This window comes from Argiope bruennichi, chromosome 6, assembly GCF_947563725.1.
Source record: "Argiope bruennichi chromosome 6, qqArgBrue1.1, whole genome shotgun sequence".
NCBI classification, from domain to species: domain Eukaryota; kingdom Metazoa; phylum Arthropoda; class Arachnida; order Araneae; family Araneidae; genus Argiope; species Argiope bruennichi.
Window position 1 is genome coordinate 115,092,607 of NC_079156.1, and position 118,783 is coordinate 115,211,389.

The 118,783-nt window shown below is 31.4% G+C and overlaps 2 protein-coding genes across 5 annotated transcripts; one reads left to right on the top strand and one right to left on the bottom strand.

Annotated features, from left to right (window-relative positions):
• The first annotated feature begins 8,257 nt into the window (after positions 1-8,257).
• LOC129972346 (fatty acyl-CoA reductase 1-like) lies at positions 8,258-77,632 on the top strand. Of its 3 annotated transcripts, none has more exons than XM_056086453.1 (13): positions 8,258-8,290; positions 39,418-39,552; positions 41,378-41,494; positions 46,518-46,693; positions 49,982-50,054; positions 55,060-55,172; positions 63,430-63,607; positions 66,835-66,879; positions 68,799-68,917; positions 72,850-73,092; positions 74,541-74,670; positions 74,845-74,972; positions 77,496-77,632. In XM_056086453.1, the coding sequence occupies exons 2-13, from the start codon at positions 39,451-39,453 to the stop codon at positions 77,584-77,586; spliced, it is 1,515 nt and encodes a 504-aa protein (XP_055942428.1). In that variant the 5' UTR covers positions 8,258-8,290; positions 39,418-39,450; the 3' UTR covers positions 77,587-77,632. The 3 variants fall into 3 exon arrangements, 2 of the variants coding, with proteins under 2 accessions (XP_055942428.1, XP_055942427.1); XM_056086452.1 differs by lacking the exon at positions 8,258-8,290 and adding an exon at positions 30,877-30,935; XR_008784851.1 differs by lacking the exons at positions 8,258-8,290; positions 77,496-77,632 and adding an exon at positions 30,877-30,935 and having other exon boundaries at positions 72,850-72,983.
• Positions 77,633-80,113: 2,481 nt separating this feature from the next.
• On the bottom strand, positions 80,114-98,058 carry LOC129972224 (techylectin-5A-like). Of its 2 annotated transcripts, XM_056086269.1 has the most exons (7): positions 97,947-98,058; positions 95,885-96,048; positions 91,755-91,859; positions 88,413-88,624; positions 85,637-85,739; positions 85,360-85,512; positions 80,116-80,527 (listed from the first exon to the last, which is right to left on the bottom strand). In XM_056086269.1, coding segments are annotated over exons 1-7 (969 nt in total). In that variant the 5' UTR covers positions 97,949-98,058; the 3' UTR covers positions 80,116-80,297. The 2 variants fall into 2 exon arrangements, with proteins under 2 accessions (XP_055942245.1, XP_055942244.1); XM_056086270.1 differs by lacking the exon at positions 91,755-91,859 and having other exon boundaries at positions 80,114-80,527.
• Positions 98,059-118,783: the final 20,725 nt, after the last annotated feature.

The following is a 118,783-nucleotide window of genomic DNA, read 5'->3' on the forward strand; positions in this document are numbered from 1 at the left end:
AATGTTTTCAGTTTCAGCAACAATGTGTTTCAGTTTTCTTAAAAAAAATATATGCATTTAATTGCGAAAAGTAGAATAAATACTGTTTTGGCTACGAGCTCTGCTTCAAAGAATGGTGAATAATTATAATTGGCAAGTTATATTGGAAAAGAACGAAATATTTCCAGCAATAGAATGGCTGTTATGATTAGAAATGGAAGATTTTTCTGTGTGGAATTAAAAAGAATTAGTGCTGTCGTTTTAGGTGAACAATACACACACAAGCAGTAAAAACAAAAATACAAAAAAAAGGAAATACACAAAATGATAATTTTAGAAAAAGGATATTTTCAGTCTCATTAATTTGAAAATATATATATATATATATATATTGCATGCGATTACTTTTAGTAAACCCTTTCGGGACGGGAGGCATCCATCGTAGGCGCACCCACGGGATGCAGCAAACGTGAAAGGAATCATCCCAGAGGACTGGGGTTTTGCGTCTCTAAGCCTGTAGTGATCGAAGCGCCATCTTGCATTCATGTTATTCTAAAGCGCTACCTATCTACTTTCCCTAATACAATCTATGTTAATACTTCGCCCGTGGAATCCCCGTTCTATGTATAAGTGCTCTAAGCGGTGATGTTCCGATAGTTGTTAGTGAAATAAAGAGTTATTTTTCTAATAGCGATGAAGTGCTTTATACAAAACTCTACATGAACATCACCACAAGCCTAACTTTGAAAAAAAATCACAAAAAAAAAAATCCTAAAGTCGTCTTTTTTTTTTTTTTTTTTTTTTTTTTTTACCTTTTTAGATTATTAGTTCATTAATAATGTGAGCACATTCTTCCTGCATAAATCCCGTTTTCTTGCCTTAATAAATCAAAACAAATAATTGTAATAAAAAGAGAAGTACTCGAAATGTATCCGAAATCTAAGCAAAACAAATAGAACTGAAGGTAGAAAGCAAAAAGTCTAGTTACGGTTACACAGCAATAACAAAAAAAAAAAAAAAGGAAAGAATTCGGAGCGAGATTAGAAACGCAAGTTATTCTATCAAACGAAACGTTACACAACCCAGCTCCGTTTATTTACGTTATTCTCCCCCCCCCCCTCCCCCGCAATAACTAATGAGTGAAATACCAAAGGCTGAATATAAGTAAACTGAAGGTCAGAATACTAAAATTATATTTATTTCAAAAATAATGGACACAGGAAGCCATCTAGTGGCATTTAAAAATTGTTCCATTGGAGAATGCATATATGCATCACCGTCCCATGAGTCCGATTTCCAGAAATGCACGGGTGGGACGCTGGTCTGTGGGAGAAGACCACTGGAGATGCATATATGACACGCCCGTAGCGAAAGGGTTTTAAAGTAGTTGAAGTTAATATTCCTTCACTTGAAAAAACATTACAAAAATTTCAAATTATATAATATAGTGTGAATAAAATAATACAATAGAGTAGTTTTTAAGAAACTTCTATGATCTTTACGGACTTTTTAACATAATTGGATGTAACTATTTAGTTGAAACTGTGACATAACTGGTTTCAACTATTTCTACATTATGTTTATAGCATTTCAATTTATACACTTTATTGGCAACATTATTTTAAAATAATTCTAATAAGAAATTTCCAGAAATATGTCACCTCCGCCGTCACTAACCGACCAGAATGATTACAGAAAACTAAGTGAAGCTTTCTTCAATGAAGATGAAATTAGTGATGAAGAAAGTCTTGCAAAGGCGGATGAATCCTAAATGAAGAAATAAAATAAAAGTAATAATAGAGGATAAACTGTTTATAACTTTAGTTGGCTTTCATTATCAAGCAAAGTTTTATTTGTAGATAATATGATTTGATGTTGTACGTACAATAAGGGTACATACAATAACAACAAAATTCATTTGTGTAGGCTTTAAAGTCATCTTTCTTTATTTTGAATATACATCTATTTCGACTAACTTAAACACACAGAAAAAATAATTGATTTTATAAATCCCAAAAGAAATGTTGTCAACGTAGAAGTTTATTTTGTGTGACGGCAGATAAGTCAACTGAATTTCTTGTAATTAATGTCCAATTTGATATTGTATGCTGTTATAACTTTCTTTCATATATTTTGATTTAATAAATCCCAAAAGAAATGTTGTCAACCTAGAAGTTTATTTCGTGTGACGGCAGATAAGTCAACTGAATTTCTTGTAATTAATGTCCAATTTGATATTGTATGCTGTTATAACTTTCTTTCATATATTTTGATTTAATAAATCCCAAAAGAAATGTTGTCAACCTAGAAGTTTATTTCGTGTGACGGCAGATAAGTCAACTGAATTTCTTGTAATTAATGTCCAATTAGATATTGTATGCTGTTATAACTTTCTTTCATATGCTCCACATTTTTCTCTCAAGCAATTCTCTTATTTTTATTACACAGAATTACTTTTATTACACACCATTATGTATAAATTTGGAAGAATCTAAAATGAAGTGTGATTCATTCGAACCATGTCATTCTTAATTGATACTATGGTGATGTTCATGTAGAATGTTGTATAAAGCAGTTCATCGCTATTAGAAAAATTAACTCTTTATTTCAGTAACAACTTCACTAACAACTATCGGAACATCACTGCTTAGCGCACTTATACACAGAACGGGGATTCCCCGGGCGAAGTATTAACATAGATTGTATTAGGGAAAGTAGATAGGTAGCTCTTTAGAATGACATGAATAAAAGATGGCGCTACGATCACTACAATACATTAGTCTGGTATTACTGAAAATCGGCGGGAGAAATTGAGTGCTCTGCACGCGACAAAACAACACTAATACGTTATATAATTAGTTACTAAATTAAATTAATTAAATTTTTTACGTATAGTAGTATATAAAAAGAAAATAAGGAGTGCATATAGGGAGTAGATATCAATCTAAAAGAAATCCCTGCATTGAGATTTTCAAAAAACATTAGAATTCAGGTTTTTCTGAATTTCAAAAATATATTTTCATCCTTAGTTCAGTTATTTCCGTCGCTGTTTGTTTCTGTCTTTCTGAACACAATAATTCAGTATTGAAGTATAGGAATTAAATTGACAGTTGTCTTACAAATGAAATCAATAAATTTCTATAAATTTTAAAGGAAGTCTATGAGAAAGATTAATTCCATCTATCTTTCTGTACAATTGCAAGCACACGGGATGACCACAAGATTGTAACTTCTACATAATCGCATTTGTACAAAGTGCTATGGGGCGCATTGGTATGAGCGAGGATAGAACCTGGGACCTTGCGGTTCGCAGCCCAGTAACATGACCACAAAACCAAAGTAAATTCTCTTGTAGCGTAGCTGTTAACCGGCTTATAAGCTAACACCACAGACTCTCCCTCCAGTGAGTCGGAAGTGAGATGAACGATATGACTGTTGAGTTGTGACGTATTAGCTGTTGAGTCTAATCTGCCTGTACCCATTTGAATAGCGCCAAGCATTATTGCGAGCATGTGTGGGTGAGTAGTTGCTGTTGCTGCGTCAAGTGAATCTGACGACTTTGGGTTGCTGCGGCCTTTTTGTGTTGTTGCTTCAAGTGAGTCTGACGACTTTGGTTTACTGTGGGTAGATGGCGTCACAACAACTCTACGAAGAGTTGAAGATTCATCGTCCGAGGTCACCAATGTAGCGATTTTGCGATGCATAAGAATTGAAATGAAACCTTGTGGTTCGCAGCCCAGTAACATGACCACAATACAAAAGCAATTTCTCGTGTAGCGTAGCTGTTAGCTGGCTTATAAGCTTTCACCACAACTACACAACTTATCATCTGAGAGTAGGTACGTTATAGGTACTTATCATCTAAGAGTAAGTTTATCCAAATTCGTCGAGATAAAATGTCCGCCCATAGAATGTGTAGACTGACAGGATTGTCTGTCTGTCTAAATATCTATTGGCGATTGCTTAAATAAAATTCACGCAAAAAATAAAATTTTGTACATAATTTTTTTTTTACTGAAATTTTTATTTAAAGTCAAACTTAGACTTAAATAATAAAAAAAATCCCTGGCAATGCAGTCATTGAATCTTTCTATCATACTCTCTAACACAGGGAATTTCGAGCAGTAAAAGTAATATTGCCATGCCTGATTTCACGAAAAGATTGATTTTGATAAGGCAGAGATCATTTTTTTTTATCATAGACCATGTGTAGCATGAGCATTTTGAACTTAATAGAATAATGAGGAAAATTGGGCATAACCTCTTTTGAAATACAAATTATCGAAAATGCACCGACTGAAAGACAAATTTAAGTTTAATAACAAGATCAAGAGCATAATTTCGTTTTTCTAAGTTGCAGGGTATTTTGAGTTATCATGTTTGCATGCACGTATATGCGCAGACTGACAGACGGTCAAACACCTGACACATGAATAAAAATTTTAAACTGGTCACTTTTTTTTTGTGACAAAATTTAATTCTAAATTTTATTTCTATATCTATATGTGACGTGTATTTGTTGCGTTTACTTCTTGTCAGAAAAATAAATTCGAGTGAAATAATTTTGCTCAGAATTTTAAACGTAAAAGCATTGAGCCAAATTTCATTTATCTAGATGAATAATAAAAAAAAATGAATATCGTGTTCACTAAAAGAAAGAATAGCTTAAAAGATATGTTTTCAGAAATCTGAAAATGTAGATTCTTCAACTGTTACAATATTTTCTTTTCGTATATTTCATACATGAGAAATTAATAAACATCTAAATGGCATGTTTGTGTTTTTCTCACTGTATTAAAAAAACCCACTCTCAATATAAAAATCTGAATACTCGTTGAACACATATCATTGCCCAGATCCCCAGTTTTTCAGAAGAAAATTTCGAAGGGACTACTCCTCCTGATTTCAATATGTTCTAACTATACAAGATAATGAAATCATTTTAACGATAAATAACCTGAAATGATGAAATTCGGAATGCAAAAAGCTAAGCGACTACATTCGGAATAACTTTTTTTAAAAAAAAAACGTTCGAAAATAGTTATATTTTTTAAAACAATATTTCCATTATAAAGATAGAAAAAATATGTATCAAACCAAAATATTCAAATTAAATGGCAAAAGGTTTTAAAAATTGGAAAAAAAAAATGCTTTTTTACTGGCTGAAAAGAGATGCAAAACAAAAATCTTCTGGTTTAAAGGATTATTAAAATGATTTAAAATTTTACAGATAACTTAAGAAATATATTATTTTGCTCCTGAACTACAAGATAAACTGTATATTACTGTAATTACTGTATATATACTTTAAATATTGAGGCTCAATTGATAAATAACACAAAATTTTAAACTTTTTTACACTGTGGAGCATTAAAACCACAATAAAATATTTCTAAATAAATAGCTTATTTATTCTCCAGTTCAAAACACATTGAAAAATAAATTTACCGAATTTGAATAAAAAAATATTCATTAGATTTTTATTTATGAGGTTTTTCGTACAGAAACTCTATTAAGAAGTAGAATCTGAGAAAAGAGCATCTAAAAATGTAAAATAGCATAAAAACATATAAAAATCAGTGTAATTTCCCAAATTATAGACTTAGAAAAAAGATTCTAATGATTTTATAACGAAACCTGTTCAAACATTACGAATATTAAATTTAAAAAAATCCTAATTTTGCACAAAAAAAAATCGACTTTCCAACTTAGTCACCTAATTTCCTCAAAGGAAATTGATCGGTGGGGAATCTGCTTATCCATATACACAAACAATCATACAAAAACTTTTCGGTGAAAAAATTTACCCTTAAAATTGCAAAACAGCATTAAATTTTGGGTTAAATCTGCCAAAACGTTATTGTTTGTTGTTTGTAAATTCTCTTTTTGGCGAAAATGATGATTGAAAAATACCAATAATGAAACAAAGAAAATTCGTTTACAGTCATGTCAGGAAGGATTAAAAATTCGATTCAAGTTTTGGATTCAAAGCATTGAATGGAAAGCGCCCAAAACAATTTCCCAATTTCCTTCTGCATATATGAAGGACAAAATTCACCATTGATTTCGCGCTTCAGGAGAATTCACAATTAGAGTCTTCCGTTATTTTCAATGTTTTACCTAACTGCAAAACCCCTCTATTAATTTAGGGAATTGTTATAAATTATGAGAAAAACTACTCTCAATATAAAAATCGGAGTACTAGTGAAATGCTCATTATTGCCTAGAAAATTTCGTAGAGACTACTCTTCCTGATTCTAATTATTTTATGCATTTTAATTATACAAAATAATTAAATAATTTTAACGATAATTAACCTATATTGATTAGACTTGGCATGCAGTTTAACATCGAAATTGAAACTTCCTTTCGAACTTTGCAGGAAATTCATCTTAGGGAATTATGTCGGTCCATTCATTCACTTATGAGCATGATTACAAAGAAATACACAAAAAAATTTTGTTGCACAAATTTACCTGCAGAATTCTAAAACAGCCTTAAATTTTGGATTAAATCTGCCAAAAGGTTATTGTTTGTTGTCTGTAAATTCGCTTTAAAGTGAAAGTGATGATTGAAAAACAACAATAGTGAAATGAAACAAAATCGTTTCCAGTCATGTGGGAAAGGATTAAAAATTTGATTCAAATTTTGGATTCAAACGACTGAATGGAAAACGTCCAAAACAGTTTCTCAATTTCCTACTGTATATATGAAGGACAAAATCCCCCATTCAATTCGCGGAACTCGTGTTTAAGATTATTCACGCTTCCATTATTTTAAAGTTTTGCCAAACCTATACCTATTATTCCACAATTCCTCTATAAATTTAGGGAACCATTATAAATTAAGGGAAAAACTGCTCTCAATATAAAAATCTGAGTACTAGTGAAACTTATTTTTGCTTAGATCCCTATTTATCAGAGGGAAAAAGAAGTAATAACTACTTCACTAGGAACTATGCGAGAAATTTCACAGATATACTCTTTCTGATTCTAATTATTTTATATATTCTAACTATATAAGATAAATAAGTAATTTCAACGATAATTAATCTAAAGTGGTGAAAATTGGTATGCAGCTTTACATCAAATTTCAAAATTTCTATCTAAATTATAGAAAATCCATCGGAGGGAATTCTGTTTGTCAATGAATAGGCCGCGGTGGCCTGGTGGTAAGGTCTCGGCTTCGGAACCGGAGGGTTTCAGGTCCGAGACCCGATTCCACCGAAGAACCGTCGTGTAAGGGGGTCTGTTGCGCGTTAAATCCGTCATGCCAAACGTCCTCCAGCTGGTGTGGTGTGGAGAGGGAGTGCCAACTCAGGTGTCGTCCTGGTCATCTAACCGCGGTTCAAAATGACGAGGTCCGTCCCAAAATAGCCCTAGTGTTGCTTTACAACGGGACGTTAATATAACTAAACTAAACTAAAATTTGTCACTTAAGAGCATGATTATTCAGAAGTGTAAATGGTCCCACGAAAACATTTGGTGCATAAATTTACCCGCAAAATTCTAATAGAACGTAAAATTTTGTATTAAATCTGCCGACATTATATGTAAATTCCCTTTTAAGCGAAAGTGATTATTCAAAAACACCAATAGTGAAATAAAGAAATTCAGTTTCAGTCATAAAAGAAAAGATGAAACATTTGAGTCAAATTTTGGATTCAAGCGATTGAATGGGAAACGTCCAAAACAATTTCTCAGTTTAATTTGATTTTGATATATATGAAGCACAAAACTCACCATTGAATTCACGGAAATCGGGTTGAGGAGTATTAACACTTACAGTATTCTGTTATTTTCACTGTTGCCAAATCTATCACTACAATTCCATAACACCAGTTATATTTAGGGAACGCAGGACTTAAAAATTAAAACAGAAAGAAAGATGCAAAATTTTCTACTTTTTTTAATTGTCTAATTTTCTATTTTTTTTCTGGTTTTGTATTTATTTAATTGCATGCAAATTTCATAATTATTTCATTTATAAATATTTCATTTATTATATATAACAATTCTGATACATGATACATATTCAAAAATCTTTTTTTCATTAGTAGATTTCTAAAATAAACGTACATATTATAACAATAATACAGGTAAAAACATTTAAAAATTTATAAGTACAACTTATCAGCATTTTTTTAAGATTCAAATATATCAGTAGCGTGGATTTTATCACTTATAGTCCTATTATTAGCACAAAGGTAATAGATAACATTATCTGGAGATATAAAGATGAATGAAGCACTTTGAAATGATTTATTGTTTGTAATCTTTTGCCCGTTACGCTTTCCACCCACTGGAGTAATGTAAGTTATTTTAATTTTCTTTTTAATTCCTCGTAGTTTTCGATCTTTTAAACATTCAATTTATCTGACTTTTTAAAAGTGTTCTTTCAGATAACCTGTTTTGAATTTAAATAGCCAATTGGAAACGAAAACCAACTGTTATGATATTATGAATTATTGCGTTGTTTTGCAGTATCTGTAGAAAGTATTTCTATGATTTAAAGCTCAAAAATCTTGGTGTTTGGAATAACAAATTTAAATGAATTATAAAAAGCAGACTTTGATTGGTATTGTTAAATTAAAAAGAGTAATAATTATTTTGATAAATCGATTTATGGATTAGAAAATAATCTCACACCACGCACGACATGTTAATGTATACACTTCATAAAATTAGAAATTAAAACAAATTTCTACCAAATTTTTAATTTTTAAAGACTAATAATATTGTTCTTAGTTTTGAGATTTAGTTAATTTTTTTTTCTTATAACTAATGTCTTTGCTGTTTTAACTTTGATACTATAATTAAAAAATTGAGATGTAAATTTAAAATAAAATGATTTTATAGAATATATAAAATAAATATATTTTCATTGATCTTGTTTTTATAATTATATGATTTCGTCATCTGCGTTTTACATTAAAATTATATTATCTTATCAATGTAAAATTATATTATTAAAATTATATTAAATTAACTTATATTTTACTTTTATTTGTTATTTTTTTATAGAATAATTTCATTTCCTTATTTTTGCCATACATTTTGTGATTCATTTTTCACATGGAAGATAAATATACTTAATAAGTGAGAACAAAGCTTTCATTTTACTTGACATGTTTCATGCTTTTTTTTAGTTTAAATTATACAAAAATGGGTGGTTTTATTTGTTTTTTTTTTTTTTTTTTTTTTTTTGCATACTGTATAACGATCTGAAGGTTGTTTGCAAAATTATTTGCTCCGTATTACAATACAATACATTATTAGGACAATCATCGCCATTTTGCAAAATGGAAACAAAATATTAGTAAGATTCATTAATAAATATAATGATAAGTTATAAAATATTTCGAATAGTAAAATATAGGTAAAATTTTATTTTTAAAAAAAATTGAAATTTGAATGTTCGGAAAGGAAATAATAGCATATTGTTTGACTCAAATACCTTGTTATATAAGGAACAATTGAAAAAGGAAAAAAATGTTAAAGCAATAAGATAAAAAAAAATAAGAACAATGGTTTTTAAAAGTAAATAAATTTTCAGAACTCTAGAAATAATAAAGGTGAATGTTTGCGTCCATGTGTGGTAATTGTGTGTTATAGTATTATTAATTAAATTGTTTGATTTAAGGTAACCGACTACGTTCGAAGGAATATTTTTGAACAATTGGATTTTTTAAAAACTATTTATGGATTTTAGACGTATTGTTAATTATAAACACTATAAATACAAAAAAAAATTATTTGGAAATATAATATATTGTATTTTGAGAAATAGGAAAATTTTGTATTAAATTTTAATGAAATTTAACCAAAGCAGTTAACACTCTACACAAAATTGTAATGCAGCAATCTTATTTTTCTTTGTACACAAGTTATAGAATATAATGATGAATGAAATGAACCAAAATCTAAGAAACATTTTGAGATGCAAAGAAATTATGGGTAAAAATATACGTATATATACATTTTTTTCCATAAATTTACAGCTTAATTTTTCTAAAAACACCTAGAAATGAAAAAGTATTTCACCAGCAATAAAACTTTTAGTTCATTTCAGTGCCCACGGTATTTAAAACACACGCTGAAATTTTTATGTAAATACTTTTATTACTTTTTGAGATATCATGTTAACGGTGGATAATTTTTATGAAAATTAAAGTTTGAGAAAATTGAAGTTAAATAATTTTTTAGCTAAAATTTTTCTTTAAAATTCTCCTGAATGATAGGTCAAACCTTCCTTTTCCTAAAAAATACTATTTTGGAAAGAGGAAAGCCTAAACTACAAGAAATAATAATAAAAAAAGAATTCGCCAATGTGGTCGATAACCAGTGTTTTCAACGTAGTCGGATACCTTAAAATTACATAGTTTGGCACCGACTGCTTCGAAGGATGAAACTGTGATAATAGAAGCGAATTTTCTGAAATTTTAATTAATACTGTTACAGAAAATCAACGCAAATCCACTTTAGACTATTCAGGGTGAAAAGACAGAGTTTTTTAAGAATATTAATGTTCTTCTGCTCCCACGTGGGCATTAAGGGAAATGAGCAGGCCGATACTCTTGCCAAGGAGGCATGAGTAATGAATCCCACTCCTCTACCTACTGCTCTGGATGCTAACGCCGTGGCAAGACAGAAGCTCTGTAACAGTCGAAATTCTCCCTAAATTATAAAAGAGATTAATCTAAATTATAAAAGAGACGTCACAACCTCTATTGTAAGACTTAGAGCATAGCACCTGAGGGGCATAGGGATCATGATGGATGGTTCCAGACTCTTTCAAAAATGCAGACACTGTCCAGACGAGCAGCTGGATCCGGAGTATATTTTTAGCTACCACTCTATTATTTCAGCCCTCTTCAAAATAGATATTGACTGCAACATGGATATTCTTTATTCCGATAAAGCTGAAGATGTGGCCAGGGCTGTTTTGCATGCTTTCGGCCCAATCTAATGGCCCCCCTCTCTCCCTTTTTTATTTTTATTGCAGTCATCATACGATAACAACAACAACAGCCTATAAGTTTGTTTATATTAATGGCGTAGTTCTTTACATCTTCGTGACAATATGCATATGAAAAGTAGGTGAATGTAGGGGAATTATAAATGCAAAGTATATAAATGCAAAGTTTATATTCCTTTCAGATTTAGGTCTTCTAATACTTAATGCTTAAATTAATTAATATTAAGATTAATAAGATTAAAGCATTGCGAAGCGAGTTTAAATCTTTATATTTACTTATTACTTCTCAAATAGAGTCTTGACCTTTTAATTTATGGAATTTTTAAATGAGTTCATGAATCTTGATCAGATAGAACCAGAGTTATCTGTTGCTTATTTTTCTGTGTTTTGTCTTCGAAAAAAAAATCACAGACATACACACACATATGTTTTTAGAACATAATCCAAAATTTCCTTAAAGGAAAAAAAAATATATCTTCTCATTATTCTCTGCCATATTCTTCTTCTTGTTGTGTACAGCAACCTGTTACCAACCTGCACCAACCTGTTACCACTGAACGTAGCAGTATCAACAGGATTTGTTGTGGTCGAGTTCTATCTTTGAAATAGTCCGCCCATAAATCTGACCAATTCACCAGACGTCTTCATCGAGGTAGTTGGTCCTAACCACAAAGTGGTCAATCACTGACCTTCCTCCTCTTCTTCCCATTCACCTATCTTTCAATTAAACAAGGAACAGGCCATCACTTAAAGAAAATCTCCCCCAAATTCTCGATTCATAATAACAGAAATCCAAACACTTCTAAATTTTAAAACAGTTGGTAAAAAACTGACAATTTTTAACATCATGTCCTTCAGTGTTTTAAGATTATCTGGTGCCATCAGTACAGCACTTCGGTCATCATTTTCAACTTTCAGATTCTTTCTTAATTCCGCAATGTCTATGCATTGCTTTACTCTAACACAATATTGGATGGGTGGACAAAAGATAGTATCAGTTCAAGCAGTCCTTCATTGTTTTAAGATTATCTGGTGCCATCAGTACAGTGTTTAAGTCATCATTTTCAACCTTCAGATTCTTTATTAATTCCGCAATTTCTATGCATTGCTTTACTCTAACACATTATTGGATGGGTGGACAAAAGATAGTATCAGTTCAAGCAATATTATTTTAAAAATTATTTAGTTAACCAAATGTATACATACAGCATAGTTTAATAACAAATTCATTGTTCTAAACTGTTCAAACGATTGGTAGCAATTTTTTATTACCTTTCTCCATTTCATTTATTTATCTCAATAAAATTGCACGATTTGCAGTATTTCTTTCAATTATAATAGCTCTCTCCTTTTGTTGTTTTGGAACGGGAATTCGAATTATGTTCGAACGGCAAAATGAGAATTTCGCCCATACCCTCTTTTCCTATTATAGTCCATTTAGTAAAATTTTGAATCAGAATTAATTTGCAAAAAAACTTAATTTCAAAACTGATACTAGAGTATACTTCGTTCTAAAAAAATTCGAGTAATCGTTCTCTCTCTCTCTCCAACACCGATCAAGTATCCATATTGACAGAACTTTCGACATCTTTGTTTTTGATGATGCACCAAATTCAATATTTTTATCTTGCGTGCTGTGATGAATAACATAAGAATAATTTCCTGCATATTCCTTTAAATCCGAATAGCTTTATTTATTATTTTCATTTAATATCATTGTGATGGATAAGATGATGGGTAAGGTGAACTACTTTAAAATTAAGACAAAGGCTTTTATTTCATGCCGACATGAGAGATTGATAATGTAGGTTGATTATTGCATATGCGTTCAATATTGATTTTTACAAATATGCAAATACAAATTACAGTTACAGCTAATATATAGATATGAAAAAACTACAGTCGGAATGATGATGGATAATCACTGAGATTCCTATCCGAAGTTTTCCTGGTGTGCTTCTAATCATTAGATCCCTACAATATATAAAAATTGTGTTCGAAAAAGGTTTTAATTTTTGTTCTATATCACATGAAAATCATATTATATTAAATCATTGAAACATTTCTTTGAAATTATAGCTACTACATTTTTAAATCTACATATTGACTACGCTTATGGACCAGAAGACGAGGTTTTGCATACACAAATAATTTATTTTTGCATTTAAGACGAAGATGGAATATAAATAAAGTAACAGAAAAATATGCATGCAGCACATTGTGCCATGAATACAGAATCCAAACTACATCAACATTGTCCTTTACAACTTGCAAATTCAATGGCATCTGAAATAAAACTGATTACCATATACAATAGAATTACATAAAAATAATAACGAAGTACACGGGGAAATGCACAAAAGAATATAAAAGAAAACATTATTAGAATACAAACATAATCAAAATACATATATATCCAATCACTACTGAAATACAAACTTAATTTTATTTATATGCGATACTAGAATATGGAGAAATTAATGAAGCGTTCAAAGTGACTCACTAATCCTCACAAGAAATATGATCAAATATACATTAATTTGAAAGGTTGATTTTGTAGTAGATCATAGTTAACGTTAGAAATAATATTAATTTGATGTATATCTATTCTTATAAAATATTTACATCGCCATGGTCATAAGTCATTCCATTATTTCAAAACTTGAATCTCCTAACTGGCTAATTATTTTTATTGATTTTGTTGTCAAAGAAATGATATTCTGAAGTTAAATAAGCGACAGTTTCCTAAAACTCTACATTCTTTGCTTTTTACTTTTCTATTTTACATTCTTGATAACAGGCTCTTCGGAACATTCACCAGAAATAATGAACGCCTTGTCCTCATAATTGGCTAATTACATGACATACTTCGGTTTGGACAGCCGCCCTTTTATAGGTTCCCCAGCAGACACAGAAGGTTCTCGAATAATCAACATAATTCACCTTCTAATAGCGAAAATTTCTTAAGATTTCAGCACCATCCATTTTACACCGAAGTTGCCAAGCTTGTCGTCAAACGCGAGCTTCATTCATTGGTTCGACATCCAATCAGAATCCTATGAAGCTGTCCGTAAAACTATTTTTCAACGAAGGAACTGATTTTGCTGGGAAGAAATATTACAGATTCGTATTAATACGTTATTTTACATTACTTCATGTGTTTAAAACACATATTTTAATATTAGTTAATATTTATATTTAGCGCCATTCCAATCGAAAATTTTTAACGAAAACAATTTCCATGCGTTTCTCATGCTGCCTGTCGTGGGTGAAGCTAAACTTCCGAGAGGCACACTTTCTCCTGATATATTGATAATTATCTATTTCTGATGAAAACAGATTCTTAATATTTAAGGAAAACTCGATATCAGTGCATTTTTATGTGAAATAATTTCACGCAATTATGTGAAAAATCTTATAAATCATATTTTTATTCAATCGCACCACATCTTTCACGTCAAAATCTCTATTGTTTGCAAGATGAGCGGAAACTTTTCTGTTTGAAGACATCTGAAATTAAAACTAATCCCTCGAATGTAAAGCAATTTCATAGAGGGTGTTCCTGAATTCATGGGCCGAATTTCATAAGGGTATGTAAAATATGTATAAAGAAGCATTTTTTGTATAGCAATGTGGGATCGAAAATGAAAAGTTTCTGCGGAAAAAACAAGAAATGCCGAGGAAATGAAGAGGAATCTCTTTTCTTACATATTATTTTAGTAGGTGCACAAATGCGCCATCATCAGCATCAATACAGGCCTAGTAGCGTCTAGCAAGTAATTAGCGTATACGCTTTCGAAGATGCCAGGTATTCCATGAAAGTTTCGCAATTAAGTTTTTATCAGAGTCATTGGAAGTCTGGTAGAAACTACATTTTCCCACCTTGCTTGCACTTACTTACACTTATTAGTTCCGCCTACACTTTTCATTTCCGACACTATATCGCTATAAAAATGCCTCTTTATATGCATTTTACATACCCTTAAAGTTTGGCCCATGAATTTAGGGATACCCTGTATAAATTTTTTATAAGACAAGGAGAAATTAATTTTACAAAATAAATTATCAACAAAAATCACCTATGAAATTGTTTTGATGTTATCTAAACCATAACAAGAAACTCCTTACAACCATGAAAATTGATTAAATAAAATGTTATTAATGTTCATTTGACAGTTAAATGAACAGTCAGAAATAAGTAAAATGACACTCACAAGAAATAATCTTTTATTAATTAACATTATGATACAGTCGACAGCAACAAAAAGGATAAAATGAGCATCTATGTAACTCTTTTATTCATTATCACATCTTCACAAAACTGGTCCCGACGTAAATGACTGGAAAGAATAGATTTGTCAAAATCAACAAACTCATTAATCGGGTTTTTAACATAGTTCACGAACTACTATCTTGAAATTTTTTTCCATTACAGTTATCAACGTGTTTTGCTGAATCGATTTGTTGTCATAAAATTAACATAGTTATAAATGTCTTTGGAATTTTGGTAATAATTTCGAGAGCTATTGATATTTTTCATAAAATTGATGTTCCGATGATAAAAGAGTTGTATGATCTTCGACGATATTTCAGACACTACTACATATTTCTCAAATATTTCTCACTCACTAAAAGAATTCTATCATATTTCATAAATATGATTACGAAATAATTGTATAAATAACAAAAGTTTCATATTTTTGTATGAATTTTTAAATAAGTATGAGGGAATAAAAGGTGAATGGTAGCATAGTAGAATATTTGCATGGAAGCAAAACTGACATGCTGAAATACAAAAAAATTGTGCTCATACCCCAAATAGCTGCCGAAATATTCTAAAAAATTGTAAACGTACACTTTTTAGGGACTGTATACTAAATTTATTTGTATCAATAGATCTTGTCTCCGAGAAACAGGAGCATCAACAATTATATAATGTCGCAATTGGCTAGATATTAAATTTATTGTCAGAGCAGACGATTTTAATTTAACATGAATTTATGTTCCTTTTTTTAAAAATTAATGTTTCTTTTTACTCAAAAGATATAACAATTTGGTTGTAGGTATATTGACTGTAAGTATAATCAATTTTTACTATTTAAAAAGTTATCATTAGTAAGAAAATGAAGTAACAATCTATATCTGCATCATTCCTTAACATTCAATAAGTTAATTAACGTTAAAATAAGAAAAAAATAATTTCAATTTAAATAATTGCAAAAAAATTTAATGTTTAGTTAAATTTTATAATTTAGTTTTTTTATTATGATTTATATACTTAATGGCTTAATGTTGAGAGCCTATTCCTAAATTTCTTTGATTATATTAAGGATACTTTTAGAATATCCTTAAAAATTTCTTCAGAATTATAAAGTATTACCCTCTTTGCAGGTGCATTTCTGTAAAAACAGAATTCTGAGCCACTAGTTAAAAAAAATCACTTTGAGATTTGTTTGTATTTGTTCGTCTTATTTGTAGCCATTTCGAAAAATTACTCTGTTATTCTTTCAGCAGGTCTTCATACATCTATTTTCCCTCCTTTTGTTTCAAGGATTAGCTTTAGCAAGATATAATACAATACACAGGTTACAGATTGCATATCAGACAAGAAATAATAATATAATAAAAATGAATAAAATATATCACGTAATCCTTCAAGAATTTCCAGAAAATCCACAATTTTTCTATATCCTACCAAATTACGCTTTAGTTAAGCGTCTTCGTTTATAGCATACGTTCCAGTATACTTTTTAAATCTCATCTCTTTTGATGATAGAATTTAAAATTCGGTTAAGAATAGTTTAGATGTTAAAAATACGAAAGGAATTTTACTTTTCTAGCATGTTACATTTAGGGTTTGATGTTTTTTCAAACCCAGTTTTGAAAAACCGGTCTTTTGAAGTAAATCAGTCACATTTAAAAATAGGTTTTTAAAATGAGAAAACCGGTTTAAAGAATTCATATTCTTAAGGTGTATGTACACACTTGAAACTTCGAAAATTGTTCAAAATATCGAATATTTTTTTTATTGCTTAATAATGTTCTCTGATTCTTTAGCTTTCAAACCGATACCAAGATGTTGTCAATATACGAAATATTTCTCGAGTTATAATTATTTTTCTTGTGGTGCTTTCATTAAAAACTCTAGTTACGGTGTTTTTAAAACTCATTTTATGAAGAATGATATTTTTCTATTATATTGCTTCATTCAAACAATCAAAACTCAAAAAGAAATGAACCAAATACAGTTATTTATATATCAAAATAATCTGTATGAAATAGCAAATGTTTTGTGCCTCAATCAAAGTTATATTTATAGAAATAAATTTTTAATAGCTATTTAAATGTTAAAATTACAGAAAAAATCTCGCTTTTTCTATTCATCGTTGATGAAAAAATTGTTTTAAAAAACTATACATTTTTATAACTTGATTGAGGCAGACAACATGAAGACTAATATTAGGCATAATTTCCAACTAGAATTGTGTGTCTGTACAAATTAGAAATGAAGATATCATGTTTTAAAAAAAAGGATAATTAACTCATTAAATATTATTTAATTAATTAATAATTAGTGTAATATGGTTTTTTCTCACTGAAATGAGTTTAAACAGATATTAATAACCTACTGTGAAAAAACTGGATTTTTAAAGTTAAAATTAAAAAAAAAATCTTTAAGTGTATACGTACACCTTAAGTAAAAATAAATTTAAAACTTATTTGATTTGCTATTCATTCTATGCAACGGGAAGCAAACACATTTTTTTCAACGTTGCGAGTTGCCTTGGCCAGTGCTTATGCAATCTGTACTGCGCAACTGCACCTGCGTGCATAGAAAAAAACGTGATTAACTGATTTATTTTATGTTTGTATATGTATATATGCGCAATCCGTCACGAGTCACGACAGGTTCGCTTAATATTGTAGAGTGGAAACTGGAAACAAAAATATGAAGTTGTTATATATGGCAAAAATAATGTATGTATTAAGTATGTTTCTATTTTCTATTTTACATTTTAAAACATTAATTTTATTATATAAATTTCTTCTCTCAAAAATTAATGTAAAATAAAAAAGTTCTGCTTCTGTCTAATGGGATTTTAAATAAAAAACAGTGTGTTAAAATAATCCATATTTTCTTTCGCAACGTTTCAACATAAATTATTTCTTTACCAGGCTTCGTAACCAGATTAAAAAAAGATGCGCATTTTTATTTTTTCAAAATTCAAAAAAAAAATGTAGATTAGATTATTTTAAATTACATTAATATTAAAATTTAAAGCAATAAAATTGTAAAATGAACTTCAAAATTATTTATTTCATAACTTTAATTTCATTTTAAGATAAAAATAAATATGTCAGAAGTTTGGGATAGTTTAAAAAAGTTAGGGATAGACAAGGCAATCTGCAATCATTATAATAAAATTTTAAGCTGCAAAGGGTCATTTACGAGCAATCTACATAATCAGTTGAAAGCAGTTCATAAAATAATTTTCGGAAAAAAATCAAAAACGATCGGCGAAGAAGAAAGTCTTGGATATTCCTCTTCTTCTTTTTCTTAAAAAAATATTTTGAAATTTATAAAAATGAAAAGGAGCAGTTTAAAAGAAATCATATCAAAATTTCAGCAATGGATGGATTTTTCATTAATAGCATTACAAACAGTCCATTCATACGAGAGTCTCTTCAAGTACAAGGATATTGATGACCAAGAAACAACTCTAGAGTAATGGATCTCATTAATGTTTTTTATGGCAATGCTAAACATGAAACTATTATTGAATTAGATTCAATAAAAAGAAGGAACAATTGTCTATAACTTTATACGAGTGGACAAGTCAAAAGAAATCAAAAAAGTTTAAACATTAATGTACACCCCTTGGCAGAATATTCCAATTTGGTATTAGTGCTGTTACGAATCTGTGAGGCGGCTTCCCAGCATAGTCGGTTCCATAGCAGGTCCCAGAGCTTGGCGACAAACTTGGCGACCATTTGGCGACTTGGTGACTTTGGCGCCAAAATAGATTATACCCGAAGCATCGAGAATTTTCCCAATTCGTCCAGTAGGAACGGAGATACGCCTCGAACGTTCCTGATTGGTTGAGAGGCTTCTAGCCCCGCCCCCTCAGACCTATAAAAGGAAGCAGTCCTGCCGCTGCCGGGTCGTCGTCACATTTCCATTTCGGTCTCCAGCCATGGAAGGAGACGGACGTTCTGATAGCAGATGCTCAAGCAATCTCTCAACGAGCAGCTCAGGCAGAAATCGTAGAATTATGGTAGTAGGCTTTAAAGGTGATGATGATGATGATCCCAATTCCCATAGGGGAAGCAACAAGTCAAGGAATGTCGCAAATCCCAGGGCTTGTAGTCTTAGTAGCAATAAAGAAAAACAGGGAACTTCAGATTTATTGAACACTCCTTTTAGGGAGGAAGTAAGAAAAGCTATGGCAAACATAAGAGCTAGGAAAAACACCGACGGCAACTATCCCAATTTTGAGATCGATCTTGCAGTAAAGGATGATAAACAAATGGAAATTGATAACACATCCCAAGAAAAACACAAAATGGATGATGATAACTTTCCAACAAGTTAATCCCAAAAAAGCAGCTAAGATCAAGAAAATTGAGGAAAATGTTGAAAACATGGACACATCTAACAGATATGAAGTACTTAGTGAAAACCAAGAAAAATCTATTAATAGGCCCGCTGCAATAAATATGAAATTATCAAGCAAATACAATATTACGCTCCAAGAAATCCACAGGAAATTCCCCCAAACAGAAAACAAACTCATCAGAAACATGATTGCAATACACCCAGCAACCGAAGAAGAGAAAACCCAAATCATAGAATTTCTAACTGAAAAACAAGAAGAATATATCTTATCAGAAAATCAAGACGAAAGACCCTTAAAAGTTATTCTCAAAGGACTCCCAATTAACGCAGATAAAGAGGAAATCAAAAAAGAATTTGAAGAAAGAAATTACGTAATCAACAGAATCTCCCAACTTAGAAATTACAAACTGCAGTCCCTATATCCCATTTTCCTGCTGGAAGTCAAGAAAACTAAAAATGCCATCAGCATATACAATGAAAAATCCCTGCTCCACCTAAAAATCAAGATTGAAAGCTACCAAGGAAAATCAACTGCAACAATGTGTTACAACTGTGCAGGGTTCTACCGCTCCGCTAGAAATTGTAGATTAGCACCCAAGTGCATCAAATGCGGTGGAAAACATGCAACAAGAAACTGTAATATCTCTGAAAAGATCAAGGATCCAGTATGCGTTAACTGCAATGAAACTGGTCACATAGCTGCCTGGAAAGGATGTTCCAAATTCCCCAAACTGACAACTAATAATGGAAGACCCTCATATGCAGAAATGACGAAGAAAAACGTTAGAAAACAAGACCCTCAACCCATTCCCCCACCACGAAAACAGAACACGGAACCCACTTTGACAGCAGCTGAAGAACTCCCTTCTCTCCTAGAAACCCTCCAAATGCTTAAAGACCTTAGAGAAATACTGAAAGAATTCCCAAAACTTATTGAAGCAGCCAAGCTCGCAAAGAAAACTGAAAATAAAGAAGAAAAAAAGATGATAATCCTGAACGCACTGATCGGCTAAGTCCCACCAAAAGCAAAGTTAATCCTCTGCAATATCCCAGCTTTCTGATTGGACACCTACGTACAATAGTTTATCCCTCACCGAGCTCCGAAAACCCACTGCATCACCCTCTCCTACTGCCCTGACAACCTGCTTTCCTATTGGCCGAGACAGCTCTCCCACTCTCCCTCACCTCCAAAGACCAAAATTGTTTGAAGTTCCAAGCCACTTTCTCTCCTTCCACCGTCGAGTCAAGACCCATCACAGTTATCATGGCAAAATACTAAAAGTCAAGTTTCCCACCAGTTATATCATTTAAGGGGATAGTCCTACTCCAAGGACGGGTGCCCCGATAAGCTATCATCGAGATCGCTGCCGGGTCGTCGTGAATTGGAGTCGTGGTCCAGTGGAGTCGAAGAGTAATTGGAAACGACTGTGAAGAACTCGTCTTCCAGGGACTAACGGAGCAGCGACGGAGTAGAGCTTCTGTGTATACTGTTGTATGCTGCTGTGTGTGCTGTTGTTGCTGCACGTCTCGGCTGAATATAATCGTTTTTTGTGCTGTATATAGTTGTCGTCTTTGTACTGTCCTGTGTGTCTTCGTGTAAATAAACGTCGTTGTTTCATTTTCTACTGCCACCTGGCTGATTGAGTGTTCTCCACACCATATAACTCCCACTATCCAAACGAACCCCGGAAATTTCGTAACAGTGCCAATAGCTCGTTCCTGTGATTCTCAGAAAACATTAGAATTGTTATATGAAAGGCTACGAAATTTCAATTTAAATATAGAAACTACATAATAGCAATAACAAGTGATGGTGCTGCTGTTATGAAAAAATTGGCAAATTATCATCTGGCATCATCAAATTATCATTATGGCGTACTATTCACACGCCATTCACTTAGCAGTTAATGATGCATTATATAAACATAAAGAAATAGCTGAAGCCGAAATAAAGGTTTCAAATGAGGAATCGGAAGATGAAAACGAATACAAACATAACGATTAGAAAAGTTCTCTTTATTATGTTTGTAACCGAGAACTTTCAATTCCTATTTTGTCTGACAATTACAAACAATCAGTTTCGCAAATTAGAACATTTTGTAAGTTCTTTAGAAAATCTGCAGTAACAAACATTATTCTTCAGAATTATATCAAAAAAAAGGAAAGGAATTAAATTTAATTCTTGTCTGCAAAACAAGTTGGAATGTATGGAGAACATGATTGGAAGATTTCTGGAGTAAAAGAATGTGTTGTTTTGTCATTGAATGATATTGATTCTTCTTATATATGGGATGCAGCTGAATATCCTAAACTTTTAGAGCTTCATAAAATCTTGGCACCGATTCGTTTTGCAGCTGAAGGCTTAGGGCGAAGAGATTCCAATTTATTAGCAAGAGAAGGCATATTTTAATTTCTGTAAAATGAACTTAAAAATGTAAACACTGAAATAAGTTTGAAATTATATGCTTTAGAAGAACCAATTCTAGAAAAAATTACCAACTATTTTGCTGTATTTCAAAATACACAAAATATTTTAGTTCAGCCAAGAAATCTAGTGTACTTTCTTTAGCTTCAAAAACCTAAATTATAAAGTTGTCTGGAAAGATATTGTCTAGAATAGTTCAACATTTTTATGTGGAAAACGATTCTGATGAAGAGCAAATCGAAGAAACTACTCATCAGAGTAATGCTCTTTTTAAAAGAAGCCATGGGAGAATCATGAATTGATTCTAAGATAAGTTTCTTGAAAACTCTGAAGAAAAACTTACAAATCCAAAAACAATGAAAGCTGAATTTTCATTATTTGAGGTAACGAATAAAACAAAAAAAAAACTTAGATTTGTTATTTTATGCCATGAAAGATATAAAACCAAACTCAGTAGTTATTGAACAAGTATTTTCAATTTCAGGCAATATTTTGTCCAAAATAAGAATAAGACTGACACCGTTAAGTGTATATTTTATGTTTTTTTAAATCCTATTTCCTTAGGTGAAATTAAGATTAGTGAAAATAATATAGATATTATTATAAATTTTTATTTGAATTTTCTTTACTGTGTGTAAGTAATATATACATGTAATCCTTAAATTTTGGCTTTGATATTGATTTTGTTTTTTGTTATTTTATCTAAATTAAATTAAATATTTTTCCCAATCCTACTTTTTGAAAAAAATTCGAAAACCGGCTAAAACCGGTTTTTTGGAAATATTAAATTCGAAAACCGGTTTTTCAAAAAGTAGGTTTTTGTATAAACCCTAGTTACCTTTGTGAGTAATCATGTTTCATATCCAGGAACAGATAGCGTGGTATCTGTTCCTAGATGCTAATCTTCTAGGAACAGATGCCAAACACTATCTTCTATTAGAAGTGGAATTTCGAAATTTGACAGATATATACAAATCTGATGATTAAAGCTATGCAAAATTTCATTAGTCTAGCTTTTTTTTATTTATTATGTTCGGATTAGTTTAGGGGTAAAATAGACAGGCAATATTCAAATTTGAATAAATTTTAAACGCATTTGTTTATTGGGTTAAAGAAGATGAACCACCGGTTCATTTCATATGAGATTTGGCTTGTACACGGAAGATAAGTCAATCATCTAACTCTCCGACCCGCCACGAAGGCACACGGATATAAACCATAAAACTGAATGATCGGACCGCCGCAGCAGCAACATTGGCGGGAACTGTGGTTGAGTCCTAAGGGCCGTCACCGGCCACGGTACAACCCTCCCGAAGGAAGTACGTTCCGTCATCGATTTGAGGAGTCAGATCCCCCCCCTTATTAGTGTACCCTCCAGGGTGGCAAGATCCAACCACCATGCCGGAAGCATCTCATTCTCATTTCGAGGTCCCCCCCCCCGGGTGTTTGTACACGGAAGATAAAGAAACTGACATTAGTGCATATTTTTGAGTCAACCCATGGACAAGAATTCGGAAAGTGGAACTATAAGTCTACCTGAAGCCTCAATTAAAAGAGTACTTGAGAAACATTATTGGTATCTATTTGAAGCATTTAATCCCTCTGATTTTAATAGACGCTTAGCATTCAGGAACTGGTTGTTAATCCAAGTAGACACAAATTCGAAATTTCTTAAGATCATTATGTGGACTGATGAATGCCCACATAATGTTTATGGAAAATGAGGAAGTAAATACACATGCTGAGACATTCACAAAAATTTCCTATATCAATCTGTATATGACCCCTATTTTCGCCGAAGAAACGACGTTTTAAGTGATGTGAAAAATGGCACATATCATTTTTGTTTCTTTATCATAATTCCTTTAATTTTAAAGATATGGTTATACCAGTTTTACAGTTGGTCTTGTTGAAATGGAAAAGAAAAACTTTCTAACTGACCAAATTTGTCAAGAGGGGTCCCATAAAAATTAAAAATGTGCAATTTTTTGAAAATCAATAGCAATTTTTTTTATTATCCTAATTTTACTTTGCATCTTATTTTGAACTGTTCTGGCGACAACCTACACACACACACACACACACAGATATATATATATATATATATATATATATATATATATATATATATATATATATATATATATATATATATATATATATATATATATATATATATATATATATACAGGTATTTTGTAAATAATTTTTCTCACACAAATATTATATATTAATTTATTTAAGAAGAAATTCAGTAAGAAGTAAAATTGGTTCATTGTAACTATCTGTACGCATCCTTGCATCATTTGTGTCTTGTTTGTTCAGTTTTAAATATCATTTAAAATGTTAATGGGAAGTTTTAAAAAAAGATTTTCACAAAACGAAAAATAATTATATTTTTACATCGCATAATTTTTCTAAGTGATTGTTATCAAAAGAAAAAATATGATAGATTTATTACTTTTATTTTCAATTCATTATTTGCCATGTTTTATTACAAATAAAGAAACTTTTACATATCCACATTGTAATATACTGTAACACTGAGGATCTGAATGGCTATGGATGCCTTGCATTGTTTCTCTATTTTGCAAATTTGATTTAGACAAGCTTCACTTTCATTTCGACTGCTGCCAGATTTTCATATTTGTGAAACCCATACCAGTAAACGTTTTGTTCGCTTGTTTTACCAGGTTCATAAATGCCATTCAGATTAGTATGGTATTTATCTCCATGCCACCATCCAGAAAGAAATTTCGTAGCTCTTCCACTGGTGTCTTTGTCTTTTGTAGAGAATCGATATAGATTATGATGTAACAATGAGTCAACTATAAATGAAAAAAAAGACTTTTTTAAAACATTGCTGAACTTAAATGTCATTTTGTGACAATAATAATATGTAAGCTTGTCGTAGTTAAAATTCTTGATTTAAGAGCGAATAATTGTATATACATATGTGGGTGTGTGCGCGGGTGCGAGTGTGTGTAAAACATATATTTTTGAAGCAGAATCGTGACCGAAGAAAGAGACGCTTTTGAGAATTTTGAAACTTTACTTTATTCCATCCCGGGAGGCATAATACAAGCGGGAAGCGACGAGGCGCGTCAAATTACAGCACCACACAAGAGAGTAAAGAGGAAAAATATAATGAAATATTTATCCCCATGATTATATATTGTGAAATTCTGATAGGGATTTCTTTGCATGTATCGATTTAGGTAAGAGGGAAATAGGTATATTTTAAAAGAATTTGTTTAGATTGATAGAATTTTTATCCTCGCTCTCGGAACGTTTAGAAGTGCAGATTTAAGCATTTTTACAGAGCTCGTAGAGAGAAGAATACTACTAGGAAATATTGTACCATACTTTATTTGTAAATAATTCTGTCCTTGGAACACTACTTTTTGAACATAGATACACTGATTTCTAAATTATTTCGTCTTTCTATTACTTACTATTAAATAAAAAAAATCCATCAACTTTTTCCACAATAATCATCACTGCTTCAAAGAAAGCCAAATTATCAATTATTTTGCCTGTATTGTTATTGATAATCCATCACTCAGTCGAAAAATGGAAGATTACCGAATAATTACCACAGTTTCCTGATTTTTCTCATTCTTTGTATACATGTACAGATTTTACAAGTTCCGATGAAGAACTAATGCAAATCGAATTTTATACTCAACTATTAACAATTGTAATTTCTTAAGAAAATCGAGTAAGAATTTTCTTCTTATTCTTCACTACCATATAGTAAATAAGGAGTGATAGGAAAATCTCGAAATTTCCTAATTGTACTCCTTTTAATAAAGTAAATAACTCTGATCAACATGAAAAACGGTCTTAATCCCGTAAAAGGAGACAGGACTCCGCGTTGTTCATTAGCTCTAATTATCACATGTTTTTTTTTTTGTCCTTAAATGCAATTATCTCCTCAGAACAATCAAACTGTTCTTTTAGCAGTATGTTGGCAGAAATCTGAAGTTTAAACATATTACGTATAAACGAGTTGTTCTTTCTGAAAGTTTTCGTTGCTATTTATGTAGTCATTGTCTCCATGTCTCTGAAACTGTGATCTGCTTCCTTATTCTTGAATAACAATCTGCTCCTTATTCTTGAATAACAATCTGCTTCATTATTCTTGAATAACAATCTGCTTCTTTATTCTTGAATAACAATCTGCTCCCTTATTCTTGAATAACAATCTGCTCCCTTATTCGTTAATAACATACTGATAATAAAAATAAATCCATATAAAAAATAAATGAGTTATACTGGTAAAGGAGAGGAAAAAGACAAGCAGACAGCAGTAGAAAATACTGGTTAAGAAGCGGAAAAAGTACAAGATAGCAGTAGAAAATACCGGTAAAAGAGAGGAAAAAGTACAAGCAGATAACAGAAGAAAATACCAATAAAGGAGAGGTAAAAGTGCAAGCAGGCAGCAGTAGAAAATACCGGTAAAGGAGAGAAAAAATACAAGTAGATAGAAGAAGAAAATACCTGCAAAGGAGAGGAAAAAATAAAAGCTGACAGCTGTAGAAAATGCCGGTAAAGGAGAGATAAAAGTGCCAGCAGGAAGCTGTAGAAAATACTGGTAAAGGAGAGAAAAAAAATACAAGCAAATAGAAATGGAAAATTATCTACTAGAAAATAATGTAAAATTTGCCCAAAAAACAGTGATGGGGAAAACCTCTACACCATTCTTGTGTGTGGGGCCATATTCCATGGCCGTAAGTCCCAATTGCATTTGAAGGATGTAAAAAGCAAAAAGGATAAAGAAATATTCTTAAGATAATATTTTAAAATATTATATTATTCATTTTTGTCTGTTAAATTATATCTTTTAAATATTAAGAAAATCGAACGTAATATTCAAGTTGTTTTATTTGTATATTTTCATTTAAAAACGAATTGATTTATCTTATTTTATATGTTTCTTGGTTGGCACTCGCCAAATCTTTAAAGCTACGCAGTTTCGTTTCTGTTGCGTCACTGACCTTCGCTGATGCCTCTTAGCTCACTAAGAATTCATTTATCTGTCGCTCTCAAGCGATTTAGTCCAAACAAAAGTGGATCGAAGCTCGAAGTGTTTAGATTAAGTTTAAATGGTTTCGCATAAAATTTCTCAATCACTGCTCTGTTTTTACATTTTTCCTGCAACTGTGGGGCAATTTTCCATTCAATATTATAAGAAGATTATTTGATGGAATTATTATGCATTCCATTTAAATGTGTGTTCATTTTTAGAATTTGCTGATTAAAGAATTTACATGTGCTTGCTTTTAATAGTGTAATAAAAACATAAAAAGTGGGTTCTTTCCCAAAACAATTCATTTCTATATTAATCTAATTGCTTGGGATTTTATATAAAGAACTTTGAATGATAAAATTATTTTTCATATTTTAACAAATTTAATCACTGTTTTTAAAACAATATTTACATTGTTTAAATCTTTTTTTCTTCTTTCAAACTATTTTTGCATTTATTACAACGAAATGAGACAACTGATATATTAAATCTAATGTATAAAAATCTCGTGTCACGGTGTTTGTCTTCGTACTCCTCTGAAAGGTCTCGACCGATTTTTAGGAAATTTTTAATGTGTATTAAGTAGGTATGAGAATAGGTCATAAAGTATATTTCATTACGCTAGGTAATTAGGGTGTCCCTATCCCGGCATACCACGTTCACCGTACGCTGATGAGATCAACGCTTGCTTGAAATCATCGCCACAGTGGCGTAATGTTGAACAAGTCCAGCTAAAAATAAACATGCGCTTCCAAATGCTACAAGATCCATCTGCTGACACATTCTCGGACCAACTGTTAGATATCGGCGATGGAAAAATTGCTGCCTATGAAAATACTGGATGCATAAAATTACTCACTAATTTCTGTTCTATCGTTGATTCGCAAAATGCTTTCCTTGACCGCATATTACCCGATGTACGCACACAATGTATAAATCATGCGTGGATGGCAGAAAGATCCATTTTCGTGGCAAAAAATGTATACGTAGACGATTTAAACTTCAAGATACAGCAATCGTTGCCAGGAGACTTGGTATATAAATCGATCGATGCAGTTTGTGATGCTAGCGAAGTTGTAAATTATCCAACAGAGTTTTCGAATCACTGGGTTTGCCAGGCATGTCACCACACCTTCTACGACTGAAAGTTGGATCTCCAGTTATTTTACTTCGGAATTTGAACCCACCACGGCTGTGCAATGGCACGCGATTGGTCATGAAAAAAATTGATGAAAAACATTATCGAGGCCATTTTGAATGGCAAATTCCGAGCAGGAAATGTTTTACTGCCACGAATTCCAATAATTCTCACATACGTGCCAAATGAATTCAAACGAGTTCAATTTCCTATTCGATTGGCATTCGCAATGACAATCAATAAGTCACAAGGCCAAAAGATGTCTGTTTGCGGCTTCGATTTGGGCACAACATGTTTTTCACACGGACAATTTATACGTGGCATGTTCTCGCACGGGCAAACCATCGAGCTTATTTGTTGGCTAAAGAGGGACTGGCAAAAATTATAGTACACTTAATTGCTCTTCGAAATAAATATTGATTTTCTTTATTTAATTTTTATACTTTAGGATAAAAAATATATTACTTTTTTCACTTTAAGTTTAATTTTTAAGAGATCAAACAATGTATATGTTCGTTACGTTAATGAAATACATTGTATTGTGAAAATGAATGTTTTTTTTATCGGCGATCATTTTCTTCAGCTCTTCATTCTTCTTTCTATCATAGATCCCATTCCCACACCCTTACAATACATTCGTTATTTTTTAATTAGCAACTAAAATATTCACTAGAAATAATTTATATGACAGAACTATGTTTGCCGGGTCAGCTAGTATATATATATATATATATATATATATATATATATGTCCGAGTCAGCTATTTTTTATTATTAATTAAAACTGAATGAGCTAATGAATCAACGTTTTAAAGGAGGAGTGTTGTCAAGTGACATTTAGTTTTTATATCTGCACATGTTGATTATTATTCTAAGTTTTTTTTTAAAAACATTTTAAGAAGAGAAGTGTATGAAAGTTTAGTCTTTGTTTGTTCACCTACTCATGTATAGCATTAAATAACGAAGTTGAACCTTTTTCATGTTCAATATGATATATTCAATATTGAAAGTGAAAATAACTAAAGAACGTATAATAAGAAGGAATGTTGTTTTTTAATGTTTTTTAGTTTCTGTCATTTGGATTACTTATTTTATTTAGAATCAGATTTTAGAATTTTATTTTGAATCAGTTTATTTTTTTTTTTGCAATTGTTTTAGATTTTTAATATATTTTTAAAAAATGAAGTTCGGAGTGTGAGACGTTTATATATATAGAGAGAGAATGAGATTAAGATTTTATTAGAATAAGATTAAGTTTAAAAGAGGCAATTTTTTTTTTATTCTCACGTAGTTTGATGAATATAACTCTAATGTGGTATTTATTCCAACAGGTGAATATTTATTTGTTGAGTATTCATACCGTTATACAGGTTTAAACGTAAAGTTTTATTATATGGTTTAACAGTTTGTAATTTTTATTATGTCATTTATTGTTTGTTTGTTTCTTATGGCACTTGCCACTGACAAGCCCACTGTTACAAAGACAGCGATTTAAGCCTGAGGGGAACGTCTCTTATTTTTTATAGCAGCGCCAACTAGGGCCAAGAGTACGACTTTGCCACTCACGCATCACTCATTCGCTTGCACAACCCCTTTTTACAGGAGGGCACATTCACACATCTCACAGATAGAACAACAGAAGAACAACCATGCCCAAACCGGGACTCGAGCCCGGGACGCCCAGATCACGGGGAAGACGCGCTACCCCTATGCCAGGACGCCGGCATGTCATTTATGATTATGATAAGGAAAAATATATATGTTAGTGAGAAAAAGGAAGCACGGAGAATGTTTTTTAATTGAAAATTTATAAGGTTTGGAGAAACAGTTTTGGTTTTCAATTAAAAGTGTTGTGGTTATTGTAATATGATACATTATTGCTTCGAAATATGAATATGTTTATAGAAAATTATTAAATATTCATTTTAGGAATATAGCTCTTTTTTTTGAATTTTTCCTGTTTGATTTTATAGGAGAAAGGATGTTTATCTTTCTGTCTTATTTTAGTTGACCAAGACGAGTTTCATTTTGACTCAGAGGCGTTGTCTTATTTTATGATAGTGAAAACGTTATGCTATTAGAATTTTGTTACAGCTTCACGCCGATAGATGGCGTATCTGTCGAGTACAAAGTTCTGTTAATTCCTTTTTTGTATCAGAACGTAGAGTGTGTAAGAACGGTTCTTTTGACCTAGACGAGGCATCCAACTTTGAGAGGTGTCCTAATCTGTAACAGTCTACTTGAAGAGGCACAAAAAATGTGTCCGAAAATAAAATGGTGTTCACCAGAAAGAAATGAGTAATTATTTATAGAGAATTACAAATACTTTTGAATTGAATATGAGATCGGTTTAAAAAATATGAATTTATTGATAGAAAGAGAACGCTTTGGCAGTAGTTTAATTACTTTTAGATGTTAATGTATATTTATTCATTTCATTTATCATATTGGATATATTAATATTTTATGAGTTTTTACCTTTTTTTTTTAAATGAAAGATGTTTTAATGAGACATGTTTTTATGAACATTGTTAGATGTAGTTGTATATGATATGATATGTTGTAACAATTTTGGATGACCTCATGTCTTTAACTTCCTACTAAGTATAAGCTTCCTATTATCGTCCGAAAGGATGTTTTAACAGGTGATTTGTATAGTATATGTAGTGATTATAATAGGAATTAATTATTCTGTGTTATAATATCGTCTTCTCCGTCTCTATTCTTTGAAGAAACATTTCTTTCGGAGTTTGGTGTTTTCATTAGGGTGAGTACTTTTGCCTATTTTATCTACTGTTAGAGAAGTTCGTTTGTAAGTTTCAACTCGCTTTTTTTTTGGGGGGGGAGGGGAGGATTCTGAGCTCCTTCGTTAAAAGTTATGTTTTTAGTTATTTTATTCTGTTGACAATATTTTCGGTTCGTTGATATTCATTTTATGAAAGTGCTATTTTGTGCATAATAATATAGTTTTTGTTTAGGCGGAATCATATCGTATTTTTTTTCTTTAGTTTAGTTCAGGTTATCGAATGTTAAAAATTAATTTTAATTTGTTGTGAGGATATAGCTAAAGTTGTGTATTCTAATATTTTTATATAATGCGGGCTGTGTTGAGCCCTTTTTTTTTCTTTTTTTTTCAGTGTTCTTTATAATAAAAGAAGTAATAGTTCAGTTTCCATTTCTTGTAGATTGTCGATTATCGTTTGCGGAATTTGCAGTTCTTGTTTTAAACGGTTTAGATTTTTTATATATACAGTTGCTTTTTTAATGTCTTGGCTGGTTAGAGTGAGACAGAGAGATAGACATGTTGTCATTGGTTGTTTTTATTTTACTCTCGTTGAATCATGAGCACACATTAAAAGTTCTTCTTTATTGTCCATTGGTATAGTAATAATATTTTCTTTTGTTTCAGATAATTATGAAGTATAAATTTTTTGTAGTCCTTCTATCCCATGCATCACATACGGTTAAATGTTCCGCAACTGTAAAATTTAAATAAAAAAAAGAATCATTTCAACAATATGACCCATTTATGAGGCTTTGAATATTATTATTTTAGGAAAATCAACAATTTTCTTATATTAGAAAAATTAGCTTTGAAGAAACTCCGTGCATTGAAACTCCGAGAGAGTACCTTCTTTGAGGTACTCCAATTCCCTGCGATTTTATAAAATAATATATCCAAATTTTGATAACTCGTTCAAACAAGGACAAATATTTTTAATTAAAATTTTAGTATGAAGATTTTTAGTAAATATAACTTACATGACAAGTGTCTGGATGAAATGTTTAAATTCCTAATTCATCTGAACATTTATTGACTCAAACCTCGTAAAACGTAATTCTTTAATTCATCCAGGCCATTTTTCCTATTATATATATATGCCTGCTTACTATTTATTACTGTTTTTCTGTTCTTGTATTACTGTGTAGAAATTATATATTGGGACCCTATAAGAATGGTTATCCTAAGTATACATAAACAAAATTTGCCTGAAATAATGCAGAATAATTGAATTAACAATATATATAACTTATATGGTCACAGAAAAGTTTTTTTCATCTATTTCTCTAAAAAATATCGCTTTTCAAATTTATTTCCTTTCATACAGACATTAACTGAAAACTATAGTTTTCTATATATTGTTTATGGTGAATATATTTTTAATTCCAGCTTTTGTCAACTTTTCGGTATTACTTTGATAAAAGCTTTATTTTTTCATGCAAGCGTGACTTGAACGTGAGGATAAAGTTTACCTTCATTTCATGCTAGTATTATCAGCTGCTAGTTGGTTTCACCAATATAAATGGGTATTAATATGAAATGAACAATGGTATGCTTTGAAATGAACAATTTATACATTTTTTTTTCTAGCCAACTTTAGCGATCAGTTTGTTTGCCCAGATTATTGACTTATTAGGTTGTTAAGTTATTAATATGGGGTGCATTTCTTCAAAAAAAACATTTCACTTAGTTATTCAATAAGACTAAAACGCACGAATACAATTAAAATAGTTTGCTGCAAGTATTAAAGCGTATATATTAAGAAATAAAAGCGAAAATAAAAATCCTGCTACGGATTGTATGATTGGTAAATGCACGTGCTTGATTGATTTTATGGAGAATTTGAATCTCGTACAAGATTACTTCTGAGAGTGTATCAAATTGAGTTAAAAATATTATTAAATTTAAATGAAACATTGTACAAAAAAGAAATTTATGTCATTAAAAAAGTATTTTTTTTTGTCTTTAGATAAAACAAAAAGCCCTTTTTATTAGATAATTATTTTGGAAGATATATCAGTTTCAAAAGGCAAGTTTTAGCAATTACGGCTGGACTTAAGATAAATATATGGGCGTCAAAATTGAAAAATATTTTCAGCGATTTCTCGCCAAATACAATCGTGACAATTTTTCATTGCAGCCTTAAAAACTGTTTTTAACATTTCTGGTATACAAACAGGATTGCAGAATTTTTTAGACGATTGACACGATTTTGATGTCCTTGGCGAGAAATCGTACATTAATCGTAAGTCTCCTATCACGTTTTTCTTATCTAAAAACGGTTAAGCATACTTTTGCATTTCTTAAACTTTTGTTTTAAGTCTATTGATTTCTTTATATATTCTTTCTTCTGACTAAATCTCCTCTTGGATGACATGGCGAACTATCTTCAAAATACTTTTAATAATATTTTGCAGCTCCATTAATTAGCTGAGCGAATCGTTGATTCAGTACAACTGTAAAAATGTTAAATGAATAAAGCAGTCTGAAATTCGTATGATGCTTTGTTTACATTTAACTGTTGTCATTCGACAATTAGTAATAAGGTCGATTTCAGTGCCATTAATATATATATATATATATATATATATATATATATATATATATATATATATATATATATATATATATATATATATATATATATATATATATATATATATATATATATATATAGTTTATTTCTATAAGGAGTTTTATAACTTCTGATTTTTATAGGATGTAACACGTATAATATTAGAAGCATTACACTATTCTGTTCATTATGCCATTTATCTCCAAATTCTCTGTCATTTCACCTAAATTTGAAACTTTAATTTTTAAAAAGATGTGATTGAACTTCAAGAAATGCAAAAAAATTTCTTACTGAAACAAAACATTTTTATCTCATATATAAAAAGGAATTTCTGTTTTTTTTTTTTTTTTTTGTATTTTATGCGCTTACGTGCCATTTACCCGATTGCAATAAAACTTTGCCAACTTATTGCTATCATTTGTGTGTAGGTTATAGGCATAGTACAGTTATTATATTTAATATACAAAAGATGAATGTTTGTTCGTTCATATTTAATGCGCTGCTGTACTGTTCATCCGATGACGAAAATTCTTTGCAAATTTATTGTTTCCATGTTCCATGTTTTTCCATGGCCCATTGTATGTTAGGTGCTCATTATTCGAATAGCCTCGAAATGTATTTGTTTTTGCTGAAGATGGAAAAACAAAAAAATACTATTAACTTGAAGTGGTATGTGATGTGCGAGGATAGAACCTGGGACCTTGCAGTCCAGTAACTAAACCATTATACCAAAATGATCGTTCGGGTAGAAGAGTTGTTTATAGGCTTATATGATATTCACCACAGTACTCTCCTTCCAGTGAGTCGGAGGTGAGACGAACGATGTGACTGTTGAGTGGTGATATATTGAGTAGCTGTTGTCTAAATGAGCCGGTACCCAGTTTGAATAGCGCCAAGCGTTATGGCGAGCGTTTGCGGGTGCTGATGCGCCAAGTGAGTCTGACGGCTTCGGGTTGCTGCTCTACGTGAGTCTGACGGCTTTGGTTGCGGGTGGATGGCGCCACAAAAGCTGTACGAAGGTTGAAGGTTCATCGTCCGAGGTCACCAATGAAGCGGTAGAAGATGCGCGAGGATAGAACCTGGGACCTTGTGGTTAGTAGTCCAGTAACTAAACCATTATACCAAAACGATCGATCGGGTAGAAGAGTTGTTAACTGGCTTATATGCTATTCACCACAAACTCTAAAGTATGCTAGAATAATGAAGTCAAAAAAATAGAATAAATATTACTTATACTTCTCTTTTATATATCATTCAATTTCATTGAAAGTATTCATTGTCGACTAGAAAATAAATATCATTCTTTCTATTATTCCTAATTAAACAAGGCAGCTATTTCAAATTTCAAACGTATTTCCAAAATTATTTCTTCTGTAGCAGCAAGGCGCCGCGTACCTGTTAGTTTCAAATAGTATAAAAAACAAAATCATTTATCTGTATTTTATCTGTACTAAGGGTTATTTTTCATGTTTTATGTAATATTTAGGAAGATCGTTCAATAAAAGATTGCCTCAGAGAAAAAAAAAATCAATGTACTACTCCGAAAAAAGTCCTTTCTGCGTTTTTCTAATTTCATTTTTTACATATTTATGAATATTTACGCAATTTATATTTTATATATATATGTAACATATTTTGATTGAAGTAGAATGCAGGTTCGAAACAGTGAAGAGACTTGGTATTTTTAATTACGTTTTATTCTATTCCGAGTGGCAGGCATGATTATATACAAGAAAACGCAGCGCGGCACATACAGAAGTAAGAAAAGGGAAAAAAGAGGGCCAAACAGATGATCACTAGCCTTATATAACATTGGATTTCTGGCCAGGCGCCAATTCAATACACGTGTGACCTTTGACACCTTTTGAAGGGTAAATGTATCACTTTCATTTAATACGTAGTACTGATGGCGCATTGTTTTTACAAAGGGATTAATTAAACCGAAAGTGGAATTGGATCACGAACAAAGAGAATGAAGTTACTATGGGCTAAATTAAGATAAAATATTGGAAATTAATTAAATTGAAATTAGAATTAAAATATCATTACATATATATATATGATTTATATTTTTATCTGTTATTATGTAAATACTTCTATTTATATGCGAGTATTGTTTACATATTTATCTAAATAAAATAAAAATATTTCTAGTTCCTAGAGCTTACGAAAAAATGCCATGATTGTGATATTCCGGAACTTTCCTATACACTTACTATACATTATTCCTATATTATTACTATACATTACTACTATACATTATTACTTTACTATACATTATTACTTTACTATACATTATTACTTTACTATACATTATCCCTCTCCCTTTCCAGGAGTTAAGCCTTTTTACTAGACATATTTAATCACATCTTCAACTTTTCTAGTCAAAAACACCAAAACAATCTTATTGTCTCATAGAGCAGTAGGTCCCCTCAAGAAATGAACCATTCAAAGTTTGGGTTGTTGATCAATGCAATTAATCATCTAGTGAATGTAAATGAGAAGTAATTGGCTAATAAATTACTTAACTGGCTTATGTAACGGGAAGTAATTGGCAATAAATTATCTTTCCCCTTATGTAATCATTCAACTCCTTAAATGCTGTTGAATGAAGAATCAGCTATTGGAGAATTGAGACATTCGGCCAAGGGCGTTTTGATTTACAGGTGGTTATCGAAATAATGGAAACACCTGTGAATAAAAATAATAATTTCGAATACGCTTCGCAAGCATTAAAATATAATAATAGCCACCAGTTTTTTTTTATAAATAGCAATGTATATATTCTGGTAGTTTGGGATAGCATTACTGAAATTCTGTAATTTTTGGATTTTTTTTCAAAAGAGTAAAAGGTCGGATCTCTCGGCTTTTCAATGAGGCCAAATTGTAGGAGCCCGTCTAGCTGGAGCAAGTGTGAAAGAGACATCCTAAACTTTAAGCGTTTCTAGAGGTACGATGTCTAAAGTCCTGGCAGCATACATACAGCGCGACAAGACAAGATCGGCAAAGCAAAATAATGGGCGGGAAGAGAAGCACAGTGCAAGAGACCGACAAGTATTGAAGCTTATTGTAATGTCTAAAAAGCGAGCAACTGCAGCAAAAGTGACCGCAGAGCTCAATACCCATCTGGATTCTTCAATTTCAGTGATTACAGTTAGAAATCACCTTCATAAACAGAACATTTATGGCAGAGTAGCAATTCCCAAACCACTTGTCACAGATATAAATGGTGAACGTCGTCTATAGTGGTGTCACACTCGCAAAATCTGATCGATTGATAAGTGGAAGAAAATAATATGGTCTCACGATAATATGGTTCACACTTTTCCCGACAACAGAACAGGTATTCATTTGAAGGACACCTGCACAAGCTTATGATTGTGATTGTCTCTTTACAAACATCAAGCATGGAGTCATGATATGAGAAGCCATGTCGTCGTTTTTTGCTGCACCAATCGTAACCCTGAAAGGAAGTATCACTGGGGAAAAGTATAGAGAAATTTTAGCCAACCAGGGCCTTCCTTTGATGGAAACTGTTTCCAGCAAGAAATGGAATTTTCTAGGATGAAATGCACCTATCCATGCAGCGAGACTTGTCCATTCATGGTTTAATGAACACGTGGATGAAGTTAAACATCTGCCTTGGCCCTCAGAGTCGCCTGACCTCAATATCGTTGAACCGTTATGGTCTATTTTAGAGCGCTCAATGCGGAATCGATATTCTCCACCGGCATCTCTCCCAGAATTTTCACAACTTCTCCAGGATGAATGGTACAATATTCCTCTAAATACTATTCAACAATTGTATGAATCGATTTCTACGTGAATCCAAGCTGTATTACATGTCAAAGACGGTCCTAGACCATACTAATAAAGGATTCTTTACAAATCTGACGTGCTTCCATTATTTTGATAACCACATATATATTTCTTGCTGAAAACACTTACTACAATTGAAACATTAAGACTCTTTCTAATAGAATATTAACTTTAAGTGTGTTTGTTTCTCACTTTTATATCCCGTTTTGGTCTGAGTATTCTGTTTTCCATGCTGCAATGACATGTGATCGTTCATATTTCTAAGAATTATTCATTGACTTCATCGCAAATCTACTTACGGTATTTTGATATTTGAAGATTTAAAGAGAACAATTATTCCTTCAATGTAGAAGTATCATTTTGCTCACATACTAATCTATGACTTTTAACCATTTACAATTTGCCATTATTTCCTTTTCGTTTCGTTTACAATTCTTTGTTCCCTCATAACCTTCAATGAATAAATTATAAAAATTTGCATTCTCGTTAACATTAACGAATCGGAGAAGGGGGTGGGGATAGAAAGTGGGATTTTATGCTTTAAGATCAGATTTATTCTTTTGGTTTGTTGTGTCTTTTAAATAATTTTGCTCATATTCAGTCAGAAACAATCGAATATTTTTTACTTTTTGAAAGGTCTGAAATATGGAAACCTTGTGGCAGTTGAACTTTTTTAAGCAATGCTTTTCTACGGAATACTTTTCCTATACAAAAGAAGAACGCTATAGGAACAATTTTAGTATGAATAGAAATTACATGGCCGAAACAAACAGTGCTAAAATATATATCTTACTTTTCTTATACAAAAGAAGAACGCTATAGGAACAATTTTAGTATGAAGAGAAATTACATGGCCGAAACAAACAGTGCTAAAATATATATCTCTAATAAGTAAACACGAAACATTTTCCTGATATGTAAAATAGTGTACATTTCAAATATTTCTGTAAAGAATTCCCTTTCGTTAATCTAGTATCGCTATATTGACATAAAATCACTTCAGTTTCAAAATAAAAGAATCTCATATTCTTTATTAATATACAGGATGGTTATAATTAAAGTTCCACTTTGAGATGGTTATAAAAGGAAAACTACTCAGCCAAATGTTATCAAATTTGGTAATAGTTTAAAGGACGTCATGGGAATTTCTTTTAGATCACAAAAAAAGTTTAAAAACTCACCACCGGGGGGTGGATGGTTCTGCATGCAATATTGTTAAGAAAAAGTAGAAAAGATGTGTTTAATCTTTTCTGAAATGTGTTACAAAGCATGTTCAATGTAGCGTCCACCATGTTTGGAAAGCAAGTTAAATCACATTACTGCATTCTCAACAGTAGCCCTTAGCACCTTCTTAGTTGTAGTAACTAACAGTAGCTCTTATCATCAGGATGAATGTTACGCATATTTCGGTGTACCGCATCTTTCAGTTCGGCCAAATTGTCACCATAAACAGTGCTTTTGAGATACCACACATTGAATATGCTTTGTAAAACGTTTCAGAAACGAATAAACACATTGGAAATCGGTTTCGTCATGTCGTATTTTGCTTAACAGTATTGCATTCCGCTCTATTTTTCCCCTGCTGGTGAGTTTTCGAACTTTTTTGGCAGGAAAGAAATTCTCTGACCTCCTTTAATTACACCGACATGTACGTAAAATTCTTCCTGATATGCTAAGAGCTACTGTTGAGAGTGCAGTAATATGATTTAACTTGCTTTCAGAAAATGATGGACGCCACATTCAACATGCTTTGGAACATGTTTCAGAAACGATTAAGCACATTTTAAACCGATGTCTTCATGTCGTATTTTGTTTAACAATCTTGAATACAGTGCCATTTACCCCAGGTGGTGTGTTTTTGAACTTTTTTGCGCTGGAAAGAATTTTCTATGACCTTCTTTAAACTGTTACCAAGTCTGATAACGTTTGGTCCGGTAGTTTTCCTTTTATGACCATTTCAAAGTGGAACTTTAATTATAACCACCCTGTACTTTAATATACAATGAACAGCATTTTTTTTTATAATTCCTATCAAAATTGTAATGATTTTATTATTTCCTTTATGAAAACCAGGAACAGGACCCTATAGTGCACACTATTTCGAAAATGCTTGGTTTAAGTGCTGAAGGTGATCATTTACCCAGAGTTGCGGACTATTATCATAACAAGAGTATCTTCATTACAGGAGCATCTGGATTTGTTGGATCAGTAAGCACCTTATGAAGTCTAAATTTTGTTAAGATGATAATATATTTATAATGACGAATTAGAAAGCTATAATTGATGTTAATTCTGAAAAATAAAATATATCTCAAATATACAGTATGCGCCAAAATATACAATACTGAAATGAAAAGATGAGTAAAAATACATTGTACTGAAATGAAAAGATGAACAAAATTACATTATTGCCATCTGTGAGTTTATTTTTCCTCAAAAGAAATTTGCATGTATGCATACACGCTATTAGCGAATTGATTTACCACGGTATGCGTAATGTAAGTGTTCAAAGTCTGCACCGCCTCGCTGTAGACAGTGTTCATATGTTTTACGCAGATTCTCAAATATATTTTGTAGCAAAGGTTGCTGCAGACTCCTGCAAAAAGAGATGATTTCCTCACGTAACACAAGCACAGTTCTTGGTGGATCTTCACAGTTGAACACACTCTCCTTTAACATTCTCCTTCCGTTGACACAGTACACTACAAGAATAGCGATCTTTCGTAACAATAAACAGAATAACTGTGTTACTTGGTGCCATCTTATTAAACTTCTCCTGGAATTGTTCTGCCACCTTTTTCAAACTCGGTCCACCTTCACGATCACTTCCATATGGGCGGAGATAATGTTCAACTATAAATACTTTTTCCTCCGTCGAGAGACCCATTTCCAAGAATAACTGCACAACGCAAATTCCTCTTCTCTAAGGACACATGTAGCTGGAGCTATGCCTCGTCGAGTAGCGCAACCACGTGTTAAAGATGCGCGATTTTCAGTACTGTATATTTTGGCGCATACTGTAGTTTCATTTTTTTGTTAATTTTAAATTTTATATCTTATTTTCAGTTTAAGTGATTTGAAAATTTCCATTTTACACAATTTCTAATTTGCCATTTAGGGCTTTATGTGCTTAAATATGAAATTATGTTACTGAATTATTGCTCATCTTCAGATATGATATGTATTTAAAATTTTAGTAATAGTATGATTGCCATTTTATCGTTCTATTTACATAGATTTATAAATGCATAATCAGATAAATTCTAAATTAATTAAATTTTAGTTTTATATGACTTTTGTTTCGTTTTATATGATTTTATATGATTTGTTCGATTCACCTTGAACAACATTTTGAGGAAAGCTCTTCATTTAATTTTTGATTCAAAGTAATTTCTTCACATAAAAACATTACAAAACTGTAAACAAATATAGCACCTATTCTCTTAAAAGAAGACAAGTTTCGTTTTGGGTATGTATTGTTCATTCTGATTGCTTTTCATTTCATTGAATAAATTAGCAATTGTCTTATCCACTGGGAATGAGTAAGACTGAATCTGATTTATTAATTAATAAATACTAAAATTTCAACATAAGTCTGATTCGTTGGCATCAGATTGAAAAATGTTGAAATGGTACTAACATAAATTACATTACAGTTATTATGCACAAATATATAAACTACAGTCTTAAGATAAATCATATTTAGATAGCAATATCAAATATGTATTTTTTTAATAATGTAATATGTTTAATAGCTTACAATATTATTCACAGCGTACAAATTTCTTTATTATTTATTTTATTACAATTTGTACAATCATATATTACTTTATGCTAAAGTAATATATGTACATATGTAATAATGTAATATATGTAGTTTCGATTTTCTTAAACATTGATTATCCATTATTTTTAGGATAGTTTGCAATTATTTCTTTCCTATTTTATTCTTGTGAATTATTGAAGGATGTGTAATAGCAGCTAACAAAATAGAATCATATATTAAAATGTACATCATGTCTTTTCAATTCAGGTTTTATTGGAAACTCTGTTGCGATGCTGCCCTGGAATCAAAGCCATTTATATACTTTTAAGATCAAAGAAAAATGTGACACCAGAAGTTAGAATACAGCAAATTTTCAGTAAAAAGGTATGGAAGTAGGGAAAAAGAATTCCTACCTATAAAAATTCATATTAAATGGTTAGTAAAAATACGGGTACTCTTTGGTCATTATATTAATCCTTGCCATATAAAGTATCATAACATTTTAGATCAGACCTTTCATATTCTTTGAAATGGTTTTATTTTCCTCTAATTGCTTGATCATTCTTTAACTTGAGAATTCTTAATATTTCTTCTAATATTAGGATTCACACATATTATATTTGGTGAATGGCCAATTAATAAAATTTGTTTTTATGCCGTAATCGAAAACGATAAGTAGAATCAGGTTGTTCCTTTCCATTTTCCTCGAATTCAGTCCAAACTAAAAAGAACAATATATATTGAAAAAGCATTCACTCATAAAGGTTTCTAAATTACTTTAAGCAGCATACCCTCGACACAAAAACGATTAACCTGTTTTTCAAACAGTTCAGAGTTAACTCTATGAATTCTGACCACCCGATATCGTCCTCTTCGACAGGGGCCTGACTCAGGCGTTTTGGGACAGTTAAATGAGTTTAAATGAGCGCTCCTCGAGAAATGCTTTTCATCCCTTAAATTCATTTAACCATCCCAAAGCGCCTGATTCAGGCCCCTTTTGAACGGGACGATATCGGGTGGGCAGAAATCATAGAGTTAATCTTTATTGTGATTTAAACAACCATAGTCCCTTCTGAATAGTTGATGCCTGAATAGTTGGCACTTCTGAACACAGGTGATACGCAATAAGATATGTTAAATTAATATTTTTATAGTTGGCAGCAATCCATTTTGGAAAATACTAGTAAAATATATGTTAGTCCTTAAGTGATCTTTATGATATAGATCGCTTTATTACTATTTTTCCAGACCTCTGCTTAAATTATATAACATAACTCACAAAAACACCTTGATAACATTAGTTTGATAGCAAAAGATAGGTGAAATTCCTTAGTTTTCATATAACTGTGGTAATATTAGCTGGAGAAGGGTGAAGTAAAGAAACCACATTTGGAATGGGGAAAGCGCGCAATATTGTATGATATTATAAAAATTGGGAAGAGAATATGGCATAATATTGTTTTACAATATTGAAACAGTGTAAAATAGAAGATTTTTGTTATATTGATCAATATTGGGTTTCGATATTATATAATATAATTTGTTTCTCGCCAAAATATTACCCATTGCTATAAATAATTATTAAAAACAAGCTGCTAACAATAGTTTAATGGAAATAAAATCGATAAAATTCCTTAATTTTCATAATACTGTGTTAATATTAGTTGGAGAAGGGTGAACTAAAGAAATCACGTTTGGAACAAGAAAGCACGCATTATTGTATGACATTGTAAAAATTGGAAAAACAATATGGCATAATATTGTTTTACAATATTGAAAAATTGTAAAATAGATTGTAAATAGGTTTTTATATTATACAATAAAATATGTTTTTCTCCTAATTATTACCCAATGCTATAAATATTTATTGAAACTAATTGGAATTACGCACTCGAGTATTTAAAAAAAAAATGCATTTTAACGTATCTTTCAACAACTTTCTAACTTAAGTTTACTAAGTTACATTGCTGTTATTTTTACATTGTCCATAAACGTTTCTGCATTTATATTCAGATTCGAAACCGAGACCATTTGGTGCGCATGCGGTGTTTTCGTTTTTACGCCATTAAGAAACACACACCTTCACTCCAGAATTTAAACGCATATAAATTTATTTATCTTCCCTTCTTCTTATCAATATAGTTATACATTACTCGAAACTTGATACAATAGATTAAATTATCTGTCTATAGAATAATTAGTAAATCAAAGGATTAGAATATAATATTAATCTTTGCCCATATTTGGGCAATGGCAGTAAGAAGCTATTTGATTCCAATGCTATCTCATCATCCGTCCAGAACTATCACCAAGGTCATAGACATACGTAAAAGATAAAAGAAGATAACACGACAAGTATTTAAAGATTATAAATTTTACCGGCCAACGCATGTCAGTACCTGTGTCTCTTACGTGAGCCATTGACTTCAGACTTTCGACTCGCGTCAAGATTGATATCGATTGTTTGACAACTTGCTGCGTCCATTGATTCTCCTTCTGTAAACAGAATTTAATGTCTTTCTTGTAACTCTAATTCATAAAATATAATACGACATCCCTATGATTTTTAGACATCATAAACACAATACACTACTGTGAAGTGATCGAAACCATGCTGTTGAAAATTCTATACCAATAGGAGCAACATTTGAATTGGGTAGCATTCAAATAGGGAAGTATTTGGTTCCATTACCTGTACATTTTACAGGAAAAAAGCAAACTGTGAAAGTTAATATTTTTCTGCTTTGGTATACATATTTATGCTTGCTTTATTTCATTTTAGAAAGTGACTCAAAGTTCGATGTACAATCTGTTAGGGAAGTAGAAATTATAGATAACTTTTAATTACGCAGGAATTTATCGTCAGAGATGCTACTTGTACAAGAAAAGCAAGGTAATAATAGCAGCAATAATATCGCAAATGAATGTGGGCACATGTATATTTCCATAGTAATCATTCAAAATGTTTACTATTCGCATTTATGATGAGGTGGCAAATCCTTTTTTTTTAAATACAGAGAGGTTATAATTAAAGTTCCACTTTTAAATGGTTATCAAATGAAAACTATTAGACCAAATCTTATAAAAGTTTATAATATTTAAATAAAAGGTCATGGGAATTTCTTTTACTCACAAAAAAAAAGTTCAAAAACTCACCACCAAGGAAAAATGGCACTGTATGCAATATTGTTAAATAAAACAATATTGAAATATTTTACAATATTGAAAAATTGTAAAATAGATTGTAAATAGGCTTTGATATTATACAATAAAATATGTTTTTCTCCCAATTATTGCCCAATGCTATAAATATGAAGAAAGTGTTTTAAATTGTGTTTAATCGTTTTGAAAACGTTTACAAAGCATGTTCAATGTGGTATCCATCATTTTCTGAAAGCTAGTTAAATCACATTACAGTATTCTTATCAAGAGCTTTTAGCACATCCCTCTTACTTAATGTATTCCTTTTACATTCTTTCTTTCGCCACAGAATATCCCCGAACTTGGAATCTCTAGAATTCCCTGTCGGTTGAAAGGATATATGTGGGACAATTTATTAAGAAAAAAAATTTTTTTAGTTTACATATACAATACACTGAAATAGTAACTATATAGAATATTATAATGTTGAAGAAGGTGTTCGGTGGGGAGTATGAGTAGATGAAATCTATTGAAGTTAATATATTCTGGAGAAGAGCTTGATTGAGAAACGAAACGAAAATTTATACTGGGCTCGAGTCTGGAGAAATCAATTCCTCGTTCTCTTGTAGGAACCGCACAAGATTTCTAATTTTGACCTTGGACATCTTGTTTCTCATAACGTTGGTCCACCAGATATTTTCTAGGTTGTGGGTGGGTTTTTTGAGATGAAAAGATGTGGTTAAAGGGCAACTAGTGGCATATTAAGGAGATCGCCTACTTAGCCGCAGCCACATTGATCCTATACTTTAATATTGAATCTCCTGAAATATGAAAGGAAAGGTCCGTGGCCAGTTCTAAAGATAATGTCAAACCTGTTCCAAGATGATGGGTTAAAGGACATTTTGGAGATGATTTGATAGATGTTTCTGCCAGTTGAGCCATTGTCCCATTCTTCTTGCCCTCGCTATAGGTTTAATGTATTTAGAATACTTTTCAGATGGCTTCTAGGAGCTGGGTATTGAACTGGCGTACCTTTATAAATGGCCTGTTTAGCTAGGGAATCTGCAGCCTCGTTTTCGTTGTGGCCCAATGTGCATCCTAACTTAATAGAAGGTTGGGGGAGCAGAATGGCTTGCATTTCCTGAACAATTGGGCTTGAGGTGAAAAATGAGCTGATGGCTTTTAAACTGGACTCAATATCGCTCCATATTTCAGCATTATGATCGAATTTTCTAGCCCATTTACATGCTTCCTTAATGGCCAGCAGCTCTGCTTGAAAGACAGAAATCTTTTCGTTCAATTTGCCGACCACTGATGAGGGATTTGTTCGTTTTGGAAGACGCAGAAGGCAAAGCCGGTTTTTCCTTCGATTTTGGACCCATCTGTAAAATTATCCAACGATACCTTTGCAAAGCACGCCAATCAATTGCATCCAATCAAATGGCATTCATAATAACATTTAACGAGAAAAGCATGGTTAGAGACAATGCTGATTTGTAACAAGGAGAGATTTGAAAAAAAAGGCTCACTTTTATCTGGAAAACCAAATGACGCGTAGAGCACATCTGCATATGTTGAGGTTTTACATAACCCCACAAACAGTTTCGTTTCAGAAACGATTAGACATATTTTAGACTGATGTCTACATGTCTTATTTTGTTTTACAATATTGTCTACAGCGCCATTTCCCCCCAGTGGTCAGTTTTTGAACTTTTTATTTTGGTGGAAAAGAATATTCTATGACATTCTTTAAAGTATTACCAAGTTTTATAATATTTGGTCCAGTAGTTTTCCTTTTATGACCATTTCAAAGTGGAACTTTAATTATAACCACCCTGTATATATGCTAAAAACAAGGATATTGTTGCATGCTTTGAGTAGATAATCTGATATTTACTTCTGAAATCCATCTACCTGGCTGACTAGCAAACTGTATAGCACATGGTGTTGATTTTTCTTCGACTATACTTTCCTATGAGAATTTAGCTTTTATTTTTATATTTCCAATTATCTCTTGCGTAATTTGGGATAATCGAGTAGGCATCGGTAAACCAAACAAAAACCCAAGAACGGATTTTTCATTGAGATTTAGGTTTATGATACTATAATGTAAATGAAAAGTAAAATTCTAAATAGATTGAATTGATTGATTAAAAAAAGAAATTAATTTTTTTTTTCATTTAATGTAGCTGTGAAGATTTTTTCAACTCAATCAATGTTGATGTTTTTGTGTTTTCTAATATGTTTCTTGTTTTGCACTTTTAAGATTTTCGATATTATCAAAGAAGAGAATCAAGAGCAGTTGAACAAAGTACACGTGATATCTGGAGATATTACACTTTCGAATTTAGGAATGAGTGAAGAAGATACAAGCTTACTACTTGAAGAAGTATCTATGGTATTTCACTGTGCAGCTAATCTATCTTTTACGAGACCTATGAAGTACGGATATTACTTTGTATTTTTGTCCAAAAGTTTATTACATGAATTGTTTATGTGAATATTTTTAAAAAAAGGTTAAACCAAAAAGCAATGGCAAATGAGGTTAAATTCCTATTTAAATCCCAACTCTTAAAATTGAATTTTTTGAAATTGAAATTGAAATATTTTTTATAAAAAATTTGTGCGTCATAATGTGGCAATAATTTACATATTTTGAACTATAAAGAAGTTAAATTTTAAACTGATTACCTATTTACACCCTTTTGGAAGTTTACGAACTAGATAAAGACAAATCTTTCCTGCAATATTTTTTTTATAATTTCTAATACAGTCAAAATCACTCTTAAGGTGGGTTCACACGAGGCTAACAATTGTGCGCAATTGTTGTCTCTCTACTGTTGTCCCTGTATTGTCCCCGTGTGAACAGTTGAGACAATGTCGATGGGACAATGGCTAATAGTTGTCCTGACGGGACAGCCATTTGCCATTGTCCCGTCGCAGTTACGTGATTTTCCTGAAGTAGGCATAACCTTCTACTGCGCGCAATAGTTGGCTTCGTGTGAACCCACCTTTATTATACAGTACTAAGGTAACATAGGTATGCAAAACATGAATATATAAAATGTCTATATTCTCATAACCATTAACAGAAAAAATTTCCTGAAGTAATTTCATAAGACCTATTTTCATAAGTAGAATCCTGTAAGTAGAATCATAAATCAGCGGAATCGGCAGAATTTAAAAAAAAAAATGAGATTATGGAAACAATACGAAGAAATGGAACGAGAATGCTGAAAGGTGAAGAATACATCAGCAAGTAAAGGAGAAAATATAATACAAACGCCAAGCAAGATGTCGCAATTGTAGAGGACTAAGGAAATAAAGTAAAAATTACCATTATATGAAATATATATATATATATATATATATATATATATATATATATATATATATATATATATATATATATATATATATATATATATATATATATATATATATATATATATATATATATATATATATATATTAAAAAAATACTGTTGGTAAGTACATATACATTCTCGTGAAGGCCATGAAACTGGTTGGAACTTACACGAATTTTGGTTCCCAAATATTTATAATATTGTTACGAAATTTCCGCTGTTCGTTTGGATAGTGGAAGTTAAATGGTGTGAAGAACGCTCAATCAGCAAGCGGCAGTAGAAAATAAAACAACGACGTTTATTTACACGAAGACACACAGGACAGCATAAAGACCACAACTATATACAGCATAGAGAAGATAATTATCTTCAGCCGATATGTGCACACAACAAGACTCTACTGCAGACAGTAGCGCACAGCTAAGTTCAGCACTAGCTTGACTCCGTCGCTGCTCTGCTAATCTCTAGAAGACTGGTTCTTCATCGTCGATTCCGACTATTCTACTCTGGCAGCTGCAGCCTGCCTCCTTTTATAGGTGTCAGGAGGCGGGACTAGAAGCCTCTCAACCAATCAGGAACGTTCGAGGCTTATCTCGGTTCCTAATGGACGGATAGGGAAAATTCTCGATGTTTCGGGTATAATCTATTTTGGCGCCAAAGTATCCAAATGGTCACCAAGTTTGTAGCCAAGCTCTGGGACCTACGACGGGACACCCGGACTCAGTCCAATGTCGATGACTGTAAAACAATCTTTCTGATTATGGAACCAATTATGCTGGGAAGCAGCATTACCGATTCGTAACAATATATTTAATCCAATATCAAAATATTTGTACCACTGTCATAGAAACCTATATAAATTTTATAATGACGTAAGAACAAGTTTAAAAGATTGCCTCCCTAAAATTTATCTATCTGACAAATAATTGATAATATTAAAGTAAAAAAAAAAAAAATTCTGAAGGCATTGATTCTGTTATTCAAGACAAAAATTAGGAACCTATTTTTTTTTTTTTTTTTTTTATTAATCGATTGATAATTTGTGCTCCATTTATTTATAAATGAAGCAAATTGTCAATATTTGACTTTTAGTTCATCCTGAAATATATTTAAATACTCAATACTCATCCTACTGAAATGAGAAAAAAAATTATCCTCAGATGGTTTACCAGTTTTTTTGTTGTTGTTGTTGCTTATTTAACAAATGCGATTTGCATTAGTAGGATAAAATTAACAGCAAATACAAGGTCATATAATTAACGGCCTTTTATTTAATTGTATAAATATATCGAGGGTATTAGAACAAAAAAAAAACTTGCAGTTTTCCGTATTTTACTAACATAATTCTATTAGATTTCATAGAGATTGTTGATAATTGTCTAGATCATGCTATTATGAAATTCTAAACAAGGAAAGAAACCAAAATCGATTATTCCGAATAAATTGAATAGACAAATAAAAATTTTGTTTGATACCTACAGATATGTGATAAAACACAGTTAAAATTCCAATTTTAAAAATTAAATATTTATGTCATCCAATGAAGGAATCTCTGATAACTAATATGGGCCGCGGTGGCCTGGTGGTAAGGTCTCGGCTTCGAAACCGGAGGGGTTTAGGTTCGAGACCTGATTCCATCGAAGAACCGTCCTGTAAAGGGGTCTGTTGCGCGTTAAATCCGTCATGACCAAACGTCCTCCCGCTGGTGTGGTGTGGAGAGGAGGGTGCCAGTGCAGGTGTCGTTCTCGTCATCTGACCGCGGTTCAAAATTACGAGGTCAGTCCCAAAATAACCCTAGTGTTGCCTTAAAACGGGACGTTAATATAATTAAACTAAAGTAAACTGATAACTAGTATATTTTCTATTATCCTTTTGTATATAATTAGTATAAATGTTTTTCTCATCATATACAGGTGGTTATGAAAATAATGGAAACACCTTCGATTTATAAAGAATCCTTAATTGGTTTGGTGTAGGACCGCTTTTGGCATGTAATGCAGCTTAGATTCGACTGCCTCTAGAAACGCCTAGAAGTTGAGATGCTTCGGTCACACTTCCTCCAGCTAGACACGCTCCTACAATTTGGCCTCTTTGAAAATATGGAAGGTCCAAACTTTTACGCTTTTGAAAAAAAAAAAAAAAATCCATCAATTACAGAACTACAAAAAAAGCTAACACATACTACCAGAATATATAAATTGTTATTTATAAAAAATCTGGTGGTTATTATTATATTTGAATGCTTGAGAAGCGCATTAAAAAATGTCACATTTATTCGCAGGTGTTTCCATTATTCTGATAAACATCTGTATCACTTATTGGAAAACTTTTATTTAGTAAAAATCCCTTTTCTCCCTTCTAGGTATATGTTTTTAAATGTTGTTTTATCTTTGAATTGCGTCATTGAATTGTGTAGGAGAATGAAAAAGTTTGAAGTAAGCTTTCTTTGGTTTATACTCCAGAAGATTTTATTTATATTAATATATATATAATTTATATTAATATATATATATATATATATTATTTATTATAATATTTATTTAATGCAATGTGAATCAATACACAAAGAAATATCGCTTGAACTACGAACTCATCTTTTGTGCATACTTTCAATAGTTGCAGAATTCCTCAAAAAAGTATCCTGACAGTTAATATTGAATCGATGAAATGTTATGGATCAATGAAAGTTAAATCCAAGAAAAATATCACTCAATTTGATAATAATCACTTGAATGCACCTTAAGTGCACTTGAATCACATTTATATGAAGGACTATATATATTTATATATGTAATGATATTTTAATTCTAAGTTCAATTTAATTAATTTACAAGATTGTGTCTAAATTTAGCCCATCGTAACTTCATTCTAAAATATTCTCTTATTTCGTGATCCAATTCCAATTTCGGTTTAATTAATTCCTTTGTAAAAAAATAATGTGCCATCAGTGCTACGTATCAAATGAAAGTGATACTTCCGTTGCCCTTCTCAAAGTCAAAACGTGTATTGAATGGGCGCGTGGCCAGGAATCTTATGTTATACAAGACTAGTGATATTTTGTTTCGTCCCTCTTTCTTACTTCTGCCTTTGTGTCGCACTGCGTCTGCTTGTAAATAAATTGCTTTCCCGAGATGGATATTAAAGAGAGAATAAAACGAAATTAAAAATCCAATACGGATCTTCACTGCTTCGAACCTGCATTCTGCTTCAAACAAAATAATGTTATATATACACACACCATAATTACTTTTTTATAGAAACATAGAATAAATTTTTTTTCTATTAAATTATTTTACGTTTTGAAAAACCTTCACATATACAATTTTAAATAATTGGATTCAAAATAATTGTGAAAAATAGTAGACTTGAAAAAAGGAATGCCATCAATAAAAAGGTTTAAGGGTAGATACATTACATAAATGACGATAAAAAAGAAGTATTGTACTGTTTTTTTCTTTATTCATATTTTTTATATGTATATTATATTTTCATATCAGGTAATAATAATTTTTCTCGATGCATACTTACTTCTTTATAGAAACGAATCTTTATGATATATTTTACAAAATAAGAATTCATCTTATTTAAATGCAAATAACTGCAACTTGAAAAATAATTATTTCATCTCATAGCCAGTCTATTGCCCATTACTATATCAAAATGTACCAAAATATTTATTGTCTAAGTAATAGTTCTTCGTTTAACGAAATGTTAACTTTCTATGGAACTTGCTTTATTTTATGAGTAATTCCATTATTACCTAGTATTGTTTCTAACAAGGAGTTGAATGCCTAGTATTGTTTGCAACAACGAATTCTATGACACTTTGCTGATACTTTCAATTGATCTACTTGTGACTCTGCATCTGATATTTCATATTTAACAATGCTTTAACCATGGATAAATATCTGTGCCTTATCTCCGTGGAATGGCCCTTTGTTGTTTTTATATGAATATTTCGTCTTAAAAGGACTATCAAGACTATATTTGTAAATTAGAAAGTAAAACTTTTTTCATGGCTCGGTATTGTGGCTGTCCAATACGCCTGGCCTTTGTGTTTGAAATAGCTTGGCAAGTTATTCTTGCCTCTGCGCTTTCTCTGAGGGAAATCTTACATGTAGTAATACATCGTGAATTGACTTTTCTTTTCTAGGATCATACTCTAGTGGGTACTAAATAATCTTAATTTTTAATGAAAGATAAATATTTGCAAAAGAAAATTCAACTGTTTATTAAAAGTGAAGAGAAGGACAACTGTTGCATAAGGTTTAATAGTGAGTCCTCCATTGCTCTTTTTGTGAAAGCGCATGGCCAAATCAATTTACAGCGTTTCCGAAATTTCTAAGAATTCATTCTATGCCAATACTGGAGAAAGAGCTAACAATTATTTTCACAATGATATTAGCGATACCATTATATCAAAGAGCATTATTACTTTGTGGAGTTCTTAGGATGTCATCGATTTATCATTCAGAGGGCATGATTTCTTTGAATAAAATTTGTTCTGGTTGTACTAGTTTGATAATGCAGCCATTATAACAATTTCTGTTCAAATCCTACTAGATCAAGTGTAAGATGTCTGAAGGTGGTTTGTAAGCATTTTTATTGGATGTTAAGGAGTTCCATAAGGTATTTGATTATGCTTCGATTCTAAACGATCTCTACATTCCACATAGACTCGTTTAACCGATTTTTTTTTTACAACGCTCTTTTACGAACAAGAAGGTTTTCTAATATATCATTTATTCTCTTCTACTCTATTGTAAGTGTATCGTTAAGGTTTTAAATATTTGCTGCTGTATTTGAAGAATTTTACCCTAGTTAGAATTAAAATTTTAAAAAATGGTTTTCGAACTTAGGGAGTTCTAAAATGCTGAGAATAATTCACATTCTAGATTTTTTTTTTTGACGATTGCAATAATATCTACATACATGCAAGTAAAAAAATAAATTCAGATTATTTAAATTTTTATATAAGATTGCTGAGATGCACTGTGCATTAAAAATGTCCATAATTATATGGATTACCAGTTGAATAGAGAAATATCCGTCTGAGAAATGGTTATATAAAACATTTGATACAATAGCTTGTTTCAATATTAGATGATATTTAAACAAGATTTGTTTCTGCATGACATTTTTTGAAAAGTGAAAAGCTAGTATTGCACCGATTAAAATAACTTCTTTATAATTTACTGAGTTGGAGATGGAACCCATGGTTAACAGCAGCCATTACAATTCTGAAATAGGTGCTATTCCTATTCCATAAGACTTTCATATTCAAAAAATCTAAATTAATTTTTAAAAAACTGATAATTGAATTATATTTATTACTTCAGTCCAAATTTACGTTTTTATTCATCTCATCTATGTTCCTGTTGGACATCCACAACCTTGGATTTTCATCCACAACCTTGAAAAAAAACTATTGTGAAATCCGATTTGTTTCCTACAGGCAGCCGCTTCTTCACATTTGGTCTATTTTATTTCATCATCTCTAACCGTACGATGTGCACAATCCTTCCCAAGCATTACTTTAACACTATACGAAACAATCATAAAGAAATAAAAATCTGTTTCATCCAGCTTCAATTCACTTTACAATATACTGAGCAAAGATGAGACTTTCGGCTTATTTAATTGTTAAGTTTGAATTAGAAATTTTATTTCATTAAGTTAATTTTAGTGTATTCATCTTAGCATGCAAGATTATAAAATTTCATTTTCGCATTTTTTTTTAGCAAGCACAGACTTTTGTTGTCGTCCAGCTTCTATCTATTTTACAATATATTGAGCAAAGAGGAGACTTTCGGCTTATTTAATTGTTAAGTTTGAATTTGTAATTTCATTTTATTCAGTTAATTTTAGTTTATTCATCTTAGCATGCAAGATTATGAAATTTCATTTTAGCACATTTTTTTAGGAAGCAAAGACTTTAAAAAAATCAACAACTGTCTAAAAATCAACAACTGTCTATCTAAATTTTACTTTCCGAAGTAGAAACGAAATTTTATATTTTACATCACAAACTAAATTTGTTCGATCAAACTATTTTCATTTTCCTTTTGTTTAATCGTTTTCATTTATTTTAAAAAAAGAATGACATTATCATCTCAATCTGAAATAAAGCGTGATGTCATATTCTGTTTCATTTTAAGGATTTTACTTTTTTTCTCATAACGTATGCAAACTTCAAATGTTTCCAAAGGAGCCTATAATCCAACTATTTCAGAAGGCATTTGATCATCTGCACATCAATTAATAACAGCAACAACTCAACAAAAATGACTAATTTGGAAAAGGGATGTCTAACTTTTGGTGCTCTCATTGGCATCAAAATGTTTTGTATTATAATTTTTTTCAAATGTGAATGAAAATTTTAAAAAAGACAAAATAAGTCTTTAAGATTAAAAATGCATTTTTTATTGAAAAGCTTTTAATATTAAAGAAATACCGTAAAAGAGTTTTTATTCCTTAATATACAGGGTGGTTATAATTAACGTTCCACTTTGAAATGGTCATAAAAGAAATACCACTGAACCAAATGTTATCAAACTTGGTAATAGTTTAAAGGAGGTCATAAAAAGTTCTTTTTTAGCAAAAAAAGTTCAAACACTCACCACCAGGTGTGAAATGGTGCTATATGCAATATTGGCAAGCAAAATACGACATGAAGAAACCGGTTTCAAATGTGTTTAATCGTTTCTGAAACGTGTTACAAAGCATGTTCAAGGTGTGTTATCTCAAAAGGACTGCTTATGGCGATGATCTGAACAATTTGGCAGAACTGAAAGAAGCGATGCACCGACATGTGCGTAACATTCCTCCTGATATGCTAAGAGCTACTGTTCAGAATGCAGTAATGCGATTTAACTTACTTTCAGAAAACGGTGGAAGCCACATTTTAAATGCTTTGTAACACGTTTTAGAAACGATTAAACACATTTGTCTGAACCTGAAACCGATGTCTTCTTTCATGTCCTATTTTGCTTAACAATGTTGCATACAAAGCCGTTTCTCCATTACAGGTGAGTTTTTGCGCATTTGGGGGGGGGGAGCGGAAAAGTAATTCCCATGACCTTCTTTAAACTATTACCAAGTTTGATAACATTTGGTCTAATAGTTTTCCATTTATGACCATTTCAAAGATTAACTTTTATTACAACTACACTCTATATTGAAAAATGTAAATTCATGTTTTCATTTAGTTTCGGATTTTCACACGCTGTCATTCGGAATCAAATCTGTTCGCTAAGCCCAAAATGGCTTCAATTCTATAAACATAAATTTATAAAGACACAAGCTATTTATTTAAGAAGACATATGTCTATACTCTTAATATTCATTAACTAATTATTGAATAGCATGTAATGTGCAATTGCATTTTTGATCGACTGTACTTCTCAAAAAATCTTTGAAACTTTTTAATATCTTTTCTAGGCTTTAGTATTCACTTCTACAGCATATACTAACTGCAATCACCTAAACCGTGTTTTAAAAGAAGACGTTTATAGACTACCTTTCAGAGCAGAAAAATTTCTTGATGCATTCAAGTAAGTTACTAAACGCCTTTTTTACAAATTGAACGTCTTTATGTTTTTCTCTCTCTGATATGTGTCATTATAAATACGAAAGAATATAAAAATTATGCATGAAGGATAATTCAAAATTACTGCAATTTTCTAATAATGAGTAAACAATAGTTCTTTACGTGTATAAAATAAAAAGATAACAAAAACTCTTCTGAGCTAAAATATATGTCCATTTATTTATTTATTTGCTTTCAGTATAAGTGCAGGGTAATTATAATCTAATTTCCACTTTCAAATGGTCATAAAAATAAAACCACAGGATCAACTATTATCAAACTTGGTAGCAGCTTGAAGGAGGTCATGGGCTATCTTTTCCACAAACAAAAAAAAAAGTTCAAAAATTCACCACTAGTGGGGAGAATGATCTGTATACAATATTGTTAAGCAAAACTGGACATGAATACATCGGTTTAAGATGTGTTTACTCGTTTCTTAAAAGTGTTACAAAGCATGTTCAAAGGAACGTCCATCATTTTCTGAAAGCAAGTTAAATCGCATTACTGCATTCTCAACAGTAGCTCTTAGCATATCAGGAGGAATGTTACGAACATGTCGGTGCATCGCTTCTTTCAGTTCTGCCAAATTGTTCAGATCATCGCCATAAGCAGTCCTTTTGAGATAACGCACCTTGAAGATGCTTTGTAACATGTTTCAGAAACGATTAAACACATTTGAAACCAGTTTCTTCATGTCGTATTTTGCTTACCAGTATTGCATACAGCGCCATTTCACACCTGGTGGTGAGTGTTTGAACTTTCTTTTGGCAGAAATGAGATTTCCATGATCTGGTTTAAATTATTACTGAGATGAATAGCATTTGGCCCCGTAGTTTTGTATATGCCCTTTTTTTTTTTTTTTTTTTTTTTTTTTTTTTTGCTTTCAGTATAAGTATATAAGTATATAAGCATTATAATTGCAATGCGTTTGAAAGATATAAACTTAGAAAAGAAATGAGTATGCTTGATAGATAACTTAACATTTGCTGTAAAAATATGAAATATATATATATATATATATATATATATATATATATATATATATATATATATATATATATATAAGCATTTAAAATTGCAAAAATGGTCTACATTTCTCTCTGGAAACAAAACTTTAGTAAATATTTAACATTACTAATTGCTATTTTTATTTCGATCCAAATCCTTTGCTGCATTTAGAACTTGTAATTGTCCGATCACTAATTCTAGTAATTTTTGACATTTTTCATTTTTCATTTTTAATAGTCGGCTTAGAATTGTTTTGTTAGAAATAATTTCCCCCACCTACGTATCTAAAAATATGGTTAAATTCAAAGCATTAAAGTCTATTTAATTTTATTATGTTCTATTAATAATAACCGGTAATGTAATCAAAATGTGTATATACTAGCTTTTATTTAAATGATACAAAGCAAGATTTTATAAATTACAATTTACGATTTAAAAATATGTTATTCGGGTATATTAAGATATTAATGGTATTTTTTTATAAATAAAAAGAGGTCACTCTCTTATTTTCATTGAAAAATTATTAAATAATCATCTGTATGATCGATAGCAGTTTTTTTTCTTTTTACTTCAAAGGAAGTAATTAATTTTTGCTGATTTGATCTTTCTTCCATCTTATGTGTAAATATTAAACATTTTTTTCATCAGATTATAAGATACCCATAAGTACACTGACTTGCTAATATATTTCTTTTAAAAAATGAAGTGTTTTCTGCTCTTTATTTCGCTTACAATTATTTTTTTTTCATTGAAAGGCCCTTGACCGTATCCGATAGTGAATAGAATTTTGTATAATTTGCTATGCTATTTGAGTCTTTGAAGAAACGGCAGATGACATTTATCGAAGAAATGTTAATATACATTTTTCGAGCATTAAAGAAAGACATTCCTGCCAAATATTAATAATATGACTCATAATATAATATATGAATCGTATATGAATCATGAATACGAGATTATATATGAATATAATATAATATGACTCAGATGGCGAAGAAATTGGATGTGTCTTGAAGGCGAAGAATTCTTAAAAATTCCAGTCATTAAATCTTCTATCAAAAACATTTTCTCAAAACTCACCTCTAATGTAATGTCTTAGTTCTCCTCTAATGTAAAAAGTTAATGTGCATTTAATGTATTTTTAATACTTCACAATTCTATATGTAATGTAAAATGTAAAGCAATGTTATTTTTTTTCTGGGCCTTTGTATCAACAATTGTTTTTTTTCCCGTCGTGCTAGGTGGATTGAACTTCGGAGACCCCATCAAATTTCCCGCATGGCCTCTAGCTAATTCGGGATATTACTTGCATTCCTGCCAAATATCTCATGTTAACTATCTAATGTCTTGTTTTAGTCATCTACTACGAAATTTATTCGTTAGCAAATCTGTCAACTTTGAATTATTTACTCCAACAATTTTTACTTCAGAAATTTTTTTCCCGGTTTCTAAATAATTTATTCCGAAATTAATATGAGCAATAATTTTTCCTCAAATAGTTAGATATTTTCTTTTGTTTATATCATTTCAAATAAAATTATTATAGTCAATTGTAGCAGTTATAATTTGACATGCCTATGCAGAAAGTTGTGTATATCTTTGTGGCATACGCATTTTTATGATTTTTTGCAAATGTTTGTCAATAAAAAAAGAAAATTGAAAGACATTTGTTTTTATTCCTTACTAGCCGCCTTTGGCGACCAGCCGGTTCGCCAATCTTAATGTTCGTTTAAATTTTAATAATTAAATAGCTTGAACCGGAGTTTAACCCCCTTCTTCGCCAAGTTGCGATAACGCGCCAAAGCTGGCAATCTTTGTTATGCACTATGATTGAACATCTGCTCCTTTGCTTTTGAACATTTCGCAAGGCCGTTGTTGGCGATTTTTAAAAATTTCGCTAAGCAGGGGGTTAAACTCCGGTCGTACCATTAAATATTTTACGCAATTCCAACTTTAATAGATTCTTCAGCAAAATATTTTAAAACTTCAAATTTTGATAGTCATATAATTTCCTCATAATACTATAAAGGCCTTCAGTCATAACTTGATATGCATCTCTCTAATTTTCTGTTACCCCTCGTAGAATTTATGCTTTAAATTAAAGTGTAAATTATTAATCTGCAGTTAATATAATAATATTTTTTACTGAAACAAAGCATTTTTTTTAATAATATGATTACTGATAATAGAGTCACTGAGCGTTTAAACTTTATGGGCACTAAAGAATATCTTTCTTAATTTATGTAATATCTCAAGAATTTGTCAACAAAATTTTCTCAGATTCATCATGGACAGATCGATTCATTAACCATGTTTAATTTTAAATGCATCAAACACTAAGAAAATAAAATGAATCGTTTAAAATAATCGGTCTAAAACAGGTTTAAAAAAACTACTTAAAAACGATGTACTTAAAACTATAAGCATATACAAAAAAATATATAACTAACATAAATACAATTTAATTACAAAAGCATGCAACTAACCTAAAAATAATTTGAATCATTGAAAACAGGTTAAAAAAAAACTATTTAAAAAACGATGTACTTAAAACTATAAGCATATTTAAAAAATATATAGCTAACATAAATACAATTTACTTACAAAAGCATGCAACTAACCTAAAAATAATTTAAATCATCCGTTGATAACGGTTGTCATGGCAACTATCAGAATGCGCATGCGAGAATTTTCTTCGCCACTTACGGTAACGCAAATGCGTGAATATTTCTACGCCAGTTGCGGTAACGCTATGCAGATTAGACATTTTTAATTTCCTTTATTCTGTGTTATTTTAATTCAAAAGTACTTCAGAATGAATCTGAAACATGGATTAATTAACAATGTTTAATATTAAATGCATAAAACATTAAGAAAATAAACAGAATCGTTTGAAATAATCCGCCGAAAAATGTTAATCCTAGATTCATTACTGTTGGGAGAAAAAAAAAACTAAAGCCTTTCTCATTTGGCGGTGGGGAAAATGGAAGATTTTTTTGGTGGGAAAGTTAGTTTTTAAGTAAAAATTAAAATTTCAAAAAAAGGGACCCCAGGTGCACATTCCCGACCTCTAAGGTATACATGTACCAAATTTGGTAGCTTTATGTGAAATGACCTGGCCTGTAGAGCGCCAACACACACACACACATTGAGCTTTATTATAAGTATAGATTGATATACAAGGTGGTTATGATTAAAGTTCCATTTTGAAATGGTCATTAAAGGAAAACTACTACCGAATTCTATTAAACTTGGTAATAGTTTAAAAAAGGACATGCAAATTTCTTTCTCGGCAAAAAAAGTTTAAAAACACACCACCAAGGGAAAAATGATGCTCTATGCAATATTTTTAACAAATTAGGACATGAAGACTGTCAGACGATATTTGGGTTCAAGCCCTGTAATTGTCAAGATCAATCGTCTGTAAGGCCCGCAAAGATAAATGTTCAAATAATGGCAGTGAAAAATGCATGTGACTGGTGCTTGTAAAAATGTTGCAGGTCGAGAAGACTTCTTAAAAACACAGACTTTTATTTCTTGCGACAAACAAACAATTAATACATTATAAAATATCACATATTACACCGACACAGACTACGAACACAAGTGAAAAAAAGAAAAAGAATCTGAATCTACGTCTAAGTATGCGCGCACGAGTGCTTCCGCTCTTATATAGAGTGAAAAAACATTTGCATAAAACCGTCAAATAACATCTTGCATAAATAATTGGGAGCATGGTTTTATTTCATGTGATAAATCTTTGCGAACGGGGTAATTCAACTCACAGTGTTCGCAATCCAATTACTCACATCGAATCATCAACAGTTTGTGTACACGCATTCGGATGGAAAGAAAAACCCAATATGAAACGAGCATCTTATTTTTGCCAACAAAGACACCGGTTTAAAATGTGTATAATCGTTTCTGAAACATAATACAAAGCATGTTCAATGTGAGGTACACCATTTTTTGAAAGAAAGTAAAATCGCGTTACTGCATCTGAAGAGGTGTCGGAATGTGCTAGAATAGAACCTGGGACCTTTGGGTTAGCAGTCCAGTAACGATCCGATTTTACCAAAACAGCCGTCTGGGTAGAAGCGCTGTTACTGGCTTATATGCTATTCACCACAGTACTCTCCTTCCAGTGAGTCGAAGGGGAGACGAACGATATGGCGTTGAGTGGTGATGTATTGAGTTATTTGTAGCTGTTGTTTTAATGGGCAGGTACCCAGTTTGAATAGCGCCAAGCGTTATGGCGAGCGTGTGTGTGGGTGCTGATGCGCCAAGTGTGTCTGGCGACTTTGGGGTTGCTTTCTCCGGCTTTTGTCGGAAAGCATAGATGAGAGGCTTGTGGTCTGTAAAAATTATAAACTGACGTCCTTCCAGCATGTGACGAAAATGCCTAATGGATGCGTACACTGCAAGTAGTTCTCTGTCATAAGCACTGTACTTTTTTTCCGCCGTCGATAGTTTTCTTGAGAAAAATGCAAGTGGTTGATAGCCGTCCGAAGAGCTTTGTTGTAGAACTCCTCCGATGGCTGTGTCAGATGCATCAGCGGTTAAGGAAATACTAGCATATGATGATGGGGGAACCAAAGTTGCAGCATTTGCCAAATCATTTTTGCACTGTTGGAAGGCTTTCTCAGCTTCATCTGTCCAAACTATAGGTCTTTTGTCTTTTTTCTTTGCACTTTTCAGGTAATAAACCAATGGAGCTTGGGTGGATGCGGCATGCGGGATAAAACGTCTGTAAAAATTCATCATCGTCAAAAACCGTCTCATCTCCTGTACAGTTGAGGATTTGAGTACTCTCCCTCCAGTGAGTCGAAGGGGCGACGAACGATACGGATGTTCAGTGGTGATGTATTTAGTAGCTGTTGTCCTATGGGCCTATCCAGTTGATTAGCGCCAAGCGTTATGGCGAGCGTGTGTGGGTGCTGATGCGACAAGTGTGTCTGGCGACTTCGGGTTGCTGCGTTACGTGAGTCTGACGGCTTTGGTTGCGGGTGGATGGCGCCACAAAAGCTGTCTGAAGGTTGAAGGTTCAGCGTCCGAGGTCACCAATGAAGAGGTGTCGGAATGCGCTTGGATAGAACCTGGGACCTTCGGGTTAGCAGTCCAGTAACGATCCGATTTTACCAAAACAGCCGTCCGGGTAGAAGCGCTGTTACTGGCTTATATGCTATTCACCACACATCTTCAACAATAGTTTTTAGCATATCAGAAGCAATGTTACGCAATGAATCGGAGCATCGCATCTTTCAGTTCCGTCAAATTGTTTAGATCATCATTATAAACAATGCTTTTGAGATACCACACATTGATCTCAATGCTTTGTAACACGTTTCAGAAACGATTAAACACATTTTAAACTGGTATCTGCATATCTTATTTCGCTTAACGATATTGATACAGCGCCATTTCACCCTGGTAGTAAGTTTTCGATCTTTATTTTGGCGGAAAAGAAATTCCCATGACCTCCTTTAAACTATTACCAAGATTGATAACATTTGTTCCGGTAGTTTTTCCTTTATGACCATTTCAAAGTGGAACTTTAATTATAACCACCTTCTATATTAATGTCTAAAACGATTTTATCACTAATTCCTTTTACAAAAATTTCCTCAAAACAGTTCACATGTGTAAATAAGATGAAAAAAATTTGATCACTCTTATTTGAAATTAAATTTGTGAGCGTTATGGTTAGTTTCGAAATTAAGAAACAAGCTTTTATTAGAGTTATCCACTTTAATTATTTAAAAGAATTTTCTTTCACATTTGATTTTTAGCATTCACATTTTCATGCCATCTATATCTTAAGGTACTATGATCACTTTCCTAATTTTATCAAGAAATATTTTTCTAATTTTATTTGAAGTTTATTAAGAAAATGAAAAATAAAATGACAAAATTTCATTTTTTTTTTATGAAGGAAATTACTAATAATAATTCCAATGTAAATAAAAATGATTTTCATACTAACAAATATTTCTTAAAAGTTGCCAAAAATTTAAATAAATAAAAATTTGAAACGATCTTAACAAGACAAAATAGGAAAGAATAAAGCTTTAAGTAAAGCAATACTCGAATTTTCAAAGGATTGAAATCTGCATATTTTACAGACATAATTCACTTATTTCTTTATTGTTTCATTGATTGATTCTCTTGATGATGTCGTGTCTGCGTTACCACGGAAAGGGGGTGCAGTAGCTTCTGAGGGTAAGACCCCTGACCACCCGAGGGTAGAAGTCTGACTTCAAGCTCTTATAAAGATGAAACTCGCACATTCGCTTGCACAACCCATTTTTACAGGGGGGAGGGGCACATTCACACACCTCACAGGTAGAAGACAGATGAAGAACAACCCTGCCCGAACTGGGATTGGAACCCGGGACGCCCAGATCACGGGGAAGATGCGCTACCCCTATGCAAGGACGCCATCGTGGATTCTCTTGTGATTTATGTAAGAATCATAAAGGCCTTAAGAAAATTTATAACATGTTACTGAAAAGTAATATATCCCCTATCAAAGTCAACTTTTCTTGAAATAAATAATGACAAAAAATATAGGGAATTAAGAAGAACAAAAACAAAATATTCACGATAGAAAACAGCAATCTCATACTTTTTTTAGACTCAGAAAAGAGTATAAAACTAACTCATCGTGGTTAATTTCTATAGTATTTTATAGATTTAATTTTAAAGACAGTATAGCCGTTTATTAGCAAAATTATAAACTAAGGCGCAAATCACCAAACGACCGCGTTATTCTAAGATAATTTAATTTTTATTTTTATTTTACATTAGAACTTAGAAATATTTTGAACTGAAAGCCAATATTTTGAAAAATATAAAAGTTTCAGTAATTTATCTTCTGTTCAAACGATATGATATACGTTATGCATTTTCATCTTGGTATACTAAATTTATAATATGTCATTCGAACGCATTTACTTGAGAACAGACCAGGTGGAGCATCAAAAATATTTCCAATTAGATGTCGAATTATGTTATATTTTTCAGCAGCTTTTTTTTCCTCCTCATCTTTTAATATGTTGAAAGCGTGAAATAGATTATATTTCTTAAAAAGGTAACCTCTAAAAAATTTATATTTATGAACATTTATGATAAGAAAAATATATGATGTGTTATCTTTTGTTGATGCATATGCTATTCTCTTACTCAAATAAAAATGTATATGATTTATTTACTAGAAATGAAGATGATGGTATACTTGATGAATTGGTTGCCCAATGTAAACCAGACTGGCCGAATAATTATACATTCTGCAAGTGTGTGGCTGAAAATTTGATCATGGACACTGCTTCGGATTTACCGATCGTCATCATGCGCCCATCTATAATCGTCGGTACTTTGAGAAATCCAATGCCTGCAAGTAGAAAATTGAAACATTTTAATCTTTTATATAAATGCTGTTATTCTATAATTTTTAAAGGAAATTCCAAAATTCACTTTAAGAATTGTATTTGGGTCCTTTATAAGATAAAATTCTTTTTCAATTGAGAATTTTACATTACGGAGGATGGGTGTTGTGGCGGATTGATATAAGTGAGGATAGAACCTGGACCTAATGGTTCGCAGTCCAGTAACATGACCATGATACAAAAGCAATTGCTCAGGTAGCGTAGCAGTTAATTGGCTTATAAGCTATTCACTACTGACTCCCCCTCCAGTGAGTCAGAGGTGAGACAAACGATATGGCTGTTGAGTGGTGATGTATTAGCTGTTGATTCTAATACGCCTGTACCGATTTGAGTAGCGCTAAGCGTTATGGCGAGCGTGTGTGGGTGAGTGCTTGCTGATGCTGTTGCTGCGTCAAGTGAGTCTGAAGACTTTGGTTTGCTGTGGGTAGATGGTGCCACAACAGCTGTACGAAGGTTGGAGGTTCGTTGCTGCGTCAAGTGAGTCTGACGACTTTGGTTTGCTGTGGGTAGATGGCGCCACAACAGCTGTACGAAGGTTGGAGGTTCCTCTTCCGGGGTCAACATTGTAGCAGATTGGAATGAGCGAGGATAGAACCTGGGGGCTTGTGGTTTGCAGGCCAGTAACATGACCATGATACAAAAGTAATTGCTCGGGTAACGTAGTTGTTAACTGGCTTATAAGCTATTCACTACAATGTCCTTAATAAATGCAACATTATCCTCTTTTAAGTCGTGGGTGATTGTAGGCTTATTGGTATAGATTTCACCAATCTTCGAAGGAAAATGTCCAACCGCATTCACCGCATCCACTGCCTATTCTAATCACCAAAACTAGAATCGTAGAAACCAAGAAAGGACTCATGCAGTAATTTTATCTTAATTTTTCGTTAGCAATACTTTATGGCACAAATGGCGCAAAATTCAAATATTGTGTAAATTTCGGTACACCGTCTACAATTCGTTGGGGAATCCAAAGCTCAAATTTGGGAAATTTGGTAGAATAACAAAACACAAAATGAAAAGTTTTCGTCAGAACTCTCTTATATACTTCTACATAAGGATATAATTTATAACTTGTGATATAAAATGACTTAACTCATATCTGATCCAAATAAGCGTTCGAATGAAATCTTTAAATAAACTCTACAAATATTTAAATCACCAAATACGTAATAATGATGTTTCTTAATTTTGTTGTTTCTTATGGCACTTGCCATGGACAAGCCCGCTATTACGAAGACAGTGATTTTAAGCTGGTGGGGGAGCGTCTCTTGCTTTTTTAGTAGCGCCAACTAGGGCCAAGAGTACGACTTTGCTACTTACCCATCACTTATTTGCTTGCACAACCCCTTTTTACAGGAGGGCACATTCACACGTAGAACAACGGAAGAATAACCATGCCCAAACCGGGACTCGAACCCAGGACGCCCAGATCACGGGGAAGACGTGCTACCCCTATGCCAGGACGCCGGCCTTAATTTTGTAATTTTGCTATTTAAGATTTTCGCATTTTCTCAAGATTTTCAAAATTATTGATGGCGATTTCAGGTGTACAAGCTTTTTTAAAATAATTTCAAATTAAAACTGAAATAACTTGCTCAAAAATATCTAACAGCAGACATAACCCCCTCCTTGATTCCCTTTTTTTAAAACTATTATTTTTAAATGGAAATTAATAATGTATCAATATATTATTTACATATAAAGGAAAATTAAGATTAAACTAATTCAAGTTTCGATAGTTTCTATTTCTTCTTATAATGCTTGACATAAGAGATAAAAATAATACCATTTATTTGTAGGAATTGAGAAACTGAAGTCTCAACTCCTAAAAACTCTATATTTTACTGTAGTTACATCAGTATATTTTCTGATTATGTGAGAAATTAGTCAATCCAAGATACTAGTTGAGATTTTATACCAATATTCATAAACTATGATCTGTAATTCATTTTCATTTGTGCTGACTTTCTATAGTAGATGCAACTTACCTGTTTACTCGATGACATGGTGTAGAAATATCGAGAAATATGTAGTATTCAGTGTAATAAATTAATATTGTGTAATTTGAATGAAAGGATGAGAGCTGTATGAAAAAAAGAAAGAGTGTCCAATTATTTGAAATTGCTGCCGAAGGGAGATCAGAACGAGGATAATTCTATCAAATGGAAAGTTTCACAACCCAGCTCTATTTATTTATGTAACTCTTACCCTCCTTCCCCGCAACAGCTAATGAGTGGAATACCAATGGCTGAATAAAAGCAAAGTGAAGGTCAGGATACTAAATCTATATTTATTTCAAAAATAATGAAGACGGGATGCCATCTAGTGGCATTTAAAAATTATTCCAGTTTAAAATGCACTTATGCATTACCGTCTCATGAGTTCGATTTCCAGAAATGCATGGGTAGTACGCCCGACTATGAGAGACGTTCGCTGGCAATGCATATATGTCACCCCGTCGCGAAAAGTTAATTGCACTGTTATTTCCTGTTGTATCGGCTGCCAAATTTCCCATGATTCTTTGTACAACAGGATGCAGTCCACACTGATGGAGGTCTACCACTTCATGGACGATCCCTGAAACTCACCTTTCTTTAAAATGGAGTATTAAATTTAATATTGAATTCTTTTTATGACGAGAAACTTCCACAATGCTTTAGTCGTAGAGTCACAGTTCGTATACAAAAATGTTTAATCAGTAATGTTCGACCAGGTAACGATATCATGCTATTGCCACCGAATGACAGATATATTTCCGTACTTATAGTTGTCCTGATTTGTATAAATGGTCTTGGTTTGGTGTATGAGAGCCATCTGTCGGTCATCTTGTAAAACATATACTGGAAAATTGCCAAACTATCAAAGTTAAACAGCAGCGACCTTTTTTTTTTAATTAAGAAATAGCTATCATTGAAAAATTAAATTAGAAAATAATAAATAAAAAAACAGATCTATCGTTAGATTATTTTTCTTCAATGATTCGATCAAAATCAAGGATTCTATTGCATGCAAGAAACTTGGAGTTTAAGATGACGGATTCTGTAATTTAACGATAAATAAGCATTTCAAGTGTCGTTATTGTGAAACAAAAATTTGAATTCAATTTCGAATATGTTTACATCGTTTAATAAATGATTAAAATATTTTGTTCTAAATATCGGTTTTTTACAGGGCTATCAAGAAGACAGTTCTGGAATATCAGCACTTACTGTTTGGGTAAGACATTATTTTCGTTATTGTTCAGTACTGTACCAAAGTATTTCGTGTAGAGGAGGAAGTAAAGGTGTATTTTGTGACTGTACCAGAGTAATTCATTTCAGATTTATGGCGAAACAGTTTTAAAATTTGTATTTATCTGGCGCCTAAAGTATACAGAAAACTCAAAATCCGTTAAATATTTATATTTCTCTTCAAAAATATATAAAATCAATATTCATACAATTGCTTGACAATTTATTCCGTTACAGATAATTTAACAGAAGTTTTTTTCATCCAGTTTAATAATCTCTATTTTAGTAATATTAGCATTCAAAATCGTTGTACAGGTTGTTTTTAACAATCGTTTAGAAGCTTTAAGAAAGAAGAAGCATTTGAAAAAATTATTTTTAAAATGAAGTATAATATCTCAATTAAATTTAAACGTACCAAAGAAGAGTCGGATCAACAAATACAACCAAAATCACAAAGGAGAAATATAGCTGAAATCAAAAAACGAAATAAGTTATATGACATTTTCAGTCAGTGTACAAGGTGGTTATGAGCATTATTTGAAAGTTCCACTTTCAAATAATGCTCATAACAAACTGCTGGACCAAATGTTATAAAACTTGGTAATAGTTTAAAAAAGGTCATGGGAATTTCGTTCCCGACGGAAAAAATTTAAAAAATTCAAAAATCAGGAGGAAATATTGTTAAGCAAAATAGGACATGAAGACACCAGTTTAAAATGTGTTTAATCGTTTCTTAAACATGTTCAAAAGCATGTTCAAAGTGTGTTATCTCAAAAGCACGATTTATTTTGATAATCTACACAATTTGGCGCAACTGGTAACATTAATCCTGATTGCTAAAAGCTATTATTGAGAATGCAGTGATGCGATTTATGTTACTTTTAGAAAAAGGTGGACGCCACATTCAACATGCTTTGCAACACTTTTCCGAAACCATATAACACATTTTAAAGCGATGTCTTCATGACCTATTTTGTTTAACAATATTGCATACAGTGACACCCCCTGGTGGTAAGTTTTTTGAACTTTTTTTTATGACCATTATGACCGTAGTTTTCTTTTTATGACCATTTCAATGTAGAACTTTAATTATAACCATCCTGTATATTTGGATTTTTGAGTTAGTATTTAAATCATGGGCTGCATAAAAAGAACATAAATCTGTTTATATATGTTCAAGACATGCAGACCTCATCTCCGTCCATATTCATTCCAGTATCAAATGCCTACTGACCGCTTTCTATTTTATAAAGGTTTATAAATCTCTGCATAGAAAATATGTGTACTTGTGAAATATAGAAAGTTTTACTTAATTACTTTTAAATAAAGCTTGTGGTGTCATTGCGGGAGCTTTGAGTATTTACAACATGGATTGCATGAAAAGAACATAAATCTGTTTATATATTTTCAAGACATACAGACCTCATCTCTGTCCGTATTCATCCCAGTATCAAACGCCTACGAAACGCAGTGTATTTTAGAAATGTTTGTCAATCCCTGCATAGAAAGGTTGTGTACTTGTGAAATGTAGAAAATTTTACACAACTGCTTTTAAATAGAGCATGTAGCATCATTGCCAGATCTTTAAAAAAAATGCCATAAATTGCCAAGTATTTACTATTTTTTTTTCTTACCTATTTTCCATTTTGTCATTCGCATATTTTTCAATTTACCTGCATAGAGATACTGTTCATTGATTTAAACTTTCATTAGCAATTTTTTTTTATTTTATGCTTTTAATTTTGAATTAGTTACTCAAATAAATTAATCTATGATTAAAGATAATAAAAATATCGTCAATTTGCAAATGTTTTCACTTTCTAATTTTGAATTTAATATTTTGTAAATAAATTTTTAATGCATTATGCGAAACATGACCTATTTTAAAATAGATATCGTTTTAAGGTAGGAAAAGGGTTTCTTAAAGTTCTCCATGCGGATCCGAACAGTAAAATGGATTTGGTGCCAGTAGACATCGTTTCAAACGCCCTTGTACTATCAGCCTGCTATGTAGGGTCGCAAAGGTATAGTAACCCATTTTTCATAATGTTCAATGTACATATTAAATTCTGCCTTTTTACTTTTAATTTAATGATATATGATACGAGAATCATTTCAAGCGCAAATTTTTACACATTTCAAACATAATTGTTATATCACCTAACAATTATTTGTTCATTGTCTATGCGATTTTTCTATGATGGCACATATTTTTCTTTTTTAAGATGTGCGTTAAATTGAAAATTAATTTGATGAAGCAAATTTTACATGTATGAAGTTAACAAGAATTTGCTTCGCTATAAAATATAATTTATATACAAATTTCTTGTTTCTGCATATATTTTAGTTTGAGTTTTAATAATGATGAATATGTGGAATAAGAGTGCTATTTTTATGGTGTGAAAATAAGAAAAAGTGGCTGCAGTATGTTCATTTGAGGGAAAAGCCAAAAGTTTAAATAACAATAAGTTTATAAATAAAACCTAAAAAATTTTTATTAAAAAAAATACAAGAATACCCTAGGAGCCTCGCGCTGCGGAGTGCCGTGTAAATATTGGTGCGAGCTTTTATGATATAAAAATGTAATGTTACCACAGTCTTAACAAATGCATTGAAACAATAAAACAAACAACCACCATGCTGCACGTCACTATCTTATGCCAAGATATGAATACAGTAGGCTGAACTTATTTAAAGTTTATTTGACGCAATATGCTTTTGTGGAAAGCTTTATTAGAATTTTTAAGTATCAAATTGTATTGTCTTTAATTCTTTATTTAATCTTAACTGAACATTTCTAAACAATGTTTAAAATTTTGGCTATATCCAGCTTATCCTTAAAGTCCTTTCATAAGTTTTCAAGAAATGAGGCACAGACATATCAGAACAATAATTTGGGGGTTATTAATTTTGAGATTGAATTTTTCAGAATTGAGGCACCTAATTCAAATGATCATTCTGTCCAAGTAAACAAATATTTAAATGATTATTTGTGCTCTTTTCTTAAAGATACGATATTAATCCAATGAATTTCATAATTAACTGGAATGATGCTTATGTACCAAGTTTAAGCAAACTTGTTAATTCTATTGTTAACTGCATATCAATTATTTTGGTGGATATAATTATTTTGACTGCATATCAATTATTTATTATGATTAGAGTTTATTTATTCATAAAATGCATTTAAACAGAAAATGACAGCACTGTTTAATAGGTTTCAAAAATATTGAGTCAATTTTTCAGGAAAGGCAGCGAAGCAAAACCACACACGCAAACGCACACACACAAGCGCACACAGACATATATATATATGTGTGTGTGTATACACATATATATATTGTTACGGAACTTCAATTCCACCAAGTCCGTTAAGTCACTGCGTTGGCTGGTGGTGGATGTATGGTGTGAAAGCAATCATCAGGCCTCAATAATGAACTACGAGGACTTTTATTGAACACGAATAAAAAGACGACAACTATACAGCCAAGATATACACTGACAACACACAGCAGCACACTACAACAAATAGTAGTCCACTAGTAGTAATTGGTAGTAATAACAACTACAGCACACAAAGCGGCCAGACAGAATTCAGCGGGAGATGGAAATCTACGTAGCGTCACTCTACGGCCTCTTCAGACACCTGCAATTTTCCACTGTCTCCCCTCAGTTTAGCTGTATCCGACTGCAGCACACTACTACACGACCGGCTATTCCACACACAACTCGATGCTGCTTCTACAATAAGCAACAGGACTCGGCACACAACTCATTCAGCAAACGCTTGAGCTCCACACAACGCTTGCACTTCGCCGTCTCTTTCCACTACTTGTTTAACTTCTACGACTCAATTCAGCTTGAGATTACCTGTCTTTTATAGTTCCCAGGTGTCGGGATGTCAAAATCCTGGACCAATAAGGCGTATCTCGATTCCTGTTTTCTGAATTGCTAAAATTCTCGAAGTTTCCAGTAATATCTATTTCGTTGCCAAATTCGTCGCCAAGCTCTGGGATCACTGACGTGGCACCCGATCAGCACTCAACAGAGCTAATAGTAAAAGATCTTTCCATTGATTCTAACGGTGCTGGGAAGCAACTGTATATATATATATATATATATATATATATATATATATATATATATATATATGTAACAATTTTCGGAATCCTGCCGGCTTTCCAATATGTAAGCATTATTTTATGTGAAGCAGGATGCAGTTTTGAAGACAGTGAAAAGACTTTTTTTTAAAAAATTCTTTTTAATCCATCGGGAAAGCATAATTATATTAGCACGCAAAGACGCGGACATTGCGCGTCCGCCACAGCGCATCACAAAAGCAGAAGTGGGGAAAGAGGGCCGAAATAAATTATCCCTCGCCCTATATAATCTTAGATTTTGATAGGGAAAGTATTTCTTCATTGTGCTAATATATTAATAAGATTCTGATAGGGATTTCTGACGCATGTCAATCACATGCAAGGAAAAAACATTGATCTTTTAAGAAAGAATGTGCTTACTGGACATTTTTTACCCCTTCACGCCGAGCGTGTGAAAGTAACGGCGTTTAGTCGAGTCAGCAATTTTATAAAGCTTATCTTGAATTAATTAAGTAGAGAAAGTGTGTGTATATATATATATATATAGAGAGAGATAGATAGATAGAGAGAGAGAGAGAGAGAGAGACAGGGTGTCCACTCTTATTATGACCCAATGGTTAAATTCTAAATTATTAAAAATAAAGATAGACATAAAATTCCAGTTGGAAAAAGGCTTTAAATGACAGGACAAATTGTATTTTATATTTTTGTGCCAATATATACAGTTCAGAAAGAGGTACGAAATCCTAATTTTTATTTTATTACAGGTCATATCAAACATATATCGTAAAAAAATTGTTGAAATTCTAAAATAAACGATAAAAAATGTTTCATAATTAAATTTGACTGATCTCTAGCAATTTAACCTAAATGGATGTCAATTAAAACTTATTTTAAGGAATAATATGCGAAAGTATCACAATATCGCATAATTTCAATTTAGCAACTTGAAATTTCTCTCGAAATATTGAAATTAATATGAACATTTGTTTAAAATAGTGATTTTTAACTTTTCTTAATTCGACTCATTTTACTTGCAGAATAATAGAAATTTCTTTTTTTGAAATGTTACAGTGTAAAGAACAATTTTATTCCTTCCTTACTCAGTGGCACGACATGTGGCACATGGCACGACTCAGTGGCACATGGCCTTGTGTGGCCTTCTCAAGAATTTTCTTCCAGGCTTCTCTTTTCTTGGCCATGGTCTTCCAGTTAATCACTCTTAAAGTGGTGAAGTCGTGTTTCTCGAATAATTTTTCTCGACAATCGACCTTCAGAGGTTGGGTCGACCCCTAGTTCTTGTTCCAGTGCGCTTGGCTAGGAATATTTTCTGCGTGGTACGCTTCCTGTTCATTCTAATAATGTAGCTAACCCATTTAATCCTTTGGAATTTTCTGTATTTCATGACGTCGGGTTTCTTGTAGGCACGGTAAAGTTCTAACTTTGAGCATCTGTGTCAAAGCCATCAACTTGTCTTCCTTCAAAAATAGCTCTTAGTATCTGCCGTTCAAAGATACCAAGAGCATTTTCATCTTTTTATATCATTGTCCAGGTTTCTGAAGAGTATGCGAGTATCAAGAATATTTTACTAAATAATACCGATCGGATCGAAAAGCTTGAACTCGCAATTGAATTTCGCAATTAGTGACTCAATCAGCATAAGATATAATTTTTCATATTACTTAAAGCATTGTTCTGAATTGAAATATATGTTTATCTTTAAAAGTTTAGATATTAGCTAATGAGCTATAATAAGCATGGGCACCCTGAACAGGATCATCTTTTATTTTTATGTCTCTTGATGTATTTTAATAATTCTACATTGTTGAGACTAATATTTTTTTCTTACTCTTTAGGTGCGCGTCTCCCGTGATATTTAACTGCACATCCACAGAAAAGTTTAATATTAAAATCTCAGAATATGCAGAAATTTTTATGCAGTTATTTTCCAAATATCCAGTTCCACAAGCATTTGCGGATGGAGTAAAATGTGAGTATTTTCCTAATAAATACGTCTTCTATATAGCCAGAATCTACAATCACTTTCTTCCTGCAATTGCCATAGATGTGATGCGAAGCTTTTTTGGAAAAAAACCAAGGTAAGCCTTTTTCCAATTAAAAAATGAATTTAGAAACTCCACTGCATTATTTATTAGGTCTTTATAAAAGGTTTCGAAAATTTTACTTTTGAATAAATTCCAAAAAACTCTGTAACATATTTAAACTGCAGTAAGTATATGAAAATAGGATCAATTATATCTAACATGATAACTTAAACTGACTAGTGCCTCTTTAAATCTGAACCATCGTTAAAAAAAAAAAGCTTTTCATAATCACAATTCGAAAATAACGCAATTGCATAGTTCCTTAAACAAGAAGAAAGCCGACGTCCTGGCATATGGGTGTCTTAATTGTGATCTGGGTGTTTCGGGTTCGAGTCCCAGTTCGGGCATTACTGTTGTTCTATTTGGGAGGTGTGTAAATGTGCCCTTCTGTAAAAAGGGGTTGTGTAAGCGAATGCGATACATGAAGTAGCGAAGTCGTATCGTTGGCGCTACTGAAAAAACAAGAGACACTCTATCGGCTTAAAATCGCTGATAGATAACTGTAGATAATCGTTTTGTAACGAAACTGTTTGTGGGGTTACGTAAAACCGCTTAAATGTCTTGTAATTCGCTTACGGCAGGAAGAAGCAAATGATTGATGCAGATGCGCTTAACACGTCATTTGATTTTACAGATAAAAGTGAGCCTGTTTGTCAGAGTTCCCCTTGTTACGAATCGACAATGTCTCTAACCATGTACGATCTTTCTTTTTTCGTTAAATGTTATTATGAATGAGATAGCATTGAACGGCGTGCTTTGAAAAGGTATCTTTCAGTAAGAGGAATAAATACGCCGAGGAATATTCTAAGAGCTGTTTGTGAGATTGCAGTAATAGGATTTCACTTGCTTTCAGAAAATTCTAATTGTCACATTGAACATACTTTGTAACACATTTCAGAATCATTTTAAAGCAATGTCTTCATGTTCTATTTTTGTTTAACAATATTGCATATCTCGCCATTTCTCCCTGGTGGTCAGTTTTTGAACTAGTATTTTTGTGCGGAAAAAAAATTCTCAAGACATTTTTTAAACTTTTACAAAGTTTGATAAACATTTGGTACGGTAATTTCTACTTGATGACCTTCTGAAAGTGGAACTTTAATCCTAACCACCCTGTGCATTGATTATCATCCACATTTTTAAGATTCATTGTGATATCTTGAATCGAAATCATTAATACAACGATTCTGATTTACTTAATAAAGATCCTAAGAACTTCCAATAAGAGAACTTCCAATTTTACAATGTGTAAAAACGTAATTTTAAAGAATCAAATATATAATTGACCGAAGTATTTGAAAAAATGTTATTTTATCATTTTTATTCAGAACCATATTTTTATCATGTAAAGAATAAAAAGAATGTATTTCACTTAAGAATAAAATTTCTCTGAATGTTTTTTTTTTTTTTTTTATCGATTGTGAAATATTATTTTCTCTTAGGGTATATTCTTCATACCGTTTCTTTGATCAAGTGATGAATGTTTTGCACTTCTTCATGTCTCATACATTTTATTTTGATAAGACTAATACGGAACGTCTCAATAAATTGATTCATCCTGAAGACAGAAAGGTGGGTGAATTATGGTTTTTATAAGAATTTTTAAGTAATAAAGAAATTATAGGTATTATACCCGGAGGAAAAAATGTATAGGTTTTAAAATATAACCACGTATCTTACTCTGTTTTATGATGCTGCGTTTTATTTTCTCACGTAAAATGCTCAATTCATACAATTATGTTTCAGAATCTGGAATTAGATTTTGAAGGTTCAACTTTACAAGATTTGGCATTTAATTATCCAACAGCATCCCCATTTTATGACTGGAAAATTGATACGAACACTCCATCGGAAAGACAAAAAATTAAATATCGGTCAGTATTTTAAAGTTTCTTATCTTTCGACTGTAATCATCATTACTTTATGTACAGCTCTCTATTAAGAAATCTACTGAGCGTAATGATTCTCCTAGTGCAGTTTCTAGAAAATTTCTACATACTTCTTCAGCTATGGTTCCTAAAATTGAAATCTAACCTAAGTTTAGTTCATATCGTCGGTTTAAGATGTCAGCTAGAATAATTTTAATTATAAAAAGAACATTACGTTCATAGGGAATGGAATACTGAAAGGGGGGTTAGATATTTTCATCGCTTTATATCTACTTAAATGCTGACATGATAAATGTTATTAAAATGAGGAAAATATTTAGAAAAGTATGTATTAAACATTTTTGATATTTGAAATTACTTCTCCAATTTTCTTATATTTGACAAGTTTTTTTGTTTGTTTTTTCCTCTCTATAAATGGTTAGGTTTTTCGTTTACTAATTGAAATTATGTCATCATTATTTGATCCAGCATTAATTGATAATATATAGAGAAATATTATTAAAATTAGGAAAATATTTAGAAAAGTAGGTATTAAACATTTTTGATATATGCCGTTAATTCTATGATTTTCTGATATTTGACAGAGTTTTTTCCCCCTCTGTAAATTGCAAGGTTTTTCATTTACTAATTGAAATTCTGTCATCATTATTTGATCTAGCATTAATTGATAATACATAGATAAATATTATTAAAATGAGGGAAATATTTAGAAAAGTAGGTATTAAACATTTTTGATATTTGCCGCTACTTCTCCAATTTTCTTATATTTGACAGGGTTTTTTTGTTTGTTTTTCTTCTGTAAATTGTTAGGTTTTTCATTTACTAATTGAAATTATGTCATCATTATTTGATCCAGCATTAATTGATAATATACAGAGAAATATTATTAAAATTAGGAAAATATTTTGAAATGTAGGTATTAAACATTTTTGATATTTGCTGTTAATTGTAAGATTTTTTGATATTTGACAGGGGTTTTTTTTTGTTTGGTTTTCTTCTGTAAATTGCTAGGTTTTTCATTAACTAATTGAAATTCTGGCATCATTATTTGATCCAGCATTAATTGATAACATATAGATAAATATTATTAAAATGAGGGAAATATTTAGAAAAGTATGTACTAAACATTTTTAATATTTGCCGTTAACTCTCCAATTTTCTTATATTTGACAAGTTTTTTTGTTTGTTTTTTCCTCTCTATAAATGGTTAGGTTTTTCGTTTACTAATTGAAATTATGTCATCATTATTTGATCCAGCATTAATTGATAATATATAGAGAAATATTATTAAAATGAGGGAAATATTTAGAAAAGTAGGTATTAAACATTTTTGATATTTGCCGCTACTTCTCCAATTTTCTTATATTTGACAGGGTTTTTTTGTTTGTTTTTCTTCTGTAAATTGTTAGGTTTTTCATTTACTAATTGAAATTATGTCATCATTATTTGATCCAGCATTAATTGATAATATATAGAGAAATATTATTAAAATGAGGAAAATATTTAGAAAAAAATGTATTAAACATTTTTGATATTTGCTGTTAATTCTACGATTTTCTGATATTTGACAGGTTTTTTTCCCTCTGTAAATTGCTAGGCTTTTCCTTTACTAATTGAAATTCCGTCATCATTATTTGATCCGGCATTAATTGATAACACATAGATAAATATTATTAAAATTAGGAAAATATTTAGAAAAGTATGTACTAAAGATTTTTGATATCTACCGTTAATTCTCCACTTCTCTTATATTTGACAGGGGTTTCTTTCCCCCATCTATAAGTATCTAAGTTTTTCATTTTCTAATTGACATTCAGTCATCATTATTTGATCCACAGCGACAAAATGAATCTAGACTGTCTCTATGGATAAATGGGTCCCTATAATAACTTAGAAATCACTTGGAATTTTTCATATTTCACACTGGATAGTCGACTGATGCTGAATCTGAAACGTAAGAAAGAGTCTCAGCGCCAAATTTTGAAGCAAAATCAAAATATTTGATATAGTCATTTCCGATTCAACTAATAAGAAGCTCATTATTTCACTGCGCTATCATATTTCAAAGTTCAATCCTCTGAATAGTGATAGCAATTAATAAATGAGCACAACTTACATGCATTTTTCAATCAAAATTTATGGAACAAAAAGAACAAAATATTTGTTGAAATAACATTAAAATTTGTTACTCCAATAATCCTTTGCGGAACACGGAATATTGAAATACATTATCTCCAATGTATAACCGCATTCTCGGAAAAATAATTTCAATTGTAGAAAAAAAGGAGAAGGTGAGATTTCTACCAGAAACAATGCAAAGATTTACTGTTTGCCTTATGACAGATTTAAGTAATTAATTCTTTTTACACAAAGATTTTCTAGCACACTAGAAGAGAAATAGACGTTTTCAATTGTTATATTTTGTAGAAAACTTTTTAGCCTAATTTAAGCTAAAAAGCTTAATAGCACTTTTATAATTATATTAATTAAGATTTTTCTTTTCCATAGGCGACATCTGGCAATTATTTTCATCAAAGCAGTTTTCTTGATTATCCTCTGTGCATTTATCAGCTGGATTTTTTCCAAGATAATCGGGTAGTTTAATGAGTGGAATTTGAATTGTAGTCTGTATAAATATTATCAAAATGATTAAAAATTCTTGCTTAATGTATTATTGAATTTATTACAATATAAAATGAGAAATTGCATAATTTGGATTTCCCATTAAACGTATTTATTTTACAATTAATGAAATTTAAATATAATAATATATTTGGAAATTTTAAATCATTAATTTTTTTCTGTTTTGTTAAAATATGAAGCAAAAAACGGAATATTCTATTAATGGTTATTCAAAAACTTGAATTTTAAAATGAAATATGTTATAAACAATAACATTCTAAATTTTGAACTTGGTTTCAAATCATTTAACTGTTCAAATGAGCTATAAATGTAGCCTTAATTTTAGTTGTAGCGTTTATAATTGTCTAACTGCCATGCAATTAACTAAACCAGTATCTCGTAAATGAAGGAATGGACCGAGCCAATGCCGCAATGAATCAATAAATATTATGCAGAAATTTGCCAAAAAATTTACAAGAAATAACCTTGATCTCAAATATATATTACTGTTCAGGTTAACAGAACAATTAACTAGTATCCAAGCAATCAACTAAACCATCATTTAAAAGAAATATTTCCTAACATTGAGCTGAAACGTATATTATTGTTCATGTTAATAGAATTATGTGTTCACAAAACAATTGATTAGCATTCAAACAATCAACTAAACCATTATCTTATAAATGAATGAATGGACCAAGTCAATGCTGCAATAAACCAATAAATATTATACAGAATTTTGTCAAAAAATTTACAAGAAATATTTCTTAACCTTGAGCTGAAACATATATTATTGCTCATGATAACAGAATAATGTGTTAACAGAACAATTGACTAGCATCCAAACAATCAACTAAACCATTATCTCAAAAATGAATGAATGGACTAAACCAATGCCGCAATGAACCAATAAATATTATGCAGAAATTTTCCAAACAATTTACAAGAAAATTTCCTAACCTTGAGCTGAAACATATATTATTGTTCATGTTAACAAAATAATGTGTTAACGGAACAATTGACTAGCATTACCGATGGCGATCAACAAAGCGCAAGGTTAAGTGTGCGGATTGATCATGGCCAGTTGTATGCTGGATGCTTACGAGTCAGACAGCAAAAAAAAATATTTGTTTTTGCCGTAGAATGGAAAACAAAAATTTTGTCTACGCAAAAGAACTTGAATAATAAAGTCAAAAAAATTGAATAAATATTATTTGTATTTCGCCTCTATACATCATTAAATTTCAATAAATGTATTCATTGCCGATAAAAAAATAAATACAATTCTTTCTATCCCTCCTAATTAAACCAGGCAGCTATTTTAAATTTCAAACGATTTTTCCAAATATATTTCTTCTACGGCAGAAACGTGCTAGAAACCAACTAGTCTTGAATATTAATCTACTTGAGTATTATGAATTGGAAGATATATGCCTAAAAGAAGAAAAATGTTTCTAAGTGAATTTCAACATGTTTTCTTATATCATATGCTCTTTTAATGATTCTGATTATTTTTTACCACTAATTAATTACTTGTAATAAATTATTTCTTACAAAGGGTGTTCAAATGAAAAGGTACGAAACATCGCGACAATGTAACCGTTAACATATTTGCCTATGCCGCTGTGTTAGAACGTAGCAAGACATCTAGGGATGCAATTAAATTCACGCGCGGGCGCCGCATCCGCAGGAGATAGCAGAGGCTCTTATAAAGAGCACCGTCCAATTGATTTGTTGAATTCCTCGAGTACAGAAGAACCATTAACTCCCTAACTAACTAACATGTAAAATGTGAGACCCTCCGAAGACTACGCAGGTCCATCAAGGACAAAAGCCCGAGGCTATACACGGAGGCTGTGGTTCTGCTCCATGAAAACGCTCGTCCACATGTCTCCAGGGTCACACACGCGGAACTGGCCAAATTCAAGTAGGCGAAGTTCGACCATTCTCTCTACAGCCCGGACATGTCGCCCTACGATTTTCATGTGTTTAGTCCCCTGAAAAAACATCTGAAAGGGAAGCGCTTTAAATCGGACTGCGAACTCAAGGACGCTGTGAACGGCTGGGTCTCGTCATGGACACGGGAATTCTGGGAACAAGGAATCCTTCGGCTCGTTAATCAATGGAATCGTTGTGCTCAGGTCTATGGTGTATATTTTGAATAAAGTCTTCATTTATATCCACAGTGTCGTTTCGTATACTCATTTGAATACCTTTTGTATTATTTACTATTTTTGCTTTAAGAATGTTAAAAGAGTTAACTTTAATACCGATTACAATGGACTGTTAATAAAACAAAATGCTCTTAAATCTGTATTTTCTATATTACTTATTTTTTTAGAAAATAATATTAACTGAAAAAAGCCCAATACGGATTCATTTTCCTCAAAAATTAATTTTTTAATTTTATTGCAAAAAAAAACATTTTTATTTATTTACACTACATTTTACTACAATATTAATTGTCTACAAAAATACAAACACATATCAGTATTGCAAAAAAAACAACAACACATTTTTATTGATTCACAATACATTTTACTACAATATTAATTGTCTACAAAAGTACAAAATCATATCAGTATTGCAAAAAACACATTTTTATGGATTTGCACTACAATTTACTACAATATTAATTGTCAACAAAAATACAACACATATAAGTTTTTCATATACTGCTAATTTGATTTAATTTGGTATTACTTTCATTTCCACACTTGCTAGATTTTCATAATTTCTATGAAATTCGTACCAGTAAACACTTTGAGGAGTATTTTTACCCGGTTGATAGATACCGTTCAAGTTACTATGGTATAAACTTCCATGCCACCATCCCGACTGATAGTCCATTGCAAATCTGGTTTCGCCTCTGTCTTTAGTGATGAATTGATAATTATTATGATATTGCATTGCGTCACCTATAGATGAAAAAAAAAACATTGCACAAATTACTAAACAGAATATTTCAATAAAGATATGCAACTATTGACACTTAGAAATTCTAAATTTCGGAGGGAAAAGATAGTTAAATTAGTATTTTCTCTGATGCAGATTAATGTTTTCATACCAATAACATTTGTATTCTGATAATTCCGAAGATTTTCTAAATCTAAGAAAGGAACTCTACCGTGGTACAATTGCCTTGATCATGAATTTGAGATAAGCAATAACCTTGCATGGATTTTCTGTCAAAAATACAGCAAATTTATTAAATTATCTTATAAGCTACTGTCATTCATGTTGAAATATGATTCATGTTAAATTCATGTTGTTTTTCAAGGACAATATATTTTGAAAAATTTCTAAAACATATCTATATATCAAGAAAAATATCTGCAAAATATATTGGTAGTTTTTCATACTAATACATTCATTAGAAAATTTAATTTTAGTCTAAATGAAATGCGGTCTCGTAGACCGCACCTCCCCAGTTAAGTCCTAAAATTTCACCTCCCCAGTTAAGGCTTATTTATATGATAAATTGATATAATAGCGATATGATAGCGAATAAGAAAGTTCAAGCATTTATAAGAATTTTCGACTTGATATGAAAGAAAATAATTATGTTGTCCTGTGCTTGGGAAGGACACTAAATTAGATTCAAAAGTTAAAAGAAATGTTTCATTTTTCTTCTAGCAGGGTTAGAAACTCCGAACTCCATCTTTAAATGGCAATCATTCGTCAAATATTGGCAATGAATAAAATTCTTTCCCATTATTGGAAGATCCATTAACACATTAACTTAGTTTATTTTTATTATTTTTTATTTATTTATTTTTTTGCCACAACTGTATGGTTAATTTAAACCCCTTTTTTTAAGCAATCCTGCATTTTCTATATAATAAAGTTATTTTAGCAATCTAATTTTGGGTTTTTGTTTCCAGATGAGAAATTTATATAAATGTAATTTATATTACATATTTTTATGTTAAAAAATTGTTTGTCTCAGTGATATTTATATTCTAATATTATGGAATTATCATTAAAATACGAAGAAACATATTTTAAAACAAACCACTGTTTTTTTACAAAACAGCTGTCTACAAACCACTGTTTTAAAAGAATCAGAATGACACAAAAAGATAGCGAAAAATATGTTGTAGAATAGTAAAATCTGAATTTTTACCCAATTGACAACAAAATTAGAGTAGTAAACAAGGTGTTGCCGAATTCGGCAGACAAATTCAGAGTATATTCAAACAAATTGTGTTTCAACTATGCATTTTTTTAAAAGTGAAAGCACATTCTTAAAAGCTATTTTTCATGTAACATGCTGATTTGATGAACCAGGGAGTCGTAAATGATTAAAACGAAAAAGTAGTTTAGAACTCTTATCTGCAAAAATATTAAAACTTTAAGAAAATTAAAAGCTTGAAAATATAAGGAATTTTATACTCTTTAATTTGATATAAGTCTGTAGGGTGAAAACTTAGGAGGTTTTAAGATATTTGAGAAAAACTAAAATGCTTGTCAGGAAACATCGCTGCAAAATCGGTACCGATGTTTACAGAGGTTGTTGCCAAATTCGAAAGGTAAATTTAGAGAAATGATAGTAGGCATTAAGGAGATGAAAAATTATCATAAAACATAGGTTCGCAGGAGATGTTTATTCTGTAAAAATTGCAAAAACAGACATCGAAGAGACAACTAACCTGGCGAAGAGAATGGCCCCATGAATGCGAGGATTTGGAACAAGGTAGACCAGAAGAAGAAGCTTTCTCGTACTTAAATTTTCTATACGTTCGAGGAATATAAAAGCAGTGAGCATTTCAGAATTAATGGTTGGAGGAGTATAGAAGCAGCTCGTATTTATTAAAGAGCAATGCAGAATTGACAATTTTCATTCGCAAACAACGCGTCAGATTTCACGAATGGCGGATATGCATTTAATTTATGGCCGAGTGGATGGTAATGGACGCCTAGCACAAAGAATATACCAAGAGCAATATCCAAGTAGGTGTTGTCCATACCACAGCACCTTTGCAAATATTGATCGACGGTTGCGGGAGACAGGATCCTTCAAAATAACGAGGCCAAATGCAGGGCAAGAAAGCAGTGTTGCGCAGAACTGAAATAGAAAACCAAGTTTTTCAGAAGTTTGCAGATACCCCATCGTCAAGCACGCGATCAGTTGCAGCTGAATTGGGTATTCGGCACGAAATGACATGGAAAGTCATGCATGCAGAAAACATGCACCCCTTCCACTTGCAGAAAGTCCAACTCCTATGCGATGACGATTTCCCAGGTCGGATGGATTTCGCACGTTGGATGCTTGGTGCTACACAGGAAGATGCACTCTTTCCTGCAAGAATTTTATTCTCAAATGAAGCCTGCTTTACTAGAGAAGGCGTCTTCAAAACGCCCAATGTACATATTTGTCATCCGAAAATCCCCATATCACTATCTCGTCGAAAGTGCAAAACAAATTTAGTATTAACATCTGGACAGGAATTCTGGGAGATCATTATTGGGACCGCATCTTATGCCCGAAAGCGTCAGTGACGTAAAGTACCTTATTTTCTTGCAGCACGTCCTTCCGGATTTACTGCAGAGATTACCGGCCTTTGAACACCAGAACACGTAGTTAATGCATGATGGTGCACCAGCACATTTTCGAATTCTGTGCGTAACTACTTAGATTATACATATCTTGGGAAGTGGATTGGACGCGTTGGACCTGTTTATTGGCCTTTACGTTCAACAGACCTCAATCCCTTGGATTTCTTCTTCTGGAGCCACATGAATTTTCTTTTTTATCATACACCTTTGGCAACAGTGGAAGATCTCGTAGCACGGATCGTCGTTGCTACGGAGAAATAGCAAGAATACCTGGTATGTTTGAGCGCGTTCGGCAGTCTTTTAAACGCCGTTGTCGGTTGTGTAATGACCTTCGCGGCAGCAACATTGAACAATTTCTATAAAAGTTTCTCTCTCCTTATGTTAAAAAGTCTGTGCTGTAAATGTATGCTGTTTCTGTATTCCACCAAATAAATTTTAACCGTCGTTTGCGACTTTATATTTCTTTGGAAATTCTTATCGCCTTGATGCCTACTATCACTCCTCAGAATTTTTCTGTAGAATTTTGCAATACCTTCTGTAAACATCGGTACTGATTTTGAAGAGAGTTTCCTAGCAAACATTTTAGTTTTTCTTTAAAATTTTAAAACCTCCCCCGTTTCCATACTACAGACTTATATCAAATTAAAGAGTATAAAATGCCTTATATTTTCAAGCTTTTATTTTTCTTAAAGTTTTAATATTTTTGCAGATAAGAGTTCTAAACCACTTTTTCGTTTTCAATAATTTACGACCCTCTGGTTTATCAAAGCAGCATGTTACTTACATGAAAAATAGCCTTTAAGAATGTGCTTCCACTTTTGAAAAAATGATAATTGAAATACCATTTGTTATTTTTTTATTAAAATAAACAGTTTTTTTTATTAAAATCCAGCAGTTCTCCGACTCCTTATATTTTTGAGATTTTCACCCCTAAACGTCATTTGGGACCCCATGTTGTATGGTGATTCTTTATCCTCTTGATGCCTACTATCATCCCTTTGAATTTGTAGGTAGAATTCGGCAACACTCTGCATAATGCTGAAACTCGAAATAAAGTTCCATTAACTTTTAAAACTCAATAGTAAATGCTTACAATAAAAGTGCCAAGCTAAAAAAATCACCTTAATATATTTAAATAAATTTTTTTGGTTGAAATCTAAATGTGAAATTGAAATGCAAAAAGCACATGGTCTTAAAAGAAAACTCTGAGAACATATAACCATAAAGGATTCGGATTGCAAATCCCTAAATAAGGACAGATGAATGGATTGAAGGGACATATTCATTAAGAAGGCAAAAAAAAAGAATTGAAGGAATATTTTACTCCTAATCCTCAAATCCTGCAAGAAACAACACTAGGTACCACAAAATTATTTCTTTTCGCATTTCTTTCATTCTTAATGAGCACGATTCAAAAAAAAAGTTGTCAGTCGCCTGTGCAAATCATCCTTGAACCGCTTCTCCGTTCCCTACAAATCCTACCAATATTTTTTAAAGTTTATGTAGTGAATCATAAATGTTATGAATATTTAAGCTTTATGTAGTGAATCTTAATTTTTATGCATTTTTTTAAATTTTTATGTAGTGAATCGTAAATTTTATGTATTTTTTTTATGTAGTAAATAATATATTTTGGCATTTTTTAAAAATTATGTAGTAAATCCTAAATTTTATGCATTTTCTTAAACTTTATGTATTTTTTTTAATTTTGCGTAGTGAATCATACATTTTTTATATTTTTTAAAACTTTATGTATTGAATCATAAATTTTATATAGTGAATCATAAATTTTATATAATTTTAGTTCGAAGTTTTCCAGTATTATTTCCAACAATTTTAAAATTGAGTTGAAAAAAAAATGTAATGAAAACCCTTCTTGGAAATGTGTCGTTTATGAGTTTTTATCAAAAACGATAAAAATTTTCTAATTTTTTAAGTACTTGTCCATTCTTATTTAGTGCACAGGTAGAGAATTTTAAAAGTTTAGAAATAATAATTTCACGTATAATTTAAAAGGGTTTAAGTCATTTTCTATCCCTCCACTAATTAATCAGAGATAAAATAAAGAGTTTCGCCTTATTCTTCATAATGGTGTTCTTTTTTTTAATCACTTTAGTATTCTAATTTTCTACACATACTCATGGACATTTTATCCTCATTTGTGAAATCGTGGTGTCTCAAAATTATTTACCTGCATTTCCTGAGTACCCACTGATATCAATGGCGTAATTACTTGATAAGTTAAATTTCTGATAAACAGCGAAACGTTTCTCCCCTTTTTGATCTTGGAGATCGAAACGTATTTTGCATCCTTTCAGGCACAAAACACGTATATTTTCAAGCCCTAAAATAGGAAAAATAATCACAGTAAAAAACCAAATTTACAGCAGTTTTTAAATCACTTTTGAATAATTATTTAACATTTTACTGGGAATTTCCATATTTGAAAGTAGTGCGAAATTACATACCTAACCAAAACTCTTCAATTAAGTTGCCGAAACCATTGTTATAGCTTTCCCAAAACAAAAAAAAGTCTTGTTGAACTGGAAATTTTCCTCTTCTTTGAATTACCTGGAAAATAAATTTTCAAATATCACCTTGGGTTAGTTAGTTACATATTAACGTCCCGTTTTAAAGCAACACTAGGGCTACTTCGGGGAGGACCACGTAATTTTGAATCACAGTCAGATCATGAAGACGACACCTGAGCTGGCATCGACTTCTCCATACCAAGCCAGCGGGAGAACGTTTGGCCCTGACGGATTTAGCGTGAAACAGACCCCCTTACACGACGGTTCCTTAGTGGAATCGGGTCTGTAACCTGAAACCCTATGGTTCACTATCCGATACCTTACCATATGGCCACTGCGGCCTCCCTTACTTTTGGAAAATCATTTTTTAGGTCTTAAGTGTATAGCTTCATTTACATAACAGTAGAGAAGATGCTTATGCTTTAAAGCAATGTTATTTGCTTTTTTCTTAGAAAAAATATTTCCTTATTTTCTAATTACCTACAGATAATTTTATTCCTTATTTTTTAATGCAGTAATACTGAAATTACGCCCTGTTGGGAAAGATGTAGCAAGCATTTTCATTGCGGTTTAACGATGTGAAATGTGTCATGAAAATTTATTACTCATTATCAGGGGAAAAAATTTCAACATCAACATGAAGATTCTTTCACATTTTTGTAATTAACATGCTGGATAAAACTGGAGTCACAACTTTGCAAAAGGTAAAAGCTAGAGGACCTGATATTTATATTTTTAATATAACTTTAAGGAACTATTTCCATTAGAGGGGTTCAGACACAAAATAAAAACGAAATTAACTAAGTCAATTAAATAACACGGGTTAATTTTGCTTAATCATGTTCATAAAGTTACACCTTAACGATTTATCTGTGCTCAAGTCTAATGAGTATTCACAGCGAACCAACTAATTACCTAAGGCGAATAGTGAATAATATTGTTCACTAAGATCCAATTTCTAAAACATTTACAATTTTATTCATTCGTCTTGAAACTTATTGATGGTCTTGAAGGTCTTTCCTACCAGAGTCTGACTTAAAGTATCAGTTACTGAAATAATGATAATTATTTCAGTAACTGTTAAATATCTAAGTTCATCGAGTATCATCGAGTTCTATGCAATGTTATTCCCCAAAAACACTATGGCGACATTGTATCATCATGGTATTCTTGTTACTATCCAATTGTTAAAGTTGATTTACATTTCTATGGTGAAATTATTGTTAATTTTTTGAGACTGATGTAATCTAAATGCTATCTACTATCTGCTTTCCGAAATGACTACTTATTTCATCATATAAGAAACTACAGAATGTGTATTATGAATAGTATTGTGCTGAAGTGTGCATACAAAAGTGTGTTTGTGTGCTATAAAGTTTATGTAATTCCTGAGTTTTATATTAGAATTCGAGGTAATTTCCTGGAATTGAAAATATTTCGTGTAGGAAGAATCGCTTGTATGGAATTTGAAATTTAGGAACTAATTGATTTCCAACATTATAACATATTTTCAAATAACACTTATCAATTACAGTTAATAATCAGAGAAAATATTAACACCAGTTAACATTTGTTAACACCAGTAGACCACCAATAGTTAAACACCAGTAGACCACCAATAGTTAAACACCAGTAGATATGTTAACACCAGTACATCTTATACATCTCATTGACTGATAATATAACTTTTTTTTTTTTTCCAAAATTCCTTTTTTTTTCAAAGATAGTTTTTAAATACTATGTAAATATTATTTTATACCATTCGTTAATTTCAAGATGCATGATTTGACAAATGATTTGTTAGATGAATATTATTTTGCTATTAAAATCCTTCACGTGGTCGAAAACCAACAATTACACATGAGCTTACACAGAAACACTGGGAAATACTTATGAGCTGAATCTAAAATTCAAAATGCCCAAAAATATTCTATAAATGTTATCCCAAAATTAACTCAAGAATTGAATTTGTCACAATTCATGCAGTGACTGCAATCCTATTAAAACGCCATTTGACAGCTAATAATCTAGATTTAGTAAAAATGGAGTGTTACACGAAAGAACAACGTGTTTTCATTTTTGAACTAGAATATTTTAAAACTAATGCAAGTCTGTTGACCATAGTTCAAAAATTTGAAAATTGGCCACCTAGAGCGAGCGATTTAATACCACTGGATTTCTTTTTATGGGAATAATTGAAATCAAAGAACTATAACAACAAGCCACAATCACGCGTGCGTTGAAGGAAGAAATTCAACCACATTTAGGCAAAAAGATGATTTAAAATTTCGACTAAAGAGTACGTATGTGCCAGTACGTGGAAGCCATTTTTCCTATGTGTTATTCCATACATAACAATATTCTGTGTAATTTCCGATTCAATAAAAATGTTACAAGAAGAAAACTGCGGTTTTTTTATTATTTAATTCAAATCTTACGTTAACACATCGTTCTATGTTGCAACGCTCCATTTTTACTAACCCTAAGCAATCAGCTGTCAAATGTTTTTTATTAGGTTTCCAAGACGTTATCTTGCGTTAACACCAACATACTATCTTGCGTTAATTTTGGGGCACTTTTTAGTTCTGCGTTGCAATGATTTACTAGCCCATACAGAGGAAAATATGCCATACATTACAAATATCACAACCTCTGTAACAACAACTTCCGAAGAAAAAGAATAAATTATGAATATCCATGTAAATAAAACTACCGTCCACCCTCCACCATCTGTTTCCATATCACAATATACTAGCAGTGCTCTTCCCGTTGGAAAGTTCTTCCCCAGCCATATCTTGTAGACGCCACTCTTATTGTGCCCAGATGCTAAAATTTCAGAACAGTCCCCGAGATTCTCATCTAGAGTTTTATCTTGTTTGTCATCTTTTATCTCAGTTTCATCGTCATCTATAATAGGATTACAACCTGAAAAAAATATATCTTATAAATAGATTGATAGTTGCAATATGAATTTCATAGCCTACACATAACAGGTAAAATTCATTTCTGATTAATGCTCATAAAAGTTTTGAAAATCTCTACGGATGTCAAGTCAATATTCATTGCAATGTTTCTTAATACGGTTCCTATCATTTTCAGAGGACAGGAAAGATTTTCACTTATTCTCAGTTAAAGAACATATCTGTCAAGAATTGATGATGTATCTTCATGTTTTGAACATATCATAATTTTTAAAAAAATGCATTTTTGGATTTATATGACTGAATATAATTTATAGAGAAATTATATAACACATATATTTTATGAGCATATATACAGAATTATATACGAAATTTCCCGGGTTTGTTTGGATAGTGGGAGTTATATGGTGTGGAGAACGTTCAATCAGCAGGCGGCAGTCGAAAATGAAACAACGACGTTTATTTACACGAAGACACACAGGACAGCACAAAGACGACAACTATATACAGCACAAAAGACGAGTATCTTCAGCCGAGACGTGCAGCATACAACCAGACTCTAATGCAGACAGTAGCGCACAGCTTAGTTCAGCACTAGCTTCACTCCGTCGCTGCTCCGCTTATCTCTGGAAGGCCAGTTCTTTAGCGTCGATTCCGACTACGACGACCCTGGCAGCCGTGGCCGCCTCCTTTTATAGGTCTCAGGGGGTGGGGCTAGAAGCCTCTCAACCAATTAGGAACGTTCGAGGCGTATCTCGGTTCCTACTGGACGGATTGGGAAAATTAACGATGTTTCGGGTATAATCTATTTTGGCGCCAAAGTCGCCAAATCCGTCGCGAAGTCGCTAAATGGTTGCCAAGTTTGTCGCCAAGCTCCGGGACCTCCGACGCGACACATGGACTCCGTCCAATAGAGATGACTGTAAAACATTCTTTCCGATGGTGGAACCACCTATGCTGGGAAGCAGCATTACAGATTCGTAACAATATTAATTTTTTTACCACATCCTGTTAGAGATTAGGCAACCGCCTAGACAAAAATGTAAACAGCGGGAGTGCTCACCCACCCCAAGGCTTTCTTGTATGCTCTCTGATGAACTTGTGATGCCAAAGAGCCCTCGCATTACATTGGCGTACCATAGTCCCGAGATATTCACTTTTGGAATTAATTTAGCATTTTCATTGAACCTATCTTGTCATTCGTTACTAGTTATCTGGCTATTTATCCCTAGGATGCCTTAATAGTATCCAAAGAAAAAAAAGAATATTTGTTTTACACACATTTTTCTCAAACTATTCAAAAATTAATTGACAAAAATTCCACTTCCTCTCATGAAATTCCATACCAAATTTGATACATTTACGCCATTGCGTTTTTGAATTATTCAGATTATATGATTCTTAAAGTACAGACAGACAGACAGTTAACTAGTTGGATTTGGCTCAACGTTTGATAGATGTTTACACTATAGATGCTAAATCTGTGTACCGAATTTTATATATCTAGCTCTCTTCCTAACATATATTCGGAAAACCAGACAGAGTGACTTAACCTCTGAATAGATTTTACTCAAAATTTCATAGAGATATGCGAATTTGGTGTAAAGATCATATACCAAATTTCAACCATCTAATTGAAAGCGGTTTTGAGTTATCTTTGTCACAGGCGACATTTTCCAAAAATAGGTTTTCCGTACGGTTTAAAATGTGGAAATTCGTCAAAATATAGAGTTCAAATTTTTTTATGGTTTCTACACTAAGTATACGAGAAATTAAAAAGGAGTAATGGGTATTTTAAAAAGATGAAACGTAAAAAAAAAAAATTGCAAATAATTGACTCGTCATTATTTACCGTTATGTAATTACCAAAATTGTCATAAATATTATATTCATAGCGTGTATTGCTATTTCCAATATTTTACATTAAAAATATATTAACAATATTCAACAATAATTCGAATATTGCTCTAACATTTGAATATCCTAATAACATGGTACCAAATTAAATTCGTAAATTCGTAGATCATATTAGTTCACGAGAAGTAAAAGTAGAAAATGCAAAATTTTCATCTTAATTGTAGATAGTTAAATTTACAAAGGCCATAGAGATCGATCGCGAACAATAATTTGTTAAGATAATTCAAACCGCGATTTTAGTGTCGTTTAACTTCTTCACTGTTTTAAATAGCTGTAAACTTTAGTTGCAAATTATGCTGTTTTATTTGGTTTTATAAAACTTTTTGTTCAGTATTACGGGGGAAAATGGCGAAAAACTGTTTAAAATATAAAGAACATTAAATGAAACATTTTTAAATTCAAAGTTAAAATTAACTTTTGCAGGTATATTGCTTATTCAGCTTTACAATTATTTGTGTGCAATTTTTTTGTTGTAAGTGCAATAATTTGTACGCACAGTGCGCTAACAAAGTCACATACACAAACAAACGTTTCATTTATAAATATTGATACCACATGCTTCAATTTTATAAAAAAAAATAATCAAAAAATATTGTTTAGACATGTAAGTTAATTTGCATAAATATATTGTAAATTATTGATTTAAAAAAATTTTAATAATTATTATTTTTTGTTGTAATTATTTACTTTTTTCTTTGTTTTAATACCTAAAATATTTCATTTAAAAATAAATATTTGAGAACTTTTGGTTTAAGAGCAATTTTATTTTGCTTTTCGATTTACTAACTCGGGAGTTTGTATTCTAGAATTTCCGAATAAATTATATTTTTACTACGATTTTGCCATTATTGTACTAGTTTAGTTTAGTTATATTAACGTCCCGTTGTAAGGCAACACTAGGGCTATTTGGGGATGGACCTCGTAATTTTGAACCGCGCTCAGATGACGAGGACGACACCTCAGCTGGCACCCCCCTCTCCACGCCACACCATACCAGCGGGAGGATGTTTGGCATGACGGATTTAACATGCAACAGACCCCCTTACACGACGGTTCTTCAGTGGAATCGGGTCTCGAACCTGAAACCCTACGGCACACAAGCCGAGACCTTACCACCAGGCCACCGCGGCCCTACCATTATTTTACTAGGCATGCTGATTGTTTCTGATGTAAGAACTATTTAATTGCAACTGGAATATCATAAAACGTTCACGTACATGTTGGGAAGTTTTCTCTTACATCAGAAATCAGCTTTCTTGAGATTTCAAAGTAAGCCAAGGATTTTTCACCTTCACATTGATTAGTAGAATTTAAGCTTTTTTCTGAAAGAAAAGGGTATTAATTGTAATTATGTAAGAAAAACATGCAATATAATTCACTAATACATTTTATATCTAAATTTAAATATGTAGATATTTTATACTATCATGAGCAATCAAATTTCAGAATAAGTTAAATTTGCTCTATATAAATAATAATACATTTCATTATTCCTACACATGCCTGTTTCATATAAATGAATGAAATTTGAATTATATTATATAAATTTATATTATTTAAATTGCATATATGATTAACAACGTGCAATATCAATTTATTTTGGAATCCATACCTCTTTTGGCAAGAAGAAGAGAATTTATCGCACCACCATAGCCTGACATATTGTACTGTTGTATATGAAAAAACATCCGCATTTCAATTTACTATCAGACGACATTTGGATCAATTCATTTTGCCGAAAGTTAAATAGAGTACATTTTGTTATTTTATATCGGTGTGTCATGCGGGTTTTCAATTTTTCATTGTAGTGCACAAAGTGTAATTAAATAATTACGGGTCATTTGTTTTTACTTGGACTTGTCAAAGACTTGGCAACAATTTTAAAGCTCTTTGGACAAGAATTCATGATTATGTCAAGCTCACATCTTCAACATTCTGTTAAATTTTCACACCTGTAATCGTTAATTAGAAGTTATTTCTTCATAATTCCGTGTTGGCAATAACGGACATAGAAGCCTGTAAACAAAAATTTAAATGAGGGAATATAATCGCTAAATTCTTTCACTTATGGTCTGAAAGTATATGCAGATCAGAACTCATCGGGAACACACGATTTTGAATTAGTGCTGTCGATTCTAAGTGGATGAATAATCCATTGCTGGCGATTAGATATCCTGACTGACAGATTATTACTTTATTATTATTATTATTTATTGCTATTATTATTATTTTATCTTATTGCGTTTTGCTTAAATGCTCAACTATTAATACAGTACACTCTCGAGTATCCGGTTCGCGACTATCCGGCTTCTGTATTTTTCGACCTAGTTTTCTTTTATCGTAATTAAGTGAGGAAGGCAAGGCGTCAATTAAATCATCTATTAAGGAATCTTTCAGAACTTAAAAACTATAAGTTTTGATTCTTAGCTTAGGGTTACCATTTCATATTTGTGTAATCCTTCCTCAGTGAAAAAAAAAATTAGTTTGAGCTAATTTTCTTAAGAATTGAGTCAACGATTTACGTTAATTTTTTTTTGTTTATGTTTCCTGCATTTAAGTTTGGCATTATAGAATTTATGTTTAAATGTCAACAGTTTCTATCCTTTAACTTACTTTTTCTTGAAAATAAATAAACTAATAAATTCTTGAAACGTGCAGTGCAGAATACAAACATATATAAACTACCAGCACAGAACCTTCTATTTTAACTCAACATATTAAAGACAATTGCTTCTACAATTCACCGGGCCACTACTGCGTTCACATTGAGATAAATAGAGGGGGCTTAGGACTCAATAAGTGAGAAAATACGTATTATGACAGGGAGTTTTGATATAAAAATTTTGTCTTCTGGTGTTGGTGGGCAAAGAAATCAATTCATAGAGCTCCGGTCTATCCGGCTGTTTTGTTATCCGACCTGCTTTTCCTCCAAATTAGGCCAGGTACTCGGGAGTGTACTGTATAAAATAAATGTCCTTAATATTCTACATAAACCAATATTTACAAAATGACTTCACAACTGGGAAAAAAAGCCATGGTTTCTTCAGAGTAGAATTCTGGTCCTTAATTCAGTTTCTGCCTTGTCGCTTTATTAAAACCAATTGACTCTCGTCGAAGAACACATATTCTTATCACTTTAACGCTTTTCTGTGAATAATTTTCATTCCTGACATTCAAGTTAGTATAAAAGAGTTAATAAGGATTTAAGGCTGCTGAAACAGTGAGAGAAAAGGCAAAACAAATAAGCAAAAGAAGCAAATTAATGAAATGGTTTCTATAAATGGCTTTCTTCTTCTTGCGCACAGCCGACAACCCCGTCACCACTGAATATAGCAATATGGACAGGATTTGTTGTGGCCAACTACTGTCTTTGGCATTGTCCTTCCATAACACTGTCCAAACTAACATCCTCTTCTAGGCTATTGGCGCCTAGCCAGAAAGTGGTCAATCACTGACCTTCTTCCTCATATTCCCGTTCCCCTATCTTCCTATTTAACAAGGAATAGGCCATCACTTCAAAAAATCCCCTCGAAATTCTCAATATTTCTCCATATTTTCGTTTCAGCACACAGAACACAGTCCAACAGTTGGAACAACACAGAAATCCAAAAGATTTCAAATTTTCAAACAGTTGGTAAAAACCTGACAATTTTTGACATCATGTCCTTCAGAGTTTTAAGATTACCTGGTACTATCAGTACTATACATAAGTCATTATTTTCAACTATTAGATTCTTTCTTAGTTCCGAGATTTCTGCTCTTTTTTTTAAATAGCGGTAACAGGTACCGATTCCTTCACAGATGCATTTATTTTCCTGCATACTTCCAAATCTTTGGAAATATGCGGGAAATTGCTATGTCCTGATATAATCTGGAATACCAGTGGATGGTATATTCTTACTTTTATTCTTGGGTTAGGAATAAAAACATAAGTTACTCTTCCTTTTTTTAGACATATACCATCTGTCAATCCATTGTAACTTTATTTTTTCTCTTAATTCCCATTATAAGACACCATTTGATTTGGGGACAATATATCAACACTGCAATTCTGTACTGCCAACTTTGCATATTGATCCGTCTTTTTAATACTATATATTCCAATATGAGCTCTATAAATGAGCTGATGGAAATTTCGTTGGAAGCAGGGAACACTAAATAGTTCTGAGTTTGGAGAAAGAAAGAAACTCATTAATGTTGATTACATCAAAATTCTAAAAAAATAAATGAATGGGAATTCTTGCTTTCGACATGTTACTACTTTATAATTTCATATAGTAAGATATATAAATTTCATAAATGTTATTTTGAGAACTATTTTTTCTTTTGCATACAAAAAGACTGATATATTATGATAATAATACCAAAATTTTGAAAATAATAATTTTAAATCACAGATATGTCTCCATTTTCTATACAGATCTCGTAAACCAATCTTTTGAATTTTATAAATTATTGAAAAAGAACATTACACATATTTCAGGTACTTGTACATTCGTACTCAAGACATTAAATATATTTAGGCAACATTCTTAATACATTTTTTTCTTATTCTGTAAAATGAAATAGACAAATTTATGAATATATCAAATTTTAAGAAATTCGGTTAGCAACTACAAATAACCAAAAAATAATTAATCAGTACATTATATAATAATATCAGTATATTAATAAAATATTGCTTAATGCAAAGAAATTTGTTACTCGAACTTGTCTAAAATTAATAGCAAAATAATAACATATTTAAAAAGTGCTTTTAAAGTAAGTAAAAAAAATAAAAAAGCACAATTTCGTAACTATATTGACAATATTTTATTGTGTACAATTCAATTCATATAATGGTTTGGCGAAAGTGAAATGGTAAAGGGAATAAATGCTGTAAGTTATTTATAGGACACAAAATTTTTACCAGGAACAAAATAATAAAACCATGAAATACGTTATAATCGATATTATTTTTTCGAAGATGTGATTTTTTTAACTATTTATACATATGTATCAAAACACAGTAACTGAATTGTCAGTATTTTTTATAATTCTTTAAATAAAAGAAGAAATTGATAGAAACTTATTTAGATTACATCAATTAGGAGTGGGCATATTGTGCATGGTAGAAGAAAGACCGTTTCGTATATTGTAGAAATTATAATTCTCCTCTAAAAAAATAAGACGCATAATGATGAAGAATAATGAAATGTTAAAAAATTTAAATACAATGCATTTCCAATTTGTTTTTTAAGGACTTGTAACGATTAAGCAAATTATTATACATTAATATTAAAAATTTTTATTTAGAGCAATAATTAAAAAATATGGCATTCTTTGAAGAAATTCTTTTGAAACTTACTGCAAGAAGGATAAGCGTCTCTAGCTTTGGTGAGGAAATTTTCAGCTGTTTCGAGTAAGGCAAGAGCTTTTTCCTTTTCTAAACAACCGCATTTTGCATTTCCAGATGCACTCAATATTGCCAAGAAATTCAAGAAGCAAGCACAGAACAAGTAGATATTCTTCCTGTAATTAAAACTAGAATTTTAATAAAATAAATAAGTAATTAAACTAAATGAAAAATTTCTTGAAATTCCGCTGTCAGTGGTTTACATAAATTTAAGAAAATCTAACTTTTAAGTTATTGATAAAATACTGAAAATTATTTGAATTTCTGCGTGAAATATAATTTATTGTTGGAAATCAAAAAAAAAATATTATTTTAAGAAAATGCCATAATTATATAAACATTTGTTGCCTTTGAAAATATATTTTTAGGAATTTTAAACGGTGTAAAATTCGGTTTCGTGCAATAATATTTTCGAAAGTGAGTGAAAAAAAACCGAAAATGTAGATAAAATTTTAATTAATAATAATTCTAATTAAAATTCTAAAATATTCGCTTTGATAATAATAATTCTAATTAAAATTCTAAAATATTCGCTTTGATTATGACATGCACCTTCTTCTAAACAAATAGATGCCAAATTTGGTAATTTTAATTCCTGTTGTTAGATCATTAGTGTGATAACACACATATGCAGCACCATGTGCGCACGTTCTTTATAATTTGAACAGTGTAAAGAATTTACTTTATAAAAGCAATTGTTGATATTATTTTCAACATTTCACATTTTCCTATTTTTACCTTTAAAATCAGATATTTTAAATAATATGCTCTATTTCATTTCCAAATAATCAAATTTTAATTTTATACTATCCACATTTTAGTATCCGAAATATTTTAGAATTCACCATTATAAATGTTACTGGTAATAATTTTAATCTATTTTACAAAATGGTGATGATTGTCCAAATAACATATCGTATTATAATCAAAAGCAAATAAATTTGAAAAATGCTTTAACTCTCTCTAATGTTCTAATGCTTTAAAAATGCTTTAACCTCTTTTATAAATTCTAAACTAATAAATGTGTTACATGTCAAGTTAAATTAAAATTTGCTAAATAAATTTATCTTTAAATTCTGTAATAAAACTCATAATTTATTTTTAAAATTCAAGAAAATTCCAAAAATAAAAGAATTATTTCATTAGGTTCTGATGCAATTCGGCATTAATTAAAACCATCTTTATATATAATTACTATCTATCTTTATTAACATTTATTTTAGCTTACTTTATGTTAACGTACCAGAATATTGTATCATAATTATATAGTGCATTAGCTTGTGAATGCAATGTTGAAAATTAGATAAAATTCTTTATAAAAAAGGTTTAAAAAATCTAATTAAAAGAAAGTAAAAAAAATTTAAAATGCAAAAAACCTGATTAATAATGTAATAACAATGCAAAATAATAATAAAAATCAATTTCAAGATAATTATTTAATATATTCTGTAAAATGTTTCCATTTATCAATTGTGAATGTTTTAATTAAAATATTGACGTTAAAATAGCAAAAATATTAGCTATAAGAAGAAAATTATTTACAAACAAATTTCAAAACTAATAATATTAATAATCTTTCAAATTTAAATTTAATTTAGAAATAAATTTTAATTCCCAATTTCATGAATTGCATCAATCAAAATTTCATGCTGTTGAGATTTTGATTTAAAGCATACAGCATTCATCAACTAACTATTATCGTTTTACTTTAAAACACTAAAAAAGTGTAATTTTCATATTCTTTAAATAATTAATTAATTTTATAATTCAAAATGGCATGTTTTTAGAAGCTTTAAATCACAGAAGTAATTTCTACAGATAATGCGAAATCAACGCAATAATTTAAAATATCATAACAGTTGATTTTATTTCTAGTTAATTATTTCAAATAAATTGTTTTTAATTCTTAAAGCATCTGAAAGAATACTTTAAAGAAGCTAAATACTTTAAGTGATTAAAAGATCGGAAACTTTACGTAAAACTCGAAATTGAAACGAAAGTGAAGAGTACTTACATGCTTCCAGAGAGCGGAAAGCGTATTGAGCAAAAGATTACAAATGTTGAATTATTTCAAAGGGCGACCTTTATGTTTATGTCTGCTGATAACACTATCTGTTACCTTTGAGCTAATAAAACAATCTGCGATAAAATTCAGAATCACTTCTCCTGATGCACTTGACTCCTATAAAAAAAAAAAAAAAAAAAAAAAAAAAATGCTGATAAACTGAACTTATCAGCATTCATTTTAATGAATTTGTTCTTTGTTCTGGAGGTATCTTTCAAATTCTAAAGCAATCCTTTATCTCAAACAGAGTGGCGACCTTTATTGTGCTTCTAAGATACTAATGTTTCATCGTGAAAGTGCACTGAGTGACAATGGAATTCTACTAAAGTGAAAGTACCCGATTCTGTTTGAAATTTAACCTCAAAATAGTGATATCTCCAGGAAAATCCACATTATATGTTGTTTCGAAAATTTGAAAGTGCAACTATTTATTTTTTTGTCTTTTACCCATATTATTATTATAACACATACGTTTATTTTCTGAAACTTATTAGTAAAATACTGTTATATGTTACATTAAAAAAAATTTGTATGCAGTTGTATGAATACAAAACCAAAAAAAAGTGTTTTTCTTCGATTTTCTCTTATTCTTAGACAACATATGTCTAAGAGTTAGTATGTGATTCTTAGACATTCTTTTTAATACTTTTAGTACTTTATAGTGCTTTTATGTCTCGATTCTAGTTTCTTTATTCTCTCTGGATGTTAAGAGTAAGTATGTTACTCATACATCGTATACATTTTAGTTCTTTCAGTACATTATAATTAGGGATTGCAATATCGGACCAAAATTTCAATACCGGTATTCGGTATTTTTTAGATCTTAATAACGGGATACCGGTTTTAATACCGGTATAAGAAAATTTAGTAAAAGAAAGAAAACCCAGGTTTTCTTAGTTTTTTTTTTGTCAGTTTTATAAGAGAGTGTAAATATCACAAAAAATAATTTGTAACTTATAAATTATAACAGTATATAAAGAATAAAAAGAAAGTAAAGGAATATCTTATTTATTTAAAACACAAAAAAATTGTAAATATCACTATTCAGTTTGTGGTACTATTACAAATTTTTGAAATGATATCTTAAAAAACACAATGCATCAATTGTATTGTCATTAAGCCTGAAAAGTAATGTTGTGCAAAAATTACCAGCTGTCGAAAACGCTCTTTCGGCATCTACGTTAGTTAGTGGTTGGTGGTACTATTATCAATGCGCGATATATTTTTTCCATGTATTTTTTCCTGTAAATCCCTCATCTTCAAATAAATCGATTTCTCGTCGGATGGTTTTGTATATAGCAGATTTCTGTATTGTATTTTGGTTAGTTTAAATTTTTTTTATGTATCGCTAATCTCTAATTTTTGTTCAAGAGACAATTTCTTTTCACTATTGATATTAGTGTCATCATAATCTTCGATAACTAAACCGAATTCTTCTGAATGCGGATAGGTTTGTGGGTAAAACATTTTAAGAAAATTTTCTATGAACTTAATCAGATTTGAATTGGTTATTTTTTCCCCTCTTTTTCATTTTTAAAATCATTATAATTATGTAAATACCATAATACTTTTTCTATTTCGGCATGCCTTTCTTCTGTGCGATTTTTCAATGTAATATATAATTCTTCAGATAGTGATGTGCGCTGTTCTTTCAGTGACTGCAACATGAAATTTATTATTGCATTAACTGTTAATAAATTCGAATCTCTCCCACATAATGCCTCAATAGTCAGTTTTATTGGAAGTAGAGCTGATACAGTTCTGGATATTAAGTCGAATTCCCTATCTTAAAAATTAATTTACAGGTTTAAGTCAATTATTACTTCTTGGATTGGATTTCTCAATTTCAAAAATCGTTCCATCATTAGGAGTAAACTGTTCCAACCTGTTTTAGAATCTAATATTAACATATATTCTGTTTTATTTTCAGTTAGTATATATTTTAATAATATGTCATTTTTTATAAGGGAACGTTTAAATATCTTAACAATTTTTCGAACTTTATAAATTATAAGAAACAATTCTTGAAGGGTTAATGTTTCATCCTCATTCGCAATATCGTCTTCAATAATTAAATTTTTAAATTTCCATTATCTTCATCGTCAATATCACTCTTACTCTTACTCAATTCAAAGTTGGAATCCGAAGTTTCTATATCCACAGTATTTGGATTCTTCTTTTCTTTCTTTATTATTTATTTATTATTTTTTTTGTATAATACATCTATTACTCCTAATTGAATTCCATGAGCATAGCATAATTGCTGATTTGCACCAATCAATTTTCCAATTTTTTTTTTCATAACTGTTGCTCCATCAGTCGTCATTAATACACTATCTGCTTTCAGGGATAATCCCTATTTCGCTAATTTAGATTTAAGCAATTAATTAAGCCATTAATTATCTAATTAATTTCGCCCGTTAGGGAGACATAAAAACAAAAACGTATACTATTTTGCTATGTTGTCAATCCTCTAACATATAGCGGAGACAATTTTAAAAATTTCTAGTAAATACCGAAAAAAACGGTATTTAAACTTGTGAATACCGGTATTACAAAATTGTACAATTAGCTCAAAATATCGGTATTCGGTATTCCGGCATACTGGTATTGCAATCTCTAATTATAACACTTTTGTGTCTTGCTTCGAATTCCTTTATTTTCTAAACGTATAGTGGAGTTATGGCATTGTAGCGATAAAATTAGCAAACCTTCGAAAGTGACGGAAGACTGCAAGTGAGAATGCTACTCATTTCGACTTCTACGAGTTGAATGGTGGGATTTTTGATGCGTAAATATCAAAGGAAATTGTTATGAACGCTTTCTTTTCAATCGTTTGAATCTAAAATTTGAATCAAATTTTTAATCCTCTACCTATGAAGGAAGCCGATTTTTTACCTACTAGTATTTCCCCCGGCAAGCACCTCGAAATGAGGATGAGATGCTTCCGGCATGATGGTTGAATCTCGCCACCCTGGAGTGTACAAGAAAAAGGGTTAGGGGCTGGCTGGCTGGCTCCTCCCATTGATTTAAGGCTCGTATCTCCTTAAGGAAGGGTTGTACCGTGGTCGGTGATGGCCTTAGGATTCAACCACACTTGCCGCCAGTGTTGCTGTTGCGATGGTCCGGTCATTCAGTATTATTTATCCGTGTGTCGTCAGCCGGATAGGAAAGTCAGTGATATAACTTACCTACTTGCATTTTTTATTCGTCACTTTCACTTAAACGGGAATTTACAAACAACAAACAGTAGATTTTTTGCAGATTTAATACAAAATCTAATGCAGTTTTAGAAATTTTGATGGACAATTTGTTCAAATAGAATTCAAAAATATTTTTTTCGTGTGATTATTTATATTTTTGAGTAACATGCTCATATATGCATGGGCTGAGTGACTTGCATTTCTTTTATAGATTTCTCGCAAATTTCGATAGAAATTTTCAAATTTTATGTTATGTTTATGTTTATGTTTTATGTTATGTTTAAAATATTATTTATGCATGCATAACAAATTTCTTAACTCTAGATTATAGTAATTTTTAATTATTAAATATTGTTAGAACGCATTGAATAATTAAAATCAGTTGAAGGATCATCTACGAAATTTGCTTCAAGTATACTAAAACATTCAAATTTTTTGTCAAACATGCATAACAAATTTCCTCAATTTAATTATTGTAGTTTTTCATCATCATGCATACTTAGAATACATAAAATAATTGGAATGAGTAGAAGGATTATCTACGAAATTTATTTCAAGCATACATAAACATTCAAATTTTATGTCAAGCATGCATAACAAATTTCTACGCTCCAGATTACTACATATTATGTTATTAGAATCAGGAAATGGAGTTTGTATGAAATTTATTTGGATAATTTCTAGTAAAGTAGTTATTACATCGTCTTCCCTCTTAAAAAGTTGGCACTTTGGAAATGACGTGGATTCCACAATTACTCAGATTTTTATGTCGACAGCTGTTTTTGTTTTATAAAGAGAAGAAACTCAAACGTGACAGGTAGACATATTTTACTTTCTCATACTTGAAATATAAAAAAAGAAAATTTTATAGTATTTGAAAAATCTACATGTTTCTAATTTCTTGAAACATCTATTCTGTTTATGAACACGGCAGCTGTTTTATTTTGTGTGTTCAGCTAGAGAGATGAAATTTTGTATGTGATCTTTACACTTTATTTCTATAAAGTTTTGAACAAAATTAATTCGTATGAAGTCTTTTTTTTTCACACAAAATGAACACAATTACAGACCACATATAAATAGATAAATAAAGTTTAGTATTCAATTTTATCATTGAAAAGTAAATCCGATTTCAATTTTTATTCAATTCCTTCAATGAATTGCCTATCTGTCACTCTGCATATATATATATTTGTCTATATATATTTGTCAAATATATATCTATATATATTTGTCACATAACATATTTGTCTATGCCGCTATGGGAGAACGTAGCGAGACATCTAGGGATGCGAATGGAATCTCCGTCGTAGATCGGAACATGCGCAAGAGAGAGCAGAGGCTCTTATATAGAGTGCAGTATAATGTCCACTACTAGTTGAATGCTTCAAATACAGAAGAACCATTAATTCCTATGTGTACTGTGAGACACTACGGAAACTACGCAGGTTCATCAAGAACAAAAGACCGGGGCTTCTCACGAAAGGTATGGTTCTGCTCTCGCCCATACGTCTCCAGGGTCACACTCGCGGAACTGGCCAAGTTCAAGTAGGAGCAATTCGACCGTCCGCCTTACAGCTCGGACATGTCTCCCTGCGATTTTCATGGGTTTGGCCCCCTGAGAAAACCTCTGAATGGGAAGCGCTTCAACTCGGACTGCGAACTCAAGGACGCGGCGAAGGATGGCTCTCGTCACTACCACAGGAATTCTGGAAACAAGGACTCCTTCGCCTCGTTGATCAATGGAATCGTTGTGCTCAGACCTATGATGTATACTTTGAATAAAATCTTCATTTATTCCCACAGTGGTGTTTCGTGCCTTTTCAGTTGAACACCCCTCGTATAATAATCTAAAATGTATAATTCGAAATGAGTTACAAGAAGTTGTGTTCACTTATCTATCCTGAACCGAAGTAATGATTTCGGCTGAACAATATTTCTTGTGTATTGTATTAAAAAATGCTATTTTCTTTGTATTTAAGTTAACTGAACTAAATATATACAAACATGGAAAGAGCGTCCTAGATACAGGGCTTTGGATTCTGCAAAATGAAGACGCTCATTGCGTGCTTAGCTCAGCAAATAATTCTTCAGTCAAAACATACAACTTTTTCTTAGTAATTACCGTAATTTGGGACATTTATATCTTTTGTTGTAAAAGAAATTCATGTTTGTTCATTACTATGAGCTTTGTACAAGTAATAAATCTACCAACCATAATGATGACATTTAGCAATAACTATTTTATAATGTTAACACGTATAAACACGTTTAAATTTAGATATTATATTTCGGTTTAATATTACAATTTGTTTAAATTTAAATAGAAATATGAATAAAAATGGAAGAGTATTGTCGATTTACATTTTTATTTTATTATTATTATTATTGAATTTCTTTTATGTTTTTTCCGAATCGTGTGTTTACTTCATTTCTTTGATAAATATTTTAGATGATAAAACCAAGTTTTTAAACTGTACTTATCAAAATTATAATAGTGCTATGTCGTTTAGATGCCAAGACTAAGTTGGGAAACCGTATGTACCAAATTTATAACAGTATGATACCGTTTAGATGCCAAGATCAAGTTCGAAAACCGTACTATCAAAATTATAATAGTATGATGCCGTTTAGATGCCAAGATGAAGTTGGGGAACGGTATGTATCAAACGTGTAATAATATTATGCCGTTTAGATGCCAAGACTAAATTGAGAAATTGTATGTATTAGTACTGTACCATTTAGATGCCAAGACCAAGTTGGAAAATCATATGTATTTAAATTATAATAGTATTATGCCGTTTAGATGACAAAACAAAGTTTAGAAACTGTACGAATCAAAATTATAAGAGTTTTATTCCATTTAGATGCCGAGAAACCGTATGTATCAAAATTATCCCCACAATTCACGCGTGTTTGAATAAAAAAATGAATAATGTATTGTAATATAAAATGATTATTTAAAAACATGTTCTTCAAAAACAACATGTGATGCAATAATGCACAGGATGTATTTTGATAAATTAAGAATATTTTTTATTACCCTGTTGGACAAATTAGTGTAATGAATAGTGTAATTTGTTAGTTCCCTTCTTGGTCAATAAATATGCAAAAGTAAAAGATAGGTAGGTAGGTGTCTAAGCTATACTATTTAATTATCTACCAGATATCAAAGAAGGGCATCTTCTTCTGCTTTTTCGGATTCATCAAATAATGCTACAAGTGTTTGATAAATTTATATATGCTATATTTATATCATAAAACGAGATATGTTTTGGTTCTAGAAATCCGTCCCTAAAAATTTTGCATCCTTTGGCTTACTCCATTTTCATTTCAAGTCTATTAATCATGTAATAATTTGATTTCTCGAAATAATTAAGAGAATATCAGATCTTATGACTTATGTATTGGTTATATATATATATGTTCCCCATCTAAACAAATCATATGAAGATGACCACAAAAAATATCACAGAGCTGTCTGCAATTTTAACAAGGAGTAGATATGAAGATCAAACCCCTACATAAATAAAATGCCAATTCCTTTGGGAAAAATAAATTATTACCTCATTATTTAACTCAAATTATTACCTCATTATTATATCAAATTACCTCATTATTTACGTCGCTTCTTTCCTCAGTTTGTGTGCAATTACATGGTACTCATTCTCTACTGCACATCATGCGAAATGTATAACTTTGTAATTAGAAAAGTGACAATATAAAAATAACAAATACCTTTATCCACAGTTGTTTCAAATTTTTTACCCTGCTTTACTTTGATGGGGTGACAAATTTACTTCAATTCTGAAAGTTGTGTATATGTTACCATTAAAGATCAAAAGCTGTTAATCTGCAGATTAACTGATTTGATCCGTTAAAGTGCGAAAGCGAGAATTTTCTGCAGTTTGTCTAGGTAATGTGCACACTAGCGGCTTGCGTATCTTTAAAGTTCAAAAGTTTATTTCTATCATTTTATTTTCCTATTCCTTTCCCCTCACCCTCCAATTTTAATTTGGTTTCGTCATCATCTGGTCATCACAGGTTGCTGTTATTTCTCATAATTGGCGTTGACTGCCAGAGCATAGAATAACTAGTTCTGTTTTCAAATTCACTTCTACTTGCTAGAGCGTTAATTTCAGTTGTGATTCTTTTTAAAATCAGAAAATGCAGCTCTCAGAATGCAAGCAAACACCGAATTGGCGAGTAAAATGAAGATAAACTTCTTATCAAATCACTTTAGCGAAGATTCAAAATATAGTGCACCTTTAATGACAAAACGAAAGTATTATTCCATAATTGAAGGTGTAAAACGAATAAAAGTTTCAAAGAAGAAACGGACATCTCGAGATTATCGAATAATTCAAGGATCTGATGTGCTGACTGCGCGAAGCCATGAAAAACACATTGATCCTTGTCAGATGCGAATGTAAATGAAAAAAGATTTGTCCATGCCGGAGTATCGTTTGTCGTATTGTAGAATAACGAGTGTCTAGTAGGTAATGTGCAGATTGTACATGTAATTTGCAGATTACCTAGGTAATTTGAGAAGTTAAATAACTTTTCGCACCTTAACGTATCACCTTAGTCAATAGTAAGCTAATTTTCAAATTTACTGATTTCTGCACTTTAGCGGAAACATATATATTTTATGGATGTGAGCTCAGCTGAAACGATTCATATGGGTTTTCTTAATAGAGTCCTACAGCTTGAAGGCAAAATTTCGTTTTAAATGTATAAAACAAAAGAAACTTTTTGTAATAAAGAAAAGCACTATAGTTAAAAAAAATCTTCTTCTGAAAAAGGGAGCCTTACAGCTAAAAACAAACAGCTTTCAGTCATCACGATTTCTATTCGCCGAATATTATATTATTTCTTTCAGAAATGGTGCATAAATATACATTTTTAAAACCTGATACAAAAAAAAAATTAAGAAAGCCAGAAAACAAAGGAACGTCAGTCATAAACAGTAGCTATTTCTACATTGCTAGCCTTTATTTTAAAATATATGCATTTGTATCACAAGTGATATTTCAATTTTCAATTTTTATCTACTTGAGCATTGTATGTGGAAAGCTGAAGTCGTCGAAAGGAAGGAAAAATAAATGGTGTCCCAAAATTAACGTATTATTTGCCACCCTTCGTAACGTAATAATTCGCCACCCTTCATGCAGTTAAATGTTGGCAACCCTATTAAAAAACAATTTGACAGCTAATAGTTTAGCATTAGTAAAAATGGAGCGTTACACGATAGAACAACGTGTGAGCGCAAGATTTGAATTAAATAAAAAACAGGTATTATTCTTTTAATTGTTATATTTTTGTGGAATCGTAAAGTACACAGGATATGGTTATGTGGAATAACACATAGAGCAAATATCCTCCACGACTTTGCTGACACATACGCACTCCTTTATCGAAATTTCCCATTACCATTTTGCATAAATGTGGCTAAAATTCGTTGATGCAGCGTTGAGTTTTTTCCTTCAATGTAAGCGTGCTTGTGGGCTTCTTGGCATAGACCTGTGGTTTTAAATAAACCCATAAAAAATCCAATGGTGTTAAAACACAAGGTCTAAGGGGCCAATTCTCAAATTTTTGAACTGTGACAGCAGATTTTCATTGTTTTTCAAATATTGTTCAACAATGAAAACACATCGTTCTAACGTGTAACACTTCATTTTTACAAACCCTGAACTATCAGCTGTCAAATGGCGTTTTTTTTAATAGAGTTTCCGATTCTTTACTACACGAATGGAGGTAAATTCAAATCTTGCGTTAATTTTGGGACACCGCTTTTTTGCGAACTTTTAAATGCTTTCTTACATCATAAGTCCCTGCTTTTCTGAGACCCTTTTTTTTCCACGGACCTGTTAATTTTTTATAAAAATTTTTACTTATTATTAATAATTTATATTTTGCCTTAAGGATATTAGAACTTATTACTTTTACTTTTCAATATCATTGACTGTTTATGCAAAAATATCTTTTTTTAATAGCATTTATAGCTTTACTTTTTTTTTAAGTGAATGTTATGAACAGAGAAATAAATAATGTTTATTCATTTTATTAAAAAATGCTATTTTTTATTTTAATGCCAATATAATTTTTATTGATAAACTCTGCATGATAACACAATACTGATTATATATAAGAATACAAAAACATATCAATTTTCTACATACTGCAAATTTGATTTACAATAATTTGGAATCACTTTCATTTCCGCACCAGCCAGATTTTCATAGTTGATATGAAATTCGAACCAGTAAACGCTTTCATAGAAATTTCTGCCTGGTTCATATACACCATTTAAGTTACAATGGTAAAAAGGGCTATGCCACCATCCTCCACGGAATTTCTTTGCTAACTCAATAATTCCTTTGTCTTTTGTGGAGAATTGGTAATTATTATGAAATTTCATTGCATCACCTATAAACGGAATAATAAAGGAGTTTTGTATAAAATGTTAAGAATAAATCTTATTCCATAACAATAAAATTATATAAACATGAGATACAAGGGGTGTCCAAATGAAAGAGTTACGAAACGCTGTAGCAACGTAACAGTTAACATATTTGTCTATGGCGCTAGGGGAGAACGTAGCGAGACATCTATGGGTAAGAATGGGAGTTTCCGACGGAGATCGGAGCATGCCCGGGCACCCACATGCACAAAAGAGAGCAGAGGCACTTATAAAGAGGCTCACTGTCCAATTGACGTCCAAGGTCCGCTACTTATTGAATTCCTCGAGCACCGAAGAACCATTAACTCTGATATGTACTGTGAGACACTCCGAAGACTACGCAAGTCCATCAAGAACAACAGAAGGGGGCTACTCACGGAGGGTGTGGTTTTGCTCCAGGATAACGCACGTCCACAAGTTTCCAGGGCCAAATGGAACTGGCCAAATTCAAGTGGGAGCAGCTCAACCATACACCCTACAGCCCGGGCATGTAGCCTTGCGATTTTCATGTGTTTGGTCCCTTTAAAAAACATCTGAAAGAAAAGAGCTTCAACTCGGACGACGAATTCAAGGACGATGTAAGAGACTGGGTAACGTCACGGTCACAGGAATTCTGGGAAGAAGGAATTCTTTGGATCGTTTATCAATGGGATCGTTGAGCTCAGGCCTATAGTGTATACTTTGAATAAAGTATTCATTTATACCCACAGTGTTGTTTCGTACCTTTTCATTTGAACATCCCTTCTATTAAGAAATTCTCGATTTAGAGTGGGAAGGGGGAATTGTTATTTTTTCCCTTCATTTTTTACAAATATAATCTTTTTTAAACATCACCAAATTAATAATATTTGTATTCTTATAATGTTCAATTTGTCAAAGGTTATCTGAACCTGGAAATGGAATTTAGCCGATGAATCGTATTTGTGACTCTATCACTGAAATTAAGCTTGTTAGAATTCCAAATTTTTGGAAGCATAAATCAAAAATTTAGCATAATTATTGAATTAACTCAAGAGATACTGTTGCTCACTAGAAAAATATTTTATTTTTTTATGTTAGTTGTTAGAAATTTCAAAATTATATTTGAAAAATAGGTATTCACGCATTTTAAATTACAAAATTAGAATTACAAAAAAACAGACAAAATGTTAATTTTGAAAAAAAAAATCAAAATTTACTGCTTTTTGTATCTATATTTTACCAATATTTAAAAGATAAAAATTAAATACAATTCTATTCAAAATTTAATATAATTTAAAGAAGTGAAATACCTAATATTGATCCCAGATGATCCCTTTTAAAAGCCATCAACAATAGTAAAGAAAGTTCTGGGCTAAATTTCACTTCATTATCCCACTCACTGGCAGACATCCCCCTCCTCCCCGCTTTGACTAAAGAATAAAATGTTATTATGCAAACATATTTTAATACCTATCCTGACTTATGCTGCACAAGTTTGGGGACTCGCTGCTAAAACCAACCGAAACAGAATTCCAATTTTACAAAATAAAATGTTTCGTATCATTACCAATGCTTCCTGATTTATCTAAAATAATATTTTACACAGAGATCCCACAATCCCACTTGAAAAATCCTACAATCAAGAAACAAATTAATTTTGTTCCACTACAATGGAATATACGTCTTTCCTTATTCTTGTACTAAATGGACTTTACCACTTAAACCTTCATAGTTCCTTCCGAAATTTAAATTGCATTTAATTAACTGCTTCCGTTTTCATCTTAAGTACTTTTAGGCAACATTTTTTCCACTCAATTGACACACTAGTAGTGCATTATTTCTGTATTTCCCTCTGCTACTCTCTCAAACTGAGTAGAAGGGGCTAGGCACTAAGGCTCTTCACACATCTAATTCAAAATACAATTTAAATCATATAAAAGTTCTTAGAATTGTGTCGTTTGTGAATTAATGAGGAAAGAACAATGAAATAATTCGAAAATGGGTTGTTATTTGGTACTCTACATCCAATTCAGATCGCATATTTGATACTGGTGCTGTTTTCATGTTTTTTATTCACATATAAATAAGAATGGATTAAAGTACTGACTAAGTAACCTCAAATGAAGGGCAAACAAATTCTTTTAATGATAGCTTATCTCCCTAATGATTAAGTAAAAAATATCTCAAAATTAACGCAATATTTGAATTTGCTACCATTCCTGCAGTAAAGTGCTGGCAACCCTATTAAGAAACCATTTGACAGCTAATAGTTTATCGTTAGTAAAAATGGAACATTACACGATAGAACAACGTGTTAACGTAAGATTTGAATTAAATAAAAAAACATATTTTTGTTTCTTTAAGTTCTTATATTTTTATCAAATCGTAGCCTATACAAGATAGGGTTATATATGGAATAATACATACGGCAAATGGCATCAAACGCTTTGCTGGCATATATGCTCTCTCGAAATTTTCCATGACCATTTTGATAAATGTTCCCGAATTTCATTGATGCAGCGTTGAGTTTCCTCCTTCAATGCAAACTAGCTTGTGGGTTTGTTAGTATAGACCTTTGTTTCATATAACTCCATAAAAATAAATCCATTAGTGTTAAATAAAATGATCTAGGGGGCCAATTCTCAAATGTTAGAGCTGTGGCCGCCAAATTTTCATTGATTTTGTGATACTGTTCAACAATGAAAGCACGTTATTCTAACATATAACTCTTCATTTTTACTAACATTAAACTATTACCTGCCAAATGTTTTTTTTAATAGGAATGCCAACACTTTACTGCAAGAATGAATTGAAATATTGTGTTAATTTTCAGATGCTCTTTGCACATATTTCTGTAAAGACTTCTGTCTCGAATTTCCTACAAGTATACGTAAGAATTTCAAATATATTTGTGAAATTTCGGATTCTCTTAAACTTACTTACCTGCATTTCCTGAGTATTCACTGATATCAATGGCGTAATGACTTGTTAAGTTAAATTTCTGATAAACAGCGAATCGTTTCTGCCCTTTTTGATCTTGGAGATCGAAACGCATTTTGCATCCTTTCAGGCACAAAACGCGTATGTTTTCAAGCCCTAAAATAGGAAAAATAATCACAGTAAAAAAACCAAATCTACTGCAGTTTTTAAATCACTTTTGAATAATGATTTAACATTTTATTGGGAATTTCCATATTTGAAAGTAGTGCGAAATTACATACCAAACCAAAACTCCTCCATTAATTTTCCAAAACCATTTTTATAGCTTTCCCAGTCCAGATTGAAATCTGGCTGAACTGGGCATTTTCCTCTTCTTTGAATCACCTAGAAACTAAATTGAACTATCACTTTCAGTAAATCATGGCCAAAATAAAATTTTTATTTACTTACATTATGGAAAAATGTTTTATAGCTGAATCAATAAACGATTATATATTTCATTGAGAAATTATATTTTTGTCTTCTAAATAACTTACGAGAAGTTTAATACATTTTCTTATATTTCCCATTTAATAAATGCATCCTCTTCCACAATATTGTCACGTAGATACTTTAGTATGGGACTCAATGAAACACCATGAAGTAAAGCTAAACCAATTTATTAACTGAACTCAGAACTGAGAATACAGTAACTGACAAATCTTCTGCTTTTATACAAGCAGAGAGAGTTCCAGAATACTCTTCTGGAGACAGTAAGAAAAGTCCAGAACACTTGTCTGGTAAACTAAAGAAATGTCCAGCATCTTCTGGAACATGAAATAAAGGAAAACATAAAATCAAGTAATTAAGTATTTACATATACTATTAATCGCATTGACTCCAGTGGGATTCGAACCCAGGTCTCTTGATCATGAGACCAGTGCCATGACCATTAGGCCATGGAGATTCGACTGCATTTCTTCAATGCGGCAATATTATACATTATTGTTCCATGTAATATTTTATCATTTGAAATTCAACAATATTCTACAATATTGTACATTTTGTTTAGTATTATACAATATTTTACAATATATGTGTGCTACTACTATCCTTACAGCAATGCGGAGGAGATAGTACAATCGGTAATTATTTTTATCGTGGTTTAATAATGTATATAAAAATACAAATTTATTATTAATTACCATGTACGGAGAAAATTTATCTTCAGTTTTGTAAACCCATTAAGGAACTTTAAATCCTGATTCATGTGAAATGGTCATTACCTTCTGAGCATAGAGATTCTCACATCCCACAATTTACAGGTAACCAACGGAAATAGTTTTCCAAATCTTTCTTGCATTCTGCTTAATAAAAGAGGTGGCCCCTCCTCCTCCTCTCCCGCATCGCATTGCGGACCTTGGATAAGATCGTATTGCCTTGCATGGCTTTCGGGTACATAATTATGAAATACTGATATTTGGTCTAAATTTAGCATTGTTTTTAGTTGAATTTATCGTCCCATGGAAAAGCACCTGGAAATTGAGGATTATTTGCTTCCGATATGGTGGTTGGTTTTAACTACCGTAGGTAGGTACAGAAAAATGTGGGGATCTGGCTTCTCCCATCAATGATGGGACGTAATTCGCCAGGGAAGATTTGTACAGTGGTCTGTGATGGCCGGTGATGACACAGTTCCCTCCAGTGTTGCTGTTGCGGCTGTCCAGTCATTCAGTTTTATTATTTTATTATTTCCGTGCGCCTCGTGACGTTGGTTTGAGTAGCCGGTTTAAGATAGTTGAATTTATATCGTGAACTTTGATAATTTTTGTGCATTTGATCTCTAGCGTGCGGTTAGTAGTACCAGAAAATTGAATTTTTGTTTTGTGAGCGTTTTTTTCTTTTTCTTTTTTCAACTTATTGAAACTAGAATTCGACACAAAATTATGATCATAGTTACAAAATTACTAACCAGATTTCATAAATTTAAATCATTTTATTTTTGTGTCATCGCATTTGCATTCTTGTGTAATTACAGACCGATAGACGATCAACAACGTGACGAATTTGGTTCCAAATCTAATAGTTGTCAACGCTCTAGATGCTAATCTAAATTTTGTTTCTCTACTACTCTATGATTTGCATTTAACGCGTTAACATACATTAGCACAGTTGGATTTCTTCTGAAAAGATTTCTCTCAAACTTTCATCTGTCTAGATCAAAGTGCTTTATTATCCTCTTTATAGACAAACAGAATGATCTAAAGTCAGACGTAATGCAAAAACTATGTTTACCATCCCAGGAAAGTCTGAAATGTGAATGTTCGTCAAAATCTCTAGTTCGCTGTTTTTGACAATTAAAATACTTTCTCTGTACTTTGTATGTGAAGAAGCAAAAAAATGCCATGCTAAAATGTTATTAAAAATGAAATTGAAAATTCTACTTTGAATTTAAAAGTTCAGAGACGGAAACTGATTTTCAGAACTTCAGACTAGCAAATGTTCACAAATGAAATATTTTATAATGATTAAATTTGGAATGAAATTATTACAAGACAAAAAAAAACAGTGCTATGTATTTTTATATGTATGTTATTTATGTTCTAATTATGTATTTAAAATTCCAGAAAATAATTTGATCTGGAAAAATAGTTATCTAATTAAATAAAATTAAAATAAACTAAAATACGTATGATTTTTTTCTATTATTTTAATTATTATTTTATTATTTTTATTATTATTATTATTTATTTAATTATTCTTCTGTTATTTTAAGCAGTTACCGAACTATCTTGAGGACTAATATAGTTCTCGATTTGATGAAATAAATACTTTGTCATTTCAATTACCTAAAACTGGAAGTATATTTTTGAAACATGTCTGTAAGAGAATAAGAATCATTGTGTAAACTCTGGCAGTTCCACGTTTTGATCTTTGCATTGTAGAGTATTTATTCTGTGCACAACATTTTTTACATCTAGAAATTTCAATAAAGTATGCCAGCCTAAAGTCAACTTTGTCGCCAATTATTATAATTATACTAAAAGTGTTTTCAAAGTAAAGGGTGGAGATTACCAATATTCAGAGAAAATTACGTGATGCAGGGTGTATAAGCAAATATGTGGTATAGGATGTATAGACAAATATGTGATACAGGATGTGGCTTTCACGTGTATTAATGTAAGATATTGATATTAAAAGAAATATGTCAGACATATATCGTAATTATTTCACTGTTGATGGCTTTATAAAATCTAAAAACCTATTCTGACATATCACCTAGCTATATTCACTTAAAATCTATAAACGTATTCCACCAGAAGGTATATGCACTTAAAGTCTATAATCGTTTTGTAACAATAACTTTAAGCATAGAAATTTCTAAGAACATTGTCTATAAACAAAATGCAGAATGAGCCAAACAAATCTTTAGTGATATTCTTCTAAGTTATTAACATTGCTATTATTTTATTGCGTTTTCTGGTTTAATTTCTGACATCGGACTTGATATTATCCAACTGAATGTTTTGTTTTCTAAATGTTCCTCCAGATTGAAAAATATTTTCATTAAATAACAAATTACTGTGTATTTGTGTTTGCCTGTAGGAGATTCTTTTATCTAATTTTTGAATTTTGTATTTGAGAAATCGGTCATATCTAAAGTGGGAGGTACCAATCCTCCGAAATTCCGAATTTTGTCCATGCTGGTGAGTTTATCAAATTTTTGAATTTTTGTTTGAGAAACTGGAAAGATTCAAACATTTAAGAACCAATTCTTTACAAAATTCGGAATTTCATCCATGTGTTGATCTAATTTTTGAATTTTGTATTTGGCAAATTGGAAATATTCAAACTAGCAAGAACATAATATACGGAATTCGGTCCAAGCCTCTGTGTTTACCTAATTTCTGAATATTGTTTTTCAGAAATTGGAAATATTCAGAGCTGAAAGAACCAGTTCATTGAAATTCAGCTTAATTTCTGAATTTTGTATTTGAGAACTTGGAAATATTCAAAAGACGAAGAAAAATTCTTCAAAATACAGAATTTAAGTATTTCCTGACTCCGAGCTCGCGAAAACCGAAGTATTATATATTTCTATGTATGATGGATATAATTGTTGTTTAGCTGAGTTATATTAACGTCCTGTTTCAAAGCAACGCTAGGGCTATTTTGAGATGGACCTCGTAATTTTGAACTACTGTGAGATGATGAGGACGACACCTGAGCTGTCACCCCCCCCTCTCCACGGTACACCGCACCAACTGGAGGACGTTTGCCCGGACGGATTTAACGCGCATCAGACCTGCTTAAACGACGGTTCTTCGATGGTACCTTCCGGTTCCGAAGCCGAGACCTTATCACCAAGCCACAGCGGGCAGATATAATTATTGATACGTATCTAAAATAGTAGAAATATTAAATATCAGGTGATTTTATATTTTAACTGCATAGAAAAAAGAAGGCGATTTTGGCGTCTAACAATTCTTTCGTATAAAGATTAAATTCTGAATAAGCCAACATATTACATTAAAACGTCAATCAGTTTCAAGACATCTATAAGATCTGGAATTTATTGATCAATAGTTATTAAATTATTAATTAAATCCTCCATTAAATACAATAATAATTATATATGGGTCATAAAGCAAAACCAGAAATTAAATTATGAATGGATTGATCCGTGATTATAGCTGCAATATTTCTTGTAATTTATCTATACAATGATTTATCAATCACATACGTAGAGGAGGATGTTTTATATTTTTCTTACGGATTTTATAGCTTAGGATCTTAATGATGATATAGCTTTTATACCTTACAGATATTAATAAAATATAAATGGTGAATTTGACTGTAAGTAAAATTACCGTCCATCCTCCACCTTCTGTGTCCATATCGCAATACACCTTCAGTGGTTTGTCCATTGGGAAATACCTTGGCCAAATTGTATAGACTCCGCTTTTAATGCGCCCAGTTGCGAAAATTTCAGAGCAGTCGCTGAGCCTTTCCTCTTCTATGTCATCCTGATCATCATCTGCTACAGGCGTAGAACCTAAAAACAACATTATAACTTAAAAGCCCCGTTAAAGCTCGAAATCCGTTAATGCGCAGATTACCTAGCTAATCTGCAGAATAACTGATTTGCTCCGTTAAAATGTGGATTTGGGAGTTGTCCACATTTTAACAAGGTAATCTGCCCATAGCGGCTTTCGTATCGTTGAAGTGCAAAAGTTTGTTTTTCTCATTTCCTTTCCCAACTCTTTTCCCATCTCCCTCCACTTTTAGTTCACAGAGAAAATATTAACAATTTCAATTGTAAAACATCCAAACGTCGATGAAGGTGTCACATTGAAAATTAAAGTACCCCACGTAGATAGCGAAAAGCTGCGATATTATCTATGATTCTTAATGAAACAGAGAATGGGTTTTATAAATTTGGTACTAAAATGGGTACTTTAAAACAATTGTATGCGAAATATGAATTCAGTTTTTGCAAAGAGAGATTTTTAATGAAAGAAGATGTCCCTGCTATAGAAATATCCTTGCATCAAACAGCACTAAAACTAACAATTAATAAATTAAATTAAATGTACCACAAATAAGTGTTTGCAATTCAAGGTGTTACCAATCTTTAGATTATACTATTAAGTAAACATAGTTTTATTATGTGTTTCGCAAATTGATTTCCTTAATTGTAAATAAATGTTAAACCGTTTGATTCTTTGTATTATAGATTTTCAATTGGCTAATGATCGACTTTATCAACTAATTTGATGTTTGTTTGATTGTATTAATATGATTCTTCAGATATCAAAAAATAAATAAATAGCATTATGCTAATTTCCTTACTTGCAATAATATTTTTAACAGTTTGGTTCTTTGTATTGAAGTTTTCCAATTGATTGTTGATTGATTCCATCAACTAATGAGAAGATTGTTCGATTGTATTAACTTGATTCTTTAGATATAAAAAATAAATGAACAACATTTAATTTAAGCATACAGAAACGTTACTATTGTGCAGCAAAGATATTATTTTCATTTTAATGAATATTTGGTAGGTAATGTGCAGATTACCTAGGTGATTTGAGAAATGAAATAATTTTCCGCACTTTAACGGATTACCTTACTTAATGCGCAGATTAGTTGTCTAAACCACATATAAAAGCCCTCCTCCGGAAAGACATGCTTGAGGAATGGCAAGGATATTGGAGCAATGGTGTCACTGGCAGAAAATTTTTTAACATCCTGCCTTCAGTCAACCTTAATCCCACTAACTGGAACAGAGAGGAAATTATTTTCTTCTCAGAACACGGCCCTTTTCCTGCCTACCTCAAAAGGTTCAATCTGTCTGCGAGTGACCAGTGCAGTTGTGGTGGAATAGGCACCGCACTTCATTATGCTACGGAATGCATCCTTACAATCTCCTGGCATATGAAAAAACCATCACCAAGCCATGAACAGGAATGGCTGAAAAGAATCGCCGGCAACTTCCTTTCCAGGCAAAAAATCCACAGTATAATCAAATTTATAATTGAAAACAGAGACCTATTCTTGCCTCCATAGCTGTCAACATCAAGTCTCACACCAAAAAAGACTAAGGGAAAAAAACAAGCACAGCAGTCTCCTGTCACACATTTCAATCAAACAGAGATTCTCTTCATTTCCATTTCTCAAATTATTTTCATCTGATTTTTTTTAACTGCATTATGATCTACTATATCATAAAATATAAGTGAACACATATTATATGTATATTTTTACACATTCTATCTCTCAGCATTATATTTCTAAGTTCATTACTACAAGTTATATTTCTAAGTTGAAAAATTATGTAAACGGTCTCATCTCAATATAATTTCTTATACAATTGTAAATTTTGTAAAAAGTTATTTTTGTTTCGTTTTCCTACTGTAAATATTTTGTTAATTAAATAAAATTCCAGTAACATGCCCACCAAACCGTTCAGTGACCAGAATGGTCACGGATACGGGGGTATGAGACGGCGTTCTGTCTAATCTGCAGATATACTCATTTCTGCAGTTTAGCGGTAACATATACATTTTATAAGTACAGGAAAAACCATCTCACAAAACATGAGAAAATAATTTCTCGACATCACAAGAAAATTCAATATATTTCATTACAATAAAAAGCGTTTTATTTCTTAAGCAAAACAAAAATCGATATTGAGTGTAAGAAAATTATAGAAAAAATTGATTGCAAACGTCCAATTTTTGAAATTGACATTTTGATAATCGTTCTAGTCTTAGGCATAACTGCTCTAAAAACACATTTTTGCAATTATATCTACATTTGAATAAAATAACTAAACATGGCGCGGAAACAATATGGCACATCATTTTACAAGCAGATACGTAGAACTATAATGAAATTTTCGAATCAATCAAGAAACAGTTCGGAAGAGAGTAAGCAGGTAACATAGCAATTGATAAAAGAATACAGTGGACAGTTTTAAAGTGGTAATCCTCCCCCCCCCATAGTTAATCTCTTATATTTAAAACAAATCGCAAAACATTGTGGATTTTTCTGTTCTTTTCTGATCTTTCTATTCTGATTCTTTTTGTAAGAAAAACTATTTATATTTATAAATCAATAAATATCAGCACCGACTTTATTTTTTTGTACTTCCCATGGGTACATATATTCAAATTCTTGAAATGCGAAAAAAATGAAATTTCTAGTTTTCTCTCCATGCAGAAAAGCTTTCATTAATATAACAATGAAGATAACTAAATATTATTTTGACTAAAGGAAATTTTTATAGAATTTTACTATTGTTCAAAAGATATAAAATTCACTCAAAATTTTTAAAGTTTTAGGATTGGTATTTTTCATTTCATCTTTAAGGATACAAGTGCATAATTAGAAGTTTTGAGGTTTAATTCGTTTCAATACACTTCTTTATTTTTTTCCAAATTGATTTTTATTTTCGAATAACCTACAATTTTTATAGAAAGAATATAAAATATATTCGATGGGCAACGTATTAATTTCTATAATTTCAAATTCTTTTAAAATAACTGATCAACATTTCCTGGCATAAATAGAGAAAGAACTGTTTGACAAACTTGATCTGAGAAGCAGCGAAATGTTTCACTTCATCATCATCTTGATAATGAAAATGTATTTGGTATCACGGTAGACATTTATATTTCCATTATCTAAAACAAGGAAAAATAATGGACACGTGTATCAAATATTAGGATATT

What these genes read in the sequence shown, in the direction of transcription:
- LOC129972346 (XM_056086453.1), top strand. Translation starts at nt 39,451, where the DNA reads ATGCTTGGTTTAAGTGCTGAAGGTGATCATTTACCCAGAGTTGCGGAC. An exon ending in TTTTTTGGAAAAAAACCAAG is followed by an intron (nt 73,093 to 74,540) that starts GTAAGCCTTTTT and finishes ATTTTCTCTTAG; the next exon opens with GGTATATTCTTCATACCGTT. An exon ending in AGACAAAAAATTAAATATCG is followed by an intron (nt 74,973 to 77,495) that starts GTCAGTATTTTA and finishes TCTTTTCCATAG; the next exon opens with GCGACATCTGGCAATTATTT.
- LOC129972224 (XM_056086269.1), bottom strand. An exon ending in AATTGAAGAGTTTTGGTTAG is followed by an intron (nt 85,513 to 85,636) that starts GTATGTAATTTC and finishes TTCCTATTTTAG; the next exon opens with GGCTTGAAAATATACGTGTT. An exon ending in TGGGTACTCAGGAAATGCAG is followed by an intron (nt 80,528 to 85,359) that starts GTAAATAATTTT and finishes TTTCATCTATAG; the next exon opens with GTGACGCAATGCAATATCAT.